A 144,179-nucleotide genomic window follows, 5' to 3' on the forward strand; every position below is an offset into this window, starting at 1 on the left:
CAGTCTACCCACCCAGAAAATTGCCGGTGCCAGGATCCCTGTTTTAGAACAGGTCTAAAGTTATCCGGCCTTAGGTGGCCAGATAGTCTTCCACTTAACTGAATATCTTCAAAGATATCCGGTTATTTGGCAGTGTTAAAAAGCGGGAAAGTATCTTGTGGGCCTGAGGCCTGATTCCCAGTCCCCTCCCCAAAATATGATACATGGTCCTGCCAGGCCTCTCACGCACCCTCCCCAAACTCCTCAGAGGTTTATATATAGATGTGTCCACTAGTCACCCCCCCTCCCCCCACATAATTTTTTAATTTTAATTTAAGCTTCTCCTGCCTCCTCCCCCTCGTACCTGCAACCTCTGGACCCCTGGGCTGCCTGCCCCCCACCTGGACACAGAAATCCCCAGCTGGGGGGGTATTAACTTACCCCCTCTTCCAGTGCTCCCAGAACTCCTCTGATTGGAGAAGTGCTATCCACAGTTTACGTTTCCAGCACTGCTCAAACAAGCAGCTGCACTGAAAGTGTAAACAGTGGGGTAACTTACCCTCCCAGCACCTCCTCTCAAAGCAGCACTGGAAAAGCTGGGAGCAGGGAAATTAACATCTTGCTCCCAGCTGTGAATTTCTGGGTGGGGAAGACCAGGGGAGGGGAAAGAGGAGAAAGTTTAAATGAAAATGAAAAGCAACAATAGGGGGAGGCTGACAGCAGACGCATCTATTTATTAACATAAGAGTAGTTTGGGGTGGGGGGAGGGGGGCAATCCAGGAGGGCCATGTAGGATATTTTGAGGAAGAGGGAGGTTGGGAGTCAGTCTGCAGTGCCACAAGGCACTTTTTAAAAAAATGCAACTGTGCAACTTTACCAAGTATCTACATGTAGCCAATAACTTAAAAAAGCAACTGCCTAACATAGCTGGTTAGGTTTTTAAGTAATCTGGCTAGAGTAGCTGGATCATTTTAGGTGAGTATATTCAATAGGACGTCTTTGTGCAGTGTTCACATCTCTATTGTGCACTATTTCAGAAATAGTGCCCACTCTTTAAGAAACATAAAAAAAAAGGGGGAAAATAATTATAAGACATTGTATGGCAGCTCTCGTGATTATGTTTAAGACATGGTCTCAGCCTAGTTGTCTTCTATGTTTTTTTGTTGTGGCTGTTGTTGTTATATGCTGAAACATATGTGATAGGGATGTGAATCGTTTTTTGACGATTTAAAATATCGTCCGATATATTTTAAATCGTCAAAAATCATTAGAGGCGCGATACAATAGGAATTCCCCCGATTTATCGTCAAAAATCGTAAATCGGGGGAAGGGGAGGGCGGGAAAACTGGCACACTAAAACAACCCTAAAATCCACCCCGACCCTTTAAAATAAATCCCCCACCCTCCCGAACCCCCCCAAAATGTCTTAAATTACCTGGGGTCCAGTGGGGGGGTCCCGGTGTGATCTTCCACTCTCGGGCCACTGGTGTGTTAATAGAAATGGCGCCGGCGCTACCTTTGCCCTGTCATATGGCCATACGGCCGGCGCCATTTTGCAATACTCGGTGCAAAATGGCACCGGCCGTATGGCCATATTGCCGTATTGCAAAATGGCGCCGGCCATATGGCCGTATGGCAGGCGCCATTTTGCAATACGGCAATATGATTTGAGTGCAGGAGGTTGCTCCCGGACCCCCGCTGGACTTTTGGCAAGTCTTGTGGGGGTCAGGAGGCCCCCCCAAGCTGGCCAAAAGTCCCTGGGGGTCCAGCGGGGGTCCGGGAGCGATCTCCTGCGCTCGTGACGACGGGGAACAGGAACCAAAATGGTGCCGGCACCATTTCTATTAACGCACCCATGGCCCGAGAGTGGAAGATTACACCGGGACCCCCCCACTGGACCCCAGGTAATTTAAGACATTTTGGGGGGGTTCGGAGGGTGGGGGATTTATTTTAAAGGGTCGGGGTGGATTTTAGGGTTGTTTTAGTGTGCCGGTTTCCCCGCCCTCCCCCGATTTACGATTTACACGATTTAAAAAAAAAAATCGATTGTTAAGACGATTGATCACACGATTCACATCTCTAATATGTGATGGGGTCTCAGCCTTTCACTAATATTTTTCCCCAAAGTGTATTTTCCCTAAAGCACTTTTTCTAGGCTGAGGCAGTAGGAGGAGTTAGAGATTTTGGGGCTACTCCCATGGTTTTAACACCACTTTTTGGGGGAGAGACAATCTTCTAGGGGTTTATAACCCCTGGGAGCATGCTCAGTAGGGAGAGGGTTAGGCAGAGCTGAAGGAGCTAGAGATCTCTCCCAGGATCTCAACAGAGTAGGTAAGTCGGCTGCAGAAGTTAGGATAGAGATTCTTCCGAAACCCCAAGTCACAGGACCTGTTTTGCAGAGATTGTTCCTGAATCTCAACTACAGAGAAGAGTTTGGTTTTGAAGATTTTTGGATTTCTTGGTCTGAAGGGAAAGGTTACCCCTCTGTCTCCCTGAAGAACGGGAATTAGATATCCTTTTGCACGTGACCAGTCAAGTGAGGGTGGCAGGGCCGGTGCAAGGATATTAGGTGCCCTAAGTGGACCTTCTGCTGCGCCTACTCCCCCCCCCCCCCCGGTCACTCCCCCCCCCCCCCGGTCGTGTCACCCCAGGGTCAGGTGAGGGGTAGGTGGCTCGTCGCTGTTATAAAATATCCTGCCAGCAGCTGCTGAGCTGCCACTACCGCTGCCGTGGCAGTGACTGTCTTTTCTCCAGCATGGGCTGCACCGCACAGCATGGCAGTCAGTCACCCCAACCAGCCGAGCCCCCGATTTATTTATTGCACCACTGTGAGATGCGAGACTGTCACCATACAGCTGCTGATCCTGGGACCCTGGTGCCCTAGGCCCCCGCTTGGTTTGCCTACTGCTTCCGCCGGCCCTGGAGGGTGGAAAGAGAAGAAAAAAAGTAAAGGACTTTGGACTAGAAGAACCCAGAGTCTCAACTAAATAAATAAATAAATTGGATTTATTGTTGAAGTTTTCGAGAAGTTCTAGTAACCCAGTTGAACCTTTTCTTGGACTTGGGGATATATTTTTTTCACTGGTTGATGATACATGTTGGAGCTGCACTCTAGTTATCCCACCCTCACTGATGAGGATCATTTTTTCTATTAGCATAATATTACAAGGAAAGTGGAGATAACCCCTAAGATGGATAAACTGACAATAATTTTCATTGCCATCATATCTGTGGTGCTGTTTTTTATTTTTTGAATTGTGGCTTATATCATCCTTTCTTAATACACTAAAGACTGTTTTTATTTGAACACCAAACTTGGACACCATTGGATTCTTTATTTTCCCTTCCTGTGTGTGCAAGGGATGAATGGACCCTGATGTGACTCAAAGGTTTTTGCCTGTGGTGTTGATTTTGGCTCCCCTGCCTTTGATTTTCCCCTTCTGGGACCTTCAAGAAATTTTGAGGCTTGAGAGTGAAGCTGCTGTGGTCGATTGTGGCTGGGGCCCTGGAAGTTAATTTCCCCACCATCCGGACTCAAACCCGGTCCTGTACCACCCTTGAATAAATAAATAATTTTGAGCACAAACAAATCTCGGGAAAGCATTAATGAAAACTGACCTCCAAATGACATGATATGAAAAATGAATGTTGTTTGGCCTGCACACCCCTAATAATGACTAGATTTATGCATGCTGGTAATTTTTGTTTGGTTTTGTTTGGGAGGGTTTCATTTTTTGTGTGTCATATTTTGTTTTATTTAGTTTTCTGTTTTTAAGTGTATGCTGTTTGCAAAAAGCACACACTAAATATATTTAGTGCACATTGAGGCAGATTTTCAAGGATTTACGTGCGTAGGGGGGTTACGCATGCCGGGCCTATTTTCAAAAGGCCCGGTGGCACGCATAAAGCCCCGGGATGCATGTAAGTCCCGGGGCTTGAAAAAAGGAATGGGGCAGGGGCGGGGTCAGCGGCTCCTGGCACAGTGGCCATTTGCCGCTGTGTTCAAGATCATGTGCTGGCAATCGGCCGGCAGGCACAAAAGGTAAAATAAAGATCAGGGGGGTTAGAGTAGGGCTGGGGGGGGAAAGGTTAGGGGAAGGGGTGGGAAGGTCAGGCTAGGGAGAAGGTAACTGTTACGAAGGACGAAATCCGGAAGTGGATCCTTAGGCCGACTGACCCGAGGGGGCAGTCGGGAGGCAGAACTCCCACTGGGCAGATGGAGCTTCACCCGGAAACCCGTGACTCCTCCAGAGGAGCTGTGGGAGCCCGGGTCGCTAGGACTTAGGAGTCTTCGCCCTGGAAGCCCGAGGTCCCCCCGGGAGGAGCCCGTAGGGACCCGGACCGCTGGGACTTAGGCGAGGACGGAGAAGCCCAGGAGTGGAATACGAACCGGAGTCTAGGCAGGCTGCGGACAAGCAGGAATCGGAGTCACGGACCGAGGTCAAGGCAGGCTGAAGACAAGCAGGAATCGGAGTCACGGACCGGAGTCAAGGCAGGCTGAAGACAAGCAGGAATCGGAGTCACGGACCGGAGTCGAGGCAGGCTGAAGACAAGCAGGAATCGAAGTCACGGACCGGAGTCAAGGCAGGCTGAAGACAAGCAGGAATCGGAGTCACAAACCGGAATCAAGGCAGGCTGAAGACAAGCAGGAATCCAGGAACCAGGCAGGAATCAAGCAGGCAGGCAGGCAATCAGCGGGGAACAGGAACGACGGCAACTAGCTCTTCAAAGAAGGAACCTCGTTGCAAGGCACTTGGGTAAGGAAAGAGCCCGGTTTAAATCCCCCGGTCGGCGTCTGACGTCACGGGGGGCGTGTCAGCACATCCGGGTGCTGACAGCACAAAACGCTGCCCTTCGCGCGCGCGCGTTCCCTCGCCGAGGGAAGGAGTCTCCGGCGACGTCTCCCTCGTGGAGACACCGCAGCCAAGCCGCGTGGAGGGCCCCGAACCCGGCGGTTCGCAGCGCGGGTGAGAGAGGTAAGCTCCCGGTCACTAGTCTAGTGACCGGGATCGTAACAGTAACGGAGGAAGCCAGAGCGACTCGGCACACACAAGGTACACAATTGTGTACCTCCTTGCGCGCGCCGACCCCGGATTTTATAACATGCGTGTCTGCACGCGCATGTTATAAAATCCGGCATATATGTGTATATGCCGGGTAGAGCGCGCACATATAGGCCATGCACGCTTCTTTTAAAATCTACCCCTTATTTCCAAATAGGGCACGTAAAACAAATGAAAAAAAAAATCAAAATGATAAGAAATGACTGCACATCCCTAATCATAATTACCGTTGACAAGGTCACTATCTTCATGTGAGGAACTGGAACTACCATCTTTGACTGGTGTGTGGAAGAAAATATGGCCAAAGCATGTGTTTGTTTTCCAATGTCCATCAGAAATGAAAACCATTCCACAAATTCAATAGAACACAGTGACTCTTGCCAATGATGTAGGATTAGAAGATGTTGCAAAATCATTTGTGATTGCATATCTATAATCACATGAAGAAGTTCTGCCCAATGAGGACTTGATACAGCTAGAACAAGTATGAGCAGCAGCACTAACATGGCCACATGTGATAAAAGTAGTACTGTCATTGATTATAGGTCAGGGCAGAGGACAAGTAATATTGGACACAAAGGCTGTGGGGTTGGTGAAGAGGAGAAGCAAGATTGGAACAGTGATTACATGAGAAAGAATTGATAAATATTTGTAGCTGTAGTAGTAGTAGTAGTGGTGGTGGTGAAGGTGCAGAATCATTGATAAAGGCTATGAGTATGGGTGAAAAGAAAATGCCCTTCAGTTTTGACCCCACATGGAAGTGAAATTGAAGACCATCCTCTTCCTTCCAGAATGTTCTATTTTCTTTTGGACAGGAACTATATTCAGGTACCATTTGAGTGCTGCTATTAAGTAGGGATGTGAATCGTTTTAGGACGATTAAAATTATCGTCCGATAATTTTAATATCGTCTTAAACCGTTATGGAACACAATACAATACAGATTCTAACGATTTATCGTTATAAATCGTTAGAATCGTGAGCCGGCACACTAAAACCCCCTAAAACCCACCCCCGACCCTTTAAATTAAATCCCCCACCCTCCCGAACCCCCCCCCCCCCCAATAACTTAAATAACCTGCGGGTCCAGCGGCGGTCCGGAACGGCAGCGGTCCGGAACGGGCTCCTGCTCCTGAATCTTGTCGTCTTCAGCCGGCGCCATTTTCCAAAATGGCGCCGAAAAATGGTGGCGGCCATAGACGAAAAAGATTGGACGGCAGGAGGTCCTTCCGGACCCCCGCTGGACTTTTGGCAAGTCTCGTGGGGGTCAGGAGGCCCCCCACAAGCTGGCCAAAAGTTCCTGGAGGTCCAGCGGGGGTCAGGGAGCGATTTCCCGCCGCAAATCGTTTTCATACGGAAAATGGCGCCGGCAGGAGATCGACTGCAGGAGGTCGTTCAGCGAGGGTTCCGGCGCCTCGCTGAACGACCTCCTGCAGTCGATCTCCTGCCGGCGCCATTTTCCGTACGAAAACGATTCGCGGCGGGAAATCGCTCCCTGACCCCCGCTGGACCTCCAGGAACTTTTGGCCAGCTTGTGGGGGGCCTCCTGACCCCCACGAGACTTGCCAAAAGTCCAGCGGGGGTCCGGAAGGACCTCCTGCCGTCCAATCTTTTTCGTCTATGGCCGCCGCCATTTTTCGGCGCCATTTTGGAAAATGGCGCCGGCTGAAGACGACAAGATTCAGGAGCAGGAGCCCGTTCCGGACTGCTGCCGTTCCGGACCGCCGCTGGACCCGCAGGTTATTTAAGTTATTTGGGGGGGGGGTTCGGGAGGGTGGGGGATTTAATTTAAAGGGTCGGGGGTGGGTTTTAGGGGGTTTTAATGTGCCGGTTTTTCGATTTTTCGATTTTTCGATTTTTAACGATTTTTAACGATTTTTAACGATTTTTTACGATATTTTACCCCCCCAAACGGCAACAATACGATTCCCTCCCCCTCCCAGCCGAAATCGATCGTTAAGACGATCGAGGACACGATTCACATCCCTACTATTAAGTAGAAAAGCACAAAGAAATCTTCATAAAATAAATTGCCTTGAATGTAGCAATAGAGGGTGCTATTCAAAGCCATTTCCACAAGTAAAACAATGTTTTACTCACAGAAATGGGCTGTTTGAAAAGTATGCGTGTATACTTTTATCCGCATATGGTGGAGATATTGCTTTCTCATTTCTCTGGAAACAGCGTGACTAGTTTTGGATTTTGAGAACTATGCACAGTTTGGCCCTGAACAAAAATGCAAGCATAAATCTCTGTGGGTTCTTTATCCTGCAGCAATAATCAAAAGTATAACCACATTTATTTATTTGTCTATTTATTTAAAATTCTTATAATCCGCAACTTCCAGATTAAATTTTTCTACAGTGCAGATTACAAAAAACACGCTTAATAAATATTAAGAGGTGAATTTTAAAAGCCCGGTGCGCACATTAATTAGGAGTTGCACACATAAGTCAGGCTCACGAGCACCAAGTGAATTTTAAAAGCCGCCCAGATAAAGTGTGTATCTCCTGCAGCTCACATATCTCCAAGTTTTGCTTTTAATATTGGCACAGATCCCACAGGTTAAAAATTACTCATCGTAGTTGTATCAATGGGGGTCATTTAATTAATGTTTCCTAAGGACAAAGTCATGATAAATAAAATTGCAAACAAAAAAATCTGTTTATTTTTACTGGTTGCAATTCTATATATGCTTCAGTGTGCAGTCAGGGCTGGTGCTTCCATTAAGCAAACTAGGCGATTGTCTACAGTGCGAAAATTTGGGGTGACAGCAAAAGCCACCAGCATGAGCCTCAGAAGGATGCATGCCAAAGCGAATACTGCCAAGGAAGGGAGTGCTGGCTGCAGCCCCTACCACCAGGAGGCGGGAGTGCTGGAGTTACCACCAAGAGACAACTGGCAGGGGGGCTCATGATTGAATGTTCACCTAAAATGCCAAATACTCTTGCATCGGCCTTGTGTGCGGTGCAAACAAAAATCTAAAGGTACAATTGAATTAGCATGCATTTTTCTATATTTCTAGTAACCATAAAGACTTGATCTAGTTTTTCCATATGGTAGGCATATATTCCTCCCTTACTGAAGTACATGCCTTGAAAGCATTGGGATACTAGACAGTTTTATAAAATTATTGGTTTTATTTTCAATGTGTTTTAACAGAATTCATTATTGTTAGATATGATATTGATTATGCTGTCACCAAGGCAAAAGCAGCTGCAGTTGATAAAACACTTTATAATTTGACCTTGGTAACTATGGGCTTAAACAAACATTAAACACAGTAAAAATGATATGGATCAAAACTCAATTGTACTGTGTGTGCAGTGTGCCATAACAATGTGTTGAAAGCTCATGCTGCAATTGCTACAGTCAAGACCAGTTGAATTATAGGGGAAGAGAAAGATCCCATGCACTAAGAAATTAAGTTTTTCAATTAAATAACAGACAATAATGTCTTATTTTAACATTTCTCCCGTCTGTGTCCAAGTCACAGCTTTTGAAAACAAAGCCCAAATGTCAACCATTGTTTTCAATAGTAAAGTTATTTACTGAAAAGGTGTTGGGTTGATGTTTCCCTTTATAGGCTCTGTTCTGCCAAATTCCTAATCCTCATTGGTGGCATAATACTTGAAGATATTTTCACTGCTGCATATTTTATGCTGCAAAAAACGATATTTGGGCAGCTCGGGGGATATTTGGCTCTGGCACATGGAGGTTAAATCTTGCTGCAAAGTCAGATGTGCCCTATAAACTCTTCATATACACCAACATTTTCATTCCCCTATGGCCGTCATAAAAGCTATTTTGCAGTAATTTTACGAGCCTCCAGCCAGCTGCACAGGTGCCTCCAAACTGAATAAGTTTACTTCCACTTCAAGCAGCAGTATATTCATTCAACTACTGTTTGCAGAAATGCAACTCTTTGTAAATCGAGCTAACCTAACACATCCCAAAACTTCTCATACACACAATACTTCCTTTTCCTTTCATCTTTTTTCTCTATGTATACATTAACACCCCCCCCCACACACACACACACACACACACATCCATACCTTCTTCTCCTTCTCCCCCTCACCTTTGGATCTATGTTGGTTTTCCATCTCTATATTCCTAAATATCTTTACCTAGGCTGCCACCCTCAACCCCTACCATACACAAACAATCTGGTCCTCTGTGCATCCTACTCTTTAGAGTAACCCTACACTCTTTCCATATTTCCTTCTGTTTCTTTCTCTTCTTTTATATTATTGTTACCTAGATAAAGCACTTACCCTGTCTTCTTGCTTTTACCTCCCACCTTTTCCCCCTCTTTCTTCGAATCTTCCCACACCATATAATACATATGAATACTTTTTCCTTTCTCTTCACCTACACACATCCTTAGACACTTTCTGTTCACTCTGGTATTCCATCACTCCCCTCTGTTTCTCCTCACCCAACATGTTCATTTACAAATGATTAAACCTAGTTCTTTCATCCAACTGCATTCCTCAGGCTTCTCCATCCCGGCAACTGATAAGTAGGTTGTTAATACAAGCAAAAACATACTTTGAAATGTCTGTATACAAATGCCAGGAGTCTAAAATATAAGATGGGAAAGTTATAGCAGTGGATAAAGGGGTAGATATAATTGGCATCTCAGAGACCTCCTAGAAGGAGAATAACCAATGGGATACTGTGATACCAGGGTACAAGTAATATCAAAATGATAGGATGCATGAATTTGGTGGAGGTAGCAATATATATAAGAGGTATGCATAGTTTTTTGCTTCATGCCCATTTTGTTTTCAGATTGGGGGTGGGCCATTTCGGTCCACCCATGGTTCATATTTTTTTTTCGTTGACATTTCATTAAAAAAAACCAAAACACCCCAAAACCTGCCCCATCCCTTCAAATTTAATTAAATATAAATCCCCACACACACTCGACCCCCCCCCCCCCAAGACTCACCCAAAGTCCCTAGTAGTCCAGTGGGGGGCCAGGGAATGATCTCCCTCTCCCGGGCCATCGACTGCCAGTAATCAAAATGACACCAGCAGCCCTTTGCCCTTACCATGTGACAGGGGATACCAGTGCCATTAGCTGGCCCCTGTCCCATGGTGGGCAATGGATGACCGGCACCCCCTGATGGATCACCAGGAACTTTGGTGAGTCTTGGGGGGGTTGGGAGGCTTCATATTTAATTAAATTTGAAGGGCTGGGGCGAGTATGGGATTTCCTATAATTGTTTTTTGCTTCCCGAAATGCAACAAATTAAAAAATATCTTTATTTCTATTTTGTTGCAAATGACTGCACATCTCTTCTGTATAGTAAAGAGGGCATTGAGTCAAACAGGATAAAAGTTCTGCAGGAAACAAATTACAATGTTGAAACTTTATGGATAGAAATTCCAGGTGAAAAGGGGAATAAAATAGAGTGGATTACCATGCACCTGGCCAAAATGAATAATAAAATGCTAAAGGAAATTAGGGAGGCTAGCAAAATCAGTAGCACAGTAATATTGGGGGATTTCAATTACGAAATTGTAACAAGGAGAGTCTACACAGTAACCCGAATAGGAAAACTGTAAACAAAAAAGGGGAACTGTATCTTAAATTCAAAATGTAGCCTAAAGTGACGGTGTCAGCAAGCCAGACATTGTAATTCAATCCTGAATCCAACCGGACCTCTAATCATTCACCATCACTTCTAAAATAACTCTTTAATTATTTTAATGTATAACTTTCTTTTTGTATGTTTTTTTCTTTTCCTTAAAAATTAGTCATCAAGACTTATATAGTTCACTCCATTAATGACGTGAAGATGAGGAATAGTTGGCATTCTCTCAATGCTTAATATGAAAAGACCGCCCAACACGGCCGATGTTTCGCTTAATAAAGCTTCCTCAGGGGCATCTAGATAGACATCAACATAGGAGTGTTCGCCTGAAAATTTAAAGAAACAGTCTTAACACCTTCTAATGGGGTAAAATGGAAAATAGTACTTATCTGACCCCCGTAGGCTACCGATTCAAAATGGACCCGACGTCTCAAACATTCTTCTGCATCGCAGGGAGGAACCGAGGCTAGCGCGTATGTCCTGTTTAAATATACAACAAGTATGACGTCATGAGATGACGTGTCATTTGTCAAAATATGTTGATTGATTAACAAGCAAATCACTAAATCCTGGGAAAATTGAAACATAGGATTGTACAAAAGAAGTGCACTTTATCCTAGAAAAGAATGCAGTTCCAAATCAGCGTTAAGACCAGCTGGACTCACTGTCCCCAGTTGGTATATCCAACGTTGCTCTAATTTCAGTAACTGTCCTTCGCGATTACCACCGCGCCAGTGCACTGGAATATGATCAATAGCACAAAATTTAAGATCATTAAATGAATGTTTGTGTGTTAAACAGTGTGCAACTAGTGGCTCTTCAATCCGGGAATTTTTTATATTTGATCTGTGTTCTATCATCCGTGTTTTTAGGAGGCGTTTGGTTTTACCTATATATTGTAAACCACATGGGCAAACAATCATGTAAATAACCATCATTGAAACGCAAGACGTTGCATGTTTCAAAAAAATTTTGTAACCAGAATGTGAAGTGATACTTCCTGTTACTGACTTTGACATTGGACAGACTGAACAGGTGTTACATGGTTGATGTGAACCCATAACAATGTTGTCATTATTTTTAATGGTGAAATCTGAACGAACCAGCATGTTTTTCAGATTGGGTGCTCTAGAAAATGTTATACGAGGGGGAGACTGAAAAACACCATGCAACTGCAGCACATGCCAATTAGTGTAAATGGCCCTTCGAATTTTGTATGCCTGAGTCGAAAAAGGTAGAACACACGTTGTTTGGGTAGAATTGTCAGTAGAGGTGTTAGGCAAGAATAACCATTCACGATGTGCAAACTTCGCACGCAAATAAGCTTTTCGAATACATGTGCGTGGGTAACCTCGTTGTAAAAATCGTTCGATAAGATTCTTTGCATGAACCTCATAATCTGATGCAGTGGAACATAGTCTCCTCAGGACGTACGCGCTAGCCTCCTCAGGATGTACGCGCTAGCCTCGGTTCCTCCCTGCGACGCAGAAGAATGTTTGAGACATCGGGTCCATTTTGAATCGGTAGCCTACGGGGGTCAGATAAGTACTGTTTTCCATTTTACCCCATTAGAAGGTGTTAAGACTGTTTCTTTAAATTTTCAGGCGAACACTCCTATGTTGATGTCTATCTAGATGCCCCTGAAGAAGCTTTATTAAGCGAAACATCGGCCGTGTTGGGCGGTCTTTTCATATTAAGCATTGAGAAAATGCCAACTATTCCTCGTCTTCACGTCATTAATGGAGTGAACTATATAAGTCTTGATGACTAATTTTTAAGGAAAAGAAAAAAACATACAAAAAGAAAGTTATACATTAAAATAATTAAAGAGTTTTTTTAGAAGTGATGGTGAATGATTAGAGGTCCTGTTGGATTCGTGGACCCTTGGGCCGATCGGAACCAGAGGATGAATTGCTGAAGGTGATAGCAGCAGTGGCCCCGACCGGGAGGCGGCAAGGACAGACTCGTGGCTGGCCGAAGGAGGAACTCTGGGAGCCCTATGCGACCAAGGGCTTTGGCGAGGAAGAAGGAGACGATGAAGCCGGCACTGTGGTGGGAATGTCTTCGCCCTGGAAGCCGATCCTCCCGAGAGGAGCTCGTAGGAGTTCGGCCGCTGGGACTTAGGAGATTCACCCTGGAAGCCGGAGTCCCTCCAGGAGGAGCCTGTAGGAACCCGGCCGCTGGGACTTAGGAGGGCCCGCGGGGGCCGAGTCTGATGAAGTCCAAGGTTGAGTGCCGAGGGGTCGTCGTTCGCCAGTCCAGAGTCAGGAACCAATGGATCACCGTAAGCCAGTCCGAGGTCGAGAGCCGAAGAGTCAACGTAAGCCGGTCCGGGGTCAGAAGCCAGAGGATCACCGTAAGCCAGTCCGGGGTCAGAAGCCAGAGAATCAACGTAAGCCGGTCCGGGGTCAGAAGCCAGAGGATCACCGTTAGCCAGTCCGGGGTCAGAAGACAAGCAGAAGCCGAAGGACACAGGAACGCAGCAACTGGAGACAGGAATACCTGGGAACCTCGTTGCAAGGCACTGGAGAGGAGCAACTGCAGGGCTTAAGCAGCCCTGCAGCGTCTGACATCACCGGAGGCTGTCTTCAGAGTTCCCGCGCTGGCCCCTTTAAATTGGAGGCAGAGACGCGCGCGCGATTCTAGGGGGCGGGGCCAGCCGCCGAAGAACGCCGGCTGCTCCGGCGGGGCAGAGACGAGGAAGCAGAAGGCCCCGCAGGCCCGAGTGAGTTTACCCGACATCGGGGCTGCGGCGGCGGAGGTCCCCGGAGGCCTGGGGAACGCGGACAGCCACTGGAGCCGCGATCGGGTAGGTGGCAATCCCGGGGCCGCCCCGGGATCGCAACAGGTCCGGTTGGATTCGGGATTGAATTACAACGTCTGGCTTGCTGACACTGTCACTTTAGGCTACATTTTGAATTTAAGATACAGTTCCCCTGTTTTGTTTACGGGATTTCAATTACCCAAGGATTGACTGGGTGAATATCACATCAGGAAAATGCTAGAAAGGTAAAGTTCTTGGATGAAATAAATGGGCTTCATGAAGCAGTTGGAAGAAGACCAACAAGAGGGAAACTATTTTAGACCTAGAACTCAGTGAACACAGGATTTGGTGCGGGATGTAACAGTGTTGGAGCCACTTGACAATAGTGAGCACAACATGATCAAATTTAACTTTATAACTGGAGGGAGGACACTAATCTACTGCAACAGCCTTTAACTTTCAAAATGGTGACTATAATAAAATGAGGAAAATAGGAGAAAATCAAAAGGTGAAACTGTAAAGGTTAAGGGGCATTTTTTAAAAAGCCCTGCGGGCGCCGAGCCTATTTTGCATAGGCCCAGTGACATGCACAAGCCCCGGGATGCGTAGAAACTATCAGAAAGAACAGAATTACTGAACATTTAGATAGACATAGTTTAATGGGACAAAGGCAAGGGAAATCTGTAGCCTCACCAGTCTGCTACATTTTTGAGGGGTGTAAATAAATGTGGATAAAGGTGGGCCAAATGAATCAGTGTGTCTGGATTTCCAGAAAGCATTTGACAATGTCCCTCTTGAAAGACTTCTTTGGAAATTAAAAAAAACTTATGGGATAGGAGAGTGTCCTATTGTGAATTACAAACTGGTTAAAAGACAGAAAATAGTGAGATAGGGCTAAATGATACATTTTCCCAATGGAGAAAGGTGAATAGTGAGAGTCCTAGGGACCTTTTCTGGGACTCCTGCTTTTATATGTTTATAAACGACCTGGAAATGGAACACTGAATGAGGTGATCAAATCTACCAATGACATAAAATTATTCAAAGTTATTAAATCACAAGAGGATTGCGAGAAATTGCAAAAGGACATTGCAAAACTGGGAGAATGGGCATGCAAGTGGCAAATGAAATGTAATATGGATGAGTGTAAAGTGATGCACTTAGGGAAGAGTAACCTAAATTATAGCTACACAATGCAAGGTCCAACATTAAGAGTCAGTCACCATTCAGGAAAAGGATCGAGGCATCATAGTTGATAATACATTGAAATCTTCTGTTCGGTGTGCAGCAGCGGCCAAGAAAGAAAATAGAATACTAGAAATTATAAGGAAAGGAATGGAGAATAAAACGGAGAATATCATAATGCCTCTGTATCGATCCATGGTGTGTCCTCCTCTTGAGTATTGTGTTCAGTTCTGGTCACCACATCTCAAAACATTTATAAAGCAGAAATGGAAAAGATACGGAGAAGGGTGACTAAGATGATAAAGGGTATGGAATGATACCCCTATGAGGAAAGGCTAAACAGATTAGCCAGAGTTAAGCCAGCATATCTCCCTGCATTGGGGGGTAATAGCTAATGCCTTCATTAACATGGGATTTGCATCGGATGGTGCTAACCTGTATGCATATTGCTGTACACAATGGGCCGGATTTTCAAAAGATTATGTGCGTAAATCCGGCGTAACCGGCCTTACACATGCTGGGCCTATTTTTAAAAGGCCTGGCAACGCGCATAAAGCCCTGGGTCGCGTGTAAGACCCAGGGCTTTACAAAAGTGGCGATTCGGGGACGGAGAGGGGCGGTATGGGGACGTGGCCAGAGGCCTCCACATGGACACTGGGCCGGGGATCGCGTGCAACTTACTTCAGCCCCAGGGCTGAAGAAAGTTTTAAAACAAAAAAAAAAGAAATCAACAAAGGTAGGGGGGAAAGGGCGGGGGAGGTAGGGGAAGGGAAGGTGATGGGGTATGGAAGTTCCCTCCGAGGCCGCTCCAATATGTGCATAAAACTACGAGTTAAACTGTGCACTCTGCTGAGCGCACTTTATTTCAGCGGCCCTAGAAAGGAAGAGAGAGATGGATAAGCAGTTGAGATATAAATTGATTGACTTAGATTAAGAAATGGTACATGTAGATAACATAGGTTTAGGCTTAGTTGGTTAGAGTAAGTGAGTTAGGATGTAAAGCAGTGCCATTCAGAAATATCATCCATTTAAGGAAATAAGGATCTTACATTTCCTTTTTTCTAAATCGGAACTGAAATGGTTCAAAACACAACTTATGCTGAATGAAAAATGGAAAGAAAGTGCACTTCAGATCCCACTATTACAGAAAGGAGTGCCTATTGAGCTAAAGGATAAAATGCATTCTCCTCCGAATCTCAATAAAAACTAATACAAAAAAATCAAAGACTTCTGCAAGAGATCCAATTATATAGTCATTGTCTGGTGACCTTCTGATATGACTAGCATATTGGTCTATTTGGGTCTTATTCAGTAAGGATTTTCTTTTCTTATCTTTCTTTTAATCGAAAGGTACTTATTACAGCTCTCAACTGCTAGTTACAGCAAAAGTTTAGCAACACTTTAATATGGTTTCAATGTTTATTGTTGCTACTATACTTTCACAATTGAAATGTAATGACTACATTTTTCACCTTTAGAGAAATGATTTCTATCACAATGTTCTGGCATAGAGTAGCTTTTCTGTATTAATAGGCATTCATGGTGTCAAGAACAGTCTGTCAGTCAGATGGGTAGATCTTTATGAAAAGGTTTGATCCAATCATCTGTTAATTTATTTTGGTTTCACGTAAACAAAAAGGTGATTGTTTTTGTTTCTGATGAAATTGCAGTACAGCACACAGTAAGCCAAATATGCACAATCTATGCTGTAACAGTAAAGAACTCATTTTTCTGCATTTTGGATTTTGTTTGTCAGTAGTCTTCTCACCCGAGCATTTACTCTGCATCCCATATTTGATTTGAAGCAATGACATTTTATGTTCATAATTGTGTTTGGGGCAAGGGTGAAGCCAAAGATTTTGGAATAATCTGAGTTCAAAGTATGCAAATATTTAACTTTCTTATGTTGAGATTTCAGCTTCCTGGGTGCATAGGTAGGACCCTTGGTAAGGTCATAACAGGGCAATAGTCTCTGGAGTGGGAAAATGTTTTACTTGGTATGTACTATACCTACTGTGACAGAATCTTGAATGACAGGTACATCAGCCAGAGGCTACAGGAAAAATGTTCTTCCCTGAAGCGGAGGGAAACAAGGAGCTAGTAATTAAGAGAAGTAATATAGCCCCAGAGAAAGACAATTAACTAACAGACTGAGTGCTTTGAAAGTATGTGATGTTGTAAAGGGTTCCCTGGAGGATACTAGGCAGAGGGTATGGCAGGACTCTATACCACCCAAATTCAGGTGGTTTCAATTATTGAAATTGCTATAAAAGAAGCAATTGAAGGTAAAATGAACTCGCTCTCTTTTCCTTTCTCTGGAAAATGGAGTTGCATTGAGACTAGCTATCTGCAGACTAGGAAGGCCTGTAAAAAGGAAATCCTTTATGAAGGCTGCTACTTTGCCTTTGCAGCTAGATGCATAGTAAAATGGTTAGTTTAAACCCAGGGTGGGTTAAGATATTATTTTGCTGCTAAACTATAAGCACTTTTTCATTTTTTTTTTCATTTGTAATTATGTACTAAATAATAGGGATGTGTATAGAAAAAACTTTTCATTTTGGTTTGTTAATTAATTTCATATGGCACCATAATTCATTTTTTTGTTTCAAATGAAAAACTTTTTTTTGTTTATTTGTACATTTGTGTCCCATTAAAATCAATAAGGAAAACAATGCATCCTGTTTTGACAGTCAAACTGAGGTTTACTATTCAACTTGCAGGCAGACATTAGCAGCAGAGGGAAGGATACTTCAATACATTAAGGGGTGGATTTTAAAAGGGTTACGCGCGTAAGTTACACGCGTAACCCTTAAAAAAACCCCTGCGTGCACCAAGCCTATTTTGCATAGGCTCGGCGGCATGCGCAAGCCCCGGGACACGCGTGGCATGGCGTGGCCTGAGCCTCCAAGCACAGCGGGATCAACAAAGGTAAGGGGGGCTTCTAGGTAGGGCTGGGGGGTGGGTTAGGTAGGGAAAGAGAGGAGAAGGTGTGGGGGGGTGCGGAAGGAGGCAGGAGGAAACGGAGGCAGACTTCGCGGCTTGGCGCACACACGTTGCACAATTGTGCACCCCCTTGCGCACGCATGTTGTAAAATCGGGCATAGATTTGTTCGCGCTGGGTTGCGTGAACAAATCTGCGCCCGCGTACAGGTTTCAAAATCTGCCCCTAAGAGTGAGCCAAAGTGGGACCAACAGTGGCAACAATAGCCCAGGGCACTTTAACAGGGCAAAGTAATTCAAACAGAGGCATTGACAGCCCAAGGCAATAGTGAGAGGAGCAAAACTGCAGCACTAAGAGTAGAGATGTGAATCGGAACCGGAATCTGATTGGTTCTGGTCCCGATCCAAATCTTAACATTTTTATCGCCCAGCCCAATTTGAGTTCTGATTATCGGCTGCCCCCGATCCGATAATCAAAACACCCTCCCAAACCCCCCAAAAAGTTTTTAAAATTACCTGGTGGTCCAGCGGGAGCGCGGGGAGCGATCTCCCGCTCTCAGGCCATCGGCTGCGTTAATAAAAATGGCGCCGATGGTCCTTTGCCCTTACCATGTGACAGGGCAAAGGTAGCGCCGGCGCCATTTTGTATATTGGCAATACGGCCCGAGTGCGGGAGATTGCTCCCGGACCCCTGCTGGACCCCACAGGGACTTTTGGCCAGCTTGGGGGGGCCTCCTGACCCCCACAAGACTTGCCAAAAGTCCAGCGGGGGTCCGGGAGCGACCTCCTGCACTTGGGCCGAATTGCCAGCATTCAAAATGGCGCCGACGCTACCTTTACCCTCACTATGTCATAGGGGCTGACGGTCGGCCCCTGTGACATAGTGAGGGCAAAGGTAGCGCCGGTGCCATTTTGAATATTGGCTGTATTGCCAGTATTCAAAATGGCGCCGGCGCTACCTTTGCCCTCAATATGTCATAGGGGCCGACGGTCCTAGATTTACGGTCCTAGATTTACGCTTCTAAGTTAGATGTAAAGTTCTGAAAATCAGTACTAAGCACCTAAGATATTTTCCTGCCCTAACTCTGCCCCGTAGCCACCCTAATGAATGTAGGAACCTGAATTTAGGTACTTAGCCCCAATCAATTTTCAAAAGGACTAATTTAGGAGCCTAATACCAGAAGTTAGGAGCTTAAACACTTTACGAATCAGCATCTGTGTGTAAGAGTCCAAACCCCTCCCAAACTCTATCCCCAAGAACACCTCCACTCAGTTCAAGTAAACTTCCCTGTAAACATGACATATGCTGATAAGTTTACTCGCATATTAGGCACTGGGCAGACAGTTTTATAAAAGTTTTATAAAAGGCCACTTCTGCACATAATGCAGAAGTCCTTTTGAAAATTACCCTGCATATTCATACTAAGCTTTCAAAAATTTACCCCCATAAAGTAAAGCAATAGAACATTGCCCAAATATTTGAAATAAATGTGGAGTCATTAGAAATACAAGAACAAGAAATAAAGACAAGGAATGGGAGATTAATTTTTTGGATGATGTTTGAAAATAGAAGGGAAGAAATAGAGGGGCGGATTTTAAAAGCCCTGCTCGCGTAAATCTGCCCGGATTTACGCGAGCAGGGCCTTGCGCGCCGGCGCGCCTATTTTCCATAGGCCTGCTGGCGCGCGCAGAGCCCTGGGACTCGCGTAAGTCCCGGGGTTTTTTGTCGGGGGGCGGGGCCGATCGACGCGGCGTTTTGGGGGCGGGACGCGGCGTTTGGGAGTGGGCCCGGGGGCGTGGTTTCGGCCCGGGGCGGTCCGGGGGCGTGGCCGCGCCCTCAGGAACCGCTCCCGGGTCGCGTCTCGGCGCGCTAGCGGCGCGCGGGGATTTACTTCTCCCTCCGGGAGGCGTAAATCCCCGGACAAAGGTAGGGGAGGTTTAGATAGGGCCGGGGGAGGGTGGGTTAGGTAGAGGAAGGGAGGGGAAGGTGAGGGGAGGGCGAAAGAGAGTTCCCTCCGAGGCCGCTCCGATTTCGGTGCGGCCTCGGAGGGAACGCTGGATTTTAGTAGATACGCTCGTAGCCGCGCGTATCTACTAAAATCCAGCGTACTTTTGTTTGCACCTGGAGCGCGAACAAAAGTACGCGAACGCGCCGTTTTTAAAAATCTACCTCAGAATGTATTAGATGTTGGGCTAGAAATACAAGCTAGGTAAAGGAGAAGTCAAGGAGTAAAACTCAAGATAAAGGATTGTATGAGTGGTAAAAGAGTGATGGAATAAGTACAGTTCACAGAATGATCATGAAGAGAATTTTTAAAGTCAACAGGGGAATATTGACCTGAATCTTTAATGGATTCCATTGCAATCTCTAAATATAGAGCAAATGGAAAAAATAAGAGAAGAAATTCAAAGTCAAGCAGCATCTTTATACATATGCATTATCCTCCCTGGAATGCAGAAAGTGTCCAAGTTTCAATAATAAAAACTCAAAGAGACAGAAATATGGGTATTTTTTACAAACAAAGAAGGATGTGGTATGTGGGCTCAGTAAACGAGGAGACAGTAGATAGATGTGTAGAGAGAATATATGAAATATGAGAGGGAAAGTATAGTTCAAGATGAAGGACATCAAGGTTATGAAAAGAGACAGCAAATGCATGGTAGATCAAAGTCAAGAAGGCAATTTCTCTTATGTTAATTTTTAAAATTTAATTTCATGTACAAGTAAAGAAAAGTAATACTGACAGTGCCGAAAACTAAATGCCCTGGCAACCTAAAAGTATGTAACAGGCAGGAACATTGAAAATGTTTCCAGACAATATCTATGTATCTTCATTTTTCTATGAAACATACATAAATAAAATCCAGGTCTCAATTCCCTCAAATTCAGGATTCAGAAAGCATTTCCAGGAGAATAATAGATGAATTTTAGGATTAAAAATGATCCCATTTGGGAAATCATAAAAGAGACCAAAATTAAATTCCCGGTCCCAACTTCTACTCCCTGGGCTAGATGAGACTGAAGTTGCTGTGGAAATATCATTAACAGCCCCTAGGAGAGGAGGACTCAGCCATCACCCAACAACAACATTACTAGCCACATTTGGGGCAAATGAACATTAAGTTTCAAAGAGAGCAGCAATCTGTATCCCTTGGCCTATTGCTGCGATTAGGGATGTTCATTTGTTTTGAAACAGGAAAAATGCAACAAAGCACACTTTCAGTTTCCTATAGTTTTAAAACAAAATGAAAAAATGCCAACAAAATTAATTTTACCTTCATTCTCTTTTCCATTTATGTGTGTGCAATTTACAAACAGTGCATATAAAATGCAAATAATTCACACAAAATATTCTGTGCACTAGTTGCATTTTGTATGCACTGTTTGAAAATTGCACAAAACTGGAAAATGTCAAATGAAACAACATAAAACAAAGCAAAACCCCCTATTCCCTCAGAACAAATAAACAGCAAACTCCTCTACTCTGGAACTAAACACAAAAAAAAAATTGGTATGCACATCCCTAGCTACAATGGATAAACTAGAAAGAATGGGGGATAGATTTAAAAATGTCAAGTAAAAATCATGAGTAATTGTGAATGAAGGTTTATGGTGCTTTTTACCTAGTAGAGACCAGTTCTGATTGAGCTGGAAACCCAAAGATGAAGAGGAAATTGCAAGCAAAAAAATACCCCAAAGATCACATTCAATCTTAAAAAATCTTCACAGAGGCCCTGCATATTAAGAAAAAGAAATATCTTTTATTTACATTTTTACATTTAACTCCAATCAGAATCATGCAATACATTGCCAAGTTTATTCTAAAATATATGGAATTAATTCTCCTTTTTTAGATATGTAGAGTTTCTCTTATGAACTCAATAACATCTGGAAATGAGAGCACTTATTGAGCATGTTCCTGCCATTATGCCTACATTTCAGAATCTACATTGCATCATTAATCTTACTGGGGTAGATCTTTAAAAAATATGCGATTGCGTACTTTTGTTCGCGCACCAGGAGCATTCCTGTGCAGTCTTGCAGCAGCAACAGCGGGGGTCAGGTATCCGCATCATTTCATCAGGATATCACAGCCTATTCGTGAGGATTTGACGATATGGGCATCATTGCTGAGCAGCTACGATGGAATATCGGTTTGGCAGGAGCCCCCGATATCAAGCCGAGACTTGGACATTCATTCACATGCATCTGGGGAATGGGGATTTGGTGTGTACTGTCAGGGTGCATGGGCCGCTGCGCAATAGCTGGCAGCATGGGTTGACGAAGGAATAACAACTAATATAACATTCCTGGAGTTGTTCCGTATATGGGTGTCTTTGATAATTTGGGGGGAGCGCTTGCGGAACAAACACATCGTATTCTGGTGTGACAACCAAGCAGTGGCATCAGTTATCAACAGACAGTCAGCCAAATGTCCAAGGGTGGCTAACCTGCTTCGTTAGGTAGTTTTAAGTAACTTGTGCATTAACACCACTATAAAGGCGCGACATGTCCCCATTTTGAGTATTGGCATCGGACGGCCGGCGTGAAGGAGGTCGCTCCTGGACCCCCGCTGGACTTTTGGCAAGTCTTGTGGGGGTCAGGAGGCCCCCCCAAGCTGGCCAAAAATTCCTGTGGGTCCAACGGGGGTCCCGGAGCGACCTGCCGTCTGATGCCAGGACTCAAAATGGCGCCGATAGCCTTTGCCCATACTATGTCACAGGGGCTACCGGTGCCATTGGTCAGCCCCTGTCACATGGTAGGAGCACAAGATGGCGCCAGTGACCATGTGACAGGGGCTGACCAATGGCACCGGTAGCCCCTGTGACACAGGCTATCGGCGCCGTGATGAAACCGGCAAACGAGTGCAGCGATGGCTTCTGCACTCCCCGCTGGACCACCAGGGAGTTTTGGTAAGTCTTGGGGGGGTCAGGAGGGTGGGGGGGTTTAAATTTTTATTTAGGAGGCCGAATAAAACAGATATCTGTTAAATACGTGGGGGGTCGCGATGCGTTTCGCCTCCCCACATATTTAACAGATAGAACAAAATAAGTTGCTGATTACAAATACGTGGAAAACGGATGCACATCCCTAATGGCCTCTGCTGAACTAGGGGCTTGCTCTATTTGTACCCAGTCTGAATGCATTAGCTATGTATCATTTAACCATATCAATGGAAAATACAGGAAAGGCAACATTTTCCTTCACAATATCAAAAAATGTCTCACGAATGAAATTGCAGCAATAACATACAAATGGATACATTTATATTGCAATACTATATATAATCAATATAATAAGAAGGAAAAAGTCCCAAGAATTAAAGCAACAAGGCTTGCAACCTTTAAAAGTTCTATTGTCAAATCATAGGTCAAAAACCCTCCATTTATCTTTATGTAGTACTCATATACCAGTGAATGGTGCTTTCCACATAGAGGGTGGCAGAGTTAGCTATGATGCACTATTATTTTTGTTTCTTAAGTCAGTTTTACCAACAAGCTGATGGGGTAGAAATAGGGGTGGCAATGACCCCTGGTATGGATAGCCTCTGTGTATCCAGATGGAGTAGATTGTTAGGCTCACTGGGTTTACAATGATTAAAATCCAAGAAGTTTAGTCAAACAATAACTTGTTGTGATTGTTCTTCCGATACTTTCCACGCAAAACAAAAAGAAAAAAGAAAACCGTCATAAATCTATTAAGGGTCACCACCGAGTTAATAGATTTATGACATTTTTTTTGTTTTTTTTGCTTGGAAAGCATCGGAAGAACAATCACAACAAGTTATTGTTTGACTAAACTTCTTGGATTTTAATCTTTGTCTCACAATACATTACCATCATTCGTCAGTATCCTTTCCTGATATCATGATTAACAGGCAGGGAAGTTCTTTTCATAGCATCTTACATTGTAAACCCAGTGAGCCTAACAATCTACTCCATTTTCATGAATTTTATCCATGAAGTTAAAAAAATGGGACTCCCAATCAACCAATCTTTAAGGCTCAGGAGAATTTGGGTGACAAGAATTACAAATTATAAGCCACTGAAATGGCCAAATGTTTTTTAGGCAGGGGTTATCCTGTGGGTGCCATCAGAAAAACTTATGTACAGGGGTTATTTATTATCTTATAAATCTCGTGACAATTCACAGACTAGTATGCACCTTGAGTTGTACAAATAAATCATCTGCTATTGTAGCTTTTATCCATCATCACTTGCATGTGTTAGCATTACATGAGGTTTTTAAGATTTCACTGGTTATAGCTTGTGAGAGGAACAAGAATCTCAGAGAAATGGTTGTATCATTATACTTGCGCATTATGTCAGATCAAACAGTTAGTGCAGCTATGCACACTGAATGTGGTTCGTGCCAGTTTAGTCTTCAACCTAATTCAGGGAATTGTGGTGTTATCCAAGAATGAAAAAAAATGTATTATCACAGGAGCAATACAAACTGCTTGTCCAGTTATTTTTTGCCCATGTAATTTATCCTATGTTGGAAGGAAAAAATGTACCATCAACCCACATTTGATGGAATATAAGAACTGTCTTTTGACTAATAAACTACAAGCTTCGACAGTGGTGAATTGTTTAGAGAAAGTACACTTGCTTTAAGATCTCTGGTGGACAGTTATAGATCACTGTAGATGTAAAAGCAAGAGTGCTTTCTCTAAGCAATTAACCACCATAGTCCATATAGACAATTCACCACCATATAGACCAGGTTCAAGCCTCAGCTGGGTGGGGAGGAAGGAGAGATCTTTGGGCAAGGAAGAACTGGATTTTTCAACTAGACACTGTGGGGTAGATTTTAAAAGTCCTGCACGCGCCGGCGTGCCTATTTTGCATAGGTCGCCAGCGTGCGCAAAGCCCTGGGATGCGAGTAAGTCCCGGGGCTTCATAAAGGGGGCGGGAAGGGGCGTGTCTGGGGGTGTGTCAGCAGGCTGGGGGTGTGCCTGGGGCGTGTCTGTGGTCAGGGGGCAGTCCAGGGCGGGTCCGGGGGCGTGGCGACAGTTAGGGGTGGGCCGGGAGGGTGGTCCCAAGTCCCCCGGCACTGCGACCTGTGCCAGGGGATGCCGAGGCGGTGCGCACAAGTTACGCCTGCCTCAAGCTGGCGTAACTTGCACAACAAAGGTGGGGGGGGGGATTTAGGTAGGGCTGGGGGGTGGGTTAGATAGGGGAAGGGAGGGGAAGGTGGGGAGACACGGAAGGAAAGTTCCCTCCGAGGCCGTTCCGATTTTGGAGTGGCCTCGGAGGGAACGGAGGCAGGATGCGCAGCTCGGCATGAGCAGGCTGCCGATTTTGTGCAGCCTTGCGCTTGCCGACCCCGGATTTTATAAGATATGTGTGGCTATTCACGTATCTTATAAAATCCGGCATAGTTTTGTTTGCGCCGGTTGTGCGAACAAACATACGTGCGCGCGTACTTTTTTAAGATCTACTTCTGTTTCTCTACATGGATTGAATGCTTTAATAGTACATTTTTTTTGTGGAAGTGTTATTTTCTGGTCTCAGTATTTTTTATTTTATGTGGGATAGACTTCTGCTCAGTACTATTTTTTTCATTACTCCAATTAGAAACATATATTTGTATGTGTCATTGGTCTCTTGACAATTAGCCTTTTATATAGTGATGTTTGCCTCAGTCTGTAGACCCAGTTCACTCAAGAAAATCTGTACATACTTATGGGATTCAGAGACCGAGGATACCAGCAGCTCCCCTGAAGTAGACAATCGAAATATGAATTCATGTCGGGAATGACTTTGAATAAGATAAGTAATGAGTCTATTAATGCTATTTGGGTAATGTTTGCAGTGAATTCTTAAATATTTTGAGTTTTTGCACCATTTACACTGAGTAGTTGGGATTTGTTTACAAATAAGACTGATGATTACAACAGCTCTGATCTTTATACTGTCAAACTTACAGGGTCATTCATCAAAAGAGAGAGAGAGAGAGAACCTCTGGGGTGGCAAACAATTGTCATCTATTTATACCACTATAGGAGGGACATCTAGTAACTCAACGTGAGATTTTGGTGGTGGTCTAGGGTTTTGGGGCCAGTTTTACATTCATAGTGAGACTTTTGAACAGCACTGTACACATCAGTGAAGATTTGATTTGAATTTGAGTGAGGAAAGTCACACAAAGTTGAGATTTCTACAATGTACCCTGGTAGAGAGTTCATCAAGCTAGGGTGAGAGAACATTGTAGAAATCTCATCTTTGTATGACTTTCCTCACTCAAATTCACATCAAATCTTCAGTGATGTGTACAGTGCTGTTCATATATTTCACTGTGCATGTAAAACTGGCCCCAAAATCCTAGACTTCCACCAAAACCTCACCTTGAGTTACTAGATGACCCTCCTAAAGTGATATAAATAGTTGACTCCTATAAGAATTTTATAGTCTCTCATTCTCTCTCTCCCCCCTAAAATTCATCACATTTTGATGAATCTAGGCCTTAGTGCCTGGGTCTGGTATATGATGGTCCATTATAAAATGTATTTAATTCAAGATAATTTTGGTATTTTGTATTTTTAATCTTAAGAAAATTGATTTTTTTTTTGTTGTTATTTGGTGTCATTATGTGTTGGAGAAGATGAATATAAATATGAAAAAGAACATTCATATAAAGGGCATTTAGCTTGATACATCGGAATTTAGATAAACTATAGCAGTCAAAAATTCTCCCCTCAAAACAATTAAAAATATGTACTAGCTTTCACAATGTGTGTACATTTAGCTGGACTAAAAAGATGCCTTCTTGCTGAGGGGTTGATGTATGTGAATGGTAGGTGTTTAGTAAGTATGTGTATGTTGATTTTTTTTTTTTTGCTTTATCTTATCTCATTTCAGGGGAGAAGATTCTCGCTTTTTTTTTCTGTTTACTTCTTTTTGTTTTCGATGTTACTATTCACTCTTTGCAAACAATATTCAGTAAATGTATCTAGCACATAGTCACACTGAGGATAATTTTTAAAGAACTTTGCACAGTCCCATATATATATGGATATATGGCCACATGAAGATTTACTACAGCAAATTATAAAATACGCATATATCTACCCTCCAGCATATGAGCGTATGCAGAAACTGTTCTATAATGAAGCAGGGTGAGGCTGCCACTTCAGGTGACAAGATTTTGAGTTGGCCAAAGTTCCTCCCCCAAAAAAACCTTCCTGCAGCGGCTACCTCACCCTGCATTCAGGCAAACATCAGCACCAGCAGGAAAACCTGTGCTGCTGTAAATACGGAGCAGTGGCATGCTGGTGGGGTTCCCACTTCCCGCCAGTAAAAAATGATCCAGCAATGGAAAAAAAGGCCTTGCAGTGCCACCGGTGTTTCTCCCACAGCCAAGAGGCCCTGCTGTGTAGCCAGAGACTGAAGAAAAGGTCCAAAGTGTGTGTATGTGTGTGAGAAAGGGAAAGAGTAGCTCTGTGAGAGTGAGTCACTGTCTGTGAGAGAGACTGTGTATGAGTGAGTGTCTGTATGTGAGTGGCTGTGCCTGACCATGTGTGTGCCTAACTGTGTGTAAAACAGTGCCTGTATATATGTGTGTGAAAGAAATTAAAGTTTGTGCAACCTCCTACAATCTCAAGATGGCTGGAAATCTAAAGTTCCTAGGTATGGAGAGTGGGAGATTTTATTTTATCCTTGTTTATTTAATTAGTGTCTGCTGTTTTGAAACATTTTATTAGTTTTTGTTAAAGTTGTAAACATTTTAATGTGTTTTTTATTATTATGTTATATTCATCAACTGATTTGACATATTCTTTTTATTGTAGGTTTAATGTTTTATGTTTCGTGATTGCATTGCATACAGAATTTGGCTTCTTGTGATTTCCAGTTCAGTTTTTGTCTGCATGTTTCTATTTATGTTTTATGGCTTATTTATTCTGTATTTGGTGAGAATCTATCTCTGTTCTGCATGTGTGACTGAGTTTAGGTTTTCTGCTAGCATGTAGTTTCTGTGTAGGGATTTACAACAACTTGGCTTTAATCTATTTTCCTAATGGGAGATGTATTGGTGTTTAGGGTTTGGTGTAATATTTGCGCATTGCATTTTTATAGGTAGAGTTGGCACTGTTTGAGTGCTGGCAGTTTCGATATGGAAGGCTTATTATATTGGAATTGTAGTTCAGTTTATGCCTGACTTGCTGTGGGCCAAGTCCACACCCAGTACACTTTACCATATCCCTAATACTATATGGAAGCCAGTAAACTATCGCAAGTACTTTACTCGTGATCGATTCTTGGCACTATGGAAATTCCTTCATTATGTCGATGAAGGTTCAAGCGATAAAACTGATAAAATCTACAAAGTGTGTCCACTTCTCAGTAAACTGCTTGCCAGCTTTCAGGAGCACTACACTTTGCATAGGGACCTGTCTTTGGATGAAGGTGTAATACCTGTCAAAAATCGTCTCGGTTTCAAACAATATATGAAAGATAAACCCACGAAATGGGGCATCCAATGCTACATGTTATGTGAGAGTAAAACAGGGTATGTTTATGATCTTGAAGTATACACTGGAAGAAGTGAAGGTGAAGGTTACATGACTGATCCTGACATTGGAGCTACTGGAAATGTTGTTTATCACTTGATGCATGGCCTTGAAAACAGGGTTTTACAGTATACATGGAAAGGTTTTACTCATCACCAACACTGATGAAATTTTTGAGTGACAAGAGAATTGATGCTTGTGGAACTGTTATGACTAATAGGAAGTATTTTCCAAAGGAAATAATTTGTAAGAAAAAGGACCTGAAGCATGATGAAAGTAATTACATGTGTTCTGGGAATGTGCTGGCTGTTGTATGGATGGATAGATGTCCAATTTATTCTTCTCAACTTGTGATGACCCAACAGAAATCACAACTGTAAAAAGAAAAAAATAAAACTGGTGCCACAGAGCAAGTGAACTGCCCTGTGGTTACAGCAAAGTACAATGAAAACATGGGAGGTTGTGATCTCAATGATCAAATGGCCAAGTTACATTTCAGCAGACACCATTATTGATGGCCTCGGAGGTTGATAATGAAATGTTTGCTATGGTCGGCTTACAATGGCTATGTCATTGAAAATTATTTCAAAAGACAATCAGAGACTGGCTAGCGTTCAAGAACATTTATTTACTTTCTTGACAATCTGGTTATGGAAAAATTGGAGATTTTGTAAGTTCAGCACACACGCGGTCTTCTTCATCATCACGTGATGTCAGATGGCTAATGGATGTTGGGTGTCACTTTCCAGAAAGACCACCAGAAGCTACCACAAACAATACCTGTGTAGTTTGTCGTGAAAAATTCAAGTGATTTGCAAATGCAAATCCATCAGTACCATGTTCTCAGAATCCACACAAAATGACTAAAACTGTTATTCGATGTTCTGACTGTAAGCAGTAGGGATGTGCAGAGCAAAATTTTATGTTCATATTTTTTATGTCCGAAAGGGGGTCCCACTTGCGGCCAATATGGACATAAAAAAAATCCAATGAGTTGGGTATATGTACATATGTGCAAAAAAAAAAATTAAACCCCCTCACCCTCCTTAATCCCCCCCCCCAGACTTACCACAACTCCCTGGTGATCGAGCGAGGAGTGAGGACGTCATTTCTGCAATCCTTGGCGAGAAGCATGTGACGTCGGTGGCACGTCGAGTGACGCGGCGTCACGTGATTCCCGGCTCGTTCGCGCCGGACGGCTCGTTCGGCCCAAAAAGAACTTTTGGCCAGCTTGGGGGGGCCTCCTGACCCCCCCAAGCTGGCCAAAAGTTCTTTTTGGGCCGAACGAGCCGTCCGGCGCGAACGAGCCGGGAATCACGTGGCGCCGCGTCACTCAGACGCGACGTCACGTGATTCCCGGCAAGTTCGTGCCGGACGGCTCGTTCGGCCCAAAAAGAACTTTTGGCAAGCTTGGGGGGGCCTCCTGACCCCCTCAAGCTGGCCAAAAGTTCTTTTTGGGCCGAACGAGCCGTCCGGCGCGAACTTGCCGGGAATCACGTGACGTCGGCGTCACGTGATTCCCGGCTTGTTCGCGCCGAACGAGCCGTCCGGCACGAACTTGCCGGGAATCACGTGACGTCGCGTCTGAGTGACGCGGCGCCACGTGATTCCCGGCTCGTTCGCGCCGGACGGCTCGTTCGGCCCAAAAAGAACTTTTGGCCAGCTTGGGGGGGTCAGGAGGCCCCCCCAAGCTGGCCAAAAGTTCTTTTTGGGCCGAACGAGCCGTCCGGCGCGAACGAGCCGGGAATCACGTGACGCCGGCGTCACTCGACGTGCCGCCGACGTCACATGCTTCTCGCCAAGGATTGCAGAAATGGCGTCCTCACTCCTCGCTCCATCACCAGGGAGTTGTGGTAAGTCGGGGGGGGGCTTAAGGAGGGTGAGGGGGTTTATATTTTTATTTTGGCTCAACAATCGCGATTTCCCACATATCGAACATATCTATGTTCGATATGTGGGAAATCCGATCGTTTATGTCGAATCAATTTTTTAAGTAAAAAAAAAATATGAGTTGCGTTTTACTAATGCGGTCAATCCGAATGCACACCCCTAGTAAGCAGTACATTTGTATTGCAGCTGGAAGTAATTGTTGGCGAGATTATCACACTAAGGTGGAATTTTGGCGCTGAAAGTCCTGACTAAAAATTTGATCTACAGCTACTGTTTTATTGACACTTCACTGAATGCAGTCTGACTGAAAACACAGTATAATAGTGATGAACGTTGGCTCGCGATACATGCAAAATTGATAATTTCTTAGGTTTTTTTTGTTTTTATGCACAGAAAAAATGAAAATGGTACAGCTTTTCATTGGATTGCTTAGGTTTATGAGTGTCTTACATCATTTGGTTTTGTTCATTATACAACACTGCATGAATAACCAATACTAATATTAAAAATAGCACATTGACAAAAATTATTGGTTTTCCCGAGGAGCTTAGGGTTGACGGGTTTATCGCCATCAATAGCATTCAAAGGGTTAAGCTTCCAGTGCTGCCTAACTGAGGTAGCACTAGAAGCGAGAGTTAGGAAAGAGATTGGGCTGCTGGCTCTTTTATATCTTTGATTTTTTTTTTTTAATTGACAGCGCTACTTAGCAGGATAACTTTTAAAGATATCTGGTTAAGTGGCACATTATCCATCCACACAAGGAGAGATAACTAGGCCTGCTCTGAAGCAGGGCTAAAGTTATCTGATTAACCTAACCAGATATACCTGATATTTGGCTAGGTTAGCCAGATATCTCAGCCTGTCTCTGGAATGCCCCTTTTTTATCAAGCTAAATTAAAGCTGGATAAGTAGCTATCTGGCTATAATTTAGACGGATTAATGGCTGAATATGCCACATTTCCATTTAGACGGATAACATGAGTTATCCGTCTAAATGGCTTTTGAATATGGACCTCTCGTTTTTTTAAGCACAGTTTGCTAAGAATGACCCCCCTCCCTGATTCTGTTGAGATTGGTAGTCATTTTTTATCCAGTGCCACTGAGAGTCATTTTTGACACAACATTAGCTTTCAAGCCACATTAAGAAACTTGCTCAAAACATTTTATAAGTTACATATCGCTCAAATCTTTTGTTCCTATTGATTGCTTGATGATTTTTGGACTGTAATTCAAATGACAGTTTTAAATAGTATTGATTATCATAATTCTTAGGGTGTCCTAATTCCATGATTCAGGCCCTGCAGATTGCCCAAAGTGTGGGAGCTCGCACAATCGCTGGTATATCAAAATTGCAACATATTACACCCATCTTGAAATCTTTATACTGGTTCCCAGTAATTTGGCGTGTAAAGTTTAAAATATTGGGATTGATCTATAAGTTACTGCATTCTATAGGACAGTTTGCATTAAAGCATTATTGAAGGTTTATATTCCATCTTGCCCTTTAAGATCTCAAGAAAATAATTTATTAGAGATCCCATCTGTTAAGCAGTTTTGCTTATGTGAGTTATGTTAACAAATTTTACTGTAGCCCTCCCAAGGCTCTGTAACAGTTTGCCCTATTACATCATATCTGAGGGCTGTATAAAGTCCTCTAGAAAGAAGATCAAGCTTTTTTCTTAATTTAATCAGGCTTTTAATGAAGCCTAGTTGCCAATCAGGCCAAGGTTAGTGAGTCCTCAACTTTTTTTTTTTAATTTTAAATTTTAAAAATTTAATGCTGACTTGTTTTCTTATTTGTTATTTTTAGTGTTGTTTTTGTTATTTTACTTAGGATTATGTTTAATTATTTGTTGATGCTTTTTGTGTGGTTATTTTGCATTTTTCATTGTTCTTGCCTAAGAATATTTGCTAGGTGAGTTATACATTTTATAAATAAAGAAAACTGCCTCTTTATAATCTGGCTACGAATTTGCATGCTGAGGAAACCCATATGTGCTTTTAAACAGGGCTGAAAAGAGCAACTTTTAAACAGGGAAACTGAACCATACTAATCTATTTTAAAGCTGCTAGATTGTACTGAACTTGCTGTAACACTACCAGTACAGGCAACTGAATAGAATTTGACAACATAAAAAAAAAATTGTCTTGAGTTTACTTCCACTCCAGTTTAATTAAGATCCAGCAACAATTCAAGAATGTTTTAAAAATATCATGCAATTTAATGCAGAGAAACCCCTTAAGGAAGTTTATAAATGTTTCCAGCAAACAAAATGAAGAGAAACATTAGTCAGTTTCAAGCCTCATTTATTCAATGATGGGAGGTAACAATGCCATAAATCACTGACTACCTTTTAAAGTATTTTAAGTCATGTGATCCACTGTGCCTTGGGCTTTTCAATAATCTTTGCAATTTGCTAACATGGGAATATTTGATAAATAAATATTTAGCAGCTTAAAAGTATTCTTAATGTATAAACCCTGTCTTGCTAAACAACACTGAACATGATCTCAGCTCATTAGAGGCCTTCAAAAGCAATATTTTATAAGATAATCTTTTCCTCAAACTTGATATACAGGATGATCTACCTATTTAAGAACTGTATGAAATGTTCATTATAATGACTTAAGGCAAAATTAAATATTTTGGAAGTAATGTATACTTGCTGGTTTGCCAAATAATGTAACTTTATTTTAGAAGTAATTAAGAACAGACAGAACCATAATTTTGTGCATTTTAGATTTCTATTAATAAAAGAAGTTGAGGAACAAAACCTTGAATGGTCAAAGCTTCTGTAAATACATGAACAAAAGCCTCTCTAGAATCCAGGACTATAAACAACTTCAGGCCCATATCAAACACCCGACTCCTTGCCAGAAATAATCAAAAAATGTCTCCCTGCATAAGCTCCAGACACTATCGGAAAAAGATCAACTCCTGGACAATTTCCAGTAGGTTTCAGGAGGGGCCACAATGTAGGAACAGTTCTCCTAGCCTATTAGAAACTTTCTCAGGGTGCCTGATGCAGGTGAATTCTCTACTCTGATCCTACTTGTTTTCTCAGCCACTTTCAACCCCATTGACCATGATATCCTAATAAATATGCTATCATGCACTGGCATCACGGGCCCAGTCCTTAAAAGGTTTCAATCATTCCTAACAGGTAGAACACAACAGGTTGATGTGGGTGACTCCTCTTCCTTGGTTATATCCCTGTTCTGCAGTGTGCCACAGGGATAAATCCTCTGTCCAATCTTTTTCAACATCTATTTTAGGCCACTGATTGATGTGATAAGGAAACCTGAACGCCAATCATTTTGTTTACACCAAAGACATTCTGGTCATTTTGCCACTGGGAGCCAACAGACACATCACTGTCTATAAGGATCAAATATTCAAAGATATCTTGTTAAGAAAGTTAGCAGGATAAGATTTATCTGGCTAACTTACAAGGGATATTCAGCAGTATGGCTGAATGCCCTAATGCACGGAATAATGGGCCTATCGTGGTGGTGAAATTAAAATTAGGGGAAGGGGTGGAGTTAGAGAGGAGTTTGGGAGGGGTTTAGGGAAATGGGATGGTGGAACTGCTGTTGGCAGTAATGTTTTGTTTTGGACATTATTGCCTGCAGTAGTGCGGGAAATAGCACCACCTTTTAGCGTGGTGCTATGGGGCGATAGTGTGAGGCATGGCCGCACCGCAGCCCCTTTTTTCACACACCCCCGCACCGCGGCCCCTTTTTTCACACACCCCCGCACCGCCTTTACCATAGCAGCTCATCACTCCATAGGAATGATGAATCTAGGCCTACGTTAGCTGAATAAGTAGCTCCTCCCCAGAATGTCCATATTCTACCAATCACTTATTCGGCTATCTTCCTACCAGATATATCATTTAGCCATATAAGTCCCTACTTCTCTGGCTTAGTAGCACCTAATATCAGCTTGAAGGTCAAAAACTGTCTTACAGAGATCTAAAAATGAGCCATCTCCAGTAAGTTCAGCTCTGTAAAATAAAGATAATAACTCTAGATACTATGACTGCCCCATTTCAAGAGATAAAATTAACTTGAACCCCCACCCCACAAGGTCCGAGTCTTGGGTTTTTCTATCGCATGGAGCAGTAGCCTAGTGGTTAGAGTAGTGGTTTAAGAAACCAGGGTTCAAATACTATTATCTCACTAATGTTCCTTGTGACCTTGGGCAAATTACTACAATCTCCATTGCCTTGGGTACAAACTTAAGGGATCATTTACTAAGTTGTGTTAATGCAATAACAAACATTATTACCTACTTTTGTTGCATTACCTTTTGGTTACCAGTTTTCTGCTGCATACCAAACAAAAAATAGAAACTCAAATCTTCTATAGTTGCAAGAAATGCCTTTTACCACTTCTAGAATCTAAAGCATAGAAAACCATATATTGATAGGCACAAGCTGGTCACTCTGATATATGCATTAAGGATATGCATTGGTTCTCAACGAATGCACTAAATGGAACAAATGGAACAAACCAAAAATTAGCTGTCATGAAAACACCAAAAATATTTTGGGTATTTTTGTTATTGTGCACAATAACAACAACAACAATAAAATAAACAGGAATCCCTGAGGCCCTCCATCCCCTTCCCACCAAGAAAAGAGAAGACTGGGGCTTGGCCTACCTGGCTGGAGCTGCTGGGTTCCTCTGATCCTCACCTCCATCAATAAAATTATAGCACAGGGCCTGGCCCTACCCTGCTGGGCCTCCCTCATGCCCAGCCAAGTCTGTGCCAGTCCCTTCCAATGCCCACTTCCCATTAAAATTTTCCTGGGCTGAGGATTCCTCCAGCCTCCACTTACTCCACTCATGGAGTGACATGGCAGAAAGGACAGGAGTGATGCCCACTTGCTCCCATTTTCACTCTTTGCACTTTAAAATTAGTGCTGGTGGCCCACATCACAGCACCAAATTGACATTATGGCATCCATTTCAGGGACCATCAATGCCATTTTCTTGTATGACTGCATGGGGTTGGAGGCCCAAAGAAACCTAGCCAGATAGGCCTGGGCTCTAGGCTACATTTTTACTGGTGTGGTAGGGGATCAGAAGGTTCTGGGGAATTCAAGTCAAATAGGCCCAGGCCCCAAACTTCTCTTTGCCAGAAAGACCCATTTTGGTTATTTTAATTTTTGGATTTTTTTTTCTTTGGCCATAGGGAGATTAACCTTCAAACATATCCATATGGTCTGATACACGCCTTTATAGGGGTCCAACAATTTTGTTAGGACCCCTTGTTAGGAAGGGGTTAATAAACATGCGGATAATGAACCGGTGGAAATAGTGTATTTGGATTTTCATAAGACATTTGACAAAGTTCCCCATGAGAGATGCCTGATAAAATCTAAAAGTCATGGTATAGGAGGCAATGTCCTATTGTGGATTAGAAACTGGTTGAAAGGTAGGAAACAGAGTAGGATTAAATGGTCAGCTTTCTCAATGGAGAAAGGTAAATAGTGGAGTACCTCAGGAATCTGTACTGGAACTGGTACTTTTTTATATATAAAATGTAGCATTTTACTGAGGCAAGACGTCCCTTGTATAAATCCATGCTGGCTGTGTCCTAATTAAGCCATGTTGTTCAATATGTTCTGTGATTTTGTTCTTTAGAATAGTTTCTATGATTTTTCTTAGCACTGAAGTCAGACTCATCAGTCTATAGTTTCCCATTATATATATATATAATCTAGAAAGAGAACAATGAGTGAGGTGATCAAATTTTCAGATGACACAAAATTATTCCTAGTTGTTAAATCCCAAATGGATTGTGAGATATTTCAGGAGGGCTTTGCAAAACAGAGAATGGGCATCCAAATGGCAGATGAAATTTAATGTGGACAAGTGCAAAGTGAAGCACATGGTGAAAAGTGATCCATACTATAGTTACAAGAATGGAGGAAAGGAATGGAATGGAGAGTAAAATGGGGAATGTCGTAACTCTGTATTGCTCCAAGATGAGACCGCAGTTAGAGTAGTGTGCAATTCTGGTCACTGCATCTCAAAAAAGATATAGATGAACTGAAAAAAGTACAGAAAAGATCAACCAAAATTATAAAGGGGATGGAATGGCTTCCTCATCAGGAAAGATTAAAGAGGTTGGGGCTGTTCAGCTTGGAGACAAGAGGGCTGTGGTGGGTGGGATATGATAAAGGCATATAAAATCCTGAGTGGAATAGAATGGGTAAATACGAATCAGTTATTTATTCTTTAAAAAAAAATACAAAGACTAAGGTAAACTCCATGAAGAAATTAGTAGCACATTTAAAACAAATCGGAGAAAATTCTTTTTAATGCAATACACAATTAAGATCTGGAATTTATTGTCAGAGGATGCAGTAAAGACAGCATAGCTGGGTACAAAAAAGGTTTGAACAAGTTCCTGGAAAGTCTATAAACCATTATTATCCAGGTAGACTTGAGAAAACCCACTACTTATCCTTGTTTTGGGATCTTGCCAGGAACTTGTGACCTGGATTGGCCACTGATAGAAACAGGATATTGGGCTTGCTGGATCCTCAATCTGACCCAGTATGGCAATTTTTATGTTATGTTTTTATGACCTTCCTAATGAACTAAAACTGATGTTCTATAATCTCCAAGTAGTTCATTTAAAATTATGGAAGGAATTATTAATTGCTACTCAGCAGAGACACTTTTCAAAGCTTATAAAAAAGAAAGGGTTTCTCTAAAGAAGGCAATTTGCAAGTTTAGGGTCTGTATTCATTTGTTAATCAGTGCTAATGCAGTCTAAATCTAGAGCAACTGCTTAATTTGTTGTTTCTAACTCTTAGTACAAATGTGTCAAAATAATTAAAATAAACATCCGGCTGTAAATTAAAGAGTAGATAGATATTTTTAGGACTGCATAAGTATACTGTTTGGAATATACTTTTTTCAAATTTCTAAATATATTGCTTTTGTTTAAAGTATTGATGATATCTCTCTAACATGGCTATATTAAAATCTGAATTCAATGGCTGTCTGAAAACTCTCATGAAACTGCTTGGGAAGCCTAATCCAAAAGTATAACACCCCACTCAAATATGAAATTGCATACTTTTTACTAGCATTCTCTTACATATTATTAAAATCACCCACTGTGCTTGAAGACTTAAGCTTGGCCAATGCATCACCATTTTTTATAAAGTGCTCTGAAGGTTAATCCGGGAAATTATAGATCAGTGAGCCTGGCATCAGTGCCAAGCAAAATAGCAAAAACAATTTTTCAAAACAGAATTATTAGGCATATGGAAAGACATGACAAAGAGAAAAAGGAGTGGGCTGATAGCCTAGTGGTTAGTAGGAATGTACATTCATTTTTAACGAATGCAAAAAATGCAATGAATGAGGCCACTTTAGGTTCATTCCAAATGGAACAAACCAAAATACTTTCAAATATTTGGATATGGATATTTTTGTAATTGCGTTAAAAACCCCCCCAAAAAAACAAGCTTCTGATGACCTGGCACTGAGGTCTAATTCTGGGCAGGTCCAAGCACCAAAGTCTAGCCCTTATGCCAAGGCCAAGCTCTAGGTCAGACCCAGTGAGAAGGCCTAGCTCCTGGCCAGCCCTGGCACAGAGGCCTGGAATGGCATGGAGGACTGGGCCTATCATTTCTATGGTCATATAACAAAATGACATCAGCTGCATTGGAGAAGGTGCTGAAGTGACATCACTTTGGTTTTGTACCCAGGCAGATGGCATCATTTTTAAAGCGCTGGGATCCGTGTAGGAGTGACTGGGCATTGCTCCCATCTGTTTCAATGCTGCATCCAAAAAGGTAAAAAAGGAGGACAGGGTGGGAGCTCCCAGGCCCTGGCACTGATGAAAGGTCCAGTCCTGACCTGCTCCAGGCAAGTCCTGGGGCTAAACCTCAGTGTTGGGCCTGGCCTGGGGACAGCCCTAGTGCTAAGCTCAGCCCAGGCTATGCCTCAGTGCCAGATACATCTTAAGGTAAGTTATCAGCACTGAGCCTGATCTTGGGCTAGGCCCCACTGCCAGAGCTAGATCTTGGTGCCCCAGGGCTAGGTCTCTGTGCTGGGCTCCACCATCGGGGCTAGGACCCAGTGCCAGGCCAGGCTTAAGGCTAGGCCTCAGTTTGGTGCCTGGCTAGGTCTCTGTTTCAGGCCCATCCCAGGATAAGTCTTCAGTGGCAGGCTCAGCTCAGGCTTAGGCATTGGAGCATAGCTCAGGACAACATTTTTGGCCGAGAAAGTTCACATAGGACCTCTAGAGGAATTTCTTTCTTGTTTAATGGGTTTTTTGATTTGGCAAAAAAAAAAATCAAATATAAAATACATTAAATAAATCACATAAAAATGAAAAAAGAAAAAAAATCCTGACATGAAAAAAAAACATTGAACCAAAAATGTTGTGCCTGCCCATCCTTAGCTGGGTTCAAATCCTGCTGATATTTCTTTTGAATTTCAGCAAGTCATGTCACCCTTCATTGGCTTGGGCATAAATTTAGGGGGTCATTTACTAAGCTATGTTATTGCTTTAGGCTGAGTTAGGCCTTAACAGTATCTTTCCCCTGACAAACCTGATGCAATGTAGGTATTGAAATGAGCTTTTTGTATGCAAATACATGCACATTAGCTCATTAATATGGTAATAAAATAACATGGCTTGCTGTGAAGTACTCAAGGTGCTTTATTTTATGGAATGCTTGTTACACCTTGTAGCTTATTTTCCCTAGGAGCATTGCTATGTTAATGAATATCCACATGCTCCCAGGATCTTTCTAAAGGGTAGATAAAAAACCCTCTGTGTCTTTTGAGACCCCCCTGTCTCACTTCATGCTACCACCCCCTTGAGATGGACAAAGTTGCAAAATTAAAAATGTAAAAAAGTACAGGTTCCCAGCCCAGATTTGCCCATTTCTAAACCTCACCTCCTTTGAGCGGGAAAGGTCACCCCCAATATCTAACCCACATACACCCCCCCCCCCCCCATGCTACTTACTGTTAATCTGCATTGGTCCAGTGGAGTCCAGCAAGCCATCTAGGGCTCCAGGCCCAGCATCATAATTTTTAAAAATGTTGCTAGTCATCTACAAAACACACATTGCCACTTCAAATGAAAAAGATAAACATATGTACTGTGTGTGGCCAATAGTCACCATTATTAAAATGGTGAGGCCAGACCCAGAGCCCTCAGGGGCATTCAGGTCTCTAATGCAACCAAAGACTAAAGTACAGAGATGTGAGATGGATTTGGAAATGGGGGAGGAAAGCAATGACTTGAACGCTTACATTTTTTGCAATTATTGCTGTCTGATGGGGAGGTAGACCATGAGGGTCTCAATAAACACAAGAGGTTTTAACGCAACCAGTTGGGGGGTGGGGGGGGGGGACAGTATGCGGCCCACTTGGGTCCTTATTTACCACCAGAAAAAATACAGAGGGATTGACAAATCTCTGCAGTACCAAGTACCACAGCTACAAAACAATGTCCTCAGACTAGGGAACTGAGCATCTAAATGGCGGATGAAATTTAACGTGGTGTTGCACACAGGGAAAATAATCTTAAATATAAGTACACAATGCTGGGTTTTATATTAAGAGGAACTTGCGGTCAATTTAGACAATGTTGAAATCTTCGGCTCACTGTATTGCAGTGATCAAAAAGCAAATAGAAAGTTAGTAATTATTTGGAAAGGAATGAAGAATAAAATGGAAAATATAAAGCTTCTGTATCAATCCATGATGTGTCTGTACTTTGAATAAATGTAGCAGAGCTAGAAAAGGTACAAAGAAGGGCAACAACAATTATAAAGGGGATAGAACTGCTCCCTTATGATAAAAGGCTGAGGAGGTTAGGACTCTACAGCTTGGAGGGGAGATAATAAAGGATTTTAAAATCATGAGTGGGGTGGGACAGATAAATAGTAGAGATGTGCATCCATTTGCATGAGAAGAATCAAATGAGACAAATAAGCTGATTTTCAGAACAGTTCATTGCAACCAAATCAAAACAATGATACATCAGAAATTAACTGAATTTGTTTTTGGTTCATTTAGTTCAGTGCCATTATAAATTCTATCAGGGATGCAAAGCAATGCATTTATTGTTTACTTCAGGACAGAGAGAGCAGAGCCAGTTGGGAACAGTATCAATCACACTGAAGTACTTTTCAACCAGCCTATCTCAACTGCATCTCAGGGTTTCATCATTTTTTAGGTGAACGTGAAAATATGAGCAGTCATTGTTTTTTTCTTTTCAGTTATTCCACTGTTGTCCATTTGCCCCTCTCATGGTTCCTTAAGAACATAAGAAATTGCCATGCTGGGTCAGACCAAGGTCACATCAAGCCCAGCATCCTGTTTCCAACAGAGGCCAAACCAGGCCACAAGAACCTGGCAATTACCCAAACACTAAGAAGATCCCATGCTACTGATGCAATTAATAGCAGTGGCTATTCCCTAAGTAAACTCGATTAACAGCAGTTAATGAGCTTCTCCTCCAAGAACTTATCCAAACCTTTTTGAACCCAGCTACACTAACTGCACTAACCATATCCTCTGGCAACAAATTCCAGAGCTTAATTGTGCATTGAGTGAAAAATAATTTTCTCCGATTAGTCTTAAATGTGCTACTTGCAAACTTCATGGAATGCCCCCTAGTCCTTCTATTTCCAGAAAGTGTAAATAACCGATTCACATCTACATATTCAAGACCTCATGATCTTAAAGACCTCTATCATATCCACCCCTCAGCCGTCTCTTCTCCAAGCTGAACAGCCCTAACCTTTTCAGCTTTTCCTCATAGGGGAGCTGTTCCATCCCTTTATCATTTTGGTTGCCCTTCTCTGTACCTTCTCCATCGCAACTATATATATTTTAAGATGCGGCAACCAGAATTGTACACAGTATTCAAAGTGCAGTCTCACCATGGAGCGATACAGAGGCATTATCACATTTTCCATTTTATTGACCATTCCCTTCCTAATAATTCCTAACATTCTGTTTGCTTTTTTTGAATGCTAAAGCACATTGAGCTTATAATTTTAAAGTATTATCCACTATGATGCCTAGATCTTTTTCCTGGATAGTAGCTCCTAATATGGAACCTAACATCATGTAACTACAGCAAGTGTTATTTTTCCCCAAATGCAACACCTTGCACTTATCCACATTAAATTTCATCTGCCATTTGGATGCCCAATCTTCCAGTCTTGCAAGGTCCTCCTGTAATGTATCACAATCTGCTTGTGATTAACTACTCTGAATAATTTTGTGTCGTCCGCAAATTTGATAACCTCACTCGTCGTATTCCTTTCCAGATCATTTATATATATATATTGAAAAGCACCAGTCCAAGTACAGATCCCTGAGGCAACTCCACTGTTTACCCTTTTCCACTGAGAGAATTAACCATTTAATCCTACTCTGTTTCCTGTCTTTTAACCAGTTGGTAATCCACGAAAGGACATCGCCTCCTATTCCATGACTTTTTAATTTTCTTAGAAGCCTCTCATGAGGGACTTTGTCAAATGCCTTCTAAAAATCCAATATACCAATATACCATCTACCGGTTCACCTTTATCCACATGTTTATTAACCCCTTCAAAAAATGAAGCAGATTTGTTAGGCAAGACTTCCCTTGGGTAAATCCATGTTGACTGTGTTCCATTAACCATGTCTTTCTATATTTTCTTTGATTTTGATCTTTACAATAGTTTCCACTATTTTTCCTGCACTGAAGTCAGACTCACTGGTCTATAGTTACCCAGACACCCCTGGAGCCCTTTTTAAATATTGGGGTTACATTGGCCACCTTCCAGTCTTCAGGTACAATGGATGATTTTAATGATAAGTTACAAATTTTAACCATTGTATCAGAAATTTCATTTTTTAGTTCCTTCAGTACCCTAGGATGTATTCCATCCGGTCCAGGTGATTTGCTACTCTTTAGTTTTTCAATCTGGCCTACTACATCTTCCAGGTTCACAGTGATTTGGTTCAGTTCGTCTGACTCATCATTCTTGTAAACCATATCCGGAACTGGTATCTCCCCAACATCTTCATTAGTAAACATGGAAGCAAAGAATTAATTTAGTCTTTCTGAAATGGCCTTATTAACCCCTCAGTCATCTAATGGTCCAACCGATTCCCTCACAGGTTTCTTGCTTCGGATATATTTTAAAAAGTTTTTATTATGAGTTTTTGCCTCTATGGTGTCATTAGTCGGCCCCTGACACATGGTAGGATCAATGGACGGCCGGCGCCATCTTGTGCTTCTACCATGTGACAGGGACCGACCAATGGCACTGGTAGCCCCTGTGACATAGTAAGGGCAAAGGCTATCGGCACCATTTTGAATACCGGCAGCCGATGGCCCGAGTGCAGGAGATCACTCCAGGACCCCCGCTGGACCACCAGGGACTTTTGGCAAGTCTTGGGGGTGTCAGGAGGGTGGGGATTGTAGTTAATTAAATTTAAAGGATTGGGATGGGGGTTTTTTTGTTTTTCCAACTTTAATGGAAAACGTATTTATTCACGGAGAGGGTGGTGGATGCCTGGAATGCCCTTCCAGAGGAAGTGGTGAAGACCAAAACTGTGAAGGATTTCAAAGGGGTGTGGGATAAACACTGTGGATCCATAAAATCTACAGGATGTGAATGAAGAGAAGAGGCATGGGGGTGGCTTGCGGGAATGATGGCTACTATCTGGAGATTAATATCCTTATTCAATAAACATACACACGATTAATGCGACACCAACATTGCTCTAAGCTTCAACAGCAAGAGGAAATGTGGAAAAAAAGGATTTGCATCCACAAAAAAGCAAGGGAGTAGCTTGCTTGTTATGGCAGTTACTACCCCAAACCAAATAAGCCTGTTACTTCACTTTCAATGCATATCCAGAATAAGCTCTCTGCTTCAACAGCAGGGTGAATGAAGAAAAGATGATTTATATTCAGACAACAACGAACAAGGACTGAATTACATAGTCTGGGTAAACAAATAAGCATGGGTGTAGATTGCTTGTTAAGGCGGTTACTACCCAGAATCAATTAAGCCTGATACTTCACTTGGAATACATATCCAGCACAGCTAACTGCTTCAATGGCAGGGGGAATGAAGAAAAGATGATTTATATACAGACAAAAACCAACAAGGACTGAATTGCACAGGCTGGGTAAACAAGCATGGGAGTAGCTTGCTTATTACGGTGGCTACTACCCCTAAACAATTAGCTAGATACTTCACTTAGATACAGCACCAGCACTGCTATCTATATCGATGGTGGGGGTAGAAGGGAAATAGAACCAAAAAGTTACTTATAAGGGCCAAGAGTAACAACTAAGTATGAAAAAATAAGTGTGAAAGCTTGCTGGGCAGACTGGATGGGCCGTTTGGTCTTCTTCTGCCATCATTTCTATGTTTCTATGAATGCAACTAATGGACGAATCGGGTTTCCCTGAAAATGAATGCAACAGATTTGGGTCCTGGCGCAAGAATACAGAATAACAACCAATGTTTTCCTTCTGCACATCCCTACAGGATGGCTTATACTTCATGCAGCAACCCACATTCTATTCTACTATAACCTGTTGAAGCTGCTAAGCCTAGCAGCAGACTCATCTGGGCCACTTAGCCCAGCGGTTTTGCAATGCCATTTTGGTTGGGGGGAGGGGTTCCAAGTCAACCAAGCTCCACCTCTTTCCCTACTTCTCTCTTCCCCTGCCCTAGCTCCTCTTTCTCTCTCTTCCTTTCTCCCCCCTACCATTCCTCTTATCCCTTCCTTTGATGATCAGCAGCAGGAAGATGAGAACGGTTTTGCCTGTGGCTGCATCTTTCTCCTCCTCTGCCACTTGGCCTGACTGCTTCTTTGAACTGTATGGCTGTACAGAGAACTATACAGTTCATAGCAGCGGTAGGTCCAAGAACTTCAGAGCTGGAGGACACAAATGATTAGGGATGTGAATCGTTTTAGGACGATTAAAATTATCGTCCGATAATTTTAATATCGTCTTAAACCGTTATGGAACACAATGCAATAGAGATTCTAACGATTTATCGTTATAAATCGTTAGAATCGTGAGCCGGCACACTAAAACCCCCTAAAACCCACCCCCGACCCTTTAAATTAAATCCCCCACCCTCCCGAACCCCCCCCAAATGAGTTAAATAACCTGCGGGTCCAGCGGCGGTCCGGAACGGCAGCGGTCCAGAACGGGCTCCTGCTCCTGAATCTTGTTGTCTTCAGCCGGCGCCATTTTCCAAAATGGCGCCGAAAAATGGCGGCGGCCATAGACGAACACGATTGGACGGCAGGAGGTCCTTCCGGACCCCCGCTGGACTTTTGGCAAGTCTCGTGGGGGTCAGGAGGCCCCCCACAAGCTGGCCAAAAGTTCCTGGAGGTCCAGCGGGGGTCAGGGAGCGATTTCCCGCCGCGAATCGTTTTCGTACGGAAAATGGCGCCGGCAGGAGATCGACTGCAGGAGGTTGTTCAGCGAGGCGCCGGAACCCTCGCTGAACGACCTCCTGCAGTCGATCTCCTGCCGGCGCCATTTTCCGTATGAAAATAATTCGCGGCGGGAAATCGCTCCCTGACCCCCGCTGGACCTCCAGGAACTTTTGGCCAGCTTGTGGGGGGCCTCCTGACCCCCACGAGACTTGCCAAAAGTCCAGCGGGGGTCTGGAAGGACCTCCTGCCGTCCAATCGTGTTCGTCTATGGCCGCCGCCATTTTTCGGCGCCATTTTGGAAAATGGCGCCGGCTGAAGACAACAAGATTCAGGAGCAGGAGCCCGTTCTGGACGCTGCCGTTCCGGACCACCGCTGGACCCGCAGGTTATTTAACTCATTTGGGGGGGGTTCGGGAGGGTGGGGGATTTAATTTAAAGGGTCGGGGGTGGGTTTTAGGGGGTTTTAATGTGCCGGTTTTGCGATTTTTAGATTTTTAGATTTTTCACGATTTTTCACGATTTTTCACGATATTTTACCCCCCCAAACGGCAACAATACGATTCCCTCCCCCTCCCAGCCGAAATCGATCGTTAAGACGATCGAGGACACGATTCACATCCCTACAAATGATACCTCGCTGCTCTCCTCCTCCTGCCGCCAAGCAGTTGCAGCTTGCCTGACCCAGCCCCAGATCTTCTGCAGCAATTCTGCAGGCAGGATCAGATTTTGGATGGACCATGACCTTTGGGTTTCATCCCATTATGACACCTATGAAACTTGCTATATGAGCAAATAAATGCATTCTTTTATTGCAAATACCTGGCTGTTTGGTTATTTCCAGTGATCTGTTGGTATCCAGGGCAGTGCACAGGTGCTGTCCTGCCACAGAGACTCTGTACTAGCATGCTACTTTTATTCTGCACAAAAAAGGAAATCCACAAATTTAACAAATATATCACTTTGCCACTCCCCATCGTTACTCTTCAATCATTTTTTTTATATAATATAAATCTCTAATTTAAATTTTGGTTTTTAGAATTTTAACCGCATCAGCAAGCCTGACAACGTGCCTTATACACTTATAAGGCCGTCCGGACTACTCAATCATTTGTGGTTTTGACTCAAATCTTATGAATACCCTATTTTTCAGTGTTTTGTATTTTTTATATTGTTACAATAGCAATCCTTTTCAACTTCCGGATGTGTCCCTTGTATTAATGGCTCGACAGCGGCCGATGTTTCGCATGCCCTGCTTCTTCAGGAGCCGTGTACTTGTGTATCAGACTTATTCCAAAAACATCCATTCCACAAATATTTTCATTTCTTGCTACTTGTAACTATTTTCATGTTAGATTTCTAGAAAATAATTTACCAAAAACCATTATCAAAAACTATTTCAGCACATAGAAAATACATATCTTTTTGTTGGCAGTTGGATGACCTTTTGCAGGACACCGTGTCTCTAATGTCTTCACCTCCGGGACTCCACCATACCTGTATCATGTATAACCCAACCTGACTCCCCAGGCAATGAGTAAGGGCCAAAGCAGCAGAAACAGAGGAAAAAACCTTGCAATGCACCAAGAGAGGGACATCACAGCGGAAACACTTTTATTAAAACCATGCAGGTAAATTTTCTAAGTGTTATACACGTAAATGTAACATACTATCGTAGCAATTTTCAAAAGCCATTTATCCATGTTAAGTGTACTTAGCATGGGTAAATCCTCTGGACAATTCAATAGCATACAGTGTAGCAATTTTTAAATGCCTTTTTATGCAGGTAAAGTACATTTATACATGTAAAACCCAGTTTTAAGCATGTAAATGCTTTTGAAAAATTAGGCCCTTAAAGCATAAGTGCAAAGCAAGGCAGTGAGAAGAGTGTCATCAAAAACCCAAGATGCCAAAAGTGGGGCAAAGAAAACAACAGTGATTTGAGCTCCCCAAGGCATTTTGAGAAAGGAAAAGGGAACCGACAATAGCATGAACATCCTAAGTCACTGTGAGCATGCAACGCAGCACCAAGAGAGGCAAAAATTCTCCATGGCACTATGAGAGGGGCAACTGGCACCAGCAGCACTGGAATAAAGATCAAGGCACCACAAGAGAAGCAAAGGCACCAACAATTGTGAAATGAACAACCCAAGGCACTGTGAAAGTAGTAAAACAGCATCCACAATCTCAAGAGCACACCTAGGCAACATTAGAGAGGCAAAGGCCAACAACAACAGCTATTTTAAAAGTTTTAATTGGTGCCATATTGTTTTTGGGGTTTTTTTGTCATTGTTTATGTGGGTAATTTTCAAAGGGACTTTTGCACATAAATAGTGTTTTACGTGCAGAAGTTGCCTCTTATGAAAATGCACGCTTGATATGTGAGTCATCTTGCCTTCATATGTCATGCTCACATGCTAGTTTTTGCATGCACTGAGTGAAGGTGTTGTTAGGGGGGGGGGGGCAGAGTTTGGGAGGGGTTTGGATTTATCTGCTTGCTTTATAAAATTTGGCAGCAAGTACATAACCTTTCAGGAAAAAATGTGTTCTTGCCAAATAGCAAGTATAACTTGTGTGGTGTACTTATGGTGGGATCATTTTCAAAACGGACTTACATGTATAAGACTACTTTGAAAACTGGCATTACGCACATGTTTTGCTGACTTCTTTAGGCGGGTTGTTTGAAAATGACTCTCCCTTTTCTTTACTCAGACCCTTGTTTGCATGCATGCTTTTACGTGTTGTGGGGGATGGGGGGGGGGGGTTCCGATAATATTTATTGCTAAAGCTGATTATTTTCCCTTCACTTTGTTTCAAAACTAAAAAAAAAACAAACTACTACTCAGAATATTGCACATTAGTATCTGGCAATCATAGCATTCATAAAGATGAGCACAGCAATTTGACTCTATTTCTCTGTTCACCGTTAATTCATCACACTTTTCACAGCAGGGTCTCGGTTGAGATGACACTGTTTTGACCTTTAAATCCTGGCTAGGCTACATTTGATCCTGACTCCCACAGGTATAACTTTATTGAATGCAATCCATTTCATTGCCCTTTTTCCATAATTTGACTTTGATTTATCTTTTACCTATCTGAAGTCAATGTTAACACACACACACTGAGCTATGGATGTGAAAAGCAAGTGCCAAAGAACATTATCAATCTTGTAATCATATATGTCCATTCAATACTGCTCTATTAACTGTGAGGCAAAAATACAATCTGATTTTATTGATTTAACAACAGAGAAAATTTGCACAGCTAGTTATCTCCTGGTTTTATTTCTCTCTCTTTTTCCCTAAGGATTCCTCTGCTGATGCATGTTTAAACACATACACACAGTTTGTTGATGACCTAGTGCTATAGTACATAAGCAGCCATTTATAATAACGCAATGAGACTTTTACTTTTTAAATTATGATTTTAAAAAGACAAATCAGTTTCTTTCAATCTGGAAAAAACATTTTGTTAATTTAAAAAAAATGAATTGTTATTCTCACTTGTTTGTTTCAGTAATTAATACCAGAATATGAATGACTTTGCAGAACACATTACTGAGGTCATCTGAAATCAATGCCTTCAATAATTAAACACAAATACTTAATTGTTAGTAATTAATATTATTTGATTTTCAACGAATGAGTTCTCCTGCTTTTTTACTGCAGAAAATATAGCGGGCATTGCTTGGTTCCATTGAATTCATGGAATATGACATAACAATTAGTAGTCAAGAAATTCTGTGCAACACCAAATAAAATAAAATCTGTATCTGGTTCATTCACTACATTTTACAATTGGGCAGCAAGAGATGTCGTACTTTGAAAGATGTATCCTATTCTCCTAAATTTGTGACTTACAAACATTTCTAGCAGAGGATACTCACCAACTTTAGCTAATAAATATAGTTTAAACCGCTCTTTTAAAAAAGAGAGAGAAAAAGAGGCTCTTTGTCTTCCAAAATACCAAAATAGCACACATTGAAAAAAAATGGAATCTGCAGGCCACAGAGGCCACAATTATTTCTGACTGGGACAGATGTAACTGTATTAGGGTCTGTGGGAGCCAGAAAATGAATACGAGTTACAAATGCATAAGGTTCAATTAGTCCTTGTGAGCAGGTGCATAGGTTCAGTGAATGGAGTTAGTGAAATGTTTTTAATAGCTACTCAGGCCTGGATTTGCCAATAGGCACACTAGGCCTATGCCTAGGGCGACAACATTCTAAGGGGCAGTAGGCCGGCTGAAAATTTGCTACCTCCCAGTTCTGCTGAATCTCACTCAGCAGAGAATGGCCTTCTGATCCTGCTCCAACCCCTCCACTCCCAGTGCAGAGAACAGGAAGGAAGGGAAGAGTTGAGGCTAGAAAGGGACAGAGCAAAGAAAAACTACTCTTCTCCCTATTCCAGCCCTTCCTCTCCTGTCCTGTCCAGGCCACAGGAGGAGGGAGGTGAGACCACAGCCCACAGCAGGAAGTCAAGAAAAGTCACCCTGCTCCCTAATCCTGCCCCTCTCCTCCTGCCATCCATGGGCTTAAGAGGAGAAGGTGAGCCTGGGGCAGAATGAGCAGAACAAAGAAAACTGTGCCTTAGAGATTCTGCTCTGTTGTCTCTTGTCTGAAGAGGGAGTGGGGAGAGGGGGAGAAAAAGGGGACAACAGCACCAGCAGTGCCTAGGGGGCAGCAACATTCTAAATCTGGCACTGTAGCTACTCCTGTGCACCTCAAATATCTCTCCCCATGCCATGCTACATTACTGTTTGCAGCCTCGTATCTTTTTGAAGCGGTCAATATTTAGAAGGATTTAGTCTTACCTGACAGCATCATTTGTAGAGTATGTAACCGATACTGCTGTTAGAGCAATGCTGAGCACTGCCAGGAGCAGTAAAAATTTGGAGATTTGGGGGGTTTCTACATGGGGCAAGAGGGTGGGGTGGGGGGCCAGAGAGGATCTGCAGCCAGACCTATGACATTCATATCAGGGAGGGGACCTTGGACCACTATGACCACAACATGTGTAAAGTAATATTTTGGGGGAAGGGGGTGCAGTTGGAGGATCAGCATCTGCGCGCAATGGGGTGGATTTTAAAAGCCATGCACGCGTAAATCCTTCCGGATTTACGTGCGCGGGGCACTCGCACGCCGGCGCACCTATTTTGCATAGGCCGCCGGCGCGCGTAAAGCCCCGGGACGCGCGTAAGTCCCGGGGCTTTCTAAAAGGGGTGTGTCGGGGGCGTGTCGGGGGCGTGTCAGGGTGTGGCCGGAATGACGCGGCGTTTTGGGGGCGGCGACACGTGTGACGCGGCGTTTTGGGGGCGGCGACGCGGGCGTGGTTTCGGCCCGGGGGTGTTCCGGGGGCATGGCTGCGGCCTCCGGACCAGCCCCCGGGACTGGAACACGAAGCGGGGCTGCCAGCCGGCGCACACAAAGTTAGGGGGGGTTTAGATAGGGCCGGGGGGGGGGGTTAGGTAGGGGAAGGGAGGGGAAGGTGGGGGGAGGGCGAAGGAAAGTTCCCTCCGAGGCCACTCTGAAATTGGAACGGCCTCGGAGGGAACAGGCAGCGCGCGCTGGGCTTGGCGCGCGCAGGTTGCACAAATGTGCACCCCCTTGTGCGCGCCGACCCTGGATTTTGTAAGATACACGTGGCTACGCGCGTATCTTATAAAATCCAGCGTACTTTTGTTCGCGCCTGGTGCGCGAGCAAAAGTACGCGATCGCACAAATTTTTAAAATCTACCCCAATGTTTTTTTAGAATTATTTTACGGGTCATGGCTCAATTTTTCTGTAATTTATCCGGCACTATGTTGAATATAGCAAGGTAAGTTTAAAGTTATTTAGGTACATGAACCTGAATAACCTTAGATATGCTCTGACTGTGACCAGACTTACCAATCTAAACTTTTCTGGGTAGCACTGATGTTCAATGCTATCTGGCTAAATTGAAGCCTCAGCCTGAGGATGACCCCATGCTACCTCTTTTTCATCTGGATAAGTTCTAGCCAGGTAACAACTTACCTGGCTAACACTTTTCTGGTCAGTGGAAGAAGATGTTTAATCTGTAGTTTTGTCCTGCTAAGTTCCAAAGTTAGCTGGACAAATCTTTTTGAATATGGTCCTCAAAAATGTTAGTGAAACTGAAATATTTCCTAAGGGTGAATGATAGGGATGTGAATCGTTTTTTGATGATTTAAAATATCGTCCGATATATTTTAAATCGTCAAAAATCGTTAGAGGTGATATTTAATAGGAATTCCCTCGATTTATCGTCAAAAATTGTAAATAGGGGGAAGGGGAGGGGAAGGGGGAGGGCGGGAAAACCGGCACACTAAAACATCCCTAAAACCCACCCTGACCCTTTAAAATAAATCCCCCACCCTCCCGAACCCCCAAAAATGCCTTAAATTACCTGGGGTCCAGAGGGGGGGTCCCGGTGTGATCTTTTACTCTCGGGCCTCCGGTGCGTTGTGGAAATGGCGCCGGCGCTACCTTTGCCCTGTCATATGACAGGGCAAAGGTAGCGCCGGCGATTTACGATTTACATGATATTTAAAGAAACAAAACCGCGACGATCCGATTCCCTCCCCCACAGCCGAAATCGATCGTTAAGACGATCGATCACACGATTCACATCTCTGGTGAATGATGTGAATTTTTTTTTGCAAGACAGATTGAGGGGAATTCCTTTTAGGAATGAGGCATAATAATCTTTAAATTCAGTCAGCTGAGAATAATTCATCTTGACCAACTTTTAAGTTAGCAAAATTGAAATTTTTTTTAATAGTCTAGATTTCATCAACCTATTTAAATTCCTTCGATATTTCCAAAATTATTATTTCTAAGCACTGTACTATACTTATGGTTTGGTATGTTTTAATTCTTTAGCCTGTAGCTTCAGTCTTTTAGGCTCTGATTCAACTTTTTTTTTTCTTTATAGTCAATGAACAAAAGAAAAGCATTAGTAAATTAGGCCAAAAATAGGCAACCTCTAGTCCCAGTGGACACCAATTCACAGGCCTGGATTCTCCAATTGACACACTATGCCTGTGCCTAAGGACAGTAGGCCCTTGGATTTTCTTGCCTTCCAATTGATCTAAATCTTATGCAGCAGAGAGCAGCCTTCTGCTTCCCACTCCAGCTCCTCCCCTCCCAGGCAGTGTTCCCGGAATAGGAGAAGAGGGGCTGAGCCTGCAGCAGATATAGAAAATTAAAGAGCCACTCTGCTCTCTAATCTGAAACGTCCCCTCCTGTCATGCAGGGACAGGAGAAGATGTGAGCTTAGAGGAGACAGAGCAAAGGCGGGGGGTAGGTGGGGGGGGGGGGGATCAGTCTGGGAATGTTAGGGGGGGACTGAGAGAGCAGTGGGGGGTTCAAGTACTAGGGGCTGAGAAGATATTGACTGAGGAGGTGGAGGGTCTGTGCATGGGAGAGAGAGGAATACCTATCTATCTATCTATCTATCTATATATATATATATATATATATATATATATATATAAAAGATTTATAACCTGCACACTTTGAAATTCATAGCAGAGAATAATAGAAACATTCATAAGAGCAACACAAACAGAAAAACTAATTAAAGAAGTGACCAATCATCACAGGGGATGGGGATGCAAGGGACAGCAGGGCGAAAACAAAGGAGAGATGCCTTCCTTCTCCACAACAATTAAGATTTCCTCTCCCTTGATCTCAGATTCTATCCCCCAGATCCTGAAACCTCTCTTCCTTTCTACTTCTCCCTTCTTCCCAGATCTTGTCTCCTTCAATCTCTTTTACTCCTTCCTTCCCTTCTTCAGTCCCCAAACCTCCCTTCCTCTTTCCACTTCCCACATTCCTGATCCTTCTGTATACCACCTTCAGTGGTTGTCCCCGACCCTGCGTAAGCATCTGTCGGGTGGCTAGGATGCCCAGGGGACTCATGATGTCAATGCAAAGGTGGGAAGAAATATTGTTGCCCTCTTTCCTATGCCAGTTCTGTCATCAGCTAGCCAGTTCTGCCGGCATTCACCACCATAGCCAGCTCTGCCAGGGTCTCCAGCTAGCGCCAAGGGGCACTTCTAGGGGCATAGGTGTCCCCTTTATCCAGATGAACAGAAAAAGACTTACGGCCGGATTTTTAATGGCCCACGTGCTTGCTTGGGCCTTGCGTGCACCACGCACATTTTAAAAGGGGCCAGGCCGCGCGCATAACCCCTGTTACGCACATAAGAGCCAGGCCTCGGCAGAGGGGCGGTCCGGGGTGTGGGTCAGGGCAGGGCTAGAGGCGCCCACTTACAGCAGCCATTTGCTGTACTTGCTACAACTCCTTTGCAGGAGCAAAAAGAAAGGTAAATAAATGGGGGATAGGGATAGGGGGTGGATAGGCTAGGGGAAGGGGAAGGGGAAGGAAGGTTAGGGTAGGGGGTAGGAAAGTTCCCTCCCAGTCAGCTCCTTAATTGGAATGGACGGAGGGAACTGGGGAAGCCGAACAGTGCCTCACCACGGGATTATGGTCTATGTCTAACCCCTTTGCGTGCGCCACCCACAATTTTATAGCATGCGTGCTCCGGTGCACACATGTTATAAAATTGTGCATCCTTTTTTAAAATCTACCCCTTAATTTTTCAATTTAACCTGTCCACAATCCCCCTCTTCCTCAATCTTCCCAATCTCTCATCATGCCCATCCTCGGCTCTATTTCCGTCTCCCCATCCCCAGTCCTCTAACCTTTTTCTCTCTCCTTTGTCCTCTCTCTCTTTCTCCTATTCCCATGCCCGAGCCCTCATCCCTATAATGATACTTGAGATCCCTTTTCCTCACCCAATAAATTTGAATCTTGCAGACAAGAGCAAAGTTGGAAAACTGTATTTGTATAATCTAAAACAAAATGTGGAAATATTTGCCAATGTGCATTACAATTCTATAATAATTCTTGCCATTGAATCTATTCCTGAACTGCCACCAGAAACTGAGGCTGCACCTTGGACATTGACATTCTGCTCTCTGTTATCTGAACTTAAAGGGGTAGGAAGGGGGTGCAGCAGCACCTAGAGGGTGACAAAATCCTAAATCTGTCACTGTCAATCAACTCAGCTTTTCAGGATACCCCCAATGAATATGCAAGAGATAGATGCACACAATTGAAGCAATGTATAAGGAAATCTATCTCATGCATATGCATTGGGAATATCCTGAAAACCCAAGTGGAATGATGTCAACAAAGGCTGGAGGTTGTCTGTTCCTGAATTAGGCTCTTACAGGGCAAATTTCAAACTGTCCACAGAAGTATAAAGTTCCTTATGAAAACTGAATCTGAAAAGGTAGGCACCTGCAATTTGTGTGAGTACTTTTTCCTGAAAAATTATACACGTGTGCAAACCTGTAGAAATGTAAGTGTTCATGTGCACTCATAAGTGCTCTTCCTATCTAGAATCCACCCCTAGGTGCATCTCCTCGCTGCTTGTACAAGTACCCGTGTACAGACACTACGCCCATACTTTTACACAAAGATTCCATTTCCTTGTGTAAAACAGTTTTAAACGCACAAATGGCTTGGAAAATTGTGCTCCCCATCATCCTGTTTCAACTGCCTTCAAAACAATTGCTGAGCTGAGATTATAGAGACTATGATTTTTTTTTTTTTTTACAGACCAGTTCTAATAAGTAATTTGCTCATAAAAATGTATTTTGAACAAAATGTCAAGATTTTTTTTCCAGACTGGCATTCAAAATAGTCCTGCATTAAGGTTAATTCTTTTAGCCGACTGTGAAAATATATTGCTACAAATGTGATGTCATAATCTTATTCTTTTCCTCATATTTATATTTTGGCTGGTGTGTTTATCCGATGTAGACAATTCTATTCATGCATTTTAAGATATGTGCACATCAGTATTCAGATTATATGACATTTCCTATTTCATTGCATAGTTCATACCATTTCTCCTTTTCCACATGAGTTCCTATGGATGGATTTCTATGCATATAAACTTGATAATAAAAGTTTTATTTTCTCATTTGAAGTTTTATACTAGTTGTCAAAGCGTGACCATCTAGCATGCTACTTATTGAAAGTGCAAGCATAGCAGCCTCCAAAGGAAGCCATTGGTCATTGCTCCTTGCCAAGGAGTGACACTGTGATGGATGGGTTTTGGAGGGAAGAGGGTGGAACCTCATTAGAAAATAAAACAACCAGTACCTCTTTCTCAAATCTCCCTCTATCATAAATGGCTGTGAGCAGGGCTGGGGTAAGTGGTGACTATATTGGATGCTCAAGGGAAGTTAGACCTGAAAAGAAAAAAAGCAACCAAAGAACCAACCTTTAGTGGTTAAAAGAGATCATGCAGTTGGAATATAGGCAGGATGGTTTTAAAACTGTGCATGTAGGCAGAAAGTCTGTGTGAAACTTTTACATGCAGACTTTAGCAAACATTTTCAAAGCAAATTATGCATATAAAGTCACTTTTGAAAATACACAGGTAAGTGCTCTTCACTATGAACAAAATAACCCATCAACGTTACACCTGCTCTGGCCGTCCATTGCTCCTACCATGTGACAGAGGCCGGCCAATGGCACCGATAGCCCATCACATGGTAAGGGCAAAGGGCCATCGGCGCCATTTTGATTAGTGGCAGCCGATGGCCTGAGAGGGGGAGATCACTCTTGGGACCCTGCTGGACCACCAGGGACTTTCGGGAAGTCTTGGGGGGGGGGGGGTAGGGCAAGTCTTGGGGGGTCAGGAGGGTGGGGGTTGCAATTAATTACATTTGAAGGGTTGGGGTGGGTTTGGGTTTGTTTGTTTTTTATCTGAATGGTTGGGGTGGGTTTCAGGCACCATTTCTGGGGGGGGGGGGGGGGGGGGAGACAAAATGAAATCAGCCCGAACTGTGGGAAAACACAATTTCCAATGATGGGCCAAATCACATCTCTACTGAATATAGCTGGCTAACTATAGCCACCTAACTTTAGGACAGCTCTTTGGCCTAGCCAGACTTAGCCAACTAAGGCCTAGATTCATCAAACTATAGCATGTGATAGGAAGACTGGTGTGTTTTATGGTAATAGCTTATTTATCACAAAGTGCTTCATATAGGGCCTCATTTTCAAAGCACTTTACCGCGTGCGATAAATTCGCGAATCGCGTTAACAGCTGTTAACGCGATTCGCGAATGCAAATTGGTCATTTGGTATTCAGGGGGTGGAGTTGGGGCGGAGCATATGTAAAGCGGGAACCTGTGTATCGTGTGCGGCTGCTATCGCGGATTTTAACTACAACTCCAACCTCGCGTTATGGACTGCGCTACGGGCCAGAAAAGGATTATCGCCATCCACGGTAGTTCCAGACAGCCTGGAGAGAGAGAGAGAGAGAGAGAGAGAGAGAGAGAGAGAGAGAGAGAGAGAGAGAGAGAGAGAGAGAGAGAGAGAGAGCGAGAGCCTTACTATAGTGCCTATGCCCTACATAGGTATTTTAACCCCTATAGGAGGGCCACCTACTAACTCGGGGTGGGGATTAGGTATGAGCGTCGGGGGTTGGGGGCCACTTTCGCATTCCACATGAGACCTACGGACTGAACAGTGGTCTCTAGTGCAGATTTGCTGGCCGTCGGAGTGAGGACGCTCACTCCAAGCGGAGATTTGGCCAACATTCTCTCCACCTAGCATGTTGTTGCACAGGTAGAGTGTCCATCAAGCTAGGTAGAGAGAACATTGCCCAAACCACTTCTTGGAGTGAGCGTCCTCACTCCGACAGCCAGAAAATCTGCACTAGAGACCACTGTTTTGTCCGTAGGTCTCATGTGGAATGCGAAAGTGGCCCCCAACCCCCGACGCTCATACCTAATCCCCACCCCGAGTTAGTAGGTGGCCCTCCTATAGGGGTTAAAATACCTATGTAGGGCATAGGCACTATAGTAAGTCTCTCTCTCTCTCTCTCTCTCTCTCTCTCTCTCTCTCTCTCTCTCTCTCTCTCTCTCTCTCTCTCTCTCTCTCTCTCTCTCTCTCTCTCAAAAGTGCCAAATATCGTGCACCGCGATACATGAAACCGGCAAATATCGTGCACCGCGATAAAACACTGAACGAATCATCGTGCAGTGGGAAAACATCGCGTGCGGCGCTAATGTTTTCGCGAATGGCGAAAACATCGCCGCACACGATGTTTCCCCACTGCACGAAAGAAGCCTCATTTGCATTGGTAACGCCCCCTAATGTGTTACCAATGCGATATTGGAAAATAAGGCCCATAGGTATTACCACAGAGTACAATAACTTTTCAGTGAGTCCACAACTTCTGTAATTCTAAGAGAGAGAACAAAAGAGCGAGAGAGAGAAAGAGAAGGAACTAACTAGCTATAAATCCCTTATACTAGGTAGGTATTTATACTTCTATATGAGGCCCACCTAGTTACTTGAGGTGAGGTTTAGGTATTAGTGTAGGGGTTAGGGGCCACTTTGACATTCAGTGTGAGACATGCGAACAGAACAGTGCTCTCTTGTGAATATTTGATGACCTTTGGAGTGAGGAAACTCACCCAAAGATGAGATTTGTGCAATGTTCTCTCAAGCTAGCTTGATGTTACCCAGGTAGAAAGTCCATCAAGCTACCTACCTAGTATAAGGGCTTTATAGCTAGTTAGTTCCTCTTCTCTCTCTCTCTCTTTTCTCTCTCTCTCTCTCTCACACATCACAAAGTGTGATAAAGCCATATTGCACAGCTTAACACAAATAAAAGAGGTGTAGTTATTAGCCACGTTAAAACTGTGCAATATGGCTTTGCAACTTTTGAAGCCAGCCCACTTGGCCAGAAATCCTGCCCCAAACTCCACCCCTTTTCTAAATTAGCATTGCACCATGTGTTATGGTGCTTTTCGCATGTGAAAAGCCCATAATGCAGCTTGGAAAATAACCCCCTAAATCATCCTGCTAACTCTGAATATTGGAGTTAAGCCAGCTAACTTAGGGGGTCATTCATCAAATTACATTAGGGCATTATCGCGGGTGTTAGGGCCCTAACACCATAATGCCCGTGCTAAATAAAACATTGCAAGATGCATATGCAAATTTTGAAAATGTAGTCAAAAGGGAGGAGTTTATGAAAATGAGGCATGCTTAATATTACAATCAATAGCATAATGCATGTCTTCATACCAGAAATAACTACACCTTTTTTCCTGGTGTTATGCATAAAAATTGTTCTCATTGTTTTTAGTTTGAAATAGTTGAATTATATTGTGACCCCAAATTATACTATTTTACCCCAGGTTTCAAAAATGATTCCTACGTTATCCTTGCTAGTGATACTCCTATCAACATCTAATGCTAGTCAACTATTTTTTGGTATTTATGGGTTGCTGCTTAGCTAAGAAAGTATTTTGCATTTTTTTTTCATAAAATAATCAAATCTTCTTTTAGCTCCTTCAGTTTGATAGAATATTTTCTGCTTACTGTATTTCATGGACTTCTTGTCTAAATTAATAATCAAAGCTGGTGTTCTTTACTCATTACATTATACCATCATGTGGACTTACCTCTGATAACTGTACATTTTTTACATATCTGAAGTAAATCTTGAACCTTAATGAATATACAGTATAGCAGAAACAGTACCAGACACTTTTATCACAGGACTGCTGAAAGCAGTCCTCAGGGTCTCCACCCCCCCCCCCCCCAGCCAGTTGGGTTTTCAGGATATCCCTAATGAATATGCATGTGGAATATTTGCATATATAGGAGGTATTGCATGCAAATAAATGTCATGCATATTCATTAGAAATATCCTGGCTGGGGGGCCTTAAGGACCGGTTTGAGCAATGCTGTTTTATCATCTTAACACTCCCAAAATTATTCTCATTGAAATAATAAAAACAAATATTTACATTTTTTAATATATATCATTAAATTACTCTTCTATTTATAGTACAAGAGGAGGAGAAAAAAATCAAACAAATGAATATACATTGTAGTAAATTGAGGTATCTGATCTTATGACATTTCTTTCATATTTTAATCATAAATTCAAAGAACTTCCATGCTAACAACAAAGGTCTACATTACAAGGATTATTTCAAAATTCAGAAGTTTCTAAACATGTATGGTACAAGCAATAAGTCACTACAGTGCAAACAATGAAACACTACCACGGATAAGCTAAATACTTGGGGTGAAGCTGAGAATACTTCCATCCCTAGGTGGTCTACTTACTAGTGTGGACCTCCATGAATTGCCTTCATGCGACCATAAATTAAGTCAATGTGAGTTTCTTCCCTTGGTGCTTCTTATTTTATTTAGGCACTTAATCAGAAACTGTATCTCTTATACTGCAATTTAAATACTGACATGCTGTTTAAATAACAAATAGAAAGCATCAGGGTCTTAGAAACTACTTACATTTTAAATCACTTAAAATCTTTCCTTAAACACTGAAACTATTCCTAAACAAAACAATCCTTAAAAAAAAAAAAAAACACTTTAGGAAACATTTTAGTGAAGGCATATAATTTATTTGAAAGTAACATCACTGACATATAGGCATTTTTTCATAAAATGTTCACACAATCTTCTGTCCATTTAGAATAAGAATTATTCTTATTTTTCTATACAATTTTTTAAAATCTAAATGTTAGTTTCCTAATCAGTCTTCCCTGTGGCCCTTTGTTAGTTCATGGTTTCAAAGATAAGTGAGTGAGCCAGCATTGGCCTGTCTCAGTCATTGTCTCCAACCATGTCAGTCTGCTCAGAATTTTGTTCCATTTTTTTGAGCTGAATATAACCCAGCACACATCAAAATATGAAGTTTGGTGTGTTTGGCTAGCATTTACTTGGCTCACAGCAACTTGAATTTTCATGTAAACTAGCTCAGAATTTTTAAAGCAGGCTACCTTGGATTTTCTATTCTAGTGTTATAATTTGTGAAGTTTGGGTGGACCCTTGGACACTGTGGCAGCTGACCATGCCCACGGGGGGAAGTCCCGTGAGGGGCCACAGGTCAGGTTCAGCTCTGGACACACAAACACAGGTATTTCTTTATTTAGACAGTTTGAGAAGCCACCAGAGGTGGCAGTAGTGAGTAGAAGATGCAGCCCAGCTGGGCTAGTATTCCCCAGGGAGCTGGAACAGTGGTTTCTCTGGTAGCAGTGCTGTAGTGGAGAGAACTGAGAAAATGAGTACAATAGAACATTCACAGAGTCTCAAATATGGAGAAGCCCCGAGATAGGAAGAACTGGCCCTCGAAGAGTGAGTACCAGATCCCTGGAAGCAGAGAGACTCGTTGGCAAAGTACTCACACAGTGGTTCCACGAAGGAAATGGCACTGGCACTGGAACGGAGGCAGGCCCTCGAGGAGCGAGTATCTGGTTCCAGGGAGACAGCTCTGAGGAGTGGATGATAGTAGTACTCACTAATGGTGTCTGTAGCGAATTCTTCCAAGTAGAAGAGGAGATAGATGCAGGCAGCGGGTCAGGGAACATGGACCCTCGAGGAGCAAGTACCAGTTACCTGATAGCGCCCTGAAAGAAGCAAAAGAGGCCCCCGAGGAGCGGGTATCCCATTAGCAGAAAGAGTCCATAGAAGTTGGAAAGGCAGAGTAGCTGGGTACGGAGAGCGAATCCCATCCGTAAGAATTTCTCTTGCTAACTCAATGGCTAGCAATAAACTGTAGGCTTAAATATCCAGGCAGCATGATGTCATCACAGGGGGACGCCCCTGAGGAACGTGCCAATGAGGAAATAAGAAGGTACCTGTAGAACATGACGGGAGGCAGCGCTCAAGTCGATCCGGGGACGCCGGAGAGGATGGCAGGCGGACGCCGCGGCAGCCAGGCATCCGTGAAGAGCAGGAGGAGCCGCAAAAAAGGAAAGGTAGACGGAGTGAAGCCGTCGGGAAGTGACGGTCGCAACATCTAGCAAGTTCAAATTGGCTGTATCATGTTGTAGTAAGTGAGTAGAGAAGTGCAAACTTCTTCACAATCATTTAATTAAACAATTTGACAAATCTGCATATATTTCAAAGGTTTATAAAACCCGTTTAAAGAAATTCAAAGTGAATTTGAGAATTTTGCTTCAAATTTTCAATTTTAAGTTGATTTTATCAGACAGAAGATCTACTTTGGTGTTTTAGAAACATCCTAAACAGTTTTCAAATCTGCTTCAGATTGCTTTTAATTTCTTAATCTTCCACAAATCCACTAGCAGGAAAGCAATAGATATCTCCAGCTATTCTGGGGAAAATCTGAAAATGTTATCAGATTCAAAACAGGTTGAAATTTGTGTTGTCAAAGTTTAACTTTGATTTGTATGTACATCTTCCTTCACTTATAGTCACTTAGTACCAGAGTAATACTTTTTACAGATTTATAATATGAAATATATATTTTATATATTGTCATTTTAAAAGCTTTCTTTGAAGTGACTGTCCAGTCACCAAATGTGGAGTAGAAATCAAATAAGTAAAAATTAAATTAACATCTTTAGAGATAATCATGAACATTTAATACATTATACATATTCTAAGGATTGAATTTTGAAGGAATTAATGTACATATAACAGCAAATATCCAGGCAATTTGAGGTCATTTATGCAAGTAAAACCTTTTAAAAATTCATTCCTATGGAGTAAATTTTCAAAGGAGTTGTACATGTAAAAGCTTCCATTTTCAAACACCCATTTACATGCGTAAAGTCCATATACACATGTAAAAACCCAGTTTTATGCATGTAAATCCTTTTGAAAATTCAGCCCTAAACAACTACCCCACATTATCCATGACTTTTCATGGCAGTCTTACACTGCTAGATGTATTTGTAAAGTCTCCCCTGCCCAATTGTGTCAGAAAGGAAAATAATAATTGAATTGAGGGTTGACTAAGAATTTGGTGAGTTAGACAAGGTTGCAACTTAATGCACATTATGACTACCTTACCCTCAGTGCTTATATGACCTGGATTAAATCTGAAGCACATCATTTACATTTATCCCTTGTTTCCCTTTCATCATGAAATATAATGTAAATCTATTCAGAAAAATATTGCTACATCATAGAATTTATAATTTCAAGGGTGATAATATTCAGCTGATTGAATGCATTTTAGTTTACAAATTGCTAAGGGTGTCAATGTTGTCAAACACAGTTGAAAACTCTGAATTGTTAAGATAATGTATAACCACAAGTACTCTTTCAGTGGCATTTATTTTCCATTTATTTCTTTCCGGTTGATATTTTTGATCACCTTTCAAATTCTTCTCATCTCAGGAGCAAATTTTTGAAGGATTTTTTTCTTGATAAAGTGTTGAAGATCTGTTGGTTTATACTAACTTGATTTGAACAGCATTAAGAACATAAGAATATAAAATTTGCCATACTGCAGGGCTGGCCAACTTTGGTCCTTGAGAACCACAAACAGACAAGATTGTCTGGATGAATATGCATGAGTTACATTTGCATATAATGGAAGCAGTACATGCAATTCTATCTCATACATATTCATTGTGGATATTCTGAAATCCTGGTCTGTTTGTGTCTCTCGAGGACCAGAGTTGGCCACCCCTGCCAGACTAAAAGTCCTTTGAGCCCAGTATCTTGTTTCCAATAGCGACCAATCCAGGTCACAAGTACGTGGAAGTATCCCAAAGAGTCAATAGATTTCATGCTGCTTATTCCAGAGATAAGCAGTGAATTTCTCCATGTCTCCCTTAATAATGGTTTATGGACTTTTCTTCTGGGAACTTGTTCTTTTTTAAATCCAGCTATACTAAAAACTTGTGTGCATATGTCATGCATTTGACGCATGCTAGACTTTTAAAATTCACCTTATATGTGCATTTACTGGACTTTGTACATACTAAATCCAAGTTAGTGTGCACTAAATCCAGTGAGTGCAGACTAACATGAAACAAAAAATAATGAAATTTTGACGTTTTTGTCTTTTGTTTCATGGTTCAAATGAAATAGACAATGCCGTTGACATTATCTATTTTATTTTAAACAAATACAAATCTCTGCTAGCACCTCCTACCTCTTTCTCTGATGTTAGCTCTGGACCTACTGGGTTAGAAATAACAAAAGATGTCCAAATTCCAATGTCTCTTCTCTCGTTCAGTGGGCAGGGACTGATGTGAAAACATCCCTCTCAAAACATAGGAACCAAAAAACTCGTCAAAACTCACAAACTGGTTCTGCCTTCTTCTCTGTCAGGTCACTGCTGTCCCTCTTTAATTGGGCAGAAGGAATCACAGCATCTGATCCTGACCCTGACCCACAGGCAGGGGTGGAAATCCTCCTGGGCAGTATTAGGATCCAAACGGAAAATCTCTTCTCAAAACAAACAGCTTGCCTAAATAACCAGTACTTGGGTGGCTATAGTAAGAGATAAGGGGAAATTGAATGCACAGCTTTTGCTATATAACCATATCCTTTTCCTTTTTCTCCATTCTGATTTTTTTCTAATGAGTGAAGTATTCACTGGGCTCTTTTTATAGTACACAAAACATACTAAACTTTGAATAATTCACATCCAGATTTAGAGAGCCAATAAGCTCATTAGTAGCTTTTTTCTTTTTTTTTAGTAGTCAATAAAATCCCATCTGAGAGTTTTAAGAACTCAGCAGCTCACAAGGGCACATTCTTCTAAGAGGTCACTTAACCTTTTAGTCAATTTAAACACATTATGAATAAATTGTTTTCTGTAGTTTTTCTTCAACCTTACAACATTTTATTGGAATTTGAACATTATTAAACATCAAACATTGAAAAGTGTTTATAAAGAAATGTCATTTATCATAAAGCTTCATAGTTATTCCAGCTATACTGGTTTTGTGAATATTTGATGGTAGAGCAATTAATTTAATTGTAGATAACAGAAACAAGTAAAAGGGAAACTCTTATTGAAGTTACCCTGGAAAAAAGGGATAAAAACTAAGAAGCCCACATACAGCTGCTGTGAAGCTGTTCTAGATAGATGGATAAACTTATCTGGCTAACTAGCACTATATAGTCAGCAGTGCAGCAGCACTGCTGAATATACCCGGCTATCTTAAAGTTAACAGGCTAAGTTAAACTGTCTAACTTTAGGACAGACCTATAGCCAAACCAGAGTTGGCTGGTTAATTCAGTCAGCTAACTCTGAATATTGAGTTAGATTGGTAACTTATCCAGGCAACTTGACTCCTCTCTGATCTGCCCCCAAGTTTTCTGGCTAAAAACAGCAGGATAAGTCACTTAGGATTGGATTTTCTAAGGTCGCAGACCTTAGAGAATCCATCAGTAACACGGGGGCAGGGGGCAAAGCGGGGGGCGGGCCTGCGAAAGCCGGCAGCGATCGCACCACCGCGGTGTCATCGCTGCCGGCTTTCGCACCCAATAGCGCCACCGTGAAAGGTGGCGCTATTGGGCACGCTACTGGCGGCAATAAGGAGTCTTACCTTTCACCTTCAGCGAAGTCATCGCGGAGTCTGCCCCGATGCTGCCACGACTCCTCCCCTTCCGGTGTGGACTCCCTTTAGAAAATGACCCCCTTATCCAGCTAAATGTTGCCCGCTGACTGTAACCAGATATTCAGCAGTGCAACTTAGCCAGATAAGTAGTACTTATCTGGCTAAATTCTATTATGAACATTAGCCTCTTTAGAAGCAAATATTCCCAGATTTGAGGTACTTGAGGATCATAAATCTCTAAATGTTTAGAATATAAGTGCAACTCTGCTATTTGCATCCAAACTTGGCAAAAAAAAAATCTAAACTGTACAACTATTAAAATAGCTGTGATTTATGAGAACCAAGTCACAAATTATGCATATCCATCTGATCCTGTTCTAATTCAACTCCAGCCTTCCCTCTCCCTCTATATAGGGTCCATTTTTGGATGGGGTATGAATTTAATCTAAATTAGTTTGCCCATGCATTGTGAAGATCATGCTTACTGCATGTCCCATTGCATAAGAATGGATTCATGCCTTGTTGCTGACTCTTAAGATAAAGGTGTAGCTTTCCCAAATCTACCCAGCTAATAATGATTTATGGACTTTTCCTTCAAATTCAGCTACGCTAGTTGTCTTGACTCCGACCTCTGGCAGCAAATTCCTTAGCTTGATTCTACGTGAACTGAAAAAACATCATACACCATTGTGTAGTATTCCACTTGGTTTGGTTTCACAACAAAATCTTCTAAGTTTATAAATCCATCCCTTCTTTATCCTACATGCTCCAACTAGCAGTCTATGTAATTTACAAAATGAGGTTTTTCTATCATATGAGATTAGTGTTTGATTTTATTCTGTAGAGGAAGAGCAGTAAGGCTGAGTCTTAATATGAAACGTCCTTTCTTTTGATGTTGTCATCTTTCCTCCAATATTACCTTCATTATATTATTAATCATTTTGGTATTTTCATACACTACAGATGGATTGATGAGGGACGATATTTTTTTACATCTTAAGTGTATGTGTTTATGTGAATATGTACTGTATGTACAGTATGGGGTGGATTTTAAAAACCCTCCTGCGCGTGCCAAGCCTATTTTGCATAGGCCCGGTGACGCGAACAAGCCCCAGGATGCTCGTATGTCCTGGGGCTTGAAAAAGGGGGTGGGGCGAAGGCAGGGCAGTCTGGGGTCAGGGCGGGGGTGGGGCCGGAGCCTCCAGGCACAGAGACCATTTGCTGTTGTGCCCGGGTTTGCCAACTCTGGTGGTTCTACTTCCTGTCTAATAAAGAACTATCTGTGTTTGTCTCCATACTCCAGCCTAGCTGGTGGTCCCCCTCAGGATATCCTCCTGGGGGCGCTGTTATCTGTCATCGGCTCAGGGATTCACCAATTTACCTCTAGTGTCATCCCTTATACTACTAGAGTGGTATTATACGACTACCACTCTGTGGGAAGCCAACCTACCACAGATCATTAACTCCACCTATGGAGTATTACAATTGTTAGCTTTTCCCCTTGGCAGGGGAATCCAAAACAGATTGCTAATTCCCTGGCGGACATAATACAGATTGCTACTCCTAGCAGTAGGGATTGATAACAGATTGTTAACTCCTCCCTCTCCAGGAGGAAATACATATCAGACTACTAACTCCTCCCCCTACAGGAGGAGCTCGATAACAGATTGCTATCTCTGAGCAGCAGAATTATAATAGATTACTAACTCCTCCCCTCTGGAGGAGTAGATCTACAACAGATTGCTAGCTCCTCCCCTCTGGAGGTGCAGATGTACGACATAAATTGATCAAATTTGCAGATGACACAAAAATATTCAAAGTAGATAAACACAAGAAGACAGGGTAGAACTGCAGAAGGACCTTGCAAGACTAGGGGGACTGGACATCTAATAGGCAGTTAAAATGTACAAAGGGAAATAATAGTATTAATTCTAGGTATGCAATGTTCTGTTCCATTTTAGGAATCACCACCCAGGAAAGGATTCTGGAGAAATTGTGTACAGTTGAAATTCTCAGGTCAGTGTGTGGCAGCAGGCAAAAAAGCAAATAAAATATTGAGAATTATTTGCAAAGGAGTGGAAATTAAAACTATGAATATCATAACTCTGTATAGTTTAAGCTCTGGAATTCATTACCAAGGGATGTGGTTACAGCAGTTAGTGTAACTGAGTTTTAAAAAGGTTTGGATAAGTTCCTAGAAGAAACATTCATGAACTGATATTAATTGATAAGCAATAGTAGCTTGAGATCTATTTAATGTTTGGGTACTTGCCAGGAACGTGTGAGTTGGATTGGCCACTGTTGGAAACATGATGCTGGGCTTGATGGACCCTTGGTCTGACTCAGTATAGCAATTTCTTATGTTCTTATGTATAAATCTATTGTCCAACTGCACCTAGACTATTATGAGCAGTTCTGGCCATCCCATCTTAAGAAAGATACAGTGGAACTAGAAAAGGTACAAAGAAGGGCAACAAAAATGATAAATGGGCTGGAATAGCTCCCATATGAAGAAAGGCTTGGAGAAGAGAAGACTGAGATGGGTTACAACAGAAGTTTAGAAAGTCACAAATGGAGTTAAACAGGGAATAATTATTTACTCTTTTAAATAGTACTAGGAATAGGGGACACTTCATGAAACTAGCAGATAGTCGATTTAAAAAAAAATGGAGAATTTTTTTTTCACTCATCTTGCAATTAGGTTGTGAAATTTGTTACTGGAGGATGTGGTCAAGGCATCTACCATAGCTGGGTTTAAAAGGTATTTAGACAAGTTCCTGAAGGAAAAGTTCATAAACAATTATTAGTCTGGTGAACTTGGGCAAACCCATTGCTAATTCCTTGGAATGAGCAACAAGGAATTGGATCTACTCTTTGGGATTTGTTAGGTACATCCTAATTATCCAGAATAGCCACTGTCTGAGACAGGATGCTGGGCTCTATGGCTCTAAGGAACAAAGGGACCCCAATTTTATAACCTAACGCTTAGGGCTAAAGGCAATTAGTAGGGATGTGAATCGTTTTTTGACGATTTAAAATATCGTCCGATATATTTTAAATCGTCAAAAATCGTTAGGGCCACGATACAATACCAATTCCCCCGAGGTCATTCAGCGGGGGTCCGGAACCCTCGCTGAACGACCTCCTGCAGTCGATCTCCTGCCGGCGCCATTTTCCGTATGGAAAACGATTCGCGGCAGGAGATCGCTCCCGGACCCCCGCTGGACCCCCAGGAACTTTTGGCCAGCTTGGGGGGGCCTCCTGACCCCCACAAGACTTGCCAAAAGTCCAGCGGGGGTCCGGAATGACCTCCTGCGTCGAATCATTTTGGTCTATGGCCGCCGCCATTTTGCGGCGGCCATTTTGCAAAATGGCGCTGGCTAAAGACTACACAATTTAGTGTGCCGGTTTTCCTGCTCTCCCCCTTCCCCCGATTTAGCTACGGACCGCCGCTACGGAGGTAATTTAAGGCTACAGAGGTAATTTAAGCTATGGACCGCCGCTACGGACCCCCAGGTAATTTAAGGCATGGGTGGGGGTTTGGGAGGATGGAGGATTTAATTTAAAGGGTCGGGGTGGGTTTCAGGGGGTTTTAGTGTGCCGTGTTTTAGTGTGCCGCTGGACCCCCAGGTAATTTAAGGCATTTGGGGGGGTTCGGGAGGGTGGGGGATTTAATTTAAAGGGTCGGGGGTGGGTTTTAGGGGGTTTTAGTGTGCCGGCTCATGATTTTAATGATTTTCACGATACTTTACACACCCAAACGGCAACAATATGATTCCCTCCCCCTCCCAGCCGAAATCAATCGTTAAGACGATCGAGGACACGATTCACATCTCTAGCAATTAGTGTACAAAATATACACAAGCTACTTCTGTAATTTCCAAATCGGTCTTACTAAAGTAAGTCCACATTGAAAATTAATGGCATGCATACATATGCACATTTATACTTGCATGAGAATAGGTGTAAATGTTTGTGTAATATATTTCCGTGTGTACTTTTGATTTGAGAAAGAGCGATGGTAACTTTCAAACCGTCGCATAGGTGCACTTTGTTGCATGTGTCAGGGCACATCCAGATACGCAGCCATTTTATAACGTGCATGCATGCACTGATGTGATGTTCCAATGAACGTCGGTATAGAAAAGCAAATAAATAAATAAATATGTACTTTTGAAAATTCAGTACTTTCTGTTCTTATATGTTGGTCTAGGAGTCTATTTAATCCGTATATTTGATTTCCGAGAAAACCTGATTGATTAGAAGATCTTGAGGATTGATACTGCTTTCCACCTGCTTTAAGCAATTTGTATTCTGTATGATTATTACCACTAGAGCACCTTTTAGTAATTTTTCTACTTACTTTACCATGACTTTCCTTATTTGCAAAGCTTACAAAAGAAACAGTTGGCCTTGATTTTACTTTGTGTCTTCTGTGTTTTCAGGAAGGTTGCATTGTGCCTTTCTGTCTTGATGTTTTATATATATCTGTGCCTTCTCCAGTTTCAGTTCGTTTTGAGCCTCTTGATGTCACTAAGGTTGCTGTTTCTAATTCTTCCTGTCATCCTATGATCCTCTCAAATGGTAGAGGTAAAGCTGGTAATCTGACCTATTTTACCTTCAACAACTGGCAATAAATTCATTCTGTAACTTTCACATTGGTGGCTGTGAAGTAGTCCAGGGTCAGTCTCAATTTCTCTTTCATAATTGAAGAAAACCTTCCAGTCAACTCCCAAAGCTCCAACACAGGTTTTCTCCATTTTAGCTGTTAAGTAGCTCACTGAAAGCTTTTAATGTCAATATATACATTTTTTGTCTCCAGAGATACTAGAATGCTCTTTCTTTAATCTTCTTTGTTCTGTTGTCTTCTTGTTAGTTTTCAGTTTTCAGAGGGGTTTATTTCAGTGTATTGTAAGAATGGCAGAGTTAGAATAGCAGGTGTTATTTTTCTTTTTTTTTTTTTTTGTTCTGTCTCCCTGAGGCAACTGTCAATCACTCAAGCAATCTGCATAAAAATCTAAATCGGTGACCAATCATAAGATTGTAATACAACTTGACTTAATCAGACAGTGGATTCTACTCTGCAAATAAAAAACAAACAAGCAAAATATCCAAAGTTGCATGAAATGTCATAAAAAATGTGCTTCCAATTCATCACCAAAATTGCTACATAATTAAATCTTTCAAGCAAAAATGTATTTTAGAAAATAAAAAGTGTGCATAGAAGTTTGGTAATATATGCGTGTATGTCACTTACAAAATACTAATTTCCGTCTGAACTACTTAACCTTGCCCTTCAATGGCCCAAAACTCCCTCTTTTTTTTGGTCACATTTACATGTGACACCAGTAGGACGCACATACTTCAGGTTTGTGCAAAATATTATTTCTGCATGTACACACTTACAAATAAATTTTAAAAGTCCACCGTGTGTAAAAAAACTGGTGTTACTTGCGTGGCCGGGCCTTGCACATGCTGGGTGCATTTTACAAAGGGCCAGGCCATGCATGTAACCTCTGTTACGCACCAAAGTGCCAGGCCAAAATAAAGGGACGGGCTGGGACGGGGCAGGGGGTGGACCAGGACAGCGTCATTCGATGTTGTCCTGGGGAAGCGTGCACCGGCAACTGGCTGGCATGCAGAAATTACTTCTGCTCCAGAGGAGCAGTAACTAGTAAAATAAAAAATTTGCGGTTAGTTAGGTTAGGTTTGGGGGTGGGGAGGAGAGGAGAGGGGAAGAGGGAGGAAGGGTAGGGTTTGGGATAGGAAAGTTCCTTCCCAGCCTGCTCCTTAATTGGAGTGGACTGGGAAGGAACTGGGGGAGGCCTGATTTCGTCGCCACACATAGCTTATAAAATTTCCTCCCCATGTGCACGCAAGTTGCGGGCCGCCCGCACATGCGTGTGCGGCCATCAGATTTTATAATATGTGTGCGCTGGTGCGCGCATGTTATAAAATTGGCACATCCATGTGCACGTGCTGGGAACTGCGAGTACATGGGATATGCACCCAGACTTTTTAAAATTGATCCCTATGTGAGCACGTAACTTCCAGTTTTATGTACTGAAACCTTCTGAATTAATTTTAATTATTTCTGTTTTCTTATGCTTATCACACACATTTTTATTTACATATGGTACTTTTAGGTTTAGTCTAATTTGCTCAGTATAAATATATCTGAATTCTGTTGGTTTTTATGCTTTTCAGTCTTCAGTCCCCTGGGTCACTATAACTGTGTATAAATGTGTTTTATCTAGTTCTGAAAATTATTCTAAAAAAATAGTTGAAGCAAAATAACTTTACATACTTTACAGGCAAGTAAGGAAATGAGCAAGGCTCACCATACTGTACTAGATTTGTGTACATTTAACGGTTAACAATTTGAGAAAAAAAAAAAGTAGAACTGTGTTGTCAGGATAACATATTTGAACATCCATAATTATTACTGCCTCAGAAATGCTTAATAAAAGAGAACATGTGAAATGGGATGTTCTGTCATTTTCAGTACGTTTCAACCAGATATCAAATGATTTAGAGCCTTAAGGAACAGACGGAGTCAGTCTGACTTTTGGTCCATTGCCTGCAATGTATTCACTTGTAGTCCTGCTTAGAGAAATTAGAACTACAAGTCTGTACATGTGATATGAGTAAATGAAGACTGCAGTAGAACCGTCCTTATCTTTTCATCTTAAACAGCTGCACACCATACCTATGTCTACTCCTTTTACGGGTTCAAATCTCCTTCCATACGATCATCCATTCACAGTAAAAATATCATTCAAGGCCCAGAATGTATGCTTTTTGCAGCTTATGTCATCAGCCAGTTGGATTTATTATTAGAAAATGTAGTACTCATTTCATTGCAATCAACATATTGTAGTTGATCATGCAATGTAAATAAACCAAAAAACAGGACAGAAACATTTTTTTTCATACCTTGGATATTTTTTAAAATGTAGAAAAGTTTTAGTGTGCAACTTTTTACAATTTTAGCATTTTAAAACACAACTTGATGCGCTATAAAAACAAACAAACCACATTGTACTGAGGGCATACTGAAACTTTTCAGCAACAGTGTGTGACCTTGGCACTAATGTAGGCATCAATGCAAAAAGTTGTAATGTCTTCACTAGCTACCAGGAGATCCCAAGTATTCACCGGCCCAACATTAAAGGGACGGGGGAGGGGGGATTTCATTCTTCCATCCTGCCTCCGAGCAAAGCTGAAGGGTCATGAACTTTGCACATTAGAAGAAGTAGGGGGCTTTTGTGCATGAGACTCCTTGATATTTACTTCAGAGAGGGAGTAGAAGGTAGGATCCATAGGGAAATGAGAGTGAAGGGGGGTTGTTTTTTGATGTATTATCCTGTTGGTGGGAAGGAAGGGAGATCATTGGACCATCGAGCTCCCACCTGCTGGTATTTTGTATGTTGGATGGGTCGGATATTGGGGGCCGCCAAGCTCTCGCTCATCATCACGCACGTTGGTTGGTGGAGTAATGGCCACCATGCCCTTCATCTTGTATGTAAGAGTGAGGCAGAGGGAATCAGGGCATGCTGGCACCTTTACCTTTGTACAAGGGGATTTCAAGACTTCCCTGTCAAAGTTAATGTCTGGTTTAAGGAAAGTGTTATCATTTTGGCTTTCTCAGGCCCTCAGCGAGCCTAGTAAACCTTATTTGCATATGATATACTCATTTACATCCAAGAAGGCATTCGTTTTTAACATATACAGTACATGTTAATTTCATGGGAAACTGTGTTACCATGTTCATTAAGACCTTTTTGCATTGCACAGTAGAGATGTGCTTCGTGTTTTGCTACTGGGTCGTTTTTTGACTTGGATACTTCGTGGTAAAGTTCGGTTTTTATCGTTTAGTTTTTTTGAAAAAAAAAAAAAAACTAAACGGGGAAAACCGAAACCGGGCCAAAAAACGACGCAGGAAAACAAAGCTAAAAAAAACCCCACCCCACGCATTTAAATTAATTTTAATACATTACATACACCCCCCCCCCCATCCCGATCCCTCTCCAAGACTTACCAACATCCCTGGTGGTCCAGCGGGGACCCGGGTGCCATTTGTCCCTCCGTGCCGTGCCCAGTGTGCTAGTGCTAGCCACACTCAAAATGGTGCCGAATAGCCTCTGAACTACTATGTCACAGGGGCTACCGGCGCCATTGGTCAGCCCCTGTCACATGGTAGGAGAACCGACCAATGGCGCCGAAAGCCCCTGTGACATAGTATGGGCAAAGGCTATCGGCGCCATTTTGATTATTGGCAGCCGACGACGACATCGCTCCAGGACCCCCGCTGGACCCCCAGGGATTATTGGCAAGCCTTGGGGGGGTCAGGAGGCCCCCCCAAGCTGGCCAAAAAGCTTGCCAATAATCCCTGGGGGTCCAGCGGGGGTCCTGGAGCGATGTCGTCGTCGGCTGCCAATAATCAAAATGGCGCCGATAGCCTTTGCCCATACTATGTCACAGGGGCTTTCGGCGCCATTGGTCGGTTCTCCTACCATGTGACAGGGGCTGACCAATGGCGCCGGTAGCCCCTGTGACATAGTAGTTCAGAGGCTATTCGGCACCATTTTGAGTGTGGCTAGCACTAGCACACTGGGCACGCCACGGAGGGACAAATGGCATCCGGGACCCCGCTGGACCACCAGGGATGTTGGTAAGTCTTAGGGAGGGATCGGGATGGGGGGGGTGTTATTATAGTTAATGTTAATGTTTGGGGTGGTTTTTAATTTAAAAAAAAAAAAAAGTGCCTCTCTCCCCATACAAACCCGAAAAATGGATTTTCCCCGAAGTTCGGTGAAAATCCTTTTCGGGTTTCGGGGCCCCCGAACCAGGACGAATTAGGCAATTTCTTTGTAATTGCCTAATTCGTGATAAACGATTGCACATCTCTATTGCACAGTTGTTTTAGCAATGCAAATTGGCTTAATATGTAGATTAAACTTTGTTGCAAAAATTTCTGTGAGGGGAAAGCAGTCTGAGTTGAAGTATAAAAGACATGCATTCTGCTCTAAATCTTTCAAAATATACTTTTAAATAAAATGAGATCACTATAGCACAGTTCAATTCATCTGAACTGCATCTTAAAGCTATCCTACTATAGTTATACATTGCTAATTCTTTGAGATCTGCAGCATATACCCTTTGAGGGAAAACAGTTTAAAACTTTAACATAACCAATTTTATTTTCTGGCTAAAGTTGTGTCTCTCCAACCCCCACAAGGTCCAATCAGTGAATCTGTATGATCCAACCAATGTCACAGAACATCCCAGAGCTGACAAAAAAGGTAATATCAGAAAATCTTTGACAGACTATATTTTAATTTTTTAAACCCTCATTTCCCCAGATGAGCATAGTGCATATTGCTACATATCTAATGCAGTATAGTACTCCACATAGCTATTAAATGTTGACTTTGCTGAACTGTTGCTATAATATTTCTCTACAAAATCTAGTTGTTTATATACATATCATTCACTTAAGCCCATATTTCCCATTTGGCATTGTAGGCACATGCTTAGCTGCACTGGCCTGAAGGGAGCACCTCCTCCTTTACAGATCAGTGGCAAGACCATTGGATTGTCATCCCTGTGCTGGTAGCATTTAAAGGTAGATTTTAAAACATGCGCACATGCAGCTGTAAATGTGCGTATGGCGTGGTGCGTTGCTAGGGGCAAGTCGCATGTTTCAGCTGCGAGTTGTGTGCATCCCTTGTGCACACCATGCGGCCTTGCGCATCCCTGCGCTTGTATGTTCATGTGCTCGCAATGTCAGAAACGTGAGGATAGGACTTCCTATTCCTCTTTACTGCATGTATGTAAGATGGCCGCGAGGGGGAGACAATCTAATTTCACCACCAGGGATGCAGCTCTTCTGCCATCCCTGTGTTATGGTTGAGTGGTGTTTGGGTGGATCCTTGGGTACTGTGGCAGATGACCACGCCCACGGGGAGGAGCCCCGTGAGGAGCCACAGTACTAGGCTAGACTCAGAACGCACAAACACAGTTAGTTCTTTATTATACAGCTTGAAGAGTGAGGCAGTCTGGTAGTTGCAGTCTCAGAGACCTCGGCAGAGGGATCCCTTCTCACCCCGTTGGTATAGGGAGGTTCCGAAGCAGGTTTCCCAGCAAGAAAGTACTGTGAATGAGATAGACTGAGAGTTAGAGTACTCACTAGGTGTTTGCTGTAGATATGCGATTCCACCAGGTTGTAGAAGTAAGTGCAGGCACCGAGGCAGGGAGAGCAGGCCCTCGAGGAGCGAGTACCTGTTCCCTGTAAGGCACCTGAAATAAAGCAGAGAGCCCCTGAGGAGTGGGTACCCAGGTTAGCAGTTCCCTGTAAGGCACCTGAAATAAAGCAGAGAGCTTCCAGTGGCAGCACGGAAGCAGCAGAGTAGCGTACACACAAACATTTTGTGGGGTTTCCTATCTCTTTTGGGGACCCCCCCAATATTTGATGAGTTTGAAAATATCATCTGATATTTTCAATCGTCAGAAAAATGATTCACATCCCTAGTAGACATGCTTATTGAGCATGTCATGTGGTTCCAGAATCTGCTGTGCGGTCCTCAGTCTAAGAGGGTGGGTGCCTACAGGAAGGAGCAGATCTAGAAGAGGATCAGACATGCAGTCAACTCTGTGTTCCACCACAACCATAGCATTGGGGAGCTGATGTCAAACAGAAGCAGGCACGGAGGATTGCAGAGGCATAAGGCAGTCATATCAGCTTCACCCCATCATAGCAGCTGGTACTGAATACCTTATCTGAAGCAACTATGGGTGGAGTTGGGCAGCTAGACACCATGCAATGTCTATGTCAGGAAGGTGAGCATTGTATTTTGTATTCTAAAAGTAGGCTATGTGTACTTCTATATAAGTGAGACAGTATAGCCTTATTAAATATAATGCCATAGTTAATTTTCTCCTGTATGCTATGCAAACCATTATTGGTTATATCTCTACCTATCTGTATGTACACAGTGTAGACCAAAGCTGTTTGTGGTCAGCTCATTATTCACCAAACAGGACAGGGTTTTTTAAAGCTCTAAAAACATTGCAGGAATGCCTGATCTACACATACATCTAGAAAGACAGCATACCTTTTGTCTGCTGCTGCTTTGTTGATTTCACTTATAGAAACATAGAAACATAGAAATGACGGCAGAAGAAGACCAAATGGCCCATCTAGTCTGCCCAGCAAGCTTCACACATATTTTCTCTCATACTTATCTGTTTCTCTTAGCTCTTGGTTCTATTTCCCTTCCACCCCCACCTTTAATGTAGAGAGCAGTGATGGAGCTGCATCCAAGTGAAATATCTAGCTTGATTCGTTAGGGGTAGTAGCCGCCGCAATAAGCAAGCTGCACCCATGCTTATTTGTTTTACCCAGACTATGTTATTAGCCCTTATTGGTTGTTTTTCTTCTCCCCTGCCGTTGAAGCAGGGAGCTATGCTGGATATGCGTGACGTATAAGTCTTCTCCCATGCCGTTGAAGCAGAGAGCCATGCTGGATGTGCATCGAAAATGAAGTATCAGGCACATTTGGTTTGGGGTAGTAACCGCCGTAACAAGCCAGCTACTCCCCGCTTTGTGAGTGCGAACCCTCTTTTCTTCTCCCCTGCCGTTGAAGCAGAGAGCTCTGCTGGATGTGTGAAGTATCAGTTTTTCTTCTCCCCTGCCGTTGAATCAGAGAACTTTGCTGTATATGCATTGAAAGTGAAGTATCAGGCTTATTTGATTTGGGGTAGTAACCGCCGTAACAAGCCAGCTACTCCCCTCTTTGTGAGTGTGAATCCTTTTTTCCACATTTCCTCTTGCTGTTGAAGCTTAGAGCGATGTTGGAGTCACCGTAAGCCTGTGTATGTTTATTTAATAAGGTTATTGACTCCAGGCAGTAGCCATCATTCTGGCGAGTCACCCACTCTTCATTGGCAGCCTCTTGACTTTATGGATCCACAGTGTTTATCCCACGCCCCTTTGAAGTCCTTCACAGTTCTGGTCTTCACCACATCCTCCGGAAGGGCATTCCAGGCATCCACCACCCTCTCCGTGAAGAAATACTTCCTGACATTGGTTCTGAATCTTCCTCCCTGGAGCTTCAAATCGTGACCCCTGGTTCTGCTGATTTTTTTCCTTCGGAAAAGGTTTGTCATTGTCTTTTGATCATTAACACCTTTCAAGTATCTGAAAGTCTGTATCATATCACCTCTGCTCCTCCTTTCCTCCAGGGTGTACATATTTAGATTCTTCAATCTCTCCTTGTACGTCATCCGATGAAGATCCTCCACCTTCCTGGTCGCCCTTCTCTGTACCGCCTCCATCTTGTCTTTGTCTTTTTGAAGGTACGGTTTCCAGAACTGAACACAGTACTCCAGGTGAGGCCTCACCAAGGACCTGTACAAGGGAATAATCACTTCCCTTTTCTTACTCGATATTCCTCTCTCTATGCAGCCCAGCATTCTTCTGGCTTTAGCTATTGCCTTGTCGCATTGTTTCGCCGACTTCAGATCATTAGACACCATCACCCCAAGGTCCCTCTCCTGCTCTGTGCACATCAGCCTTTCCCCCCCCATCAAATACAGTTCATTCGGATTTCCACTCCCCATATGCATGACTTTGCACTTCTTGGCATTGAATCTCAGCTGCCATATCTTCGACCACTCTTCCAGTTTCCTTAGATCCCGTCTCATTCTCTCCACTCCTTCCGGCGTGTCCACTCTGTTGCAGATCTTAGTGTCATCCGCAAAAAGACAAACCTTACCTTCTATCCCGTCCGCAATGTCGCTCACAAAGATATTGAACAGGACCGGTCCCAACACCGATCCTTGCGGTACACCACTTAAAACCGCTCTCTCTTCAGAGAAGGTTCCATTTACCATCACACATTGTCTTCTGTCCGTCAACCAATTTGCAATCCAGGTCACCACCTCGGCACTCACTCCCAAGCTTCTCGTTTTATTCACCAGTCTCCTGTGCGGAACCGTATCAAAAGCTTTGCTGAAATCCAAGTATATGATATCGAGTGCTCTTCCTCTATCCAATTCCTTGGTTACCCAGTGAAAGGGTGCAGTGTTTTTTCTGGTAAGTATGAAAATATGCTGTCAGCAATAATACAATTTTTTTTAATGGGAAAATAAAGTATAATGTTTAATGCATTGTTGCATACTCTGTATATTAAAGAACATAAGGGATGTTCTTTGTTGGGGCTATCTCCTCTGTTCATTTCCCCATCAAAGTTCCCTAAGGGCTAGCAAATGCATGTGGGCACAAAAATAACCTTCTATACCAATGTCAGAGAACATAAGAACATGCCATACTGGGTCAGACCAAGAGTCCATCAAGCCCAGTATCCTGTTTCAAACAGTGGCCAATCCAGGCCAAAAGAACCTTGCAAGTACCAAAAACTAAGTCTATTCCATGTTACTGTTGCTAGTAATAGCAGTGGCTATTGTCTAAGTCAACTAAGTCAAAATAGAAATGACGGCAGAAGAAGACCAATCGGTCCATCCAGTCTGTCCAGCAAGCTTCACACTTCTTTTTTCTCATACTTATCTGTTTCTCTTGGCTCTTAGTAACCTTAGGTTCTATTTCCCTTTCAACCCCACTATTAATGTAGAGAGCAGTGATGGAGCTGCTTCCAAGTGAAATGTTAAGTTTGATTAGTTGGGTAAGCGGCAGCATAGCTCTCTGCCGTTGAAGCAGAGATATGCGTGAAGTATTAGTTTTTCTTCTCCCCTGCCGTTGAAGCAGGGAGCTATGCTGGATATGCATTGAAAGTGAAGTATGCCTTGAAAGTCACATTAACTATCATCAAATATTGAAAAGCCTAATAATTGGTAATATCTATAGCCCATGAACCCATCCCTGTTTTTTTTTTTGTTTGTTTGTTTTTCTTTTTTTAATTGGGAGATGGCAGCCCTCCATCCTTCCGCTCCGTGAAGGTGGAACACCAACCACTGGCCACTGGCATCCCGCTCCGTGAATGCCTCTGTGGCTACTGCTGCTCCGTGCAGTGTTTTGCTGCCTGTTCTTTATACACGTCCTCTAGACCTGATGGATCCACAGTGTTTATCCCATGCCCCTTTGAAGTGCTTCACAGTTTTGGACTTCACCACTTCCTCCGGAAGGGCATTCCAGGCATCCACCACTCTCACTGTGAAGAAATACTTCCTGACATTGGTTCTTAGTCTTCCTCCTTGGAGCCTCAGCTCGTGACCTCTGGTTCTGCTGGGTTTTTTCTGACGGAAAAGGTTTGTCGTTGTCTTTGGATCAAAGTTTTTCAAGTATCTAAAAGTCTGAATCATATCACCCCTGCTCCTCCTTTCCTCCAGGGTGTACATATTTAGATTCTTCAATCTCTCCTCGTATGACATCCGATGAAGATCCTCCACCTTTCTGGTCGCCCTTCTCTGTACCACTTCAATCTTGTCTCTGTCTCTTTGTAGATACGGTCTCCAGAACTGAACACAGTACTCCAGGTGAGGCCTCACCAAGGACCTGTACAAGGGGATAATCACTTCCCTTTTCTTACTCGATATTCCTCTCTCTATGCAGCCCAGCATTCTTCTGGCTTTTGCTATCGCCTTGTCACATTGTTTCGCAGACTTCATATCATTAGACACTATAACCCCAAGGTCTCTCTCCTGCTCCGTGCACATCAGCCTTTCCCTCCCCATCGAATACACTTAATAATAAACTTAATTAGTAGCAGGTAATGGACTTCTCCTCCAAGAACTTGTCCAATCCTTTTTTAAACACAGCTACACTAACTGCACTAACCACGTCCTCTGGCAACATCTATTGTGTGTTTTTACTGTGCTTTCCTACAGCTTAAGGGAAAAGGCACCCTTACAAAGGAGCCTGCAAAATCAGGATGTGTGTTTAAAGCATGAGTGTGTAAAATGTGTGTGCAGGTACAAGCAGGGCCCCAAGATTTAAACAAGTTAAGATGTAATGGTTTTTTATCTCCTAGCTATGTGTTCCTCAAGGCAGGGGCTGTGCAAATGCTTAGCCTCCATGATGTGGGGTGGGATCAGCTAACAGTGAATGCATCCCTGACCAGAGTAACTGCCCTACACACTGACTCCAAAAGTCCATCCTGACTGTGTCTTGTGTCCCAGCAGTGGAAATTATATTAGGGGTGACTTTGTGACTTTTTCTGCTTCTTTCCCCTTTCATTACTCTTCAAAAAACAGGGCCTTGTCTTTGTGTCAGTGGTAGACTGTGACCCAAATATGTAGAGCACACTAAAAGTGCTCTGTCTCCTTAGAAATCCATAACACCCTAGTACTCTGCAGCCTGGATTAAACTATCCTTCTGCCTCAGGGTCTCCCACCCGGCGTGTAAATCAGGGTAGAGGTAATATTGAATGCTAGTGCCATTTATAGCTCTGTACCAAAGGACTAGTAATTAGGGCATATGAACTAAAGTACAAAAAATACCGAATGCCAGTGTTTGATATTTACCTATTTTTTTTTCTAGAGGAGCCAGATGATGAGCGTCCAGGATCTACATCTAGACAACCCCAAAGGCAGTACCAGCATCTGTGGGTGATCCTTAACAGCTCAGATGAGGAGGGAGAGGGAGCCCATGGGGAGCTGCAACAGCCTGAGGAGAAAGAGGAGCAGCAGCAGCAGGGAGAGGAGCCGGAGGACACACTGGCTGATCTGCTACAGGATCGCCCCCAAGACAGCAGTGTGTCTGACCAGCCCGAACCTGAAATAGTTGCCAGGCAGGCTGAGAGGCTGTTAATACAGCAAAGTGGCAGCCTCTAGGAGGTGATCTCAGGCCTGTATGATGTGGTGAGGCAGGAAGCAGAAGCCCTCCATGATACCATCAGGGAGGAAGGGCAGGGGATTCAGCAGGCAATACAGGACCTTTGCCTGCAACAGATGATCAAACTGTAGTGTGTAGGGAGATACTGCAGCAAATGCCCCCCTGCACCATAGCCACCAGTGGCTCCATGGCCTTTCATGGTGCCCTGGATGCAGTACCCTCCACTTTATGGACCACCATTCCCATGGATGGCACCTGCCCGTGCTGAAGATTCTGCTGTGCGCCAGCCACCTGCACCTCAGCCTGCACCAGGCTATCCCTGGATAACACCTCGGCAAGCACCACCCCCACCTGCACCACCTGTCATGCTTCCGCTACCAGCACCACCACAGCCACTGCTACCTCTGGCTGTACCTTCCTGCAGCCATGAACTTGAACTGTCACAACCTCCTTTGCCCTCTGAGGACAGTGTGAGCAGTGGCAGAAGTCCACTCTGCAGGAGCTCCAGGTTAGGGCAGCCTAAGCTTCTGAAGACAGAAAAAGAGGCTGGTCAAGGAAGTGATGCTTTACTTTTTATCCTTTATTTTGCTGTACTCTTTTGTAAATAAATGCACTCTTTTGTAAATAAATGCACTATCTCCTTCTGAAATGTCTTTCAATGAGAGTGCCTTTGACTCAAATGATGTATTTACTGCAATTCTTCCTGAATCGGATGCTCTTCCTCCTCGTCCTCCTCCTCCTCATTCTCTTGATGGCCCTTCTCCAGAGAAGGCATGTGTCTGTTTAGTGCTAGGTTATGTAGCATACAGGCTATAAAGATCTCACACACTTTAGGAGGGGGCTGTAAAGAAGGAATCCTCTAGATGTGTCCACATAGCGGAACATGTTTTAAGTAAGCCAAAGGTTCTCTCTATGACAGACCTGGTCTTATGGTGTGCCCTGTTGTAGCAACACTCAGCTGAAGTTCCTGAGGTGGCAATGGGGATCATAAACCAGGTTTTCAGTGGATAGCCTCTGTCACCTATAGGAGGAGAAGACATTGAAAATCAGGGTTACATATACATTCTGGGTTTTACAGTTGCACAGCTCACAGGGCTAGTTTAGAGGAGCCATGCAGTGCTCCTACCATGTGACAGGGGCCGGTCAATGGCACGGATACCCTGTCACATGGTAAGGGCAAAGGGCCATCTGCGCCATTTTTATTAGCGCAGCCGACGGCCCGAGAGTGGGAGGTCGCTCCCGGGACTTCCGCTAGATCACCAGGTATTTGTAAAATGTTTTGGGGGGGGTTCGGGAGGGTGGATCAGGTGGGTTTTCTTTTTATCGGGCCATCGGCCCATTTTTATGAGTGGCAGCCGACGGCCCGACAACAGGCGATCGGTCCCGGGGCTTCCACTGGACCACCAGGTACATGTAAAAAGTTTTGGGGGGGTTTGGGAGGGTGAGGGGAAGGTAAGGGATTCGTTTTAAAGGGTCAGGGTGGGTTTAGGGGTTGTTTTGGTGTGCCGGTTTTCCCACCCTCCCCCCAAATAACTCCCTTTAGTGGACACTATCCCGATTAACGATTTTTTCACGATAAATCGGGGGAATTTCTATTGTATCGCACTCTTTAATGATTTTTGACAATTTAAAAAATATCGGACGATATTTTAAATCATCAAAAAATGATTCACATCCCTATTGCAGACCACGTGCATGTTTAGGGAGTTGAATCCCTTGCAGTTGCGGTATGTGGCCATATCTCTTCCTGGTGCTCTTATGAGCACATGAGTGCAATCAATAGCCCCCAAAACCGAGGGGAAGTGTGCATTTTTGATAGAAATCAGTCATTATTTGGTGGTGTTCCTGTCTTCTGGAGGGGGAGGAAATAAAGTGTTGTGTTTTCCTTGTCAAGGCAGCTAGGACCTGCTCTAGACACCTTGAGGTGGCAGACTGAGTGATTCCAGATGTGATCCCTAGAGGTGTTTGGAAGGTGCCAGTAACAAAAAAGGCCAGGGTGGTAGTGACCTTGATGTGTACTGGCAAGGCATGGCCCCTTTGGGTGGTAGGTTGCAGTTCAGGCTTTAACAGTTGGCATAGGTACAGTAGATTTCCTTGTTAAATCTGAACCTGTGCATTACTTCCTCCTCAGACAAATCCAGAAACTGTATCCGAGTCCAGTAAACTCTGTGTAAGGGGTAGTTCCTCCTCTGCATTCTTCTTCTCCTCTCTCTTTCTCTTCGGAGCTGTATAGATCTGCGTATCCATGCAGATATTATAATCATAATGTTGAAAAGAAACACAAATTATGAATATCCCCCTCAATTGCTGTTGGTACAACACTTATTTCTCACCTTCTGTTCCTGTCTCTTCCCTATGCTATACTAAAATCAACAATGCATACATGAAAATTTTTTTTCCAGCCCTTAGTCCTTTCAAACCCACATTGTAAACCTACTGGTCATGTGCTCTTTGCTAAAACTTTCCCAGTTTGCACCAGTAAGTCCCAGAAGCACTCCCTTCCACCTTCTGCCTTGCTCCTGCATCCAGTGACCCAGAGTGAGAAGCCAAACCAACAGAAAACAGCCGAGCAAAACGGAAGTTAGCATTCATTCGCGTATACATGCAGTAGCAAGTATATGTGCATGAGTTTGGCTGAATGCACTGTCTCATAACTACGCAGCCTTTATAAATACGTCAAATGTGCGTATGTTTAATGTCCACCCTGAAACTCCTCGACATGCCTCTTTTTGATGCACATATATTTGTGCGCGTGAGTATACATGCACGCACAACTACTGGCTCCGCAAAATTACGTGTACATGTGCCAACATTACAAACGCGTGTAAGCTGGCGATTTTGCATGCACTATGCTTTAAAAATTTGGCCTTATGCTGACCTGCCTCTGCTCTTTTAAGAGGGAGGAGGTTGTGCATCAGAAGGGCGAAGATGTAGTGCAATATGAAAAGGACACCGATGCATAACTTATCTCCTGTTGTTCTGCCTTCTACCTGGGTTTGGAATCATTGAAGCAGGCAGAACCTCTTCCCCCCCTCAGCTCCCATGCCTAAGGGCACCTTGGAGGTAAATCTCAAAGGTAGTAAGAACTTCCTTAATGCATTTGCTCCAGATCCACTAATTGTACAACTTCCTTGACAAACACAGCTTTGCCACCGTAATTCATGTGTTAATCATTAGCCACATTGACTATTCCAATTCTCTATTTAATGCATCTCACAATATAAACTCAAACACTTCCAACTTCTACACAATATAGTGGTTATGATCTTGGTAAAGATCAAAACCACTGACCTCATAAGATCTTCCTGAATCAATCACATTAACTCCCAGTCAAATACAGGATACAATTCAAAACCCTTTGTCTAATATTTGTACAAAATATTCCTACATTGATTGTAAACTATTTCAACTGTAATCGTAATAACCTGAATGCAATCTGCTTTGAGACCGTCTTAGGAAAAGATGGAATATCAAATGTTTATAAGTAAATAAGCAAATAAATCTGGCCTTGGATACACCATTCAGTTTACTGTATGTAATCTAAGAGCCTATTTACTAAGCATTTTTCAAATAGATACAGACTGGGAGAAAAGCCTTAGTAAATCAGGCCCATTCATTTTTGGTATAGGGTCACAAGCAAGAATACCTTTAAAACTTGATACAAGTGCGTCTGCATTCCACGTTTCAAGTAGCTCTTGTATAATTACCGTCTGGTAGGGAGCTATGAATGTTGTAATTACTCTGTATTTATCATCAGACTCAGTATTGCATAAGAACTACAAGAGGAAGCTTAATATGCTATAGCAAGCAGGATTTTAGTACTTTGCAGCATATCTGAAAAGTATTAATGTGTGGTTGTTTAATCCATTCTTCTATCTGTCCATCCAGAGTCACGATGATAACTTTTGTTCAAGTGGAGTCATCAGGTTCAGGTATCATGTGAAGGCCAACCATAGCCCTGGAATTTATTCTTTTGAAATTCATTAGAAATCTGAACAGTGGTAAGTTGAAAAGCACTACAAAACCCAGGTGTAGGCATGACTGACTAGTGTGTTCTTGCATGTAAGTTAGTTTTGCAAAGCCATGTAAATGAGATTTTGGGTGAAGGTGACAGGAGAAAGAAAAGAAAGGGTGAGAGTTAATCTGAACAGAAAAGAAATAATCCAGCATGAATCTCTGTGTTTTGTCTTTCCCCCCTTTCTCTCTTATCCAATAGGAAACCTATCCTATTTCACTTTGTTGCCTTTCAGCATCTTGCTCACGCTGGGACAATGCTCAATTCTCTTACCTGTTTTGACAAGAAAAGAACACTGCAGTCACATGCCAGAGGCCATAGGGACACAGAAGTCACAGGTCAGTCAAGATCACATACATTTTTTATGAATTCTCTCTTTCTTAGTCTTCTGCTCGAGGCCAAACTATGAGAAAATACAGAGGAGAGAATTATGTTAAGTTCTTTTACATATAAAAATCTGCAGATGACTTTCTAACCTTTTGCTGTCTTGTCTCAAATTGAGGGTTGCCCCAAACCTAGTGTTCTCTTTTTTTCTACACCTTCAATGAATGTCAGTCTCCTCACCCTTTTTCCCATTTTTTTTTAATGAAGGGAAAAAACCTATAGCTCTCAGATGCATGCTGTATGCATTCTTGAGTTCATCCACATGCTACGTTCTATTTATTGTGGCATTCACAACCCAAGACTTTTTCAAAAGTTCTACCCCATGATTGTCAGAGTTCCTTTTCAGTTATTTAGAAAAGATGTTAATGTAGTTAGTCTATCATTCTTACCATGTTAAATGTTTCCAGTTTCCATCTTCTCCTTGTATGTCTGTCAGGAGTGACTAAAACTGAGCAGTTGGATCTGGACTGTATACTTGTGAAGCAAGAATCCAAGCCTGGTTAGTAGAATGCTTGGGATAAGAGGAATGCCTTAAATCTTTCAAGTGGAAGCTCAAGACCTGGCTCTTTGCCAAAGCATACACCTAATTCCCCCTCTTCCTCTCCATGGCCTCACCACGGCCCTCCTTCTGTCCCCCCCCCACCTCGCCCCTTCCTTCTTCTTTCCCCCCCCTCCTCTCTTGTTCTCCCCCCCACCCCCCCTCCCTTCCTAGTATTCCTATATCCCTTTTCTCTCAGTCTCCCCATTTTGTACATATGTATATAATTGCAAATCTTGTTTATTATTTAATGCAATTTCTCCCATGTTTTCTTACCCCCTTATTCCCGTGTTAACATGTTTTATTTGTTCTATGTAAAGCGCCATGCATGGCGTCTATTTGCGTTACACTGTGAACCGATGTGATATCCTGGATGAATGTCGGTATATAAAAATTTCAAATAAATAAATAAATAAGACATTTAAGTGGAAGCAGGGTCAGAACGTGCACCATAGACAGTTGAGAGGGCACTTTGAGCCTTCCAGAGATCATTGGCCTTTCCATTTGGCTATTCTAAGCCATTTAAGAGTCCCGGAACATTGGGCTTTTGGCCTTGCCCGCCACGCTTGATGCCGATGCTCCTTTCTCCGACATCATTTACCTCCTAAAATGGTAAATGCTGCAGGAGCGGCTTGCCAAAGAGGAGAGCCAAAAAGGATTGCCTCTTTGGGAGCCTCTTTGGGAGATCAGAGGGAATCTGAGGTTTGGAATATGGGTATTATTAAGTCTCAGTTTGTCTCAGTTTTAGTGGAGAATGGTATGTATGGGAGGGGAAATGGTTATAAAGATAAGAAACCTAGAGAGAGTAATTTAGACAGTGTTAGACATTTGTGAATTCCAGAAAGAGCTATGACTATAGGAAAGTTAGTTACTGAGGGCAGGTTAAAGGGTGATTTGCATTGTTCATTGATTAATGTTAGATCTTTGCAAAGCCACATGCTTCATGTGCACGATTTGTTGATAGACAGAAATATGGATCTGATGTGTATTACTAAATCTTAGTTAACTAGTAAGCAGTCTAAGAAAACTAAAAAGTCATGGGATAGTAGGCGATGTCCTTTCGTGGATTACAAACTGGTTAAAAGACAAGAAACAGAGAGTAGGATTAAATGGTCAATTTTCTCCATGGAAAAGGGTAAACAGTGGAGTGCCTCAGGGATCTGTACTTGGACCGGTGCTTTTCAATATATATATAAATGATCTGGAAAGGAATACGATGAGTGAGGTTATCAAATTTGCAGATGATACAAAATTATTCAGAGTAGTTAAATCACAAGCGGATTGTGATACATTACAGGAGGACCTTGCAAGACTGGAAGATTGGGAATCCAAATGGCAGATGAAATTTAATGTGGACAAGTGCAAGGTGTTGCATATAGGGAAAATAACCCCTGCTGTATTTACATGATATTTGGTTCCATATTAGGAACTACCACCCAGGAAAAGGGTCTAGGCATCATAGTGGATAATACTTTAAAATCATCAGCTCAGTGTGCTGCAGCAGTCAAAAAAGCAAACAGAATGTTAGGAATTATTAGGAAGGGAATGGTTAATAAAACGGAAAATGTCTATATCGCTCCATGGTGAGACCGCACCTGGAATACTGTGTACAATTCTGGTCGCTGCATCTCAAAAAAGAAATAGTTGCGATGGAGAAGGTACAGAGAAGGGCAACCAAAATGATAAAGGAACAGCTTCCTTATGAGAAAAGGCTGAAGAGGTTAGGGCTGTTCAGCTTGGAGAAGAGACGGCTGAGGGGGGATATGATAGAGGTCTTTAAGATCATGAGAGGTCTTGAACGAGTAGATGTGAATCGGTTATTTACACTTTCGAATAATAGAAGGACTAGGGGGCATTCCATGAAGTTAGCAAGTAGCACATTTAAGACTAATCAGAGAAAATTCTTTTTCACTCAATGCACAATAAAGCTCTGGAATTTGTTGCCAGAGGATGTGGTTAGTGTAGCTGGGTTCAAAAAAGGTTTGAATAAGTTCTTGGAGGAGAAGTCCATTAATGGCTATTAATCAATTTACTTAGGGACTAGCCACTGCTATTAATTGCATCAGTAGCATGGGATCTTCTTAGTGTTTGGGTAATTGCCAGGTTCTTGTGGCCTGGTTTGGCCTCTGTTGGAAACAGGATGCTGGGCTTGATGGACCCTTGGTCTGACCCAGCAAGGCAATTTCTTATGTTCTTATGTCTACCGCTGTGATTCAAGTGTGCCCAAAGGGTTTTTCATTGATAAATAGTAAGAAGGTGAGTAAAAGATTTGAATAAATTGCAAAATTTAAGAATAAGGTCGCAGGAGGCTAGCAATGTCTAAGAATTAAGAAAGAAAATCAAGAGACATGGTAGAAGTTTTACCAGACTTGGTGCATATTTATTTACCTAATAAGGTAAAAGGAGTTGAAGACGGGTTAGCAGGATTGTACTCTGTGCTAGAACAGGGAGTGCAGATGGCTGATTTGGCTTATTTGAGCAAGGGGAGATTGGGCTAGATTAAAAATAAGAACCATAATGCCCCTTGGTTGAAAACACATTTGAAAGATTTATGACAGAATTTATGACAGAGAGACGATAGAGAAAGTCTGGCTTAATTGAAGATAGAAGTCAATGGCGAACAGTGGCTAATAAATATTATAAGTCAATTGTCCAGGAGAAGAAGAGGAAATACTATTCTGGAATTATTGTTAAGGCTTACAACAATCCAAAGGTGGCGTTTGGAGTGGTTGACTCTTTATTGGGTAGGAAAAGATGTTCTTTGCTATATTTCAATCTCTCTAAGAGCAATGATTTGAGTATTTACTTTGAGGAAAACATTTTGAACTGGCATCAGAAGTTGGGAGATAATTTTGATGGAGTATGGGAGTCTGGAATTGATAATAGTTTAACAAATAAGCAGAAAGATGTGGTGGAGCTACGGGATTTTGAAAATGTTTCCTTTATGGAATTTTCCTCAGTTTTAAAGGGAATTAAGAAATCTTATTTTTTCTTAGGTTTCTGTTCATCGAGATTAATTCCAGGACTGCCAAATTCAGTGTTGAAGAAAGTCTGGAATTTAGTAAATCTGCTTTTGTCAGAAGGTTTGGTTGCATCAGTTTTAAAATATTCAGTGATCTCTCAGATTTTGAAGAATCTGGATCTAGATTCTAATTTGTGTGAGAACTAGGACCAGTGGCTAACCTTTCCTTCAAGGCAAAAGTAATTGAGAAAATAGTTCTGAAGCAGATAGTAGATTTCTTGGAGGAGGGAGTTAAATTGAACATATTTCAGGCAGGGTTCAGGAGTGGATGCAGCACTGAAACCATCATAATAGTTTTAATCTAATCAGGGCTACAGTTTTTGGACAAGGGATCCTCAATCCTATTGATTTAGTTGGATTTGTCTAGCACTTTTGGTCTAGTCAACCACTTAGTGCTAATTTCTCATTGTTCAGGGTTGGGATTAAAGGGTAATGTGTTGCAATGGATGTGCTCATTTTTAAAGGATAGACAGCAAATGATAAGTTTTCAAGATGAAACAACTTTAAGGAGTGCAGAATTTGGATATCTGCAAAGTTTTTTCTTATCACCAATTCTTTTTAATGTTTATCTGGCACCATGGGGCATTTGATAAGATCGTTTGGTTTTACACCATTTTTATATGCAGATGATATACAAATTATGATAAATTTGGGATCAAAGCCAAAGAAAGTTTTAAAAACATGTGAACACTGCATTTCAGCTGTAAGTAGTTGGTCTGGTTTTAAATTACAAAATATAAACAGAAATTTTGCAGGTTGGTGGAGATACAGATAAATTTAGTTTATTAATTGGAGAAGAGATAGTTGTGACTAAAGAAGAGGTAAAAGTATTGATGATAATGGATATCTATTCAAACATCTAAGGTGTGGTCTGGGCGCGGACGGGATGCGTAATAGGATTGTTTTATTTGTTTTGCTGTAAGATATGTTTCACTGTTGTACACCACTTTGACAATCAATTTTGGCTGGGAAAGCTGTACTTGAGTCTGTGTGGTCTACAATACATCTGCATGGTAATGTTTAACTTATTACTACAAGTTCATCTATTCATCTGGCTCTCCTGGCTCTTTAGTTAGAGAGTTGTCTTCAGTACTGGAGGATGCCAATTGAAGTCCCGATGTATCTGACAGAAGATTCCTTCTTAAGGGTCTGTCCTGAAACCCCTGGAAATGGATTCAAAGGGTTTACTTGGTAAAACTTCTTGATTTCTATTGAATGCACATTTCTTTCGGTCTCCTAAGAATATTCCTTCTGATTGTACCCTTCCCAATCAATCAAATATAGCAGTTTCCCCTCATTTATTTACTTAAAAAATGTATATATATCACATTATTCTGCATTCTATGTGGTTAAAAATATGACAGCACTTCAATGAGACAACAGTCCAGATGACAGTACATGTATATAGATATGTGTTTTCTCTTTCACTCTCCCCCTGAGGCAGTATGATATGAACATCAGCTGATGTCAAGGATGTGTTTCAGTTGTTTTTCCTCTAATTTCTAGTGTATAAAAGTTTTTATCACATTTTTAGTGAAATTTAAAAAACATTCAAAAACATGAATAAAAGGTATTTTTACAGATGATAGAGAAAATCAGATGCAATACTTATATACCTGATACCATCCGGCTTGCTGCCACCTCAATCAATATTAGATGTGTACATTTTTTTTTTTTAGATTTTTTTTTTCCTGTTCCTTTTGTCTGACCTACATCTGTGTTGGGACAAGTAGATCACTTTTGTTTATATGATAGACACAATCAAAACAAATAGATCAATACAAATTGCATGATAACATAACAAATAGGGATGTGAATCGTGTCCTCGATCGTCTTAATGATCGATTTCGGCTGGGAGGGGGAGGGAATCGTATTGTTGCCGTTTGGGGGGGTAAAATATCGTGAAAAATCGTTAAAAATCGTTAAAAATCGAAAAATCGAAAAATCGAAAAACCGGCACATTAAAACCCCCTAAAACCCACCCCCGACCCTTTAAATTAAATCCCCCACCCTCCCGAACCCCATCCCTCGCCAGAACATCGTTAAAAATCGAAAAATCGAAAAACCGGCACACTAAAACCCCCTAAAACCCACCCCCGACCCTTTAAATTAAATCCCCCACCCTCCCGAACCCCCCCCCAAATAACTTAAATAACCTGCGGGTCCAGCGGCGGTCCGGAACGGGCTCCTGCTCCTCAATCTTGTCGTCTTCAGCCGGCGCCATTTTCCAAAATGGCGCCGAAAAATGGCGGCGGCCATAGACGAAAAAGATTGGACGGCAGGAGGTCCTTCCGGACCCCCGCTGGACTTTTGGCAAGTCTCGTGGGGGTCAGGAGGCCCCCCACAAGCTGGCCAAAAGTTCCTGGAGGTCCAGCGGGGGTCAGGGAGCGATTTCCCGCCGCGAATCGTTTTCGTACGGAAAATGGCGCCGGCAGGAGATCGACTGCAGGAGGTCGTTCAGCGAGGCGCCGGAACCCTCGCTGAACGACCTCCTGCTGTCGATCTCCTGCCGGCGCCATTTTCCGTACGAAAACGATTCGCGGCGGGAAATCGCTCCCTGACCCCCGCTGGACCTCCAGGAACTTTTGGCCAGCTTGTGGGGGGCCTCCTGACCCCCACGAGACTTGCCAAAAGTCCAGCGGGGGTCCGGAAGGACCTCCTGCCGTCCAATCTTTTTCGTCTATGGCCGCCGCCATTTTTCGGCGCCATTTTGGAAAATGGCGCCGGCTGAAGACGACAAGATTCAGGAGCAGGAGCCCGTTCCGGACCGCTGCCGTTCCGGACCGCCGCTGGACCCGCAGGTTATTTAAGTTATTTGGGGGGGGGGGTGCGGGAGGGTGGGGGATTTAATTTAAAGGGTCGGGGGTGGGTTTTAGGGGGTTTTAGTGTGCTGGCTCATGATTCTAACGATTTATAACGATAAATCGTTAGAATCTGTATTGTATTGTGTTCCATAACGGTTTAAGACGATATTAAAATTATCGGACGATAATTTTAATCGTCCTAAAACGATTCACATCCCTAATAACAAACCAGCTCAATGTATTTCAAAATCTCTACTACTAAGCAATGTAAACTCCAAAACAAACTCCTTAAAATCAGTTAATTATCATTTTATCATGGAGTGGAGTATTTGTTTCACTTGGAATTCTTCCTGCTTTTTCTCCATTACTGAGTAGGGATGTGAATCGGGTGCCCGATCGTTCCCGCTTTCGGGATCATCTGGCCGCGGAAAAATCTTGTTTTCCCGCGGATCTCCTTTTTTTTTTTTTAGTGAAAAATCGTATTTCAGAATCTCTGCTACTCCCGTTAGTGTGCGCTAACTCATGTTAGTGTGCACTAACAAAAATAGCAAAAAGTAACAAAAAATAACAAAAATAAATGTTTTTTTGTTAGTGCGTGCTAACCCGAATAACAATTTTTATGAAAATTCTGGGGGAAAATTGATCGTTTCTTTTTTTACCTGATATATCAACGAATTTAGAAATATCGTACAATATTTCAATTCATTAGAAAAACGATTCACATCCCTATTACTGAGAGTGCTGGTGGGGTCTGTCATCCCTGGAATTGAGTGGAAAGGTAATGTTTCATTAGTGATACACCGGATGTATCCTCTGCACTGCTGCACTTTAAGAGACACTTAAAAGAAAGCTGTGTCCTACTCTTACCTTTCCTGATGTCAGTGGTGGAAATAAGAAAGAATAAGCAGACAGAGTAGCCACACCCCTGAGTGACATTGTCAGAGCCAGATAAAGGCCACCAGACAGTGGTTCACTATATCCTCTGCACTGCTGTTCTTAAAGAGATGCTGAAAGCTGTTGCCTACCCTTGCCTTTCCTGAGGTCAGTAGTGAAAATAAGAGAGAGCTGGCAAAAGGGGGTAGCCACACCCCTTGAGTGACATCAGTGACGGAGCCAAATACAGGCCATTGGCCTTAGATGGGACTTCTACCAGTTGTCCCGCCAAGGAGCTTGTCCCTTTGAACATCCCTTTGCGTGGTTCCTGAGTGGGGGAAGAAATTGAGACTTGAAAAATTGTGTGCTGTATAAATGTTTTACAAGGAAGATGTAATTATATTTATAAGAAAACCTGTCAGCCAACTGGAAAGATCCATTGGCCATGTGAGTTAGTTGCTCTTAAATGTAGTAACACTGTTAATATGGATTGTAAAGGAAAAGTCTGTGTAATGATCATGTGAAATTTAAATGTGGATTGTTAAATATGCAATCAATTAAAATAACACAAACTATGGCATATATGATAATAGATAATGGGTTCATATTTTTTGTATTACAGAAATATGTCTAGGAAAAGCAGATAATATTATTTTAAATGAGGTATGCCTAGAACAGTATAACTATATAACTATCTCAAGAGAGAGATACCTAGAAAAGAAGTGAGGTTCTTGCTGTGTTTAAAAAAGGTTTAAAGTTTTTCAAAAACCAATTGAATCAAGGAAGAGCTGTGAGATTATTGTTGCCTCCATTGATATATTATAAATCTGCCTAGTTTTTCATCCACCAGGTACAAATGCAATTGATTTTTTTGGCATTGTCTGATTTTTTATTGGGGTTGAGTATGTTTTTACCAATTTGATAATTTTGGGAGATCTTTTCACTTTGATGGTCCTCGTATGGGAAAAATGGATGATTTTTTTGATAACCCTAGAGGTGTCTGGATTGCAACAATTTATTACAAATCCTTAACACAATAAAGTTCTTATCCTTGATATGGTGTTTGTTCCGGAACAATAGGTTAGGGCTTCTATTCTAAGATAACTATTCCTAAAGTTGAACCAGTCCAATGGACTGATCACAACTTGATTTTATTTATTGTGAATATGGAGATTAAAAAGTATTTGAAGGTTGAGATTAATTTGCAGGAAAAAAAGAGGTAGGAGTCCTATTGATCAGAGTGTTTTTAAAGAGGCTTGGGAGCAGTGGGACATGGACAAAAAGATAAAAAATTGAGCTCAATCCAATACAAAAGGTAATGGTTTATAATAAGCAAATAGAATTTAATATGGAAGAAGTGAGGATGACTAAAGTAATAAAAACATTGCATAAACAGGGGTATGCTATCTGGTTTAATTAGGCATGCCTTGCTGCAAAACAGGCCACTTGGCAGACAAGGGAGATGGTGTAAGAGTAAAAATTCCCAAGATAAGGAGCAATTAAAAACCATAACCAGTGAATATAGATTTTGTTGTGAGGCAAAAAAGGATCATTTATTTATTTATTTATTTATTTATTTTATTTATAGGGTTTATATACCGGAGGTTCCTGTATAAAATACATATCACCCCGGTTTACAAGAAACAAGAACTATCGCTTCATTTAGCGGTTTACATTGAACATTGAACATATTAATTAACATTGAACATTGGACATTGAACATAAACATTGAACATATTAATTAAATTAACGAATTAGTATATATTGCTGACAGTTATAAATAATACCTAATAAATAAATAGCGTGGTTATAAGGTTCTAACATGATAGAATATAATATATATGATTATAAAGGTATAAGATAAATAAATGACTCTTAACTAATACTTTAAATCAGCCATTTGAGCTGTTTGTACAGGTTAAGAGGCTGGTGGAACATGTTTATAGTACAGTATACAGATTAAATTATCAATATCAAAATGCAAATTTGAAGGAAAATTAAAATGAGATTGATGAGTTATACATTATAGGAGATAAATGGAGAAAAAGATTGGACTTGGCCAGCCTTTGAGTCATTATCTATCAAAGAGATGACGGAGGTAATTGCATTGATATGGGTTAAAGGATGTGCATTGTATCCATGCCCATTTTGGCTACTTTTGGTAATGAAGGAGCTGTTTGGAAAGAAATTGTAAGATATTACTAACTCATCTTTGAGTGGTGGAATATTACCTGATGAACTGTAGCTTTCTAGAGTTAAGCCAAGTTTAAAAAAGAAAAATTTGCCTTTTGATGATGTGCAGAATTATAGGCCTATATCTAATCTGTTCAGTTTGACAGAGTTGGTTGAAAAGTGTGAGTTAGGCCAATTAACAGCTTTTTAACATGATAAGACTGCATTAGATCCAGAGCAATATGGATTTCAGGCATATCATGGGACTGAACCTTATTGACATCTGGAATAGATTCATTGCTGATGGAGTTAGATAAAGGTGATTCAGTAATTGTAGTGCATTTGGACACAGTCTCACACAAAATTTTAATTAGAGACTGTATTCTTTTGGAGTGCATGGGCAAGTGTTATAATGCTTTAGATCTTACCTTGCAGGATGCACATTTCACGTCCAGTGGATTTCTGTCACCTCTGAGCCTAGAGCCCTAAAGGTAAGGGGGTCCCAGGTTGGTGGTTCAGGCTCCTTTATTTAATGTGTTTTTGACCCCACTAGCCCAGCTACTGAAGTTCCTGGGAGTGAAATTTAAGTTTTATGCTGATGGTATTCAGCTTTTCTTCCCAGTGAACCATGCAGAGGTAGATATAAAAGACCAAATAAGTTGTGTGAAGAAAGTTGAAGAATGGATAACAGCAAATGCTAAATTACTAAAACACGTATCATCCCTTGTGATTTGAAAGCTCAATTATAAAATCCATATATACCTGCTCCTAGGGCTTACTGAGTTTGGATTAAGTAGTCTCTGTGGCCTTCCTCCAGGAATTTTATTCTTTGCACATACTGCATCTCACATGATGTTATTTATTCTTGAATATCTTTGTCACTGTCTGCCACCAGAAGTTTTTATCGATGTGCTTCATCATCTTCTGTATTCCAAAATGTCCTGTCCATTCCAACCTCAGCTCTCCTTCTGCACAGAAATTCTGTCCTTCATGTAGAAAACTTCCTTTTACTAGGTTTGAGAATCTGGGGCAGAGGATTCACTTATCCTCTGATCTTGCGCTATCAGTGTGGCCTCTTGTCCCTCACCAACATCAGCTCCTGCCTCTCTGTCAGTAAAGTGGAGGCTAACATGGTATATACTAATCCTCCTAATACAGAGTCTTCAGCTAATGCCTCTGCCATCTCTAATTCAGGAAATACTTTAAAGGGAGATTCTTCACACTCTGATTCAGAGAAAGAGGATGACAAAACTGCTTTTATGGCCTCTGTTGCATTAATGGATTGCACTACTGGTGCTTTAGATTTTACCACTTGCACTTCTACTTCCAAAGGCACTGGTACCCTGTGACTGCTAGTGCCTGCCCTTTCCCTCTCCTTTGACACAACATGGTCTGGCAGAGATGCAGATGATGCTGGCATATTCTCCCCAAATTTCAATTTCTTGCAGCTTGACATGTTACCTCTCCACTAACATTTTGGATTTGAAAAAAAAATCCTTCTTTATTTTGTTTGGGAGACTCACTGTTGTCTTGCAAACAAATCCCCTACCAACAACTGCAAGCTTGTTGTGGCCTCTCGTACCTTTCCCTGACATGATGGGATTTTATCAGCTGTAGTGCCTGCTTACTGGGATTGAAATGATGGACAAAATATGTTTTTATCTTTATTATTTTCAATGAAGTGAATGTGTGTGTGAAACATTGACTATCGCTCTGTATGTCATGTTGAACAACACACAGAGAGAATGCACTACAGCACTATTTTAATATTTTGTTCTGCTGACTAGAGTACTACATGGTACATGCATGCACACACACACACAGAAAAAGTAAATAATGGTAAAATGCTCTAATATGATTATGTGCATGAGTAGTACTTAGCATAGCTGTACACTAATTGCAGTAAGAAAATTAATCCACAAAGTAGCTGGCTGTACTTATGATGGTGACTGGCACAGACTGTTTTCTTTGTGAATGCACTGACTGACTGGAACACACAGACCCAGACACAGAGAGTTAAAATGGCCTCTCTATCTTGGGTACTGTGGCACAGCTAGCTACTAGCACTGACACTAAACTGGTTCTCAGCAACAGGTTTTAAATTAAATTAAATCATTGCAGCCAGCAGTCTGCCTTTCCTCAGGAGGCAAAAAGGAGCTGAAAAAACACAAACCTTACTCTTCGTCAATGGCAGTGACCAAGATGTTAAATAAAAATGAAAAACTTGTGCAAATGAACACAGCATGATAGCAACCAAAAGGATTCGAAAGGATGGAATGTTTCTAATCTTGAACAAAAGCACACTGTTGTAATTCATAGAGCTCAATTCAACAGCTAAGATCATAAAGTGTCTCTCCAACAAAAGACAGATTCAAATGAAAGCTGAAACAGTCTGCACATATTATAAGAAGAATAGAAAGAACAGTGATTCTCTGATTTAGAAAAATACTTCACTCTGATATGTTCCCTTACTTTGTCAGTCTGGTTTCATTGACAACAGCTCTTGGTCACTCTCTGACCTGACACATGAGTTATAGGCATTAAGGCTAGTTGCTATGGAGACTCCCATATGACCAGCTTGAGCCTTAGACAGGCAGGTTCTATTCTTTACAATGCATGCAATGCTTTTCTATGGGAAAACAAAAACGAATGAAATTAATGACATGCTTCATTCGTGGGACACACTCATTTGTTTTCGGAGGCCTATTAGATACTGGGGAACATCTGGGGAAGGAGGAATCTATTGACGTAGGATAGCCTCCACCTTATTGAGGTTGAATCTCAATTGCTGGCGCTAACATTTAAGAAGAAAATAGAATATCTTTTAAACTAGACTATAGCGGAAAACCAATTGTCGTTCAGAAGGAAATGGTTCAAAGGGAGATATCTACCAAGGATTATTCAAAACAGGAAAGTTAGAATATCTCAGTAGAGATATTCTAACTGGCTGGCCGGCGCCATCTTTAAAGATGGTGCCGGCCAGCCAGTTCTCCTACCATGTGACAGGGGCCGGCCAATGGCACGGATACCCTGTCATATGGTAAGGGCAAAGGGCCATTGGCGCCATCTTTATGAGTGGCAGCCGATGGCCTGAGAACGGGAGATCGCTCCCGGGACCACCACTAGACCACCAGGTAATTTTAAAATGTTTTGGGGGGATCGGGAGGGTGGGGGAAGCTAAGGGGTCATTTTTAAAGGGTTGGGTGGGTTTTTTTTTTTATCGGGCCATCGGCGCCATTTTTGAGTGGCAGCCAAAATGGCGCCGATGGACCGAGAGCGGGAGATCGGTCCCCGCGTCACCACTGGACCACGCAAAAAGAGCAAAAAACCTGCACTTGAGCAAGTAACAACCACAACAATAGTGCAAGTGAAGATTAGAGTCCCAAAAACGTTCATCAAAGGGTATGTATTTTATTGACACATCAATATGCGGCAACTAAGTCCAATTTTAGATTATAAGTTGTTAACAGGTAAGTGTTTATCAATACTTGATTCTTTGTATCATTCGTCATTTGAGTTAATGTTACCAAAGATTTTTCAATAGATCTCAAAACAGCCCACATTCCTTGAGCATTTGTTAAATCAGGAATTATTTCTGTTGCTATGGGGTTCATGTTAGCCATACCCCCCCTCCCATTGCAGCCAGCCCTTTCCTCTGCTTCATGCATCAAGTGGATTGTCTATTCTGAAAAAATTGCTTGAGGACATCATAAAAAAAAACCCTGTGAGCAACCAGAACAACAAAATTAGGGGCCTTGCCCAAATTCTCTTATTGCCCTTGGGGTCTAAAATGTAGAAAGGGGCAGGGATGCTCCCAATTTGCTCTTATTTGTCTGGTTCCTGGTTTGAAAATGGTGCCGGCTGGCCCTGAGGCCAGCACCATTTTATTATCTGTAAAACAAAATGGTGCAGGCCTCAGGGCCAGCCGGCACCATTTTTTTTTAGAAAGAAACCCAGCAAGGCAGGAGCACCTTGGATTATTCCTGCCTCATATGGATTTCTACAAACTTTTGGATAGGGAAGGGACTCTAGGTGTATGGGGGAAGGAATGAGGAAGACCTGGTGGAAGGGGGTCATCAAATTTTATATTTTTGAAATGTCAGTGATATTTTTTCCATGAGTATATGACTGGGAGTTGTGGATTCATGAAACGAAAAAAAAAAAAAGAATCACAATTTTGTTTGTTTTTATTTTGTTTCATTTTAAAATGAAACAAAATGGGAAATTTTGTTAAAATTGATCCTTTCAATTTAACGAAAGCACATTCCTAGTGGAAGGGATGTTGAAAGGTCAAGTTGAAAGGCTTTAGGATGTTGCAAGGCTGAGCTGATGGAGGTTTGCTTATAGACATTTGTATGTTCATCTACCCAGAATGGTAGAAAATTAGAGAAAGACTTTTAGCTGGGCACACTTGATGAGCCAATTGGTCTTTATATACCATCATTTTCTATTATTTTAACTAAAAGGTCAATATAAGTGAAATTTTGGTCTTGCAATTCACTATAAAGATGACTTTGGATACTAGACCAAAAAGTTTTAGTTTTTCTTCCAAATTATTTTAGCTAAAACATACATTGCTTTGTGCAGATGTTACATCTCATTCACAAATAATGCCAATTACTGCTGAGAGTAGCCACATACATATCTATAAAAAGAATCATATTATTCTATTTGTGTAAGTGATTAAACAGATAACACTATTCCTTGCCCTGGAGACTTTTTCAAATAGAACGCTTTAGCCCTTCAATTAATTTTAATAATTTACTACATTAATTCTATTTTAGAAATATTTTGTGGAACATATACATAGAGATGATTTAAATTAATATTTAATTCTTTTTCACCTTGCTAAAAGTCATATCATGAATTAAGTAGTCTGATGTGAAAAGTAGAAACTAAAATTATTGGGACAGAAACAGAAAAAACTGTTATTTTTTATTATCGTGATGCCTCTGTGCGCAAGCGGCATTTATGCGCTTTTCTGTGTGGCTTTTAAAATCTACTTGGCGTTCACCGGCCCAATGTTAGTAACATTATCACCAGCAGCAAAGACACCACCGACTCCACCCCTCCTCCTAATTTGCATGATATTGCATGCGATACGGCCATATCGCGTGCAATAAGCCTTTGATAAATGACCCCCTTAGGGCCTCATTTTCCAAGCACTTTACCGCGTGCGATAAATTCGCAAATCGCATTAACAGCTGTTAACGCGATTTGCGAATTAGTCATTTGGTATTCAGGGGGCGGAGCATATGTAAAGCGGGAACCTGTGTATCGTGTGCGGCGAAACAGCCGCAGTGTTAGCGCGGCTAATAACTACAACTCCAACCTCGCGTTATGGACTGCGCTACGGGCCAGAAAAGGAATATCGCCATCCACGATACTTCCAGACAGCCTGAGAGAGAGAGAGAGAGAGAGAGAGAGAGAGAGAGAGAGAGAGAGAGAGAGAGAGAGAGAGAGAGAGAGAGAGAGAGAGAGAGAGAGAGAGAGAGAGAGAGAGAGAGAGAGAGACTTACTATAGTGCCTATGCCCTACATAGGTATTTCAATCCCTATGGGAGGGCTACCTACTAACTCGGGGTGGAGATTAGGTATGAGCGTCGGGGGTTGGGGGCCACTTTCGCATTCCACATGAGACCTACAGACAGAACAGTGGTCTCTAGTGCAGATTTGCTGGCCGTCGGAGTGAGGACGCTCACTCCAAGCGGAGATTTGGCCAACATTCTCTCCACCTAGCATGTTGTTGCCCAGGTAGAGTGTCCATCAAGCTAGGTAGAGAGAACGTTGCCCAAACCACTTCTTGGAGTGAGCGTCCTCACTCCGATGGCCAGCAAATCTGCACTAGAGACCACTGTTCTGTCCGTAGGTCTCATGTGGAATGCGAAAGTGGCCCCCAACCCCCGACGCTCATACCTAATCCCCACCCCGAGTTAGTAGGTAGCCCTCCCATAGGGATTGAAATACCTATGTAGGGCATAGGCACTATAGTAAGTCTCTCTCTCTCTCTCTCTCTCTCTCTCTCTCTCTCTCTCTCTCTCTCTCTCTCTCTCTCTCTCTCTCTCTCTCTCTCTCTCTCTCTCTCTCTCTCTCTGGCTGTCTGGGACTATCGTGGCAACTGGCAAATATCGTGCACCGTGATGAAAGAATCATTGTGCAGTGGGAAAACATCACCGCACACGATGTTTCCCCACTGCACGAAAGAAGCCTCATTTGCATTGGTAACACCCCCTAATGCGATATTGGAAAATAAGGCCCTTAGTCTCTTAAATGATGCAAACCAAAACTTTTCACTAATTGAATCAAACTATTCTACAGTAGAATAGTTCACTTTAACTTCTCAGTTCAGCAGTTCTTCTCTGCCCTTCCAAGAACATTGGACTCAAAGGGCTTATCCCTGAGAAAGAAAAAGATAGTGCACTAATACATTTTCTCAAGAGTATGTGCTTTAGTCATGACAGTAAAATAATACTGTCTTTTCAGAAAATAGGTACAACTTCTCCCTGAGTTCTGATTTTTTTTTAGGAAGGTTTCGACTGTCTGACAAACTGACCCAGTCCTTAAATAATATTTGCACATTCTTCCAATTTCAGAGACCTTAAAAATCCGGTGAGGATGACATCACCTCAAGGGGACACCCCTGAGGTTCGCATCACTGCTGGCACTTCAGTCGGGGCCGTGCCATGCGCGCACCCTTAGGCTCCGGGGAAACATGGCTGTGTGCAGCATCTAGCCAGTCCGGGGACGCCGGAGGAGGATGGCAAGAGGACACCGTGGCAGCCAAACTTCCAACAGGCAAAGAGGGAGTCACCAAGGTGGTAAGGTGGGCGTAGTGGAGACGTCGGGCAGTGAAGGTCGCAACACTCGCTCCTTGAGGGCCCACGTTCCCGGACTTGCTACTGAATACCACTTCTGCCAGGAAGTCTTCGCTGCCTACAACACCAGTGAGTTACCAAGTCTTTCTCAGAGCATTCCCTGGAACCAGGTACTCGCTCCTCGAGGGCCTACTCCATTCCAGCTCCTGGGATGCTTCCAAGAGGCCATTGTGTGAGTGTTACCATCGAGGTTCTGTTCCTGAACTCTGCATACCCTGCCTACTCACTATATTCAGCTTCTCTACAGCTCAGTTATCCAGAATCGCTATTCCAGTATTTGAGGGACTACAGCCCACCCGGGTACTCCAGCTCACTACTGCCACCTCTGGTGGTTCAATATACTGTTTAATAAAAGAACTAGTGTGTGTCTGTCTCCAAACTCTGAGCCTGACCGGTGGTCCCTCTCGGGATCTTCCCCCGGGGGCGTGGTCATCTGCCACCGGCCCAAGGATCCACCTACAACTATTTCAAACACTAACAGAAACTACCCAGACTGCTTAAAATTGGCGATAATCAAACCCATATTAAAAAAGAACAACCTTGACCCTGAAAACCCACAAAACTATCGACCCATATCCAACCTAACATTCATTGCCAAAATCATGGAAAAGGTTGTCCACTCCCAGTTCACCGACCACCTAGAAAGGAACAACATTCTATACCCTACGCAATTTGGTTTCAGGAAACACCTAAGCACAGAAACCTTACTTCTCTCACTACACGACACTATACTTAGAGGTTTTGATAGAGGCCAGAGCTACCTACTGATTCTCCTGGATTTATCTGCAGCATTCGACACAGTAAATCACACAATCCTTATCGACCGGCTAACCAAAATAGGAGCCACTGGCAAAACCTTTAAATGGTTTTCATCATACCTATCGCACAGAAGCTACCAGGTAACACTCAACAACACACTCTCAAAAAAAATAAATTTTAACACAGGAGTCCCACAAGGGTCAGCTCTATCCGCAATCCTCTTCAATATCTACCTCCTCCCAATATGTCAACTGCTAACAAGTCTCGATCTGACCCACTTCCTATACGCAGATGACATCCAAATACTAATCTCAATACAGAACACATTGGAAGAAACCTACAAAAAAGCAGCCATATACCTCGACCAAATTAAACAATTACTAACCAACCTTAAACTCATAATAAACATCGACAAAACTGAAATCATCATCATTTATTTATTTATTTAAAAACTTTTCTATACCGTCGTTAAGTACCATCACAACGGTTTACAGTAAGGCATATAAATTAATGTTGAATAAGTGTATACAACTATATCATCTAAACAGGTGCCATAAAGGTTCGGTTACATAATTTTCTGATAAATACTATTTGGTGAATGTGATAAATCTTGTCCTTTTATACCTGTATCATATTTAATAACAAGTATAATTTAAAAAACTGAATCTTTCTTTTAGTAGTGAGATAAAATTAAAAAATATGCACATATTGGGTTAGGTACTGTGCATGAATGTTCTACTCCCGCTCCCTACTCTTTTCTGTTTTCTATTCTCCATTCTCTTTGTGATAAGCTTGTTTAAAGAGCCAGGTTTTTACACTTTTTAAAAAAGTTTTGATGTCTCTTTTTAATCTGATCTATAGAGGCATGGTGTTCCATAGTATAGGTCCTGCTAATGATAATGCCCTTTCTCTTACTTGGGTTAGTTTTGCTTTTCTGACGGAAGGTACAGTTAGGAGTGCTTTGTTGGCTGATCTCAGGTTTCTATGAGGGACATGTACACTAAGTGCTGTGTTCAGCCATTCTGCTTTTTCGTTATATATTCATTTGTGTATAGTGCATAGTGTTTTGTACTGTATTCTGTGCTCAATGGGTAACCAGTGTAATTCAGCCAGGGTTTCGGTAATGTGGTCTCTTTTTCTTTTACCAGTTAGAATTCTTGCTGCAGTGTTCTGTAGTATTTGGAGTGGTCTGAGCATTGTGTATGGTAAACCTAGTAGTAGGGTGTTACAGTAATCTGTGCTAGCAAATATTAAAGCTTGTAGCACTGATCAAAAGTTTGTAGGTGTTAATAGTGGTTTTAATCTCCTGAGAACCATGAGCTTTGCATAGCCTTCCTTTACTTTTAAAGATATGTGTTGTTTCATGCTTAGTTCCATGTCAGTTATTACTCTGAGGTTTCATACTTTCTCTGCTAACTCTATTTTCTGGTTGTTTTTGAGCGTAATTGGGTTTTGAATGATCTCTATATTCTTTCGTTCTAAATGTAGGAATTCTGTATTTTCGATGTCAATAACTAGCTGCATTTGGTTTAGTAACTGTTTGATAATATCTAGGTACATGTTAGCTAGGTTTAATGTTTTTTTCAATTGTGTCATCGATGGGTAGGATTAGTTGAATGTCATCAGCATATATGTAATGTATGATGCCCAGACCTGCTAAGAGGTGACATAAAGGCAGCAGGTATATGTTAAAGAGTGTTGCTGACAAGGCTGATTCTTGTGGTACTCCTGTTTGAAGGTTTATTTTTTCTGATCTTACATCTTTGATCTGTACATGGAAATATCTGTTATTTAGATATGATCTGAACCAGTTTATTGTTTTCTGGAGTAATTCTATTTCTTTTAATCTTTTTAATAGTATGTCATGATTTACTGTATCAAATGCTGATGACAGGTCTAGCATCACTAGAATGTAATGTTTTCCACTATCTAAACCTCTCATGATATTGTCTGTTAGTGAAAGTAGCAGTGTCTCTGTGCTGTAGTGTTTACGGAAGCAATATTGTGATGGGTACAGTATATTGTTGTTGTCCAAGTGTTCAGCTAGTTGATTTTGTACAGTTTTTTCTATTAATTTTGTAATTAATGGTAGATTTGATACTGGTCTGTAATTGCTCAGGGTAAGTGGGTCACTGTTTTTTTCTTTATAATTGGTTTTATAATTGTTCCTTTTAGTATATCTGGCATTGCTCCCTCCTCTAAGGATAGATTTATGATCTTCACTAATATCGGAGATACTGTATTAGCTATTGTTTTTATGTCCATAGTTGGTAGTAGGGATGTGAATCGTTTTTTCACGATTTAAAATATCGTCCGATATATTTTAAATCATCAAAAATCGTTAGAGCTGCAATACAATAACAATTCCCCCGATTTATCGTCAAAAAATCGTAAATCGGGGGAAGGGGGAGGGGAAGGGGGAGGGCGGGAAAACCAGCACACTAAAACAACCCTAAAACCCACCCCGACCCTTTAAAATAAATCCCCCACCCTCCCGAACCCCCCCAAAATGCCTTAAATTACCAGGAGTCCAGAGGAAGGGTCCCAGTGTGATCTTTTACTCTCGGACTTCCGTGCATTGTAGAAGTGGCGCCGGCGCTACCTTTGACCTGTCATATGACAGGTCAAAGGTAGCGCCTGCGCCATTTTGTTTTTTTGTCCCCCGATGTCAGGAGCGTAGGAGATCGCTCCCGGACCCCCGCTGGACCCCCAGGGACTTTTGGCCAGCTTGGGGGGGGCCTCCTGACCCCCACAAGACTTGCCAAAAGTCCAGCGGGGGTCCGGAACGATCTCCTACCGCGAATCGTTTTTCCATACGGAAAATGGCACCGGCCATATGCCGTATGGCCGGCGCCATTTTCCGTACGGAAAAATGATTCGACTGCAGGAGGTCGTTCCGGACTCCCGATGGACCCCCAGGGACTTTTGGCCAGCTTGGGGGGGCCTCCTGACCCCCACAAGACTTGCCAAAAGTCCAGCGGGGGTCCGGAACGACCTCCTGCAGTCGAATCGTTTTTCCGTACGGAAAAACGATTCGACTGCAGGAGGTCGTAATGCATGCATCAACAACTTTTTGCATCAAAAATTGTAAACCGTTGATGGCAAAAAACTGAATGATGGTATATAAAACTTGATAAATAAATAAAGAAAATAAATAAATGAAGAAAATAGTACATGGGGTTAACTTGCTGGTGTGGCGGTTACTACCCTTAACCAATAAGCCTGATACTTCTGATGCAACTCCACATTGCTCTCTGCTTCAGTGGCAAGAGGTAATGGGAAATTAGTCAGCAATCAACAAGGGTCCTGAATATGGTGGTGACCTGTATGGCATGGCAGATGCTAATATATGCTGGCTGGGCAGACTGGATGGACCGATTGGTTCTTTTCTGCCATCATTATCTGTTTCTATAAACTACTTAAAATCCTGATCTTAATCTTTTTCCCTTCCTTGCAAGTATTTTCAATACTAGCCTCATGATAGGCTCCTTGCCACACAAGTTAAAGGCTGCTAAAATCCATCCTATACTGAAAAATTACCATTAAATTCCACTATTTTTTAAAACTATAGGCCAATTTCTAATCAGCCTTCTCTTTCAAAAATCATTGAAAGGGTTGTGTTTACAGAGCTATCTCATATTTTTATAAAAAAACTTTAGGATTCCATCCCAGTTGGGATACTGCAAAGGCTTTAGCACCAAACAAGTTTGTTTGGGCGACTTTCAGAAATCAGTCTATGTCTTGACTGGGAAAAGGTGGTTCTTTTGTCTTTCTGGACATGACACCATTGAACACCATCTGCTGATCTCCTTCCCGTTGAACATTGGTATTTGCGGCATCACACTTGATTGATTTGAATCATTTCTTGCCAATAGAACTTTCCATGCTAATTGGAAATCAAACACTCCAAAATCTCATCCATTAACCTGGAATGTTCCACAAGGTTTAATATTAACTCCACTCTCTTTAAATTACAGCATATGTATCTTTCACAATTGACTAAATTATTCAGTCTTTGGTTTAGTTCCTATTTCTCTGCATAGGACATCCAAATTGTGGCTAGCATTGGTCCTAAATCTTCTTTTTCCCTAGCTGAATTCAATGAATGTCTAATGGTTGCACTCATCTAAATTGAAAATCAGTCTAGGAAAATCTGAAGCTATGTGGTTTGCCAGGAACAGTGATCCTAAGATCCTCTCCTTCTCTTTGATGGCTGGTTCTTCTATCCAGCTAAAAGTGTTTCTACCTTGGGAGTCAAATTAGACAATAAACTTAGCTTAGCATCTCAAGTTTCAAAATTAATACAGATACTTTTTTTTATTTTATAAGACTAATCTGACAGCTTAAATCTTTTCTTGAAGTATATGACCTTAAATCTCTTACTGGTCTTAAATCGCTCAGACTTCTGCAGTTCCTTGTACCACAGTCTCTCACCAACCCTCATACACAAACTTCAGAATGCTCAGAATAATGCAGCCAAACAGACTTTTGTTGAAAAAAAGTTGACCATGTTACTCCCCTTTTACAAGATCTTCATTGTCTCCCTGTCTCCTGCCTTATTCCGTTTAAAACTGGTTATCTTACCTCTCAAGCTTTTAGATGGGGAACCCTCTCCCCCCATATTTAGCAAATCAGTTGATTCCTTATCAGCCAGCTAGATTATTATGGTCTTCACAATAAGCATTGCTCATACTTCCATCTCCCAAGGAAATGTATCTTGAACTAATAATAACAATAGAAATGTCTTTTTCTTATTTTGCTCCATATCTCTGGAACATCTTTCCTCTATTTTTGTGCTCAAGAAAGGAATTCAGCAATTTCAAAAAGGAGCTTAAAACCTGAATTTTCTCTTGAGTTTTTGAAATCTAATTCTAAATTAGAATTAGTTTGTCATAGAACCTGGTTTTCCTATGTATAGTTTTATATTTTTAATTTTCTTTAGATTTTTGTTGTACAATTGTCTAGCTTTTATTGATTTTAACCTAACTTTTAATTTAATTTTAGTTTTCACTTTGTTTTGGAATTGTATTTTGTTTGTTTATAATGTTAGATCATTTCTATTATTATTGCTACAATTTGTATAAAACCTTGATTAATTGTAAAGAAAGTCAATCCATCAAGTCAACTAAACTAAACTAAGACTTTTCCTAATTGTAAGGAACAAATAACACCTTTTTCAATGAGATGCAAATATACAGAAGATATTGATCTGCTAAATGGTATTTGCCTATCCACAATTTAGAAGGAGAGAATCAGCAGATGGGGGGAGGGGAACATTAGGTGATAAGAATAAGGATGATTAGGAGGCTCATTTTCCTAATTAACAAAACTCTTAAATGACAGAATTGACAGGGTCATTTTTCAAAATGTGATGGGCTGTTATCGCGTGCGTTAGGGCCTTATCGCATGCAATAATGCCCTAACATATGCGATAATGACCGCATCGCGATGATAAAATCAGCTAATAAAGCTAATAAAGGTCTATTAAAGATTCCACCTGCTCGTTCCAAACAACTCACCTCAATTCAAAAGAGAACCATTTCACTAGGAAGCCCTAAACTCTGGAACACCCTCCCAATCAAACTCAGAACCCAACAAAACTTAAAAACTTTCAAAAAAGATCTAAAAACCTGGTTGTTTACCAAAGCCTACCAACTCACCCAATGACTCTAAAACACCACTTCCCTCATACTGATCATATGCGAACATGTGGAACCAATGCAAGAAAGTAATTTAACACATAACCGAAACCTGTATAGCTTGACATCCGAACTACGTTTATAAAACCGACAATATCTATGTTAACAATCACAAGAACCTTTTGGAAACTCTGTTAATCATCGAAACTTTGTAAACCATTGTGATGGTGAAACCGAATGACGGTATATAAAACTCGATTAAATAAATAATAAATAAATACATGAGGGAAAGGGGAGGGGTTTGGGTGGGATTTAAGCAATTTTGGACTCGGTTGCGAAATGGGCGAAAATGTTTTATACATTATCACCAGCAGTAGCGCCGGAGATAACTACACATTTTGCAAGGATGCTATGGGGGCAATAGTGTGCACCGCAACTGTAATCGCGGCAGGTGAAAATGCACTGCCACGATGTGGCCGGGTGCACACTATCACCCTTCACCCCTTTTCTGGCTTTGGCTCTTCATTCTGCTATATTTATAGTGGAAGGAAAAATCTAGGCCTTAGAAAAGAATATATGGCATCTATATATTTTTACGAATGGCCCATTGGTAGTCTATTGTATTATAATGTAATTGTCAGTGAAATATTCCAAGTCAAAGAAAGAAATGTAGAAATTTGACTGCAGAAAAAGTCCATTAGAGATGTGAATCATGTCCTCGATCGTCTTAACGATCAATTTCGGCTGGGAGGGGGAGGGAATCGTATTGTCGCCGTTTGGGTGTTTAGAGTATCGTGAAAATCGTTAAAATCGTGAACCGGCACACTAAAACTCCCTAAAACCCACCCCCGACCCTTTAAATTAAATCCCCCACCCTCCCGAACCCCCCCCCCCCAATACCTTAAATTACCTGGGGGTCCAGCGGCGGTCCGTAGCTAAATCGGGGGAAGGGGGAGGGCAGGAAAACCGGCACACTAAAACACCCTAAAATCCACCCCCGACCCTTTAAATTAAATCTCCCACCCTCCCGAACCCCCCCCCCCCAAATGCCTTAAATTACCTGGGGGTCCAGCGGCGGTCCGGAACGGTCTCCTGCAATTGAATCGTGCTGTCTTCAGCCGGCGCCATTCTGCGCCACCATTTTGCAAAATGGTGGCGCAAAATGGCGGTGGCCATAGACCAACACGATTCGACTGCAGGAGGTCGTTCTGGACCCCCGCTGGACTTTTGGCAAGTCTTGTGGGGGTCAGGAGGCCCCCCAAGCTGGCCAAAAGTCCCTGGGGGTCCAGCGGGGGTCCGGGAGCGATTTCCTGCCGCGAATCGTTTTCCGTACGGAAAATGGCGCCGGCCATACGTGTATGGCCGGCGCCATTTTCTGTCGTTCAGTGGGGTCTGGAACCCCCGCTGAATGACCTCCTGCAGTCGAACTCCTGCCGGCGCCATTTTCCGTACGGAAAATGATTCGCGGCAGGAAATCGCTCCCGGACCCCCGCTGGACCCCCAGGGACTTTTGGCCAGCTTGGGGGGCCTCCTGACCCCCACAAGACTTGCCAAAAGTCCAGCGGGGGTCCGGAACAACCTCCTGCAGTCGAATCGTGTTGGTCTATGGCCACCGCCATTTTGCGCCGCCATTTTGCAAAATGGCGGCACAGAATGGCGCCGGCTGAAGACAACATGATTCAATTGCAGGAGACCGTTCCGGACCGCCGCTGGACCCCCAGGTAATTTAAGGCATTTGGGGGGGTTCAGGAGGGTGAGGGATTTATTTTAAAGGGTCGGGGGTGGGTTTTAGGGTGTTTTAGTGTGCCGGTTTTCCTGCCCTCTCCCTTCCCCCGATTTACGATTTTTTGACGATAAATCGGGGGAATTGGTATTGTATCGTGGCCCTAACGATTTTTGACGATTTAAAATATATCAGACGATATTTTAAATCATCAAAAAACGATTCACATCCCTAAAGTCCGTACTATCTAATCTGCCCACCCACATCAACTGCTCAGCTCTACGATCCCTACCATGTGCTCAGAGATCCCCATGTATATGCAAAATGAAAAATATACATGTACTCTGGATGTTAATAAAATAGTATATTTGTCTGGCTTCTCAAATGCAGCCTGTAGTGAAGCATGCAATACAGTAAGAAAACTTTTATCTATATATTAGAAATTGAAATAATTGTATTTTTTGCCTATGATTATAATGTAACACATGCATTAATGCTATAATTTATTATGCATGGTATGTAGTTAATATATGATGATGAGAATCGGACGATCAGAAGAAGCCCTTCTGCTAGGAATGTCAGAGTGTTCTGCAGACACTAATGATATTGTGACAGTGTGACAGCAGCCCTGCAGGCATATTTTAAGTCCTGCTAATTGAATTGCCCCTGAGGCAGCTCTATGAGCGAAACTCGGCCAGAGTCGGGCATTGAAATAAAGGGCTTCTTCTGATCGTCCGATTCTCATTGTCTTTACTGTATCACAACCAACTGGATCGGCTTCGGATTTGCTTTTTGGGTTAATATATGATGGACATCTATATTGATATATGTATATATTTTGGTGTGAAATGAATTATTACATTAACATTTTTATGAATTTTCCTAACAACTGTCTATGTAGTAATTCAGGGGATAGCAAAAATTCCCCACTGTAAATCAATAATAGCAAAACATTTTTTTATGACCCCCACTATGGTGGTTAGCTCAGAATTGCTGAAGTAGCACTTTCTCCTAGACCAGAGGTGGCCAACTCTGGTCCTCAAGAGCCACAAACAGGCCAGGTTTTCAGGATATCCATAATGAAAATGCAAGAGATAGATTTACATACAATAGAGACAGTGCATGCAAATCTACTTCATGCATATTCATTATGGATATCCTGAAAGCTTAGCCTGTTTGTGGCTCTTGAGGACTGGAGTTGGCCAACCCTGTTCTAGAGTCTAGCTATATTATGAAACCCTCCAATATCTCTTTCTTCTAAAAACTTGTTTTATTCATTTCTAGTGACGAATGAGAGAAACTGTATTCCTGTAACACCAGGGATTGCCTTTAAGGGCTTGATTCACTAACCTTATTTTCCTATAGAAACAAAATGGAAAAAAAAGCTTTATTTAATCAGCCCTAAGTGAATTAACAGTTGTCAAAAAAGGAATACATACTTTAACTTACTTACAAATAATTTGCTTAATTTCTTTTCTCTTGATTTCTTTCCCTCCTTTGGGTGTCTTGGCACTTGAGCATAGTTTGAAATTGATTGCAACTCTCAGATGTCTGTGAGCTGTCAGTTTCTATCGTGCAGCTGGCTGTTATTATTCTCAGATGATTAACTAAGTGAGAAATGGAAAGGTAGTGAAATATGTAGATGGAATTTCATTGAAATCAAAAAGAGGTAAATAATTTTGAATACAAGAATTCAATAAATAAATTACAGAAGTGGTCTCAAAATTAATTAGGCTTTTCCACTTTCCGTTTATTTATTATTTATTACAGGATTTATATGCCACCTATACACAACTCTAGGTGGCTAACAATAAAAACATTCATAACAAAATAGGTTAGTACACAACAACAAAACCAGGAAAAATATACCCAATAAGCAGCAGGAACAGCTAGAGTAACATATTTACTAAATGTGTCTTTAGCAACTTTAAAAAAAAATTTTTTGCACACAATCATACATAACTCCATGGGTAAGGTGTTCCAAAGAATGGGTCCAGCAATGGAAAAGCTCTATTCTTGAGAGTTTGTAAAATGGATTTGGCACATGGATTGAACCTCAAGAAGACCTCGCTAAGATCAATGCAAAGGTTTTAGAGGTTTATATTTATGTGCCTTTCTGTAAACCGTTGTGATGGTATACTACTAAACGACGGTATAGAAAAGTTTTTAAATAAATAAATAAATACATAAATAAATAAATAATAGGGTTGCACATTCGTTTGTGATGAAATAGGGAATAGAGACGATATTTCCTATTTTGTCGTATTTCGAGAGGGTGACAAAATGATAGGAAAACCCACGAAATTTCATGCGGTTTTCTTATCATAGTTCAGGGGGTGGGAGAAAGGCACATTTAAAAAAAAACAACCCTCTCCCCAACCCTTCAAATTTAATTAATTGCAACCCCCCGCCCTCTCGACCCCCCCAGGACTTGCCCGAACCCCCCAAGACTTACTGAAAGTCCCTGGTGGTTCAGCGGGGTCCCTCTACCTCTCTCTCCCCTGCCCTTCCTAAGCCCAGAAATGGCTAAAATGCAATTCTAAAAATGTATTGTGAATTGCATAATGGCCATTTCGGGCCTAACGCCAGGAAAAATAGTGTAGTTATTTCCAGTGTTAAAAACTGTGCGAAAGCATGTGTTATGCTATTGCACCATGTGATATTGCCCCTCATTTTACTAAACCCGTCCAAACTCTTCCCTGATCCCACCCCTCCCAAAAATTTGCATTTGTGCCACATGTTATTGTTCTTATCATATGCGTTATCGCATGCGTTAATGCCATAAAACATTTTGATGAATGACCCTGAAAGGAACCGAAGTATTTAGCTTAAAATTCACATAAATTTAGGGACCCAAAATGTAGTCTTGCTATTCATTTGCCTAGATTTAGGGCCCTAAATTATATACTTAGTAGTGAAAGTCAATGCTGAATCCCTAATTTTGTTTTGCTGCCCTATCTCTTCCCTGTAGTTAGAGGCCCCTAAATTTAGGATCCTTATGAAATTATGAATATAAATTTAGAGATTCAGCCCTAGTACATTTTCAAAAAGGCCAGTTTTGAAGCCTATCCAAAAATTAGTAGTGTAAATCCTTTGAAAATCGTTTCCTACATGTCAATAGCTCTGGCAACTACAGGGTTTTGTATTTATTTATTCACTTCATGCCAGGAACAAGCATCCTATCCCCATTCAGAACTCAGTACTGAATAGGGACTGGCTGCTTCCTTGTCAATGAGTTCTGAATTGGTCAGTGAAGTGAGTTTTAATTTTAAATATATGACACATGGTTACTGTGCTCCACAACATTAGTATATAAAAAGGAAATGGGGGTCTAGGGCTCTTTCCATAGACCAAGTGAAAAGGGGACCGGTTAGTTGCAGAGTGTTTGTGGTGGTTATAGGAAAACTCCACCCAGGGTAACAAGGTGACCCAGTCATCTTGCAGATCTCCGACGAAGGCCCGGAGGAAGGCCTTTAGAGTTCGGTTGGTTCGTTCGGCCTGGCCATTGGCCTGAATGTGTTGTCAGGTCCAGGTGTACCCCAAACTTCCTGCAGAGGGACTTCCAATACTTTGCCGTAAATTGGGGACCACGGTCTGAGGTGATGTGCGAAGGGAGTCCATGAGGTCTGAAGCTGTGCTGTGTGAAGGGACTAGCCAACTCTGGTGCTGAAGGCAATTTGGCGAGAGGCATGAAGTGGGCCATCTTCAAGAAACGGTCAGCCATGACCTAGATCACGGTCTTCCCATCAGACACAGGCAAATCTACAATAAAATCTGTGGACAAATGAGTCCAGGGCCATTTTGAATACTGGCAGCAGATCGCCTTTGCCCGCACTATGTCACAGGGGCTGACCGTTGGTACCTCTGACATAGTGAGGGCAAAGGCGATCAGTGCCATTTTGAGTATTGGCATCGGACGGCCGGCATGCAGGAGGTCGCTCCCGGACCCCCGCTGGACTTTTGGCAAGTCTTGTGAGGGTCAGGAAGCCCCTCCCCCAAGCTGGCCAAAAGTCCCTGGGGGTCCAACAGGGGTCTCGGAGCGACCTCCTGCACTCCAGCCATCTGATGCCAGTACTCAAAATGGCGCCGATAGCCTTTGCCCATACTATGTCACAGGGGCTACCAGTGCCATTGGTCAGCCCCTGTCACATGGTAGGAGCACAAGATGGCACCGATGACCATGTGACAGGGGCTGACCAATGGCACCGGTAGCCCCTGTGACAAAGGCTATTGGCGCCATGATGAAACCGGCACCAAGAGTGTGAGAGTGCAGGGGATGGCTCCCGGACTCCCTGCTGGACCACCAGGGAGTTTTGGTAAGTCTTGGGGGGGTCAGGAGGGTAGGGGGGTTGTAGTTAATTTTAATTTTAGCTGGGACACGAATAGAAATCGCCGTATTAACACATCAGGGTGCCATATGGCTGAATGCAACGTATCTGCTCCCCGGCGAATCCGAATCACGAATGCAATGTATGGCGTCCCTCTGCACATCCCTATGGTTCGGCACTCCATGCCCCTTGACAAAGTGCTCCAAAACCCCAACCGCCTTATGCATCGGTTTGTATGTTCAAGTCCTTGCTAGATAATGGGGGGCCTTGGATGACTGATATACCATTAAAGTTGACCAGAAAGGAGTTCCATATCCTGAAGTCCTCCCGTATTTCTTTTGATACCCTTAGGTAGTGGTGCAGTTTCCATATCCCTACTGTGGCTGCTGCCAGTCTTTGCATGAATGCTCTTCCCATTGGAATCACTCAGCAAGAGAAATTCAAGGTTCCAAGGATAGCTTGAGCAACTTGTAGAGTTATCTTCTTTGCTGCTACCATTTGTTGTATTATGTTACGCAGTTTTGTCACTTTTTCTTCTGGTAATCTTGCTATCATTTGTCTGGAATCCAACTCTATTCCCAGGAATGATATGGTTGTGGTTAAACCTTCTGTTTTGTTGCCGGCCAGAGAAACTCCAAATTCCTCTGCCACGCCTTGGAATTTGGTTAGCAAGTCTCCACATGTGCTGGAATTCTGAGGGCCCACAAATAAAAAATCGTCCAAGTAATGTATAATGTTTTTGGATGCTGTCTTTTTTTTTGCTATGACCCAATGCAAAAATGAGCTGAAAAGCTCAAAGTAGGCACATGAGACCGAGCATTCCATGGGCATGCATTTGTCGAAGTAGTATTGGTTGTTGAAGGTGAACCCCAGTAGTGGAAAGCTGGTTGGGTGTACCGGAAGAAATCTGAAAGCGGACTCTATGTCAGTTTTTGCCATGAGAGCCCCTTTTCCGCAGGTCCGGAGCAGTGCAACTGCTGTATCAAAGGATGCGTACTGCACCGAACATTCCTCCTGTGGCATCTATCATTCCCACTGATTGCCCCGGTGGGAATGATAGATTTTGTATTAGCCGGAATTTACCTTTTTCTTTCTTGGGGATTACTGCCAGTGGTGAGATGAACATGTTCTGGAATGGTTGTTGTGTGAAAGGACCTGCTATCCTCCCGAGTGATAGTTCCATTCCTAACTTCTCTAGGACTATGTTTCCATACTTTGTTGCCGATGGAGCATTGATGGTCTTTGCTCCTTGTATCTGGCCCTGAAATGGAATTATGAGCCCCTCCCTAAACCCTTACCTTATCTTGCCTGCCTTCTCCTTGTTCGGGTATATATCTAGCCATGGTTGCATTGCCTCGAGTTGTACTGGTGATGGTGCTTTTTCAAATTGCATATTCTCATGTTGGTTTAGCCTTACTCCCAGCCGTTTTCCTTTTTGGGCATTTTATCATCGGGTGTGGAGCTGCGCAATTAGTGCAAACATGTTTAAATTTGCAGTCCTGGAATGTGCAGACAGCTTTGTTGTATCTCCAACAAGTGTTATCATGAGCCAATGCCTGCCTTGTTGCGTGTCTGGAGGGAGATGTCCTTTGCGAGCTCCTTGCTCTCATTCCTTGCTCTGATGATTTGCAAGTCATGTGTTGTATCCGTAGGCTGACGTCCTGTGTTCCCCATGTCATGAACCTGTTCTCCTCCATCTTATCCCAGAACTTTTCGTCATAATTCAACCAGGACCAGCCCTCGTGCTGTTGATATGCTCGCAGGATATTAACTGCATAAGCCAGCATGGGTCCGTATTGAGAATTATCCTTGTGTCCAACAATGCTGGTCATATACAAAAACGCCTTCATCCAGTTAACTATATTCTTAGAGATTCTCATCTCCTTTTCTCTAGTTGTTGTTGAGTCTTTAGACTTCTTTCAGTCTTCTGTTTTTCGTCACCCATGCAGAATATAAAAGATGTCTATATAGTTCTTCTTTCGTATCTTCTTTCTCATCTGCTTGGGCACTTCCTCCCAAAGCTCAGATAATGTTGTGAGTGCTGGAGGTCCCCTTGATTCCTTTTCCACAGTCTTATTAGGCCCTTCTTGCTCGCTGCCCGTCCCAGAGTCAGATGATGATGTGTCTGAGGAACTGTCTGAGCTGGTGCTTGCCCTGCACCTGCGCTTCGTTTTGCGCTTCTTTTTATCTGTGGCCAAGCTGCTATCTGCCCGTTATCCCCTTCTTTGTCCCCACACTCACCTGCACTGCTTTGCTCGGTCTGTGTCTGCCGTGCTGACTTACTTGTTGATGGTCCTTCATCTGGGCTTCCATTGTCTTGCAACATTTTTTCCATCTTTGGAGCATTGATATCCCATCATCACCCAATGCCTGTGCTGGTGCATTCATATTTCTATCCGACGCTCCTCTTGTAGCGTTGTCTGTATCAGGCCTTGCTGTTGATTCGTCGTTGTTTGCATTTCCGGTAGCCCATGGTGCTGACATGGGTCCTTGGTCTCTTTCTTGATTGTGCGGAGGTCCTTGAGGCGGCACTGACCAAAATCCCCATGGTGGTTGGGATTGATGATTGTTCATTTCTCCTCGTTGTGGGCCGTCCCATGGTCTCCTCATTGAGTTCCAGCTGGGATAAGGACCTTGATCTCCCCAACCCCACCTTGCTCTGTTGTTCCAGCTTGCACCGTCCTGGTTCTGCCAAGGGTGGTCTGCTTGATTGCTGTATCCGTAATGGTCTTGTTGACGTGGTTTGCTATTCTGGTAGCTTGGATATCCCATTCTTTTGGCATGCCAGCCATCGTCACTCCTGCTTGTATACTTCTGTGAGTGTCCGCGCCCACTTGACGTCCTCCTCTCTCCGCTGTTCGCCCCTGGAGATTCCTCGGACTCTATCTCCATTGCTTCAACTTCTGTAGATTTCTCAATTGCTTTCTCTTGTTGTTGTTTTTTTTCTGCGGGCAGGGGCTCTGCTGCTGCCCCTTTTTCCTCTATTGGTCTCTCCTCTTGTCTTGTTCCTATCGCGTGCCGTCTGCCTTGTTGCGGTTTCGGAACTCACTCCTTTACTAATTTTTTCTACTGCCGAGGCTCTGGTCAGTCTTAGTTTTGGCCTGTTGTGATGGCCCTTGTCAATGTTCTTGCCGCTCTGCGGGGTGACATGGTGCTCCTGCAATTGCCTCAAAATTTTAGTTGTATAGTGTTCTCTGTAAATATAATTAAACTTTATCTGAAAATCTGAAAAATTAATTATTTTTTTTTTAATTTCACTCTCCCGGGGTTGCTCTGTCTTAGTAACTATATAGTCCCATTCCTCAACTGTTATATCTTAGAGTCTCTCATCACTTCTTTTTTTTTTTTTTTTTTACATTCCAGGGCATTGATAACATATGCAAATATTGACATTCCCAAGTCACATGTAACACAGTATGGCCTGAACCTTGTGCAGAGCCTGCAGTTCAAAACACTACTCCTCAACAGCATGCCCTACTACCCTAATTGGGTGTCTAAGTCTTACCCCACTGAGCCTGCCCATGCGGCCAATTAATAGGCCCCCCTGCCTTCCCACCTTATGTCATACATGTATCCATCTTGTAGGCCACGAGGCCTATGTAGGTATGCAGTGTGGCCTTATTTGCATCTGTCATGGCTTAAGACGATATGCAGTTTGGCCTTATTAATCCCCTGCCCAATCCTCTGTCCTCCCTTATGTCCCTTCCCTACCTCCAAGGACCGGGGAGGGAGGGAGGGGGGGGGGAGTCCTACCTCTATACTTTACCCTGACTCTCTGCATATATCCAATTTTTTTTTTTAATATTTTATAAAGTCATAACTTGTTAAACCTGCCCTTTTGAGCCATACGAACCTGCCCCATTTGTCCAAACCCCAGGCCCATCAATCACATCCTCCCAGGGCACCACCAATCTGTGCTTCCCAGGGCCCAGAAATCAATGTATCCTACCTCCAAATTGGGCAATCCGTGTTGCAAACATACCAGCCACGCAGTTCAATGCATTTTTTTTTAAATGTAAATTTTTGAATTAAGTTCTGTATTTTATTTCTTTATTTATTTTTTTTTTATACTTGCGGTTTTGTGTCTAAAAGGGGTGTCAGCTTGCCACGTGGTCCGCTGGTAACGGGCCTGATTCGGCTGGCATACGGTCTCTCTTGTGGCTAGATCTCCTGCCGGCTCCTGCACTTGCCGTCGGGCCTGTCTGCATTCACGACGGCGCTATCCGGGTGCTGAATGGGCTCCTTCTCTGGGCTGGATCGCTCCCCTGCAGGCTGGAGCGGTAAGCCTCCGTGCCTCCTCGTGTGCGGGCAGCCCACTGGCGATGTAGGCCGCGTTGTAGGCTGCTTCGACCGTGTGCTGCTTTGAGCTTCACCTTCGCTGGCTTGATCCAAAAGGGGCGGTTTCGCCCTTTCCACGGCCCTTTTAGAGGGCCACCACGTCAACAGCCGGCGCCACAGTCGCCGCCGATGATGCTCCCCATTCGCGCTTCCTTCATCCCCGCCTTTCCTTGTCATGCCGCTGCACCTCGCAACGGGTGGCGCTTCCGTTATGGGGGTGTGCTCTGGCCAGGAGGCTCAGGCCCACCTACTTATTGTTGTATTGTTTATGCTGATTTCGTATTCCTATGCCTTTTATGCATTGCACTTTCAATTTATTTTTTTATTGTAAGCTGCTATGGACAGTCTTGCTAGACTGAAAGGGTGGGATATTAAGTTTCAGTACAAATAAAAAAACTTAGGAATGCCACCACTGAGAAGCCTTTCCGCCCTTTCTATTGCCGTAACATCCTTTGTGATTTATAGCTGTGTGAAATGATATAGGCCAGAGATTGACATCATCTATTGTCAGAATGCCAAAAAAAAGTACATCCGTTCAGACATTTTAGCATGCTGAATCCTGTGATTGGGGGGGGTTAGGGGGTTCCCATCTGATTCTATTTATTTATTGAACCTCCGTACTTCCTATTCAAAAACAGCTCAGGACAGTCTATAATAATTAATGTAGAGAGTACAGAAACATGAATAGGCAGAATACAGCAGCAATAATATACCAAAAAATTGTAATATAAACAAGGTTAACGTAAAATGAAATAGAGGCAGTCCCTCTCTACTATGAAAAATAAAACAATGTCTAAAAATTAAAAATCACCATAATACCTGAATGATTAGGCATAAAACAATATCTTATTAACAGGAGATCCTAAATAAAACCTATGCAAGCAATCAAATTATAACAGCCATAATCTTATATGAAAATAAATTATTCTGACTCAGTAGCTATACTCTAACCAGGAGAAAGAGGAGTTAATTCTCAGGGAACCCTATAAAACAAGGCAACCTCATGCAGGATCATGTGTATTAAAAGACAGAACTAAAGATCAAGAGCTTACTTTGTTTTCTAAAAGTGACATAATCCATAAGGTCTCAAAAAATTTTGGGAGTTGAATTCCAATGTGCTTGTAAACCACAGCTTCACCAGCTTTCTGTCACCAGTCTCGTACTGCCAGAGTTCCTACTGGCTGCTACTGCCTGTGATTCTTTAAGCATTTAAGCCTTTCTAGCATGAGTCTCTCGATGCCGACAAGCTGCTCCTAGCCACCTACTAGAGAAGACATTAATTACAACAAACCGTAGGTAATTGAGTTTTGAATCAAAATGATTTGTTCAAGGAAAAATTGTACAAAATTATAATTTCACCCGTAATCATTTCCAGAGAGGAATCTTGAAAGGAAAAAGGTATGATCCCACTAAACCACGGATTTCCTTTGCCAGTTTAAGCAATTACAAAACTTATAATTTGAGGTGCATGAGGGAAGAGGAATCAGTGAAACATAACTTATGTTTCAGTGAATATAGATAATTAGAATTTTATTGTATTAGCAAACTAGGGCCTAGATTCCTCAGGCTGCCATATTTATAGCAGAATGATGGCCCGTAAACAAATTAGGGGCAGGGGGGATGATAATGTGCAGCCGGCCACATAGCGCCATGGGAAAAGGTGTAGTTATTTCCCATGGTGCTGCCGACAATAATGTGAAAAACATTATTGCCCACAGCGCTGCCGGGACATAACTCTGCCCAAACCCCGCCCAATCTGTTCTCCTTCCCTTAATTTGAATAATACCGCCGCAGTGCGGCTGGTATCGTGTGTAGTAGGACATTATCACACAAAATAAGGCCACATTGCAGCTTGATGAATAACCCGGTAGGGCAGTTATTAAAATTTGCATTATCGATTAACCAAAATGTACACTGCAGTTTTAATACATTTGTAGTATTTGCATAGAGTGATGTGTGTAAATACAAATGAATACATGGGTATTTATAATATGATTGGTGGTGGTGTGACTTGCTAATGAAATATTGGTGAAAGCAAATGTGTTGGTAACATAATAATACAGTATTGTTGGCAGAAAAAGACCAAATGGTCCATCCAATCTGCCCAGTAAGCTTCCCATGACAGCAACTACCACTCTGTGCAGGTTACCCCGAAGTGTCCTCAATGCCTTTTGTTAAGGATAGTGATACTTACAAGTAAAAACCATCAACTGTGAAAGCCCATAACAAAATTACTGCAACATTTTTGCGTGGTGAGTGATAATTCCGACCATGCTGCTTGAACATTCTTTGCTTTTGTACTTGGCCATAGAAGCTTTATCCCCAATGTCAGCATATTAGTACCCCAGACCATAAAAGCTGGGGCCCAGTGTTAGCTGTCTTCAGAATCCAATATCCTTTGTTCCCCACCCTGCAGTCAAAGCAGGGAGCGATGTTGCAGTTGTGTCAAAATCAACAAGGCTAATTAGTTAAAGGTACTAACATACCTTCTGGTTAAGGGTACAACTTGCTGCTCCATGCAGGTTACCCCCATGTCCCCATTTCTTCATTATCATCTTCAAACCTTTATTATCCACAGTGTTTATTCCATGCCCTTTTGGATTCACTTACTGTTTTCGGCCTCACCACCTCTTCTGGAAGGGCATTCCAGGCATACTCTCCCCTCTCTGTGAAAAAATATTTCCTTCTCTTGGTTTTGAGTCTTCCCCCTTGGATTTTCATTTTATGACCCTAGTGCTACTGTTTCATTTCCAATGGAAAAGGTTCAAAGTTTATACACCATTAAATTCGTTCAGGTATCTGAAAGTCGGTATCATATCCCCACTGCACCTCCTGTCTTCTAGGGTGTACATATTCAGATCCTTCAGTCTCTCCTCTTAGGTCTTCTGATACAGACCCCACACCTTTGGTCACCCTTCTTTGGACTGCCAAAATGGTGTGGGGGTCTGTATCGGAAGACTTATGAGGAGAGGCTGAAGGATCTGAATATGTATACCCTGGAAGAGAGGAGGTGAGCTAGTTAGGCATTTGGCCAAGTTGATTCTTGTCTTCAAAAGCTTATGTCTCAATAAATCAGTCTCTAAGCTGCACCAGCCTTTTTATAGTTAAGTATATTACAATAGTACCTAGTGATGTTAGTAGCAAGTGTGCCTGAGAAAGTCTTTTGTGCGATTGTTGCAATATATCACTGTACTGTGTGTAGACAGTATGATCAGTATTAGAATTAGTAGTGAGGATATATATTTTATTTATTTATTTGAGTTTTTTCTATACCGGCATTCGCGATGGGATCGCATCATGCCGGTTTACAATAAACAAGGTGTGCAGAAAGGGAAAATAATAATAACATTAACAGGTGCAACAGAAAAAAGTAGCAGTTACAATATAACAGGGACGTAATACAACTTGGAACAGTGAAGAGATGATAGTAATTTAACAGACGAACGAAAACTGCCCAAACCTGGCAAAGTTTTTGATTAACCTGTTGGGTGGTCAAAGTTGTTTAAGGTGAATTAAGGTTCAGATGTCCTTTACATGTGTCATATATATGTCCTTTACATGTGTCAGTATGTGACCTATAGCAATGCCACATTAAGGTTGCAGTCATATTGAAAGCATATTGACAAAGTGAATATTTCAGCTGTGAATGAATGAACGTGATGCAGAGACAGGGTGTTGTAAATGAAAGGAAAAATAGCTTAGAATATGAAAAGAAATGACATGTAGGTTATAAAGGAGCTTCACCATTGACAAGCAGGGTGACTCATCCATACTACTGGGTGACATCTTCTAATCATGTCAGTGCATAACAGTTCTCTCAGAAAGATTCAGACATTTTTTCTGAGCGTGCACAGAGGTGCCCATATCGCCACCTCTGCACACTTTTCCTCAGTATTTTTTCATCCGCTCTATCACAGAAAAACTAAACGTCACCAGGATGGCAGTTGGAACATACTGTGACTCAACCACAGAAAGAGGTTTTGAAAGGTACTAGGTGGGAGGGAAGGTGAGGGTTATGAGAGGTGGATGGGAGAGGAAAGAGAGGAAGAGGAGTTGGCCTTGCTGAATCAGGGAAGAGGCAGAGGAGGAAAGACACTTTTATTTTTCAAAGGTACTTGGAGGAATTTTCGGAGTGGGGGGTGCTAGGCTCGGCAATGATTAACATATTGACTGGGGATATGGGAATCATGCTTGCAGGCTCATTCATCACTTTTTTTTCACTGTATCATTTAACTAGCTATGTTATTTTGATTTTAATCAGTTAAGTCTAAAGATATCCAGCTAGCTTTACCAGATAAACCTAAAAAATGATATTCAAAGATAGTTGGTTAGTTTTAAAGTTATCTGGCTCTAAGCTAGATGAATGACTTTATTCAGGGATAATAATCAGTGGGACATTTATCCCACTGAATATCAAGAATAACTTATCCAGTTAACTTTTAACTGGTTAGCTGGGTGATGCATCAAGCTGTGGTAGTGCTCTAACATGCATTAAACAGCATATATTGCGTGATGGAGTACTATCGTGATGATATCACGCGATTATACATTATAATTTGCATGGCCCTACCCAATTCCCTCCCTAATAAAATGACCTGCTTTGCATGTGATTTGCATGCATGAATAATGCAAATACTTGCAAAGGTAGTCTTTGATAGGCAATTCTATGTTAATATTTTATTGCAGTTGACTGAGAAAGTGATCAACTGTGATAAAACAACGCCTTCTAGAAGTTCAATAAATTTAATGTGGGAGCCCCGGGACACTAACATGGGTCCTGAGGTTCCTGTGTTACATTTAAAAGGCCATGCAAAGATGAAAAAAATAATGCAGCTAAACAAAAAAGGTTGAGCAGGGGTTAGCTCAACCTAGGGCCACCACTCAAGGTGGACCCAACTCCTCAGTGCAATAAAAAAAAAAATAGTTACCATTTAATGAGCAGCAATACAAGCCCACCAAAGGTTGAAATAAAAGTCATTGAGATTCAGAGTTACACCCTCACCCCCACCACAATATTAAAATAATATCATTGAGGTAAAGTGCCCCCCAGGCAACCCCTCTCCCCAAAGTATAAAAAATGTTATTGGGGTTAGGTGGGGGTATCCCCTCCCTCCCCAAATGTATCAAAAAAGGTCTTTGGTATTCAGGGAGCCACCATCCGTATTTCCTGAACCTTAAAAATTAGATGAAAGTCCTGCAATGGGGCCAGGGGGCCCCCTAGCACATGACTAAGTCAATGCCATTTTTCAAAATGGCACCAACCTGACCTTGCCTAGTCACATGACTGGAGCAAGGTCAGGGATCAAATCTAAGCTACGCTTTTGGCAGTTGCCCTTTAAGGTGATGGCGGTCTCTTGAGCTTGGAATCACCATCACAACTAAAGGGGTGCTAGCCGCGTTCTTTTGTCCTGCAGTATTTGGCTATGAGACAAAAGAACACACCATAAAGCCTCAAGGTTTTTTGTGGGCAGGGGCCAACTATCGTGGCGACAGCCTCCTGAGATAGTGGAACCTCCCCCCCCCCCCCCCCCCATGAAAAAACATTACAGTTTAATTCATTCGGGTGTAAGTTAGTCATGCTAGACTTTTTGAATATTAGCCTCAGAATGTTTTTAAAGCATCAAAACAGTGTTGACCATAAGGAATGGAAGGTGCATTACAGTGGCAGCCTTGAAAGCTATTCTTTCCTATTACAGGTCCTTATTACTTCTATAGCACTACTCCAACAGTGCTCTTCAAAAACAGATGGGACAGTTCTTTCTCAGTTGAGCTTACAGTCTAATCAACAGAAACATAGGGCAAAAGAGATTTGAGGAATTTTATCATTAAGAAAATGGTTGAAAATAATAAGACTGTAAGCATGATAGTCTGTGATTAAAAGGAGCCTCAAAAAATGAATTTTTAGTCAGGATTCTAGTAAGACCAGAGAGGTAGCATGATGTACCAGTTCAGGAAGACTAATCCAATTAAATGGTGCAACAAGGTGAAAAACTCAAAGACAAGAATTGGCAGTTGAGAAGGGCATAGATAAGAGTCACTTGCCTGATGAGCAGAGTTCATGAGGAGGGGGGTATATGGAGAGGTAAGAGAGGAAAGGTAGTGAGAAGTTGCAGTGTGAAGGCTGTTATAGGTAAAAGGAGTTTGCTTCAGGCAGGAGTAAATGTATTCAGATCTGTCAGCTACTGGATGTTAGTAAACATTGGCCATATATTTGGATTAGTCGGTCCCTTGTAGGAATGATGATAGGAGGGGACGGGCAGTGGAGAGCATCAGAGGGGCATATATGGTGGCCCTCATGTGTGTCCCAATTATGGATTTTTTTTCAACAATTGTCAAATATTTTTGTCATCTACATTTCTGCTAAATAGCCCCTTTTAAGGCAGTTGATATTTGTCTAGAGGCCAAAATAATTTGGTTGACTCAAATTTAAAATTTTAAGTAGATACAGTGTAAAAAATGGGAAATTTAAATTCAAGTTATTATTTGCAAGTGCAATACTGTGGTATCTTTTTTTTTTTGGGAGGGGAGAGGGAATAGCATCACTTTATTAAATTGCATATTAGAGTACGAGTCTGGTTTTCAGTCACTGCAATGCAATTCATAAAGAAAATGGAACTTGCTCTGTATGCGATTCAGTTCACTGACAACACATGACAGACTTAACATACCTAGATAACTTTGCCATATTTGAACTGTCTTCCATGATTTCCTGAAAGTTTTAAATTTGAGAAATAAGTGAACTATAAACAAACTGTCCTTTCAGTATCAGAAGGTATTATTTTAGTTGTTATACATACAAGTTTAACATTCTTTGCTTTTTTCGTATGTAAATAATCAGTTTATTCCAATATATGACGACTGTCTTATATACAATATGTGCTATTTGGTAGAATGTTTGCATTGCTCACATTGTGAATCATTATTAAACCTACTGGATAATCCTTAAATAAAGTATGAGTATTTGTTCCAAATAATGTAGTGTATTTACTGAGAAATATTTATCAACAAATATAGAACCTCATCAAAGTCTTTGTGATTATAGGAAAACTCTTTGATAAACTAATTCACTGCATTTATTTTAAAAAGTCAAATGTGTCAGTGACTTACTTGTTCTAGTTGAGTGATGCAGATGACAGAACCTGACACCTGCTGCCAAAAGGATTGGCTTTGAATCAGTTGTTACTTTCAGCATGATATTTTTTTTTTTTTTTTGCTTTTTATTTTTTCAAAGTTAGACCTGTTATCTTCTCATCACAACACTCTCAGAAGGCCCTCCAGGAAGCTACTTTCCACCTTGGATGATCACAACATTGCCCTTAGCTAGAAGCCTCCCTATTGTTGCTCCTTCAATGTTCACATTATGAAAAATGAAAGAGAGAGTATCAGGTAGGGGTGTGCATTCGTTCCCTACAAATTGGGAATCCACAACGTATAGGGCCTTATTTGTTGCATTCGTGGGGAAGCGAAACGTATTGCAATTCCCCACGAATACAACAAATCTTCGCCAAATTATTTGGCTGCCTAGGAGCCAATTTAAACAAAAAGTATGTGCATAAGTGCTGATTCTGCACCTATTCTGTTGTATGCACATACTTTTAAATACCCTGAGATTGGGTGCATTTTAGAACACCCTATGCTTGCAAAAAATCTCCCATGTTATGCACATAAATTACATTGAAAATTACCCCCTTTAAGCCTGTCCCCATATGATGACCACTGACCATTTTAGTAGCTAACCACTGGACCTTCTCTATTCGGTATTATCTTTTTGAAAGTGCAGTCTCCAAAACTGTACACACTACTCCAAATGAGGTCGCACCAGAGACTTATGCAGAGGCAATATTACCTCCTTTTTCCTGTGGACTATTCCTCTCTGGGATTGGGGATTACCATTTTTGTTTCCATTGGGACTGCGTCTACCTTCTGAATTTAAGACATCATATACACTCACTTTATTTCATATTGATAGATTTTTGGGCACTATTTACTTTTATTTAGACACCTGCCACAAAATTATTCTCTAGAGCTGGAGTAAATGATTGATTTCTATAGGGCATACAGGCTGTGTTTCAGCCAAGCCTTGTAAACTGCTCGAATACTCCTTTCTTTCTGATTTCCCTGTGGTTGCTGGTGCATTTTATGATTTTACAAAGTTATTTATACACAAGTGTATTTCACCAATACTTTTTGCATTAAACTTATTTGGCAATTGTGGCTTTCATTCCTTGATCTTTTATATTACAAAGCTATACTAACTAGCCATGTACGAGGAGGAGGAGATGACATAAAAACATATGATATGCCATGCTGGTTCAGAACAAAAGTGCATCAAGCCCAGCATCCTGCCTTTGACAGAGGCTAATCTGTAAAGTAGATCCTATTTCTTTCTGTTCACTCCCAAGATTATGTAGTGGGTTTCCTGGAGTCACCTGGGTAATAACTGTTTATGGACTTTTCCTCCAAAAGATGTCCAGTCCCTTTTTAAACCCAGCTATGCTAGTTGCTGTGAGCACGTCTTTCGACAACAAATTCCATAGCTTGATTTCATGTTGGGTAGAAAATTACTTTATTTATTTATTTATTCATTTGTTGAGATTTATATATCGTCATTCGGAGAAGCCATCATAACTTTCTTCAATTTGATTTAAATCTGCTACACATGTTAGTTTCACCGAGTGTCCTCTAGTCCTAGTACTATTTTAAAGGGTAAATAACTGTTCCTATTTACTTGTTCCACCCCACTCATAATTTTATAAACCTTTATCATATCCTCTTTCAATCATATCTTCTCTAAGCTGTTTAGCCTTTCTTCATAAGGAATCATTCCATTTCCTTTACTTTTGTGTTCTTTGTTTGGGAGAGAGGAGAGTGGAAGGCATGGAGCAGCTGCTAGTTGGGGGTGAGGGAGGTCAGGAGAAGAGGGAGAGTCAGGGATGACTGGTTTACAAATGATAGTGTTGTATTTCCTCTGCTTCTGACTTTGTTACTTTCACTTCACATTGACTGCCACCATTCACAATGGTGTCCTGCACATCAGACAGTGTGACATGCCTCAGAGACCTGATTTTCATATTAGAAAATGGCTATGGAGTTATATTAATATTGCAGCCATTGCAGCTCAAAGTAGACAATATCAGCAGGGATATTGACTGGCAGCTCTGAGAAAATGTAGGAGTAAGCAGTGGTATGTCATCATCATTATTGTTCCATCAATACAAGTGAAGACAGACAAGGAATAGACAATATTCTTAAACTGCACTATGGAACTCTTTTTAACCAATCTGCTGACTTTCAAAATTTGTGTTTGTATGAACTGGCAATTCATGTTTGCTATAAAAATTTGCAGTGGGAACAATATCAGGTCAACAGAATTGATAAGATAGAACTATAATCACCTGACAAAGATAAAAAAGTGTGTTTGATGGAATATTCTGTCCACCCCACTAGGTAATAACGAAAATATAAAAAGAGATTTTCTGCTTCTTAACTCCTATAGTGCCAAGGGTTTTACCAGTTTTAGAGTCAAAGGAATTTAGCATATTTTTGTAATAAAACTAAAACTGAAATAACTTTTTTATTTCTTCATGCATACTAGTAAATTATATTATTTTCATTTGACTTTATCATGGTTCAAAACTCACGTAGATCTCTGGGCACATTTACCCAAATTCCCTATCTAACTAGGGCAAGTATGTGGAACTGGAACACTTTTTTTAGTGATAATGCTAGAATTCAAGGTTAACTGGGGAAATAAACTTATTGGGAAAGAATTATCAGCTATCCTAATACCCTTCTTTTGTCTAAACTAAGGAAATCTCAATTGTGTTTTCCATACCTTATTGTACAAACACTTTTTGTGTATTAGAAATAGCCAGTGAACCAAAGACAGCCATGACACATTGAAGACTGCATTGAGGACTGACATCAGTGCTGGAGATTGCATCAACAGTCAGGTGCTTTCCTTTCTTCTAATCCTTCAGTGGAAAGTGGGATCTGCAGGGCTCTATAAATGTATTAAAAATAAACTTTGCAGCATTTGAAGAAGGGAGATGATGCTTGGATGTACATCAAGGTGGCAATTATCAAACTATCTACATGGACAGTCTGTGGGTACTTTTAATCCATGAACTTTGCATCATGAACTTTAGTTATGATTTTATGTTTTATGTTCTTTTATAATTAATTGTTTGGAACATTTATTATGAATGTGTTGTTGTACATCATCTAGTGCATTATGCTTTGTGATAAACAAATTTTAATAAACAATCTTCAAAGAGGAAATACATACATATTTTCATTTTGAAACCTTCCATGAATACTTTGCACTTATTTTTTGTGCAGGTCCTTTTGCCATGGAAAATACCACAAAAAATAATCTATGTACTTAATTGTCTGATTCCGCTCAAACATGCTGCTGAGATTGTCTCTCCTAACTGCAGCTAAAAACAAATGCATTATATAACAATGCATGTGCTTTTAGCCATATCAAGGGTAGGAGCATGCACAGACTTTTCTTTTCATTTCATTTCCTTTCTTGTTTCATTTATTTTATTATAATTAAATAATCTAAAACAAACAACAAAAGACATTTCAAAAATTAAGACAAAAAATAAATGAAAAATAAAACAAAAAATATGTTTTGTGTCATAGATACACATATTTTACAATCCACACAGATGAATCCATGCAAATAATAAAATACAATGGTAAATCTGTATGGACCCATGTACATATATTTATTATTTATTTTCAACTTTTATATACCGACATTCCTGTATAAAATACAAATCACACCGGTTTACAATAAAAACATAACTTCGCCTGTGAGCATATATGTATATATATACATGCATATATGGGTCGTGCTGAGTTGTTTGAAAGTTATCCTTCCTGATCTAAATGTGTTAAGTAAAAGTGCATGCTTTGACTTTCCTTATATTATGTGCATTAGTATTGTTTTGTGTTTATTTATTTTTTATTTTTCTGGTCCAGCTTCTACTTTCCATCCCTGAGAGAACTTTTAGTTGGGTGGTGCTGTTACATTGCCCATTCTAAATCACACAGCTGAGAGATGGAGTATTTTTTGTGGCCCCTTTCATAGGTAGAAATTTACATTTTCTGCTAGTCTCCAACAAAATACCCAGTAAACAATTTAAATCCATTAAGTACAAATTCATTTGGAATCTCATCTTGTGCATCTTTCTGTCACTGTAAAGAATCAATGAAAACCCTGTAAATGTCATTGATCCCCGTATGAGATGCCATCTGCAGAGTAAAGTACCAGGAAATCTGTAACTTAGCTGGGCCATGGCTCCAGCACATTTTCATGTTTATATATAAATAGATGAGGATTTCAAGGTTATATTGTACATAAATAGAGCCTCACCATAGCGTTTTGACATTCATTCCAATAATTAACATAATGAGATTATGCCTAAAATGTTTATATGAATTAAACATGCAGCTCTTCTAAATGCTTCATACGGTGTATATGTTCAAACGTTCATTGCAGTTTAAACATTGCACTTCTGTCATTTGCATCATTTACAGAACATAATAAACCTTAAACTTACAAGGATGAAAAACCTGTCCACTGTGATATCAACCTGAGGCACAGTGTATCTGGAAATAACAGGTGTGAGATCCCAAGTCTCTGGTCATTAAGAGACTGAAAGTGCTGTAGAGGTGACAGCAGGGAGAACCAGGCACATTGCGGTATAGCAGAGCTGGCATCCAGTCCTAGTAGCAGTGCTTGTGTGAACTGTAGATGAAAGTGCCTTCTTGTCTCGTTGCTGTGACTGTAAGCACTAAAGAAGCGATTACGCAGGAAATGACAGAGGCAGAAAACTTAAAACAAGGAAATGAGAATGAAACTGGAAACTATTGCTCGATTACTTGAATACTCAACTGCGCAGTACTAGTGGACGTGCACCTACCGTCATAACAGCAACAAAAAGTGCTTAACCTTGATGACCAGATCATCCTTATGCCAGGAGGTGGTACAAGTCTTTCTAAACACTTAAGATAATAACATAACACATAAACAATTGGCTCATTCAGACTGTCCAGTTGTCTTCTTCTCTGGTTTGCCATCACTTTGGGTAGATAAGCATATAAATTCCTGTGCTTCAACCAACACCTGCTCCTTCCAGTTCTTTTACCCAATCTCTCAAACCTTTTCCCACCACTGCTCTCTTTATCTGTCAGAGTTTACATTTCTAATAGCATGAGGACAGGGTTTGTGTGTGTAATAGATTATCCTCTCCAAGTATTGGATCCTGGGCAAAAATTCATGTTTCTTTTGTTAGATCTCTCAGTTGTCCTTGATAATACTGATACTTAGGGATCTTCGCTTTCAGTTGCTATTTTATTTTTTCTTGGAATTTCAGTGCTATAACAAAAATACAATCAGTGGAAATATGATTTTCCACTGTTTTTTTTCTCCTGCATGTTATAATAAAGTTATTTTTTCACTGGTTTTATTTATTATAATATTGAAATTTCCAGGGAAAATAAACTAAAATCTGAAAACAAAAGTCCCTACTGATACTTCAGGGCTGCTGGAAAAACTGGGGAGGCCCATAGAGGTGGATAAAGATGCACAGCAGTGGATTTGATCTTTTCTTCTGGGGATGTCATGAGAAATGTTCATGGCAGAATTCTGACGAGGAATGAATCCCCACATAGGGATGGTAACTTTCAAAACTGCGAGCAGGTGCACTTTGGCGCAGATATGTGGCCATTTTATAACTTGCGTGCATCTATGCACACATTTTATAAAATAACCTGACTGCATGCATATCTGTGCCCAATTTTAAGTGGTGTGCGCCTATATGCTTAAATCCCACTTCTACCATGTAAGTTGAGGGATATTAAAAGGGCCAAATGCCCACGCCATTGCTAGTTCATCCACCAGTATGCTCAGTTAATAGCTATGTCCTCCAGAGCCTCCTATTTTAATAGCCTTCACTCCCCTCAGTTAACCCAGATCCTTAAATCACCTCCTTTATGGCTGGATTTTATTTATTTATTTTTTTTAGCTTACACCTCCATTCCAGAGGAGGTGGTGAAGACAAAACCTGTGAAAGATTTCAAAAGGGCATGGGATAAACACTGTGGATCCCTAAAGGCAAGGGGGAGGGGAATGTAGTAAGAGGCATGGAGGTAACTTGCTGGTGTGGCAGATACTACCCTTAACAAATAAGTCTTCATATTGTTGATGCAACTCCATCATTGCTCACTGCTTCAACAGCAGGGGAAAAGAGAAAAAGAGGAATTGGATTCAGACAACAACCAGCAAAGATATTGATCTGTACAGTCTGGGAAAACAAATAAGCATGGGGTAACTTGCTTGATGCAGCGGTTACTACCCTTAACCAAAATGTCTGATACTACAATTCTGATGCAACTCCAACATTGCTCTCTGCTTCAACAGCAGTGGATGAAAGGAAAGTGGACTCAAAAAGAAACTCTGCTAATATTCAGAGTTAGCTGGATAACGTATCCCATTAAGTCTGGTCTCACCAAAGAACTGTCCTAAAAGCTGCATAAAGTTATCTGGCTAACTTTAAGATAGATAGCTTCATTCAATAATGAGACTACACTTTTGAATATCAAGGAGGTAGACTCAGGAGCAACTATGAGCAGGCATGGGTGCTGGGAGGAATTAAGGGGGCAACTCATATGCTTGTCTCCCCAGATGATGCACTAAGACAATCCAATTACTGGATGCACTACATTTGATGGGCAGTTTGCATATCTGCACTCATTTGTAAATTCTGACCTTAATTTGGCTCAGTTTTAAAGCTAACAGCTGAAGCTATGATTGCCGTTTGGGGTTGACATGCTATTGAGGAAATGTTTTACTGCACCCAGGCTAAAATGGATTACATTGCATGTTAAATGGCATTTTAGTGTACATGTTAAATTTGTACCACCTTCCATGCTAAAATATTTTTAGTACAAGTTTTAATGCATAGGCCTCAGAATGTGAATAGAACACATGACTTTCAAATATATTCCTGATTGTATCTGGAAACCATAGTAATGTAAGGTTTCCTACTCTTTCTGTTTCATTATCTATGCAGAGCAAAGACACCATGGAAAGATATAAAAGGATGACAAGTCTTCAGATTCCTATGAAGATTTCATCACAATGTTTTTTTCTGAGAACGGAGTCAGTAAACGTGCAGGAATAATGCTATATTATTTTTTTAAACCCTATAGCATCAAAGGAAATTCAGAAACAGTATAGGGGCTCTTTTGGCTCCTGTTGATTTTGTTTTTTTAAAAAATATGCATTGATTTCTACCATCTCAGCAATTCATAAATGTTATTAAAAATAAATGGCAGATCTGATTTAAATTAAATGTCAGGTGGTTGATGGGTTTCATAATACTTTTTAAATTTTAATGACCTCCTCACTTTATTTTGTATTAAAAGCATTCAAAACATAGAATACCAGAATCTGCAATAAAGTGTGCTCAAAGAATAGATAAATAACAAACCACTGATGAGAATTATAGATGTAATGTATCTATTTGCTATGGCATATTACAAAGCTAAAAATATCTACTAATTCTACCATTTAGTACTGACCAGACAGTCAGATACATTGCTTTATTTATTATAGTACTATTCAAATACAAAAGGGGATTTTCTATTAAGATTCACACTAAAAAAAAGTTGTGCGTGTCAATAAAAATGTAGCATAAATGCTAAAATTTTTGTGGTCAGGCCTTTCCTGACCACAACTGACTCTCCTAACTTTCTCACCAGACAGACTATATCAATTTGTAAATTTCCTGTCAACACCATGTAAATAATTCCTTGTTACTGCCTAAATTATTGCTTCTTCTCTTCTTCTTCTCCTAGTTCCTATTCCCCTTGTTTTATTGTAACTTATTTTTCTGCCTCTATACACCTGTTTATCGTTCAAAGTTATCACTCCCCTTGTTTTATGTAAACCAGCATGATGTGATTTTATCATGAATGCCGGTATAAAAAAACCTTAAATACATAAATAAATAAATAAAATGCCACTTAACAGGCTATACACTAAAGTTTAGCATGAACATGCAAAACTTTGCTTTAATAATGCATAAACACTGTTAGCATGTATACTAACTTATAAAACTACATCTTCTATAATATGTACATGCTAAACTTCTGTTTTTCTCATGGCTCAATCCCCTTGCTATAAACTTGAATAAAAGTAAGTCTGGCACATAAGACTGGTTGTCAATGCTGAGAGTAGAAGTCAAGACCATATTGACCCTAGGAGAGAAAGTAAAAGAAGAAGCAAAAAGCCATCAGAATCATGGGCCTCAGATTTCTTCCAGTGAGGAGAAAGTACCTCAGCCGTCACTTGCACATTCATCCCATTGGTGCTATCCTTGAGTTAGATAAATACTGATATCCAACCATCTGCCCCCTACAAGCACCCTATAGTGCTGGGGCAATGGAATGTTAATTTTGAAGCCTCAGAATGCCTGCATTGGTCTTTGGATAGGCTAACCACAATGCTGACACAATTGATTATAACTATATGCCATCAAAACAAGTCCAGGCCATGGATATCATCATGTACCCCATCCCCCGCAGCTGCCTCTGCTTTCAGCAGCATTCACTCTATCCATTCCTTGGAAGAGTTGTTATTTAGGAGGGCCACAGATCAGAAGTAGAAAAGCTGAAAAGGGGAAATCTAACTTTGCATAGGATCCCTCCTAATTCCTACTTCATGCCTTTTGTGGAGGATTTATGGCTCAATTGTGATAGCCCTCTCTTCTGTCTTGTAGGGATGTGAATTGTGTGCCCGATCGTCTTAACGATCAGGTTCAGCTAGAGGGGGAAAAATATCTGATCGGTGGTGATGTGAATCGGCATCGGTTCCGATTCACATCGTTATTTTTTTTTTTTTTAGTGAGGCCCGACCCTTTAAAATTGACCCCTTACTTTCCCCCACCCTCCCGAACACCCCCAAAACGTTTTACGATTACCTGGTGGTAGAGTGGGGGCGCGGGGACTGATCTCCTGCTCTCGGGCCATCGGCGCCATTTTGGCTGCCACTCAAAAATAGCACCAATGGCCCGATAAAAAAACAACCCACCCGACCCTTTAAAAACGACCCCTTAGCTTCCCCCACCCTCCCGAGTCCCCCAAAACATTTTAAAATTACCTGGTGGTCTAGTGGTGGTCCCGGGAGCAATCTCCCGTTCTCGGGCCATCGGCTGCCACTCTTAAAGATGGCGCCGATGGCCCTTTGCCCTTACCATGTGACAGGGTATCCGTGCCATTGGCCGGCTCCTGTCACATGGTAGGAGCACTGGATGGCCTGCCACCTATTAAAAGTTACTGTCATAGTGTCAAAGTTCCATAGTGATAGTATAGCTAGAAAAGAAAGCTCTTTTCCTGGTGTTTGTTAATGTGACTTCCTTTAAAAAAGGAACAGCAGAGACTTGTTCAGGCCTAGTAGATCTGCTGGGCTATACCTGCATAAATGTTCTCTTAGGTGATTCAATGTCATTCAGGTTCTTGAAAGTTAAAGTTAGTACCTTGAACTGAGATCTGAATAAAACAGATAAATCAATGGAGTTTATATTACAATGGAATAACATGATGTCTATATTGAACGTTTTAGACCAATCTTGCAGCCTCATTCTGCCTTGTAACACTATTTTGCTACCTGGAGATCATTGGAAATGATCACCCCAAGGTCTCTTTCCTGCTATGTTTCCAACAGTATATCACCTTTAGGAATGTGCATTTTGTTTTAAACAAAATAAAAAAATGCAATAAAACTGCATTTAATTTTGTTTTCAAAGACTTTAATTTTGGAAACTCAACAACAAAAACAAAAAAAAAGAAAAGAAGGAACAGCCAAAACATAAAACGTATCCTCCCCCCAATCTTCCCCATTTGCCCCACCTTTATGGTCTCTTATTCCCTTCCTGGGTTCCTCAATGCAGAAAGGGACCGAAATGATCTCCAGTCAATCCTCTCTCACTGGGTTCTGGTTCAAAAATGGTCTGACGGCAGCATTTTGTTGCACAGCCAAACAGCATATGGCTAGGGAGTGGGGGAGCTTATGGGAAAAGCCTGGGAGATCATTTTGTTGGGTTTTTTTAAATTTTATTTCAGTTCAGTAAATGAAACATACCAAAATAAACATTAAATGAACTGAAACATGAGTAATAACAAAAGAAAATGGAAAAAATTTCCCTGCACAGCCCCTACTCACCTTAATGTATTTTTATTCCTCAAATTTGATGAATACCTTCCTACTGGAAATACTTCTATCACTCAATTTTGGATGAAGTCCTTCACCACAAAAATCATTACACTCAACAATCATAGTTTGGGCTATGAGAATACATTGGTTAGACAATGGTACTATTTTAACCTTTTATGCAAGAAATCCTGTGCAGGACAGAAAAAATGAGCAGTGTTACATCTGCAAGAAAAAAATTCTGCAGTGACCTATTTAAGCTATTCTGTTGCATGAAAACTTCTTTTTACATAAATGTGACTTATAAATATTTAAGTCTATGGAAGGAGTATTACTTGTCACTTTTTAATGAGTCGATGGATGATGCTTTATATATCAGTCGTCCTCAACCTTTGTTACTCAATGAGCCTCATTAGCAGAGAGCTAAGCCTGAAGAAACTATGTTCTAATATTATCCTTGTTTTATCTTAACATTGAAATATTAGTAAAAAAAAAAAAAATCTATATGCTATTCCAAAGTAAAAAAAAATAGATTAAATTGAGGGAAAACAAGGTATGAAATATGTGTACTTCAGGATGAGTAATACTAATGGCAAGGTTTTCCAAATTTTTATATTTTTGTACAATCTTTACAAAAAGTGCTCAAACAGTGCTCTCTTGGAATATACATTTTTTTTTTTGCGAAATCATGGACTCAGAAGAAGTACAAAGTACAAAGTCTTATTCTCTGACACAGAGCTAGAGTTACTGACACAAGATGTCAATTATGGAGTCAAGCAGTTTGGTAGTTTTTGGCCAGTTCTCTTTTGACCAGTTTTTAAGATAATGGAACATGACTTAGGGAGATATAACCTAAAACTCATGCATTTTTTGTGCATGCCTGAACAAAAAAATTAGCATCTAGTGACTTATGTACTAAATTATAGGTCACACCTGCAAAAATGTATCTTCAGAGCAATAACATGCTATTAGCATGCATACTTACTGATAAACATGCATGCAATAGATCAGGAAATCCTACATGCTAAATTGCCCAAATTTAAAAGGCTGGTTAGTATGGGAGATTTCATCTCCCTCATTAAGATCAGCCCCGACCACTTTATCCATTATGTGATCCCTTCTGAAGGTCCAAACTCCTAATCCAGGCCCATACACCTCTTTTCAAGCCTCGCCCCAAAAACATCAAAGTCTTGAAAGCCCACATCTAGAATTAATTGCATTAAGAGGGTCCCCATTTTCACTTGCAGAACAGATATGAGAGCAATCCTGCTAGCACTGCTTCAATGCTAAAAGATGCTCCTAGGACTTTACCATTATCAACTTATAGTAGTGATGAATAGGGATGTGAATCGTTTTCCATATCGTCTTAACGATAGAAATCGTGTGGCAGGGCAAGAAAATCGTCTTAGGCACGATTTTTTAGTTAAAAAATCGTTAAAAATCGTTTTTTCCGATTAGTGCGCACTAACTCGAGTTAGTGCGCACTAACGGGAGTTAGTGCGCACTAACTGGGAGTTAGTGCGCACTAACTGAAAATGATACAATTTGACACTTTTCAGGTCAGTTAAGGTCAGTTTAGGAATGAATATGTATTCCTATTGGCTGCCCTCTTATTTATTCATGTTACCAAGTTTCCTACTGACAGTATATGGGGGATGGGAAATGGAAACAGTTGGTAGCTTGACAAAACAAGTAATGTGATCAGTCAATGTGACTAGAACTTGTTCCCTAACCCTGATACCAGGGGTATTGTGATCTTCCTGCACACAGTGCCCTATCCCTATTAATACCAGGAGTGTTGTGATCTTCCTGCACACAGTGCCCTATCCCTAATACCAGGGGTGTTGTGATCTTCCTGCACACAGTGCCCTATTCCTGATACTGGGGGTGTTGTGATCTTCCTGCACACAGTGCCCTATTCCTGATACCGGGGGTGTTGTGATCTTCTTGCACACATCCCTATATCAGGGATAGGGCACTGCATGCAGGAAGATCACAACACTCCTGGTATTAATAGGGATAGGGCACTGCATGCAGGAAGATCACAACACCCCTGGTATCAGGGATAGGGCACTGTGTGCAGGAAGATCACAATACAACGGAGGAGTGAGGGTCAGGCAGCTCCCCCCTGTCTGTGAAGCCAGCCTCTCACTAGTAATGCAGGGAGGGAGCTGTCTCAGACTTCACCATCCTCCCCCCCCCCTTACCCACACACCATTCACTAGCTGGGACATGGGGGAAGTCAGGAGTGAGGGTCAGGCAGCTCCCCCCTGTCTGTGAAGCCAGCCTCTCACTAGTAATGCAGGGAGGGAGCTGTCTCAGACTTCACCATCCACCCCCCCCCCTCACCCACACACCATTCACTAGCTGGGACATGGGGGAAGTCAGGAGTGAGGGACAGGCAGCTCCCCCCTGTCTGTGAAGCCAGCCTCTCACTAGTAATGCAGGGAGGGAGCTGTCTCAGACTTCACCATCCTCCCCCCCCCTCACCCACACACCATTCACTAGCTGGGACATGGGGGAAGTCAGGAGTGAGGGTCAGGCAGCTCCCCCCTGTCTGTGAAGCCAGCCTCTCACTAGTAATGCAGGGAGGGAGCTGTCTCAGACTTCACCATCCTCCCCCCCCCCCCTCACCCACACACCATTCACTAGCTGGGACATGGGGGAAGTCAGGAGTGAGGGTCAGGCAGCTCCCCCCTGTCTGTGAAGCCAGCCTCTCACTAGTAATGCAGGGAGGGAGCTGTCTCAGACTTCACCATCCACCCCCCCCCCTCACCCACACACCATTCACTAGCTGGGACATGGGGGAAGTCAGGAGTGAGGGACAGGCAGCTCCCCCCTGTCTGTGAAGCCAGCCTCTCACTAGTAATGCAGGGAGGGAGCTGTCTCAGACTTCACCATCCTCCCCCCCCCCTCACCCACACACCATTCACTAGCTGGGACATGGGGGAAGTCAGGAGTGAGGGTCAGGCAGCTCCCCCCTGTCTGTGAAGCCAGCCTCTCACTAGTAATGCAGGGAGGGAGCTGTCTCAGACTTCACCATCCTCCCCCCCCCCCTCACCCACACACCATTCACTAGCTGGGACATGGGGGAAGTCAGGAGTGAGGGTCAGGCAGCTCCCCCCTGTCTGTGAAGCCAGCCTCTCACTAGTAATGCAGGGAGGGAGCTGTCTCAGACTTCACCATCCTCCCCCCCCCTCACCCACACACCATTCACTAGCTGGGACATGGGGGAAGTCAGGAGTGAGGGTCAGGCAGCTCCCCCCTGTCTGTGAAGCCAGCCTCTCACTAGTAATGCAGGGAGGGAGCTGTCTCAGACTTCACCATCCTCCCCCCCCCCCTCACCCACACACCATTCACTAGCTGGGACATGGGGGAAGTCAGGAGTGAGGGTCAGGCAGCTCCCCCCTGTCTGTGAAGCCAGCCTCTCACTAGTAATGCAGGGAGGGAGCTGTCTCAGACTTCACCATCCTCCCCCCCCCCCTCACCCACACACCATTCACTAGCTGGGACATGGGGGAAGTCAGGAGTGAGGGTCAGGCAGCTCCCCCCTGTCTGTGAAGCCAGCCTCTCACTAGTAATGCAGGGAGGGAGCTGTCTCAGACTTCACCATCCTCCCCCCCCCCCCCCTCACCCACACACCATTCACTAGCTGGGACATGGGGGAAGTCAGGAGTGAGGGTCAGGCAGCTCCCCCCTGTCTGTGAAGCCAGCCTCTCACTAGTAATGCAGGGAGGGAGCTGTCTCAGACTGGTATCAGGGTTAGGGCACTGTGTGCAGGAAGATCACAACACTCCTGGTATTAATAGGGATAGGGCACTGTAAGAGATGACTGTAGTAGATTGAATAAAGATCTGATGTTTCTGCTCTCCTCACACCAAACAAAAACAACACACAAGCAGAGAAGCCCTTCTTACAAAGCTGAGCTAGTGAGTTAAGTAGGAGGAAAAGTAAACATACTGGTGCCAGTGTGGCTACTTAAAAAATACACTTACCAACAATCAATTACATATATTTGAACTGTGTACAGTTCCAGCCAGGACCACCTTTCTAAAATGCACAGTGATTGGCAAATTCAGCATGCACTAGCATTTCAGGTGCCTGCTAACAAAAATAATAAACAAACAAGTTCTAGTCACGTGAGTGCTGATCATTACATTACTTTTTTTTGTCAAGCTTCCAACTGTTTCCATTTCACATCCCCCCAACCATATTGGTAACATCAATAGATAAGAGCACAGCCAGCCAATAGGAATACATACATACATATTCATTCCTAAGTGACCTTTACTGACCTGGGAAGGGTGAACACTTTGTTTCATTTTCTGTTGGTGTTCGTTAGTTTCCAGTTCCATTTCCCATCCCCCCAACCATCACCTCAGTGGTAACCTTGGTAACATCAATAGATAAGAGGGCAGCCAGCCAATAGGAACACATATTCATTCCTAACTGACCTTCAGTGACCTGGAAAGTGTTTATTTGTATCATTTTCAGTTAGTGCGCACTAACGGGGAGTTAGTGCGCACTAACTCGAGTTAGTGCGCACTAACACGATTTAACGATTTTAACGATAAATCGTTAGAATTTCTATTGTATCGTGTTCTATAACGATTTAAGACGATATAAACATTATCGGACGATAATTTTAATCGTTGAAAAACGATTCACATCCCTAGTGATGAACCACCAGGCCATGTCATTCAGAAAGTGCCATTAGGCCATGTCATTCAGCAGCTTCAGTGGTGCTGGCAGAAGGTCTCTCATCTTTCCTGCAGACAAAGATCAGGACCCTCCAGAACAGTAAGAGATTCATTCTCATGGCATAGCAGAGGAGGTCAGAACTATTGAGGCTTTATGTGAGAGGGGTTTGGCTTTCATGTGACCTTGAGGCTTCATATTAGGGGATCTTCATGCTTGAGATATGGGGAATCAGGGCATTGACTTGGGGTTGTGGCATTTGTGGGGAGATCTTGATGTGAGATTTGTGGATAAATAAATCACTGTACTTAGTGGTCTAAAGTTAAAGGGTTGATTTGCATGAAGGATTTTGAGATGCAGTGTGCATGCCACAGAACTGGCTTTTCCATTAGGCAGACTAGATGATCGCATAGAACACAGCAATGTGGTGGAAGCACTAAGGGGTTTGCCAAGCAACTCTTGGCAAGCACCCTCCCTATCTCAGTTGGTAGAATACAGCTCTCTGATTTCTGCTCCAGCTACTCCTCTCACAGACAGCAACAGGAAACATAAAGGGAGGAGAGAGGGAGAGTCTGGTGGAGACAGAACACAGAGCAGAGCAGGGAAGAGCCACTCTAGTCTTTAATCCAGCCTTTCTGCCCCTATTGTTTTCTCCCCTATCTTCCTGTCATGAAGGAAAAAGAATGGGAGGGAGAAAGGCTAGAATAGACTAAAGAAAAGTAATGAAGGACCACACTGCTCGTAATCCATCCCCATCCGCTTGTATTTTCTCTTTCTCTCCTATATTGCAGGGAACAAGAAGGGAAGGTTAAGGCTAGAGGCATTTTTGCATAAAAGATCTGGGATACAGGCATAGAGGTGGTCTCCTACCTGCCCCTCCCCAACCTGAGATTTTGATAATTAATCAACTCAATCATGATCAACAGCTGCAGGATTAACATGGTCGGCCTCACAAGGCCTCTTCATCTGCTCCACCAACAGCTGAAGATGCAGAGATGGGGCACTGAAGAAGTATCTCCAGGAGCAGGCCCCATATGTTCAGTGCTAATGATGCTCCTGGTTGAGGATAGAATGGATAAGAGCAGATTTTAGCTATATACCTCTATTTGTAATTTGTAGTCACTTATTTTGCATTTGGTAATAACGGTTGGAGCCTGTGACACTATTACTAAGGTGACTAAAAAATTAAATTATTTTGCATGGTGATTTGTAAGGGGAAACATTCTAGTTCAGCCTAGGCAGCCAATGACTGCCTTCAGCCAATGCAGTATAGGTTTCTTTAAATGCTTATGTGTTATGTATTTCTTAAATTGTTTTATTCAGTCTCCTCCCATAAATCACAAATGATACACTCATCAGATACTGTGACATGTTTCTGAAACACACACATAAACAGATTAGCAAACTTTAATATTTAAATGTATGGCAGCAATTTTCATAACTGTAGGTTTATACAAAATCCACAATACTCTTACCAGTGGGCTTGCACCATTTTTCAAATAATTACCCTTTGAACAAAGGTTACCTTTATGTCATTTTACTATGGGCAATTTTCAAAAAGTCAGTTTACCCAAGGAAATCAGTATTTACCCATGTAAATGTATTTTTTAAAACATGTCCTCCCTATGGGCAGTTATGGGTTTTTACAGGATTCCTCTGGGAGGCATAGAGTTTAATTGTCAAAATATTGGAGTGTGGGTCCTTTGGGCTTGAAATTTAATGGGAGAGGTGTAAGGTTGAAGGTTCACTTAGGAAACATAATGCCCTTACACTGGTTCTGCATACCAAAATGTTAACCATAATCCAAAGCTTTAAAGGTTATGCTCAAAATAATGCATGGAAGATTGGTCTTTAGGATAGTTCTGTTTTACGTTTTTGTATGTGTATGTGATATTATGGAAAGATTTTTAGGAAAGGTTTGCCTTTTTCTAGATTATACCAAAATCTACAATAAGGATAGATACCATGGAGGGTGTAGAAAACATGAGGTGGGATGTAGATAAGCTTGAAGGATGGTCTACAGCGGGGCAGATTGCAAGGAAATATCAGCCTGGGGGATTTTTTTCAAATTCGGCCCACGTGGTAGTTGTCTGACTCCCTTGTGCGCTTTCCCTGAAGAATGTGTTTCAACAGTTCCCAAAAGCACTCCAAAATGACCCTTCAGAGGTATATCATGTGATCTGGAGCCTGTCAGAATCGAGCCGAAAAATCTGCAACGTAAATTTCAAATTTTTCCTAATTAAGTAATAGAACACACCCTAGACCAGGGGTGAGAAAACAGATCTGTGGGCCCTCTTCCATCCATGTAGTCAGTTGCCATCTGCCTCCAAGTCTGGTTTCCTCTCTCGTAATTATATCTTGGATTCCTGATCTAGTATTAAAGTCTCTTGTTAATCAATCAGCTCTTGAACCAGTTACCAAGTAATGTGACAACCACAGTGTCAGCCAGTGTCTGACACACACACACACACACACACACACACACACGCACACACACACACACACAGTCTCTCAGGCACAAACACCAACACACATTCTTTCAGACACTCACTTTGTCTGTGTCTCTCTCTAACACGAAGACACCCACACATACACTCTCACTCTCAGTGTATGGTTGTATCATAGAGAAAGAGTGTGTATAGGTATCTTTCTCTCTATCTGACACACACATTCTGTCATTGTGCTGCTGCTGCTCATATGCTCACCTACTGAGTGCCCCTGGTCCAGTATTGCCATAGCATTATGTAAACAGTTTTTGCTTGCTGCCAGCTCTACCCCAGCCTGCAGCAACCCAATACCTTTCTCATTTCCACCTCCACCCTTCTTGGCATCCCTACTCCAGGAGGCTCAGTGGTTCCACAGCTAGTTAACCCTTTCATAAGGAAAGACCAGCCTACAGAAGCCTCCCCAACACTATACAGGCACTTCCTCTTGGCTCACCCCATCCTTTTTTTGTGACTAGAGTTTGCCTCCACTTCTCTGTGCCCCCACCACCATTGCAGCACATTACCATTGACTGAGTGCTGCAAAATCTGCTGCTTTTATGGTTCCCCAGGTCTGCATTGCCTACCTACTCCAGAGGAGGGTTGGGAAGACCAGACATATATCTGTTACTCCAGGACTTAAAAGAAAAATGAAGCCCTGGCTGACGCTAGAGAGAGCCATAGGACAGCTCCAGAATCCTGCTTTCCCATGTGGATCCAGTGCAGCCAGGGATGGTGCAAGGGTATTAGGTGTCATAGGTAAACCTTACAGTCTTGTACTCCAGCCCCTTCCTCCCCACTCACAATTAATTATGCATTTATAACTGTTTTTACATTAAAAAGGACATTAAAAGTAAAGTCTTATATTTACATGCACTGCTGTAGTGCCAACCAGAAAACCCTGCAAAATAAAAAATAAAGAGACACTTGAATCCCATATTGCATTAAGCCTATTGCAACATTTTGGGTGTAGGCTCGGCTCGCAGAAAGCCTTGGGTAACCTGAATTATAATTGAAATATAATAAAACTCCAATACCAAAACAGCAATAACAGCCAGTATTCAAACAGTGACAACCCTACCTATGAGAAGGTAATGCTACAAATATTACACCAGGGTCTAAAACACCAATTTGGAAACCAGAACAAGCTAAGTTACTATATATAGGTCCCTACACTGAAACTAAATGCTAGCAAAATACGTCAACTCTGTCACGCATGCAGAATACAGATCGGCCCTCACTAAATACAGAATAGAGACCATAAAGTATAAATAGAAATGTGCAGACAAAAACTGAATTGGAAACTGCAACAAGGTAGATCCTATACAGTGCAACAATGGAGAGAAACATTACCATTCCTCATAAAATATCAAATCAAGAAATACAAATCAGTAATAGCAAAGCCATGCAAATAAAAAGAATAAATATTTCAAAACAACTGAACATGCAATAATGCTCATATAAAACTTTTAAAAATTTCCCAGAAACCAATAACATATTTTAAAACAGCAGACATCAGATAATACCCAATAATTAAAACCAGTAAGAATTTAAAAAAATCTTTCTATACTTTCCAGTCACCCTGAGATTGTTGTGGATGAGTGGGGGTAAAGGAGCGCACAAACTTTCTCTTCCCTCACAAGCATGCTGGCACACACAGACAAGACAAACACACAAACTTCCTCGCACTCACATTTACCCACATTTACCCACTCACACATACATGTACGCAGGCATCCACTGACACACACGTAAGTCACATACATGCGCTCAGTCACACCCACTGACACACATACACTGCCTTGCACCCTCTGACACATAAGTATACTCCCTCACACACTCTCTCTCTTTTTCCCTGTGACCTATGAGTATATTTTTTTAAAAAGTACTTAAACTGGTTGGCAGGAGATTGCCAGGCAGGGATTCTAGGAGTCAGAAGCTATCAGTCAGAGCCTGAGGCCTGCAGCTGTGATGAGGCAGCAGCAGGAGGTCTGCTGGCTTCCTCGCAAGACAAAGAGAAAGATGGGGTGGTGTGAGGGAATGCCTCAGGAACATTTCCTGCCACCAGGGTGATGAGGAAAGGGACAGGGAGCAATCCCACAATGCTCAGCAATGCCACAGAAAAGGAAAAAAAACAAAAATTCAGGCCTATAGAGCCATGCTGCAGCTGTGGAGACAAAACATTTTTTAAAATGCCATGGAACTATCGCTGCATCCACAGGAAAAGAAAAAAAAAACACAAAAGAAACAAAAATGAGCAGAGAGCCTGTGTGATCAATACCGGTGTCACGTGACTGGCTTGGCCAGCCCACCAGGGCATGCCTGAGGCCAATCCGCCCCCTGGTCTACAGTTTGGCAGATAAGATTTAATGCTAAGAATTGCAAGGCCATGCATTTGTATTACATAAACCTAAGGTGACAATGTGGTATTAGGAGTGAAGTTCTTCTGTGCAAAAAACAGGAGCAGGATCTGGGGGAGATTTTATCTGATGATCTTAAAATAGCTAAACAGATAATTAAGACAATGGCAAAAGCCAGAAGCATGCTTGGGTACAATGGGAGAGGAATAGGCAGCAGGAAAAGGGAGATGATATTGTCTTTCCATAAATCTTTGATGAGACCTCATTTGGAGTGCTCTGTACAATTATAGAGACAGCACCTTCAAAAGGATACAAGCCAAATACTTTAGCGTTGGTCCAGATGTTTGG

This window comes from Rhinatrema bivittatum, chromosome 10 (genome assembly GCF_901001135.1).
Source record: "Rhinatrema bivittatum chromosome 10, aRhiBiv1.1, whole genome shotgun sequence".
Taxonomy (NCBI): Eukaryota; Metazoa; Chordata; class Amphibia; order Gymnophiona; family Rhinatrematidae; genus Rhinatrema; species Rhinatrema bivittatum.